The sequence below is a fragment of the Episyrphus balteatus genome, chromosome 4 (genome assembly GCF_945859705.1).
Source record: "Episyrphus balteatus chromosome 4, idEpiBalt1.1, whole genome shotgun sequence".
NCBI classification, from domain to species: domain Eukaryota; kingdom Metazoa; phylum Arthropoda; class Insecta; order Diptera; family Syrphidae; genus Episyrphus; species Episyrphus balteatus.
In genome coordinates this window covers 62863694-63007872 of record NC_079137.1, presented here as the reverse complement: position 1 = coordinate 63007872, position 144179 = coordinate 62863694, and the positions used below count along the sequence as shown (strand labels likewise).

General features: G+C 31.4%; 1 protein-coding gene across 2 annotated transcripts; it reads left to right on the top strand.

Moving 5' to 3' along the window:
- The first annotated feature begins 80147 nt into the window (after positions 1–80147).
- On the top strand, positions 80148–141121 carry LOC129917690 (paired box protein Pax-6-like). 2 transcript variants are annotated; one of them, XM_055997752.1, is made up of 6 exons: positions 80148–80801; positions 109922–110134; positions 123993–124133; positions 134225–134551; positions 139491–139681; positions 140182–140950. In XM_055997752.1, the coding sequence occupies exons 1-6, from the start codon at positions 80585–80587 to the stop codon at positions 140821–140823; spliced, it is 1731 nt and encodes a 576-aa protein (XP_055853727.1). In that variant the 5' UTR covers positions 80148–80584; the 3' UTR covers positions 140824–140950. The 2 variants fall into 2 exon arrangements, with proteins under 2 accessions (XP_055853727.1, XP_055853726.1); XM_055997751.1 differs by having other exon boundaries at positions 80150–80801; positions 140165–141121.
- The last annotated feature ends 3058 nt before the right edge of the window (positions 141122–144179 follow it).

The following is a 144179-nucleotide window of genomic DNA, read 5'->3' as shown; positions in this document are numbered from 1 at the left end:
GGAAAATGTGTGTTGGAAGCTTATGTTAATATTTATAAATTAATTTGACATCATTAATTCTTTTGTTTTGCAGAAAAAAAAAATATATCTACGTTAAAAATTTATTCAAATTCACACAGGTAAATTAAGCCAAAGATAATTTTTTTACTAACCAGACATTCAAATTTCTTAACTTAACCCAATGCCCAAAATTTAATTTCCTACATTTCGGCTTAGGTTTTCAAGTAAAAAATAAAAAGCAAATAAAATAAAATTGACAGCTTGGTAAGGTCAGTTTTTAAAGCCAATCGCTGTCATATATTTTGAATGAATTCAACATGTGTGTCCATCAAAATAAAAGTGCTGTAACTCCATCCAATTGCATTTCGAGATAACAAGCTTTTAAAAAAAGGAATTCCATATACCTAACACCACACAATATAAAAACAAAAAACAGTAACTATCAAAGATATATTGCGTAATTGGAGTTGATTCCTCTTTATATTGAATGATATTAACAAAATACGATACCATTAATCAAAAAACACCTTTTTTAAAAAAATTGAGTTACACAACCATTATTTTTGACAAAATTTAAGTTATTTACAACAACAGAACTTGGCGAATAATTTGCCATTGTAGGGAGCAAAGTAAAAAAAAAATGCATGGCTTCAGGTGGACGATATCATCTGGCCCACCCTAGACAAAATCTCTAGCTACGCCCATGGGAGATAGTCAGAAATTTAAAATACGGTTTTGTGCGAAGTACTGTTAATAACGATTTTTGAAAAAAAAAAAAAAATGACTTCAATTTTTTAATCATAATCAGTATATAAGTATATCCAAGTATATCCAAAATTGGTATATGACAGGTATCGTTATTTTTGATAAAAAAAAAATTCCAAAAACCTTTCTGTACAGTGTTTAATTATTTCTTCAGTATTCAAATACTGCTATATAGGTACCAAGTTTGAAGAGGATCAGTCCATCCGTTAAGGATGTAGCTTCTTAAATAAACATTTAGACTGACAGACAGACAGACCACAAATGAGGAATGAAAAGAATTAAGAAAAATAAAGTTCGCTACTCAGCTCTTTTGTTTAAACGAGTTCATTTTTTAAGGTTTAAATCATAAATAAATACATGTTTTCAATATGTAAATACAAAAAGTATGATTAATTTTTATAGAAAATATTAGAAACACCGTTGCTCTCAAGCATAATATAAGCCTGATAAGGACACCAAAAATGTAAGACCTAATCGTAATATGTGGTTCAACTTTTAAGTTTTGGTAAGTTAGTTCTTAGATAAACCAGACATATCAATTTTTCTTTCTTTTTGTTATTACCATGTCAAATTTTTATTTTTTCCAGTGTAATATTTAGTCTATGGTAGCGAAATAAAATTTAATCTTCTGGAAATAATTTCTAAAATCATATTTTGCTTACTAGGCGCGCAACATCTTCATATTTCGGCATTCATCAGACAAAATCTAATATAACCTTGGCTTGAATAAACCAATTAAAATACCACGCTGGTGATACAAGTGCACTCAGTCGGTTAAGTGGATACACATCAAACACCAAATAAAAATTTGTATATTTCTTTGAAAAAACCTATCATCATATAATCACGGTCTGGGGTACAATACCATATTCTTTTCCTTCGCCTTCAAATATGCCCAAAATTGCTACAAAAGAACGTCTATTCAACCAGTGTCCGGTATCCGATACCCCCAAATATAAACAACACGACGCACGATAACACAAATGACATCTTCCATTTAATCTCTCTCCATAGAAAGAGGACCAAATTTTGCAACATTGTAGTTACAATGTTGCAAATTTTGTGAGCTTCAAATAATTTTTAGACAAAATTGTCTTTTGTGGTGGAAATTTTTTGCTTTGACAAAAAAACATCGACCGAAACTATATTTTTGTGTTATCTGTTTTGACAGTTTTTAAGTTAAACAAACAAATTTGTTGTGTGTCTGTTGTTTATAAAGTTTCCGCTAAATTTCACTCGACATTATTATGAGAGGAGTAAGACTCTCTGACATGTGCCTACGCCCATCATATCCGCACCAATTTGCACCTGCATTTGGGTAGGTTTCGAGTGTAATTTATGGGTTCAAAGACGCGTTTTTGTGTCTGGCTGTGGTGTTTGGTAAGGGGCTAAATAAATGGCCAAATAAACACTTTACACTGTCATAACCGCACCGAAACCATGAAAATAAATGACTTGGAGTTTATAACGCGCAACAAGAAGCCGAAGATATGTCTGCAGTGTTTATTTTTTGTTGTGGTATTTTATTCTTCGTTGAAGTGAAGTTGGAATAAGTTCCGGCAAATGAGCACGTTTCATACCAAAAAATATCGCAATAAATAATTCTTGTGAATTTATATATGCACCGAGACTAACTTGGGCTTGACTTGAGACTGTCCGTCTGTTTGTTCTGTGGTCCGAAACAGATGGCATTTAGTTTCCTCTTTTGTCTGAAGGTGAATGAAAGCACTTTTTATTTTTTGGGGTTATGCCATCACGGTGGTTGATTGTCTTTAAAATTAACCACAGAAAGTTGTACTTTGGAGTGTGCCAGGAAGTCTTCAATTTGTGGATCTGGATCTCTAGATCTCTTTGGAGTCTTAAGTTAATGTGTATGTTTGACTGAACGAAATAGTTATTTTTTGTAAATTTATTAAACAATTACTCTTATTACATCAGCGATCGATATCGACCACAAATTGGTGTAATTGGTCCAAGAGGGATGGTGTCGCTTATTTATTTGGCAAGACCACAAAATGCTCCAATTTAATGCAGACTTTTATATGAAAGGATATAATAATTGAGATGTACAATTTTTTTGAAGGACTATTGGTTTTTTATATTGCGTCATTAATTTTTTTTTTGTTGCAACTGTGTTTGTGCATTTTTACTTGCGATGCAGGTATTAAAGGATTGATAATTTAACTTAAAAAACTTAGCTTTAATTCAAGATTTTAAGTCGAAAGAAGAATGTAGCATTTTATTCTTTTTACCTTGCCTACAGCAAAGCAAGACAAAATTTTTTTTTTTAATTTTCGGGAGGTTGCTAAGAAAACTTGGGTTACGTTATGAGTTCAATGTTTTTATTTTTAAATCCAATACAATATTTAAATTTAATTAATTTTTTTTGTATAAATAAACTATGTGAAGTTAAAATTTTGTCGATCAAATTTTGTCAGTAATGCATATATTTAACTTCGAAAAAACACCAATTTTCTTCAAATAGTATGTAAGTTTAAATTCAGATTTTTTTTTTTAATTTTTATCAGAAAAAAAGTTAACAAATGCAATTTGTTTTGAACAAAATACTTTTATATCTGCTTTTTCAGTTAATGGTTACCCTGAAAACATACGCAAAATTTGTTTAGTATTTTTACTATTTATATTTATAAATGTTTAAAACTATTGATTTGGTTGTCGTTTAATTCTTTAAAACAATTTAATTTAAATTTATTATTTTACATAAAAAAAAATAAGAATTAGTTTTATATAAAATTTCTTACATTCTTATACAACATTTTAATATTATTTTGTATTCCTAAATAAGGTTTTTAATACAAAAAATATTTGAAGTTAATTAAAAACAAATTCGTGTTGAAAAAGGCCTATATAATTCAAAATTTTTTAAAAATACGACATTTTTTAACAAAGTGGGTCCGTTTTTTAGTATTGTTTTTAATACATTTTAATTAATTTGTTTAGTAAAAACTTAAGAAGCTTTTTGCTACCAGTTTTTTTTAATAAAAAAAATTCTTAAAAAATGCTTTTTTCGAGCAATTAAAGATCTTTTTTCCAACGTGCGTCGTGTAGTCAGTTAAAAATACTTTAAGGTCTTATAACCTATATAACCGAATTTAGCAAAACTCGATTTTAACAAAAAAAGGTAATAGGAATCAAACATACATCTAACTTCTAAACTTAGAATTTGTACTTTTTTTTATTAAGTGAGATGTATGTTTTATTTTTTCTTTAAAACGAGCCTTCGATAAATTTTGTGTCTATTACTAAGGGTTAAAAAAAGTCTTATAATTAAAATTTAGATTTTATCAATGATAAATTAAACCATGAACATTTTTCCATCACCGCCATAAGCTGCATAAGCAATTTTTTGATATCATTTAATATAATGAAGTTTTAACAAAATCTTCCCAAAAATTCTTAATTTTAATTTAAAAAAAAAATATAGGTAATTTTGTTTAAAAAAAACAACATCAAAATTGGAGCTCTTCTGCCTGGTTGCGAAGTAATTTGTTTTACTTTAGTTACTCCACTACTTAAACAAATATTTTTTTATTAATTGTTGTATGCCAATTTAAAGTAATAATCAATTAAATAACTTTAAAAAAATTATTAAATTACCTAAATTAAAAAAAAAAAAAATCTGGAAAATATTAAATCTTTTATAAAATAAATACAAATCCTTGCTGATCTGACAAATTTTAAGATTCGCAAAATCAAGACTTATTATAACATCAAATTATCCGTTTATCGATCTTTCTTACCTCATTCATAATTTTATAATTTAGTTTATTAAATGCAAATTTTAATAGTTGAAAAAAATAAGAAATTCTAACAGAAGAAAGTTTAATTTCATACTTCAAACAATACACGCTTTCTAACTTACATCTAATTACACCCAGAGCACACCTAACAATCGTTTAAATCTCCTTTAATTACTCCAAATAACATCAATTTGCATTTAACCTAAATATTTCTAGACTTTCACAATGGTGTTGTTAAAATTGCATACACGATTACTCTTGGGAGTAGTTTGTATCTTACTTTATCTTCACCCTTTTTTAATGTAAGTACCTACACGTGGATACTATTATCATAATTCAAGACATACAGTTGCATTTTTTTTTGCCTTTTCCTCGTATCAATAGGTACCTTACCTGCATCCAAACAGTATTTCCTGAGAAAAATTAGACTATTTTTAATAATATACAAATGAATTTTAACCTGTCTTCAAATAGTCATCAGAAATATTTTAAATCAAAAATCACCAGCGCTACCTTCCGTACTATAAATTTGTACTCGAATATACTTGACATAACAAAAAAAAAAAAAAAAAAAAACACATCAACCACCTTATTATATTTGGCGTGACAAACTTCAATGGCGCCTGGCTGTAAAATGTCAAATCAGTGGCGAACGTCTGACGTTTAGGCGTTGTTGTCGTACTCGTAACTGCTGCTCTCTGCTGGCTGTTGTGGTTGCTGATGGCGGCAACTGCATCAGTGACGTTTAACCATACTTAAAGTGCATCTTAGTATTTTATATGGGATTTTGCATGCCTTGGCGAATAATGTGCGGACAGAATTGTTACATTTTTGTTGTTGTTGGCGACCACAAAATACCGACTCACCTGGCTGAAAAGCAGGGTAATCATAGCTTGTATAGCGTTGAAAATTGACTTGGCACCAGCTTTTCGATATGAGAAAACGTCAAGCAAAAAATTTTTGTGTGTGGTTGATGTGAATTTGATTTAATGTGGAATTTGATGGTTTCACCTATCAGTTTGATAGGGTTCTTGGATTCTTAGCCAGACGTCACCATTTTAGACCTTTTAGCTTCATTTTATCACAAACAGACTCTTGTTTCTTGTCCCCAATACTCTCAAATCGAATTAAATCCGCGTGATGTCTCCATATTAACCGTTGGTTTGTTCCATTGAACTCCACCCATAAGGTCGTAAATTATGTCAAAGTATAAAAATATCAATGCCTTCGAACAATGCAAGCCCGTGATATGCGTCTACAGTACACACAAGGAAGTAGGTATGACTGAGCCGCTGTAAGTTCGCTCTTTCATATGACCGCCTGAACGCGCGGTACTATAACATGTCAATTTGCTGAAACAGAGAGAGCGAGTTGAATGAACATTAAAGGGCATTCTCCTGTCCGTTGTGGATGCATTCTTCGATGTGTAGACACCTTTTTCCAATTGACAGTCTCCACCAAGCCCACAAGTATAGTGTAGTAATACTCCCAGTAGTTGTGCCGGCGTTGTATTACGTCCGTCGTCGTCGTGTAACTATGTCTTTGATGCATCATTGAACGAAATTGAAAGGCTATGTGATTCGAGGTCCAACCAATACCTATCAAAAAATCGTGTTCCTGGGTAAAAATGTTAATTTATGACCCCATTTGGTTGTCCCGATATATCCCAACAGTGGACGACGACGGACGCACAGAATGACACAGTTGTCCCACAGCAATGATGACAAGATTTTGAAATGTGGGACGAGTAGAGTTTTCTGTGAATTTGTAGGCTTTTGATTTAAACCGAAAAACAGTGGCGATTTTATTTCAATTCGCAACATTTGACAGCTTGTAGATGTCAAAGTTTGACGTTTAAAAAACTGTCAGTTGTCAAATAGAGTCAAAAAAGTGTTTGATATTCAAAGAATGTAGACAAACTTTGACACAATTTCTTTTCAATTCTGATTGGCAACACTGTCAATAAATTCTACTGTCACTCAAATTTGACAGTTGGCCATTTGACAGATAGACCAAATTTAATTTTGTAATCCATTCAAACAGGGTGATTTCGTGTGAACTTTTGGTTTTCTTTTAAGAATTACAAAAAACTATTTCCACCCATTATACGACAATTTGTCATTATAACAGCTTTTTACAATTTAAAACTCGTAGTCATCAGAAACTAGAAACGGACACACCTTGAAATAAAAAAATTGACATTAAACCAACAGTTCAATTAGAATTGAATGCGAAATAACTATTTAATGCGATTGTTAATTGGATTTGTCCAAAGAACATAAATGGCTTAGTGTGCGATTCCTGGTCAATCAGGGGATTGCCATTAATTTTATTATTGTGTAACTTGACTTGTTGCGAAGCCCTACATATAAATTTACATTTGAATTGACATTGGATATATGCCATAGGAAATTAATTGATATAAACGTAGATATGTATAGATTCATGTGGCTAATTCGTTTCTAAATTATCTAGTTTATATTAGTGAGAAATTGCGTGGCTTATTTAATTTAAACAGGTAAGAACTATGTGGTTTATGTGTACCTGTACACAATAAACTATGTGGGCCTTTTTTTTTTTTTGAAAGTGGTATAAGTCCACTTTTGGAATAAAATGAGTTAATGGTCAATTAAGAAAGATATTTCCATTCTCTTATTATCTAAGTTATTGATGAAAATCCTAGAACAGCCTTATTATTATATTTTTTTATTTAACAAAGTCTAATTTTTATTTTATTTTATTAACAAAATAAATAAATCAGTTCCTATAAAACCAGGGGCCCTGTTCTGTAACTTTATCACTGGCGATAAACGTTTTTTAATGTCTCTAAAATCCATGTGTTTAATCAAAATTTTTTTCAAATTCAGAATTTATGAGTTGAAATTATGATTTTGAACGATTTTTTTTAAATTTAGATGACTTTAAAAGGATTTTAAAGCCATTCAAATATTTTATCGCCAGTGATAAAAGTTACAGAACATGGGCACAAATTTTTTATGAAAATAAGTTGTTTTTAATTTATTTTTACTTTTAACACTTAAAATATGCTATTAGAAACTTAAGCAGTTTTTATTTTTATAATGAAAGTGGTATAGGTCCATTTGGAGTGGAAAATTGCCAACCGTCTTTTAGAATTTTAATAAATTTTATTGCACTTTAAAGTTTAAAATGTTAATAAAATGAAATGTATCACCTGAATTCTTTAACCTATATTTTTAAACACTTAAAAACGCAAACCCTTAAATGTATCAAAACATGAAAAAATTAAATTATACCACTTTCAAACAGGGTTGTTAAAATATCAATTTAAAAAAAAATGCATTTGAAATAAAAACAAATTTATTTCAAATACAACATTTTTTTAACATTTAAAAAAAATTCAATGCAAAATGTGTGCATTTTTCTCAATATTCGTCGAATTTCTTACAATGTTGACTATTTGGCCAAATATCATCTATATCAACTATAACATTAAACCTATTGTATGTTCAAATAGTCAAAATTGTAAGAAACTTGACGAGTATTAAAAAACGGACGGACCCAAAAAAGTGGGTCCGGCAATTCTGTCTGTCCGTCTGTATGCACCTCGAGCTAGAGCCTAAACTACTAATACGAAAGCGATTATCTTCAAACTTGGTTGTTAAGCGTCTTGGGCGATTTACTAGAGGTTAAGTTGAAACTTTTTTTTAGGACCAAAACTAACGGTACCTGTTATATATAACGCAAATAGATAAGCTAATTTTTTTGGAAAACGGCTCTAACGATTTTGATTACAGATTTGTGTGTAGTATTTCACATAAGAGTCAACTTTTGAAATAAAAAAAATATTTTTTGTACAGTTATTAACGGTACCTGCCATAGAACGCTTTTTTGGTTTCTAAATATCTCGTACAAGACTAATAACCCGATTTCAATGAAAATTTTTATACAAAATCGTTTAAGTAAAGGTAGTATTAAAATTTAAGAAAATTTTCCAAAAGAAAGTTATACCTGTGTTATTTTTTCTCTGTGTACACTTCCACTCGAAGAAATAGAAATGGTTTTAAAAACGGTTTTAAAAGTTAAGAATGGAAAGGGCCTAAAAATTATTTAGGGATTATACTATACCAGAGCGTGAAATCTTGACATGAAAAATGTTCAATATTCTAGAAGAATATTGTTTGTAAATGGGGATACAATCGCAATTACCTGACTTAATCATGTAATAACTTTTATATTTTGTTTTCCTTTTGATAGCCAATTTTTTTTTTTAATTTCAAATAATTTGCAAAACATTTTTGTTTAAAATTACACAACGCAGTCAATTATACCACTTCAAACTTTGCATGTCAAAGTGTCCCTTTCTGCATAAAATACCATTTCCATGTCCTCACGCGTGTGTCCATGGCCATCAAAACAACGAACGGACGAATATATTTTAAGAAATAAACTAAATCGAAAGATTGTCCCAGATATACGATTAAGATCTCTGTTGACATGACATTTCATTTTGTGCTCATCATCATCAATTTAAAGTGTCCCTGTCGTGCTGACCATAAAAAAAAATAAAAACAAAACAAAAAAAAACTGATCTTTTATCCTGGGGAGGTCCTGCTGTGTGCGAGACAAACCCGAAAAAAATGTATGCAAAACGAATTCAATTAACACCTTGTTAAACGTTCCTTCCAGGGGTCCTCTTGTCTGGCAACATCATTCAAACTGCTGGTTCACTTTCTGTCAAACCCGAGCAACCCTATCTCCAATTTAAGGGTTGTTGTTTATGGCAATGAAATGATACACAATTGGATATAAATACGCGTGCAAGAACTTCATTTGCTACTGTTTGCCTCCGAGGGGTTATAACTGCGTGCGAACATTTGTTTCTTGAAATGTTGCTAAACCGAGAAGGGAACATCACATCGTTATCGCCGCGCCACCAAGCGATGACAGGTGAAAACACTGTTTCATGATGATCATTGTTTTTATTTTGTTTTTTGTCTGTTTTTGTTGCTACTGTTGTGCTTGCCCTTTTCTTATTTATGTGACAAAATTTTGCAAATAATTGGACTCGATGATCAATGATAAAAAATGTGCGCAGTCGTCCCCGTCGCATCAGTTTTCCTACAACGTAATATTGAGGTGCTCGCGTACTTTCATGGGAAAATGTCTTCATAGACCGATCTTGGTCATAAAAACCAACGTCATAGTTTAAGCTTGTTGATGTGTTTCTTTGGGGGCTCTCATTCTCATTTGAAATTCAAGTGACCCACGATGAACGCGCGGGTTTGGATTAACAAACATAATAATAACCGATCAAAGGGACACAACACACACAAAAAAAAAAACGTTTTCTTTTCAATTCTTTATCTCATCAAATGGACCGTGAAATAGGATCAATTGCACACTGTGTGCTTATATCTTAATTGGATTATAGAGCCTAAATTTTGATAAAAGCTGAATTAGCGGCATCATCATCATTGTCATTCATTGTCGTTATAAGACAAATCACCATTAAGTTATTTTGAAAGTTCTTTTTTTTGTAACGTGCGATCGTCGACCTTTTTAAAGAGTCAAAAGATATCTTTAAATAGAAGCTAGGTTTGATCTTTTTAAGGCTCTTTTTTTTTTGAGCTTATGACAGATGCTTGGATATGTGTCAAATCAGCCGATGACACGATTAGGATGTGCGATCAAAAGCGATCGTGTCGATTGATCTTAATTTCTTTTTCTTGGTTTAAAATTTTGGGACTCAATTCATAGGAATCTAATTGTCGGCATCAGATGAGGTTTTAAGAGAAAAACTTAAGAAGGTTGATAGAAGCGACATCAACATATCAAAAGCAAATATGGGAATTTTGTTGATGGATGTGAAAAAAAACACGAACAGAAGCTTCCTATTTGAAACAATATAAACCTAACCTTACCATTTTATTCCCAGGAATTGTGAAGTTGTAAGAAGATCTTGAGGTCAAGGATTTTTGGGAATTACTGCCTTATTTGTAAACTTATTTATTTTTGTCAAAGACTCTAGTGCTAAAATTTAAGCTTTCAGACTTTCTCATAACTTTTTTTTTTTAAAGCGAATTAATTCCAAGCAAAAAAAAATTAAACTCACTTCTTTTCTATGAATCTTGAAAGCATAATTTTGTAAAAAGCATTTTGACCCCAACCCAAGAGTTCTTAATTCAAAGAGACTAAAAAGTGTTTCCCAGTCGAAAGAAATACCAAAGACTAAAAAAAAATCCATTAAATGAATTAGAAACGAGTTGATATCATAATTCTGGATTTGTCAGAATCGGTTTAGAAAATTCTGTAAAGCATAATTCTGTATTTTAATACTTTGAAGATCCAAAATTCTAAAATTCTGCAGACCCAAAAATTAGATTCTGTAAATCCAAAAATTGTGTATTTTGATTATCAAACGATAATGGAATAAAAATAGACAAACAAAATTGTTGATTCAAGTATTGAACTTTGGAAAACAGAATAACGAAGCAAGAAAAGAAGAAACCCCATCACAAGATATTAATAAATCTTTAGAAGCTTAAGAGCAACAAAACCACACCGGTGCCGACTCATCAGCCCCCAGAATTCTTTCGGTAGCTACTCAAATGATGGTTTAAGCTCTATTGATGAGTGCAAATCAAAAGTTTCTTGAAAAATATAAAGCCGATATCTTTTGATCAAAGACTCGAATTTAGTTTTGAATTAAGGATATGAGTTCATATTGAACAGGCTTATGCATTCAGGTATAAAATTTTTAATTTTTTTTTTTTTTTGAAAAAATTGCAAGTTAAAAGTTTCCACCAAATCCATCAAATGAAAGTTCTCTTTAAGATCTAATAATAACTGATAACTAAAAGTTTTTCTGAGGTCTAGTTAATAAGATATTTCCAACCAAACATGTAAATAAACATTTCTCAGAAATTTCACAGTACTCATTACTTTTAAATACCTAATAAAAATATTAGGTAATCAAATTTATAAGTTAAATGTCAATCAAGACAAAAATATATTACATACGCAATAAGAGACTTTCTTCCTATTGAAAAGATTGATTACTTTGTTCCTGGTTATCACCACATATTCGGGCTCAAAAAAAGAAAAATCCTAGATGGGGCTGCAAAAAAGAAAAATGAAAAACTCAAAAAATATATTTATATTCATTAAATATAAAAATAATAAAAAACTAATATACATACATACGAATACATGCATTTGACCCTCCAGAGCACCTGGCCGATATTCATTATTTCTGATTGGAATAAAAGAAGAAACATAAAATTATAAAATAAAAAATAAATATAATGATTTAAAATCTCAAATAAAATTGACTCACCATCACCATGTCATTTCATTGAAATTCAAACCTATTCTTGGACTTATCCATTGAGTTTTTTCCGAACAAAAAATATTAACAATTATGAAATTAAAAGTTAATATAAAAAAAATTCCATACATATATTGTTTTTATTCAAAAACTCAAAATAGCATAATTATATTATTTTTTTAACGAAGTGTAATTTTAATTTTATTTTATTGACTATATAAATAAATCAGTTCCTAATAAAGTAATAAAAAAAAGCATTAACTTTCTTTGAGAATTTTGATAAACTTAAAATTAAAATTCGACTATTACACCTGAATTCCCTAACATTTAGGTGTATTTTTAAAAACTTAAAATCAAAAACTTAAATATCCCCAAACATGAAAAAAAGGATTTATACCACTTTCAAATAAACTGGCTCATAGATATACTAATAAATAATTTACTAACATTCTTAATAACCAACAAATTCCGCATTTTCTTATTCTTTTATTTTATTTTATTTTATTTTATTTTATTTTATTTTATTTTATTTTATTTTATTTTATTTTATTTTATTTTATTTTATTTTATTTTATTTTATTTGTTTCATTATTTTTTTTTCGATGTGTACATATTTTGATGAAAATATTTGTTGGGAAATTCATTTATTTTTCTGACTTATGTAGGTAATTTTTTGGAACCAAGTGGATGTGAATTTTAAGCTTGAACAAAAACTCCTTATAACTGACATATTATTTGTCAAATTCAAATCGAGTTACATGTGACATATGTATGTCAACTGAGAAATGTCACTTAAGTTATTCATAATGTCAATAAATTCGTGTCGATTTTTGGATTCAAGGATTAATGGTTATACCAACGAGTTAACACTGCCGGAAATGAAAAGGAATTATGCATCAACAATTAAATCTTTAGTTAAATTTTTAGACAAGAGTGCAATGGTGTTGCATCAAAAGTGATAAAAAAATGTAAAGCATCTAACCTACTTATTTGAGATTAATTGTTTGTTGCTAACCTCGCATAGTTCATAGTCTACCTTCTACGTTTGGCTACCGTTACAGTCTCTATAAGTTGTCAACAAGTAGGTACTGACCAAGAATGTCAAATACCTGTCATAAATTACAACAAGGTAAGACAGAAATAACTGTTGAACCAGAAAATGTAAGAAAAAAATTAAGTCCAAGCTCGAATTCCACGTTAAACGAGAATCTGCAGACCTCCCAACCAACAACGAAACAGTCACATATTTGAAATAAAAAAACCATGCAATTTGGTCCCCCCAACTTAGACGTATCCACCATTCAATCATCAGTCACTGTCACATCAACTCAACTTTTTGTGCACAGTTTTTTTTATCAGTTGCGGTTTTGCGTGTGTCAATGAAGTCATTACACCGAAATTACCAGAAATGCATATTGCGATTAAACTCGTATAAATAATCTGATCAAGGAAACTGTGTTTGTGTCTGCTGTATGCCCGCCATGACTTTATATATATTTTTCATCTTAATTAGAGGGGCCTGGATGGCTGATGAGGAAAAATTGATCTTACCCACTGAAGTGGAAGCTCACCAATTCACTTTTGCAACATTGTATACGCAAGTTTAGCCCGAAAAAAATAAGAAGAAAATGTAAATTGACGCCTAACACGATTTTATGTGCATGCTGCACAGTATGTTAACCGCATCTTGCGCGTCGTGTTGCTTCATGTCGTATAGGCATAATTTTTTAACATTCAATTCCAAAGAGTCTGAAGCCTCATAAATATTGTTTAATCGATGTTTGCTCTTCGGTTTATTGCATTAATGGCGTTTTTAATGAGCGCATCTTGTTACTTACTTGCAACAATTTTTTAAGAGTTCCAACTTTTTGATGGTTCAACAGGAACCATCAGCTTATTATAGAAGCACCGCAACATCGATATACTCTGGGAGCGCGGCCAACGAAGGCAATTAATTTGTGCACACCCGCAACAATGTTGCAAATCTCATTTAGGAACATCCATAAAATCCGCACAGGGGGTGCCTCTGCTGACTTTTTTTTTTTATTTCGTCTAAGGTGGGCTCCGTTCCAAGTCATCATCTTCAACGTCGGTGCTATCGACATTGCCACTGACACTGCTACCAAACACCCTCTCCAATCCCACCGACCGGCAACACGGTCTCCATCATCATGTTGATGACGAACGGTCGGTCGGGCCTGCATCATCTCCTCGACACATTGTTGTTTGTGTGTGTCTCTGTCGATTTTTATTGATCGTAAAATTGAGATTCGATTTGGATTCCAGATGATGGGGCTTACCTCAAATGTGAGCTTGAATTACCGAATGTTATAAAAGTTTTGGTACAAAATTTCAGCAAAAAAAAAAAAAAACTGATAAAAGTTCTTTACTTACTTTTTCGCTTAATTCCATTTTAAGCTGCTATGAGATATATTTTATCTTTCCGTTTTTGTTGTACCTTTTTTTATGGATACATTATAATTCTATTGATTTATTATTGTTGTTGTTTTGTTGCTAATTTTAAGTTTAAAAAATTTAACGATTTCTAGTCGATTTTTAATTGATCGTAAAATTGTTGCAAATTTTAAACATAAAAAAGATTATTTTTTTTTTTTATTGTTTGCTGTTAATTAGTTTTTGGGCTCGTAATAATTCGAGTTTGAATGGATTTTTAAGTTTAATAGCTTATAAGTCTGTGGATGATTATGAAGATGGTGAGCGGTCTGTCGGCGTCTGAGCTTATGATGATAAAGCGTGTATATTATTGAAAGTTGCGCAGATGATTACGTGATCGAGTCGGCTATTAATTTAAGTAAAATTTTAGATTTGAGTTTATTTTTGATTTGAATAATTTTTTTTAAATCTTTTTTATCTGGTTTTATTAACTCGATGGAGAAATTAATAACAGTTTATTAAAAAAAAAAATACAGAGCGGATATCGGTTAGTGAATTTTTTTAATCTCAATAATTTTATTGATTATTTTGTGTTATTTTTTTAAAATAAGAGGTATTAAATATAAATACTAGAATTTCAGGATTAAAATTAAAACTTTATTCTCAAGTTCAATTATGTAGATTAGTTTAATTTAAAAAGAAAAACAAACGCATATAGAGATTTGAATATTTCGATGAAGAAGTTAAAATACCAAAAACAAATGACATTTAAATTTATTTATTAAAAGTGTATGTATAAGAAAAGTAAATATACATTTTTATAGGCTTAAACAAAAATTACCCATGTAAATGTACATATTCATTGAATTTAATAAATTAAATTACTTCGATTTATAATTTTAATAATTTTTTATTATTTTTGTTATTTTTTTCTTCGTTATAAAATTAAATTACTTTCAACAAAAATATTAAAATTTTAATAAAATAAAATTGAATCTTTTAAACTTTTTGATCCAAATTTTTGAACAAGCGTTCCCGGAAGGACGGTTAATTAATGTACGCCGCTGAAAAATGGAACTGAAGCTTACTTATATCGTGGATACAAACTCAAAGCCAAAACAACAAATCTGGAAAATTGAAGTTTTGAGAAAAACGGCTCCAAAGTTTTCGAAACTTATGGAAAATCGTGCAGCTGACATTGATAGTATAGGCTGCTAGATAACAGAAGTAGGATTAGGGTCGACGCAGTGAATCGAGGGATCAATTACCACCTTGATTTTATTTTTAGGAAAAATGATTAAGTTTTAAGGTATCAAACAAAGAAAAATGGTCGAAAAATGGTATGAGCGAAAGAGAGGGGCTTTGGAGGCTAATACTCATGATAAGACTTAAAATTAAAAAATAAAATAATTAGTTTAAAAAACTAAAAATAATTTAATTGACATATTGGAAATGGTTAGATCAAAAAGCGTAGAGGGTCATAATTCTGCTTGTCAAAATTCTGTACGACAAAATTCTGTAGGGTCAAAATACTGTAAGACCATAATTCTGTACGTCATTATACTGTAAATACAAAATTCTGTACGTCAAAATACTGTATAAACAAAATACTGACTTGCAAAATTCTGTTTTGTAAAATTCTGTACGGCAAAATACTGTATTTTCAATACAGTATTTTTAAAGAAATTTCCTTTGATAGAAAAACACTAAATAGACGCTTTAAATATAATTATTGACAGTTAAGTTGTAATTTTATACAAACATAATTATTAAACTAAAAAAGTAAATCAATTCTAGGAACACAAATCAAATCAATATAAATTTAATTTTTTTTTCAATCCGTTTTAGGTATGCAACGTGGTTTAATTCAGATTGTTTTTTTTTTTTAATAGGTAAGTGTAGTTTTGTTTTCTCTCTCTTTTTTCCGTAGCTCCTAATAAAGTATTTAGATTAATCAGCATTACAAGCTTGCCTTTTTATTAAGTTGACCTCTTAGAAATTCATAGTAAACCCTCTTTTAAATATTATCTGTAATTCAAAATTCTGTAAAAATGCTCTAAAAAATATCGTTTTTTTTACAGAATTTTTACAGAATTTTGATATACAGAATTTTGATGTACAGAATTTTGAAATACAGTATTTTGACCAACCAGAATTTTGCTATACAGAATTTTGACTTTCAGAATTTTGTTCATACAGCATTTTGCACATACAGAATTTTGACATACAGTATTTTGGCATACAGCATTTTGAATACAGAATTTTGCAACATACAGAATTTCGACCCCAACCCAAGCGTAGAGCTCATTTTTGTTTCGTGTACATTTATAAAGTTTGATCAAAGCGCTAGACGATTTTTGATCTAACCATTTCCAATATGTCAATTAAATTATTTTATAGTTTTTAGTGCGTGATAAAAGCGTATTTTTAGTTTTTTAAACTATTTATTTTATTTTCCCTTAAGTTCTCAAAAACTAAATTTTTTTTGAAATAATCAAGGTTCACCAATTTTCTTGTGGACCATTAAGTTTGGACATAAATCCATAATCGAAATATGGTGTTATGTCCAACTGAAGTGGGATAAAATTCCATTTTAAATCTGTATTTAAATTTGTTAAGAATGCATTTTTATTTTGAAAAAATAAATCAGATGAATGGTATAATTTATGGTTAAAAATGCATCCTTTTGTTAAACTTGTAATAAAATCTTCCGAAATTGACTCACTTCTCACGCTCTTCATATAGCAACTTACTTACTGGCTCTTAACCAGTGAACGATAAACTAGAGAGTGGACTGTAATATTAAAATGTATCTATATGAAATAAATAAATAAATAAAACACGAATTGTCTTGTTTGTGACTGCGCGCAGCACGTCCTTTTAATTTAAAGGTCTTTTTATGACTGACATTTTTGACTGAGGAAAATGAGAGGAGGAAAAAGAAGGATGCAACACACACACAATCGTTGGCTGGTGTTGTTGGTTGCTAAGTAAAAAGAAGGTACACACAGCTTGTTCGCTGATCGCCTGTTCCTTTGAGATGTTGTATGTGTTGAGAGGCTTCTCCTGCGAGTAGGCGCGGATTATTTAACATCCTGCCCACTTTAAACCTACGGTTTAATATTTGATGATTGTTGATCTTCGATGCGTTGGGTGGGGGCTTCTTCCGAATAGCATTTGCTCAAGGACATTGGGAAAACCATTGGCGCCCCTGTTGTAAATGCCAATGGAAAAAACCAAGTCGATTCGGGTAATATGTAGTGAATTGACTGAGGGGATCTTTGCTCGTATAGACCTTATAGTTGACTGTTTTGCAGACTAATGATCTGTTGAATCTCTTGGGGATTTTGAAGTGGCCCACCATTTGTATTAGACGTTGTAAAAGCTGTTTATGCATTCGCATTCTACTGCTGTTGTTGTGAAACAGATGGCTTGTTAAGAATGTCTGCTCTGCTTAACTTGATGAAGAATTAAAATATTTGAATTTGAGGGTGGAAAACTTGTTCCGTTTATTTGCAAAATTTTTTAATTGATGGCTGTATTAGGACTTTTAGATACTGATGTATTTTTAAAATTGAAGAGGTATTGAAGCCTAGGCGCATTACAACATTCCCAGATGAATGCCGTTGAATGATGACAAATAATTGTTGAAGAGCTGCCGATAAAGGAATTTCTGTTGATAGTTTTGATGAAGAACAGGCCGATATCGAGCCATCACTCTGATATCAATGTTTCTTCTGTTGCCGCTACTGTTGTAACACAAACCTGCCTGCTTGTGAATGGATCACTTGCTGCCATTGATGGACTATATCATTTTTTTGAGCTTGAACGCATAAGAGATGTCCCTGCCCACTTTGATTCGGCAGAATCAAGAGAATTATTAACGATCTTTCATGTGTCGCTCGGAAAGAAAAGAAAATAAAGAAGAAAATATTTAATTATGCTTCCTATTTGGAGGAATATTACAAATGTATGTATGTTTTTGAAATGAGTGTGTTTTGAAATTTAATATTTATATGTATGTATGTTAGAAGTGTTTTTCATTATTAAATATTTACTGTAAAATGATAATTTTTGGAATGCATTTTGTCTCTTGAACAAAAGATTCATCCTTGTTTCTTGTAAGAATGTACGCAAGGATGAATTTTGTCTGTTGAACAAATGATTCATCCTGCGAACGCATACTCAAAATGGGAAAAGGATACCCTATGTGGGTAGTCTGCTTTTCTGGAAGAATGTACGCTGGAATGAAATTTGTCTTTTGAACAAATGATTCATCCTACGAACGCACAATCAAATTCGTATTGTGAAAAGGATGCCCTTCGAAGGCGATCTGCTTTTCTTCTTTTTTTTTTTTTTTTGGAAGAATGCACGCTGGGATGAATTTTGTCTCATGAACCAATGATTCATCCTGCGAACGTACACTCAGAATTGAATTGTGAAAAGGATGCCCTTCGAAGGCAGTCTGATGCTTTTCTTTTTTGGAAGAATATACGCCGGGATGAATTTTGTCTCATGAACAAATGATTCACCCTGCGAACGTACACTCAGAATTGAATTGTGAAAAGGATGTCCTTCGAAGGCAATCTGCTTTTCTTTTTGGAAGAATGTACGCTGGGATGAATTTTGTCTCATGAACAAATGATTCACCCTGCGAACGTACACTCAGAATTGAATTCTGAAAAGGATGCCCTTCGAAGGCAATCTGCTTTTCTTTTTTGGAAGAATGTACGCCGGGATGAATTTTGTCTCATGAACAAATGATCCATCCTGCGAACGTACACTCAAATTTGAATTGTGAAAAGGATGCCCTTCGAAGGCAGTCTGCTTTTCTTTTTTGGAAGAATGTACGCCGGGATGAATTTTTTCTCATGAACAAATGATCCATCTTGCAAACGTACACTTAAATTTGAATTGAGAAAAGGACACCCTATGTAGGCGATCTGCTTTCCTGAAAGAATGTACGCTCGGATGAATTTTGTCTCATGAACAAATGATTCATCTTGCAAACGCATACTCAAAATGGATTTGAGAAAAGGACACCCTATGTAGGCGATCTGCTTTTCTGCAAGAATGTACGCTCGGATGAACTTTGTCTCATGAACAAATGATTCATCTTGCAAACGTACACTCAAATTTGAATTGAGAAAAGGACACCCTATGTAGGCGATCTGCTTTCCTGCAAGAATGTACGTTTTGTAAGAACGTGCACTCAAAAATGGAATTGAGAAAAGGACACCCTATGTAGGCGATCTGCTTTCCTGCAAGAATGTACGCTCGGATGAATTTTGTCTCATGAACAAATGATTCATCTTGCAAACGCACACTCAAAATGGATTTGAGAAAAGGACACCCTATGTAGGCGATCTGCTTTTCTGCAAGAATGTACGCTCGGATGAACTTTGTCTCATGAACAAATGATTCATCTTGCAAACGTTCACTCAAATTTGAATTGAGAAAAGGACACCCTATGTAGGCGATCTGCTTTCCTGCAAGAATGTACGTTTTGTAAGAACGTGCACTCAAAAATGGAATTGAGAAAAGGACACCCTATGTAGGCGATCTGCTTTCCTGCAAGAATGTACGCTCGGATGAATTTTGTCTCATGAACAAATGATTCATCTTGCAAACGCACACTCAAAATGGATTTGAGAAAAGGACACCCTATGTAGGCGATCTGCTTTTCTGCAAGAATGTACGCTCGGATGAACTTTGTCTCATGAACAAATGATTCATCTTGCAAACGTTCACTCAAATTTGAATTGAGAAAAGGACACCCTATGTAGGCGATCTGCTTTCCTGCAAGAATGTACGCTCGGATGAATTTTGTCTCATGAACAAATGATTCATCTTGCAAACGCACACTCAAAATGGATTTGAGAAAAGGACACCCTATGTAGGCGATCTGCTTTCCTGCAAGAATGTACGTTTTGTAAGAACGTGCACTCAAAATGGAATTGAGAAAAGGACACCCTATGTAGGCGATCTGCTTTCCTGCAAGAATGTACGCTCGGATGAATTTTGTCTCATGAACAAATGATTCATCTTGCAAACGCACACTCAAAATGGATTTGAGAAAAGGACACCCTATGTAGGCGATCTGCTTTCCTGCAAGAATGTACGCTCGGATGAACTTTGTCTCATGAACAAATGATTCATCTTGCAAACGCACACTCAAATTTGAATTGAGAAAAGGACACCTTATGTAGGCGATCTGCTTTCCTGCAAGAATGTACGTTTTGTAAGAACGTGCACTCAAAATGGAATTGAGAAAAGGACACCCTATGTAGGCGATCTGCTTTCCTGCAAGAATGTACGCTCGGATGAATTTTGTCTCATGAACAAATGATTCATCTTGCAAACGCACACTCAAAATGGATTTGAGAAAAGGACACCCTATGTAGGCGATCTGCTTTCCTGCAAGAATGTACGCTCGGATGAACTTTGTCTCATGAACAAATGATTCATCTTGCAAACGCACACTCAAATTTGAATTGAGAAAAGGACACCTTATGTAGGCGATCTGCTTTCCTGCAAGAATGTACGTTTTGTAAGAACGTGCACTCAAAATGGAATTGAGAAAAGGACACCCTATGTAGGCGATCTGCTTTCCTGCAAGAATGTACGCTCGGATGAACTTTGTCTCATGAACAAATGATTCATCTTGCAAACGCACACTCAAAATGGATTTGAGAAAAGGACACCCTATGTAGGCGATCTGCTTTTCTGCAAGAATGTACGCTCGGATGAACTTTGTCTCATGAACAAATGATTCATCTTGCAAACGTACACTCAAATTTGAATTGAGAAAAGGACACCCTATGTAGGCGATCTGCTTTCCTGCAAGAATGTACGCTCGGATGAATTTTGTCTCATGAACAAATGATTCATCTTGCAAACGCACACTCAAAATGGATTTGAGAAAAGGACACCCTATGTAGGCGATCTGCTTTCCTGCAAGAATGTACGCTCGGATGAACTTTGTCTCATGAACAAATGATTCATCTTGCAAACGCACACTCAAATTTGAATTGAGAAAAGGACACCTTATGTAGGCGATCTGCTTTCCTGCAAGAATGTACGTTTTGTAAGAACGTGCACTCAAAATGGAATTGAGAAAAGGACACCCTATGTAGGCGATCCGCTTTCCTGCAAGAATGTACGCTCGGATGAATTTTGTCTCATGAACAAATGATTCATCTTGCAAACGCACACTCAAAATGGATTTGAGAAAAGGACACCCTATGTAGGCGATCTGCTTTCCTGCAAGAATGTACGCTCGGATGAACTTTGTCTCATGAACAAATGATTCATCTTGCAAACGCACACTCAAAATGGATTTGAGAAAAGGACACCCTATGTAGGCGATCTGCTTTTCTGCAAGAATGTACGCTCGGATGAACTTTGTCTCATGAACAAATGATTCATCTTGCAAACGTACACTCAAATTTGAATTGAGAAAAGGACACCCTATGTAGGCGATCTGCTTTCCTGCAAGAATGTACGCTCGGATGAATTTTGTCTCATGAACAAATGATTCATCTTGCAAACGCACACTCAAAATGGATTTGAGAAAAGGACACCCTATGTAGGCGATCTGCTTTCCTGCAAGAATGTACGTTTTGTAAGAACGTGCACTCAAAATGGAATTGAGAAAAGGACACCCTATGTAGGCGATCTGCTTTCCTGCAAGAATGTACGCTCGGATGAACTTTGTCTCATGAACAAATGATTCATCTTGCAAACGCACACTCAAAATGGATTTGAGAAAAGGACACCCTATGTAGGCGATCTGCTTTTCTGCAAGAATGTACGCTCGGATGAACTTTGTCTCATGAACAAATGATTCATCTTGCAAACGTACACTCAAATTTGAATTGAGAAAAGGACACCCTATGTAGGCGAACCTTTCTGCAAGAATGTGCTTTTTCTGCGAAAGCACATTCAGATTATACAATTTTAAATGGTCACCCCGCATTTGCAACACTTTTCTACAAGAATGTGCGTTTTGTAAGAACGCACATTCAAAATAAAAAGTTTTGTTTTTACATACATTTGCAGCACGACTAATCGTACTATCGCACAAGATGGGAATACAAATCCTACTTGCCAAATTAAGATAAGAAATATATTCCAATAGGAAACAAGTGAAACAATAGAACAAAGAAACTTCTGAAGTAAAATTTAAATATGCGCCTGTATTAGTATAAATAAAAACAAACAATTAAACAATTATTGTGACAATCCATTTGCGACAATGCACTTGTATGTTTTGTTACTCTCCTTAGAGGAAAGATCGTATAATTTTTGAGCAGTTGCTACTTCAATCTACTTGCACTAGTTTTTTATAGCATTCTTTAAAGCATTATGTCTTCTGCTATAACATAAGAATTTTAATTCAGTTTTCGTGAATAACTTTGAACTTTGCATTGTCCTTTTTTTTTGTTGTTTATTATTATTATTTTGTAATTATTTTATAATCGTTTGGTTTTACCCTTTTTTTTTTATTATTCTACTCCTCTTGATTCGTTGCGATTAGCTTAATTGGCTAAAAATTGAATTGTTTTATATAAAACACCCGCCTAAGTATACCCGCTCTTTTAGTCAGTACAATGAAAACTATTTCACTGGAGGTGTAGCTCTATACAATGACGATTGTATTTCTTTTGTACACATAATTTATTGCAGATGTAATTTTATTCCACTTTTTCTAAAAACTGTGAAAAGTTGCTAAATGGTTAAAGTTCTTTCTATACTTTAGTATTTTTGGTTTCTCTTTTTTAACATATGAATAAAAATATCCTCCACACCACAGATTTGTCTGAGTTTTTAAATCTTGATGTGGCATATGCAATTGCAAAGGTAAAATACCTTCATGTTACACAATGCACGCTTTATTTGTTTTTTGTTTTTGTTTTGATTAGGTGCTAATTATTCGTAATAGATAATTTTTTTTTTAATTGTATGTAAGTAATTGCGTTGAGCGTATCTTATTCAATTCTAATAGGTAGACTTGAATTTAATGAAGACAATATGCATTTGATACTGTGTGGTCAAATCTTTATATACCTATAACCTGTAAAATTCTAACGATACAATTTATCACACAGCCAACGAGCGACTTTCTCGATGAACCTCACCACAAAAGTAATCATATGTTTCCATAATTACTACAATCAATTGTCATACAATAACAATTAGTCTTATCCCACCCACCTACCAATCTATTTATGGGCCAAGATACATATCTACACGCTAACGCTACACCATACTATCAAGGTATGTACATACCTACCTCCCAATTCGACCCAACAGGAGAATGAGATGTCATATCATTTATACTTCCGATCGAGATACATACCTACGTGCCTACATAGGTACATACATGCATCCCCAACCTAAACCAAAAAAACAAAACAGCAATATCCTTACTAAGAGAGAAGCAACCTACATGATCGGCATAACACAAAAGCAACCTAACGGGGTTTTTATTCAAAACAACAACACTTAAACAGAGCACAACAGCTACAATAAAAAATCAAACAAAACAAACACATTTGCTGCGCAAAAATTATAAAGGATTTTGAAGAAGTTAGACTCTCAAAATAGATACATCACATGTATACATCATCCAAGATACATCCAAGATACATACACATGTACATATATTGTGTAATAAATACCGCCATTAAGAAACCACGCAAACGGACAGCCAATATGATATCAAACAATTTTCTTTAGTTTTCTTTTTGTTTTTACTTCGTCCCTTATTTGTATTCACAATCATCTTATTGCATTATTTGTGTGCACGTCCACGTACAAATGTACATAGATACCTGAATGTATCCCCGCAAGAGTTGGTATACCCAGGTAGTGATCTCATTTGAAACAAAATAATTAGGTAGGTATGTAAATAATGATTTGCATGATTGTAGGTACATATATATATTAAGGAGGTATGACGTATGAGCCATATTTTTGAAAAGTCTTGATGGGAACACAATCAAGGATAACTATTAAATTTTCATGATTCATTTTATATATATACTGCAATATAATTTGCAAATACCTATTTCGTTTGATTTTTTAAAAACTTAGAAACCTATTACATACTTACGTACATTATAGGTACATAAATATGAAAACCTATTTTGTTAGTTTTTATAACGCTGAACTAAGTATTTCAATTAACAAGCAAATGGATGTGAAACACAGTCAAAGAAATCTTCAAAGAGGAATTCATTGATTGCCTCTTGATTACGGTTATATTTTTTATTTATCACTGCACATCATCACATATCGATACAAAATATGTATATCGTAATACTTTTATTTCGTGCGACATCTTCGCTCAACTTCTATTTTTTGTTTTCTTTTTTTTTTTCTATTCTTTTAACTCTTTTTGGTTTGTAATGTATTTTGTATACCTATTATTATTATTTTTTTAATAACGGAATGTATTTGCTTTTGTATTTGTAGGTATTTCTTTTTCTTTTTCACACGCTGCACAAGCACAAGGGTGTTTTTTCTGTATGCACACGCGGATTTTTTTGTCTTTAAATGTCACACACTCACAGAAGGATCTACTGTTTCTAGCTTGTATCTGTTACATAATTTACGTTTATACGAGTAAATAGTTTTTTTTTTTTTTTTTGTTTTATTAATTTTATTAAAGGACAGGTCGCTTAGAACAAATTTGGTGTCGAAGGACCGTGAACGATAAACTAGAGAGTGGACTGTAATATTAAAATGTATCTATATGAAATAAATAAATAAATAAAACACGAATTGTCTTGTTTGTGACTGCGCGCAGCACGTCCTTTTAATTTAAAGGTCTTTTTATGACTGACATTTTTGACTGAGGAAAATGAGAGGAGGAAAAAGAAGGATGCAACACACACACAATCGTTGGCTGGTGTTGTTGGTTGCTAAGTAAAAAGAAGGTACACACAGCTTGTTCGCTGATCGCCTGTTCCTTTGAGATGTTGTATGTGTTGAGAGGCTTCTCCTGCGAGTAGGCGCGGATTATTTAACAACCAGCTAATTGTTATTGAATCCACTTTATGGTCTCATTCATTTTTTTTTTTTTTTACAAAAAAAAAACTCCAAACAACTTCCAAAAGACAATAATACCAATTAACACCTCACATTTTTGGTTCATTCACCGGATGATGATATGTTTTGTGTACGATGAATGTGAATCGTGCTATTGCCAATGGTAGTATGGATATAGTGACCTGGACCATCATATAAAAGTTTATTTATTCAAAGGCCTAAATCGAGAGCTGTGAGTTTTCTTACTGTCTTCGCACTCTGGTTCAACTGATTAGCGTCCTCGCCCCGTCATCCCCTATCAAAAAGCTATAAATCTCTGCATGATCCTCGCGCATACATAAATCTTGAATGCGACTTGCGACGAAAATGAAATCCACATTCGCCAGAATCCGCAATAAATCAAAATTATCTTTCATTTCAATTGAAGATGCAGAAATGACCGTTTGCTGCTAGCTAGAGTGTGATTTTCATCGTTCGCGTTTCGTCGTCGCCGAATGTCTGTCTGAGAGCCTAGACAGAAAGACAGAGAGAGAAAGACTGAGAGGGTGTTATTTCTCTGTCTGGGTTGTGATTTCAAGGCTTTGATTTATTTCGGAACTTGAAGACACTTTTGTCCACAAAGACGCTGAAGCGACATCTTTTACAATGCGTCATTGAGCTTTGGATTATTTAACGATTCCGAAAAAGTCGATTAAAATCCACCAAGTGATTCACAAGTCATACCTTCAGAGAAGACTATTTGAATTCTTAACCCTTTTTTGGTTGGAGAGGTCTCTCATTATGCAAGCTTACCCTCGTCATAACTCATCGCCATTTGAGGTTCTGTTTGGTTTGTTATATTGCCAGGACCTGCTCTCACAAAAAACCACGCTACTCTTAGCACAAAAAACATCCACATGCAGCGCAGCACTCGCTCGATTGTGTATGAGCACGCATATGTTGCATATCCGTTTGCCATGCACATGCAATGTTTACCGTTTGGGCGGGTCTCACCTGACCGCCCCACAACCGATATCGTGCAAAGGAATCAGGCCTAATTGCACACTGCAGCAGCAAAAGGACGAACCGTCTACGTCAGGCGAACAACGTCCAACGGTTGAACCTTATGGCAAACTTCGCATGGACATTTGTCAAAATGTATAAACAGCAAGGTTTTTTGCACAAATAAACAACGCGGACTTTAGACAATAGCAAAGTCATGAATTATTGCCGCTATCGTCGGTGGGTAATCTGGGAAGTTTGACCTCGTACAGTGTTGAGGGGTTAATTTTGGAGTTTGGGGTTGATGGTAGGATGAATGATGACCATTCTTAGGGTAGAAAGTGATTCAGCAAAAACCCAAAACAAACCACAAGGACATCATGGCGGCTCGACCAGGATCTACGCGAAGCGGTATAAATGGGGTTGGTTTTTTTGTTGTGTCCATATAGGAACATTTTAAATGGATACCTATAAGCTGGCACCACAAGAAACCATAAAACACACCGTTAGCCAATAAAAACAGTTGAAGGGTGACTCGGCTTCGCTGCGCTCAGAGGGTAATTCAATTAGGGAAAAGAGGCAAAATGTCTGTTTGGTTTTTTTTTTTTATTTTTTTGCTTTGTCTTTGGGTATCCTTTCTCTCACCGGTGGACAACCATATTTGAATTTTCAACTTTTTCTTCATTTATTAGTAGATACGTTGCTAGTCTGTGGGTTTTGATATCCTGGCCGGATGGGAGCACACAAGGAATGTCATAGCAAAGTTGAATTTTAATTTAAAATTATTTATCCAAAAGGACACAAAAAAGTCAAAAAGAGTTTTTCATATTTTTTGTATCCACCTAGAAGGCTAGACAAAACTAAATAGCACGAAGGTAAAGAAATACCTTTATGAAAGAGCAAGTTTTTTTTTCAAACATAGAAAATATGATTTGGTATTTGTATAAGGCGCTGGCTGTGCAACGATAAAATGATATTAAAAAACGGAATGATATACGTAAGGAAGGACAATATGGGGCCTGTCGTAAGCCACTAGGCAAGCATGATTTTCTGGCATTTTTCGTCATTAATTTGCAACTCTTTTGTTTTGTTAAAGGTGTGTTCGTCAAGGGAGAACGAGAAGGCACTTTTATGAGGTGGAGAGGTTATGACAAAGTTTTTTTAGACAGTATCATGTCTTGTCATGGGGACAGTTTGAAGACAAAGAAGTACAAATTGCTTTGTCAGGTTATTTGTTCTTGTTTTTTTTTTTTTTATTTTTCAAAAATATTTTGATGGCTTTAAATGAAAAATGAGAATCAAAGACAATGAAATATAATTTGTTTATAAGAAACTTTAACTAGGTTTTAAATTTTCATAGATAGTTTTATTTGTTTTTTGTATGATTTTTTATGTCGCTGTCTTCCGCTCTTTCGTGCTTGTCAAATTCCATATACGAGTAAGAAAAGAATTGCAATTGCAGCAAACATTCAAAAGTTGGTTTGACCGATTTTATATAAAAAAAAACCCTTGTCATAGGTTAGTGCAATGTAATCCAACCAAATATTATTGAAATTGCACTCATTTTTGCTTTATATCGTTTCTATTGCCTCCTCTACCCTTTGAAGTACAGAAAACAAAAGAGCTGAGCAGAAAACTTGGATAAAAATTGTTAATGCAACTACAATATTTAACATTAAGCTACAATAAGGAACATTATAAGTCTTCGTATACAATTTGCTAAGAATATTATTATTTTTGGAAGTACCCTGGGCAGTGCGGCATAGAATTCAATAAATAAAAAGAATTTTTGTTGTCATGAAGGTGGGAAAAAATTGCAAAATCGAAGTAGTCAGTGATTTCTGTCTAAGTTTTGTTGGTTAGAACTACAAGTGAGGGGTTTTAAATGCAATTATCTTTATTAAACTTTAAGAACTACATACGCGCAAGTCCATTACCAAATCGTGACCACATCATAAGTTATTCAGGGTCAATGATCAAAAATATCAATTTCTTGCTATGTCGTTATTTTAAAGTATTATGTTGTTTTCGATTGGACTCCAGAAACGTTAGGAAGCATCTAGAAAATTTCGAAAATGGTATATACTCACATGAAGTAAGTGATTTCGATTTTAGCAACTGCAATTTAAAATGAATGAAACCAATCAAAAACGACATTAAATGCAAATTGATCATACCGTTCTTCCTCCGACTGATCGTTTCAAAGGTATGATATAATTATGGTTATTTTAATAAAATATTAATAATTATTTTTTATATTTATATTTATGTATTATAGGTATTTATATTAAAAATATTTTTTTTTTTTTATTTTTGAATTGAAACCACAGGTCTTCGCATCCTGACACGATTTTCGTTTTAAAGTGCATTTTGTGTAACTAAAGCTAGAAATTTAGTGATAAATTATAGTTAAAAACATCTAACTCCAAATTGAAAGGTCTTTCGGGTAAAAACATGTCAACGCCATTTTTATAACCATTCCACTATTATTTTCAATTATTTGTTCGGTTTTATGTATTATTTAAGCTTGGATATAGATAAATAACAGCTTTTGAGCAACAATAAAAATAACACTGGTCTGCAAGGAAATTCTCCTTTAAATAAAACTATACTTTTCTAAAGGATTTTTGTATGCTGATTCCGAATCTGAATTGACCTAGCACTTCACGTTTTTTAGATATTCCTGTTAGAAAATCTCAAAAACCCATTTTTTTTGCTGTTTTCGAAGAAATATTTTGGCACTATGTAATCTTTTTCATTTAAAAATGATACGGTTTATGAAAGAACTTATTTTTTTCTTTCAAATTCAATTTCAATCTTTTCAATATATCTTTTCATCTCTTTTCTTCTTAATATTATATCTTAATTTAAGTAAGTTTAGTAGGTTTGGCATATCTTACCATAAAGAAAATGATCTCTAAAAATTAATATATCTTTCTCCCTAGAACAAAAGTTTACTTTTGTAATGGACTTTAGTGTGCTGATTTTGAATCCGAACTCAAAAAAATTTGGTCAGCTCTGGTTTTTGAGATATAGTAGTTTTTTTGAGATTTTCTAAAAAAAAAACTTGTTTTTGTGATACTTTAATGCGAATATCTTAAAATCCTGACATGATAGAATTTTTTTGACTTCGGATTCTAACTCAGCACATCAAAAACTAAAGTGTACTTTACAAGGCAGTTTATCGAATGGTTTATTACAAATAATATATTTCTAAAAAGAAAAATAGTATATAAAATTACAAAACACGTAAGAATTTTGTTTAATGTGTTTTATTTTGGTTTTCTTTACATATTTGACTTTTTAAATATAATGGGCATTGATATTTTACATTTTCCTTAATTAAGCTTTTGTTCATGTAGGATTTACTAAAAAGTGAAGGATTTCGAAATGTCTGTTTTTTTTTGTCAATCAGTATTTTAAAAAAATGAGTAAACATGAATGTAAAAGAACATATATTTGGTGTCAATCGATAGGTCGATTCCTCCAAATTTGAGCTCAATGCGGCAAATAATTTTAATTTTATACAAGTTCAAATAAATCTAAAAGGAATGATTTTTTAGAAACAACTCACATTTTTCAAAAATCATTTTTACAAAAATGGTACCTGATAGAATTTTTCTGAAACCAGATTTAGATTCAAGAAAGTCTAATCTTTCATAATATCAGAAAATTATTTGAAGGAGAAAAAAAAGTTAAATTTTGCAGACCAGTGTAATTGACCTTGTTTAAACAAAAGAGCTGAGCAGCAAACCTGATTTTTGTTTTATTTTTCTAAAATGTTGTTATTCTTCATAATAAAATATTTTTTTTTTGAGTATGTTGCAAAATAATAAATGACAGTTGAAATTCAGAAAAAACGAAACGAATGTAAAGAAATTGATCCTTAAAACAACAGCAGTTAATCGCCCTGCAAACATTTTTGCTTCTATAGAGCCTTACAAAAGCAACGGTAACATCTGTAAAGCTTTATAGAAGCAAAATTGTTATTCGGTCGATGAATAATAAAATTAACAAATGTCAAGCTCAATGTGTAATAGAAGCTCCATAGTTATTTTTCTGCTTTAATTATTTATCTTGACCGTAAGTTTTAGTTAAATATCAAATCATATTGAAAATACCTGAATGAATGCTTTTTTCATAAAAAAAAGAATTGTAACTAATTACTTGAACAAATTTTCCAGAATTCATGAACTCAAAAAACAAATAAGAAAACAAAACAAAAAATAATGTTTTAAAATTTGTAACCAACTTGATTAAAATTTTCTATATACACCGACACCATGACTATATGAGTTTACCTTTTATGTTTAATCAGACGCATATATTCAACGCCTAGTGACACTTTAACCGATAATGCTCGCTTCGTTATCTCGTCTGCCTTAAAGTAAGAAATCACATAGAAACTACCCATAGCCGAAGGGAAATCTCTACTATTCTACCTTTGCACCTACTACCAAACAACATCGTTACATTAATTTCTTACACGCACTCTCAAGTTCCCTAAAAAAAAAAAGAATCATCCAAAGGCAACTTAAACCTTATCTATGTTAAAGGTTTTTCGGTTTTTGTTGCCCTGAGAAACAAACTCAACAACCAAACTAAAACTATGACCATCCAATACTTATCTCTAGCTTACACTTTAGACGACGAGCATTCAGAAATACACTCTATAGCTGCTTTACCGATGAATGCAATGTCCACTGAAGAGGCTGAATGTGCGCTGAAATATAAAACCCTTTGCACTCTAGCGCATAGATATACTCAGATAGTGGACCCGACAAATAATGGTCACAGATTAGGGAAAATATGTTGTACCATGCTCTTAACATCTTCATTAGGACACAGTCTCCTCAGAGACTCTGGATATAGCTGGACAATAAGCTTCCTCAGTGACTTATGGCCCTGAAGCAGATCGAAAGAGTCATCAACCAACCAACAACAACAACAACAACAATGATCACTTTCTCATTCAAAATCATTCGGTAATTAATGATTCCACCAAGACTGGACCGTAAATTTATTCAGCAGGTGCTGACTTTAGCTGCATCTATTAAAAGAGGTCTTAAGAATGTTGGTTGTTATTTTTGTTCTGGGATTCCAATCAATTTTTGAGGAGCCATCAGCGAGATAATGTGATGGATAAAACATACAACGAATGTAAGCACGCGGTACAAAAAGGGTTCAAAGTCGGTGATTAAGGGTGATCAGATCATCATTTTAAAAAAACTGGAGCGGTCACTATGGGCTGAAAAACACTTCAAGCTGATGGAATCTTAATTTAATAACAATGTTTGGGTTATGCCTTTGAGGGTTGTTGTGGGTTTAGAAAAAAGTGCATTAGGCGATATACGCATCAGGAGGAGTAGGTTAAGGTGCGCACGCGCTCTAAATACTCAGCGCAGGTGGATACGAAGGCTGAGTTTTTTTTTTGTTTTAGTTTTAGACGAAGGGGGAATTGATTGTGGTTTTAGTTAATCGCGTGCTGATGAAGGAATTTTCCACAAATTATAACAAAAAAACAATCTCAAAATGTGATAGAAAGATCCACCTGTCGACTCTGAAGAGGTGCAACACTAAGTGCTTCCAAAGTAGGAGTTAATAGAGGTGATGTCTGAGTCTGATGGTAGCTTCAAATTAGGCAGATGCTTAGGTTTAACCTAATTAGTTCTTAGGTCCGGTTAAAAAAGAAGAAGGTTTTGTGTTGGTTTTAGGACTTTTTATCTTTTTGAAACCAAAAAATCCTTAATTGTAACTCCTTTGCCATCAGTTTTCGTGCAACCCACTTACTCAGCCGTCAAGTTGAAAAACCATTCACGCGATTAGGATAATCAAAGTTGACAACAAGCTGTTGGAGTTCACGTTTCGGATGCAAAATATTTCCAAAATCCAATTCGATTCTTCTTGAGCAGCGCGCAATATAATTCCCTGCTGTTCTGTTCCAAAAATATCATCCCATTGTTCTCACACGCACCTTAGATTGGCTTGAATAATCATATAAAAAAAATGGCCATACAAAAATAAAAGCTTCATATCAAAAAGTCGTATCATATTGCATGACAGAGAGTAAATAAGCCAAATCACACAAAAAGTTCCCAGGAAGATCCAAATGCGTTGATTCACATCTTTTTTCTTGTTTTTGAATCATTGAAGGGCAAACCAATTCGATGTGATGGTTGAACTTCTTTTTTTTTTTTTTTTTGGTTAAACACATATACAAGACTCGATGATGTGGTCCTGTGGAGCGTTTAACAAGTTTCTTTGAGTCCTTCTTTTTTTCTGTTGTTGGTTTTTTTTTTTAAAGTTGAAATCAATTCAATGAATGGATTCAGCAAAATGACTTCGTCTTTACGTTCTGGGGGAGTTTAATTAAATTTGACAGTTTCTTTGGAGTTTTCATCGCCTTTGGTTGACTGGCAGGATCAGATTCGTTTTTGGATAACTTCTTCAGATGGAATACGTACGTTTTGTATTCTAAGAAAACTAGAACAATATTTTGTGTGGAGCAAAAATCTTCCCTTCCTACATGCGGGTGATATTTTTGAGATTCGTTCAACGACATTTTAATCCTATTAAAAGGTATACTTTTGAGCTTCCTTATGTTAGTTTTTTCTATATTGTGGGAGAACTTTGTTGTTTTTTAGGGTTTGTAAAAGTTTTAATGAGATGAAGTTGTTGGATATAAAATATATAGAAATAATAGTCTTGGGCATTATTTAACAAAGAAAAGTATCAAATTTATAACATTTTCCCACACTTTACTCACAATAAAGGAGTTCATGAACTATTAAAATTTCATGAATTGAACATAAGTTGAAGGGGATTTTTATTTTACGACTATGATGCTAAAATAAAATTATACATAAGTGAGCAGAGCTGATTGATTGATTTAGCAGTTTGCTGAAACCTACTCGTCTTAGATCCCGCCATACCAAGAACTACATGATCCTAAAAATTGTAAAAAAAAAAACACTTGGCAATAACGCATTTAGAATTTAATCTCATTAAAACTTTTTAATTGCGTTAACTATTAACAGTCCAGTAAAAATAAAAAAAAAACAAACAAAAAAAACAAAAGAAAACTATGCGTTGCTTACGTCTTTCGGCTGCACCGAAAAAAAAAACCAATATCAATTTAACATTTTTTAAATATCAAATTAACATTTTTTAAATATCAGCCAAAAATGCTCTATAAAATGTGTTTTATGATATTTAAAATGTTAAAACAACATTTTTATTATCAGGATGATATTTAAATGTCACATTTTGGAAATTTTTTTTTGATATTTTATTATCATTTTTTCATATCAATTTTTCATTCCAAATTATTGAAAAATATTAAATAAAAAATTCTTAATGTGTACTAATTTAAAATAATATCACCATTATTTTGTAAAGAATATTCCCTTTCAGTAATGTTTTGAAAAAAGAAAGAAAATTCTTAAAATGATAAAAATAATAAAAATAAAAAGGAAAGAAATAGGTTTCATTATAATAAACTGAAACGTAAAATCTAGTCAACATTGATATTTTAATTGTCAAAGTGAAATTTTCACTATCCCACTTGAAATTAAAAAATGTCAAAATGATATGATAAAATATCAAAATTGATATTTTAATTGTTGGACGACTTTTGTCACTGAAAAATGTTAATTTGATAGCTGTTATTATCAAATTTTTTTTTCGGTGTGCATTGCGTTACTTTACTACAAATTTTATTTTTATTTATAAAATTGTATAACTACATAATTAAGCTCCTTTACAACGCAATTTTTAAATATAGTAATAACTTAAGTCTCTCTTAAAATTAAATACTCTTATTAGTTTGTATCATTGCGTTACCAATAATTAACTTACAAACTTCAAATTTCTAAAAATGCAGGAAAAACAGCAAAAAATTAGTTCATATATTAAAAGTTTCAACTTATGACGATAAATCGGAACGTATATAAAGTTTAGACAATTTTAAATCATCAGAAGTCAAATATTATTAGAAATGCTATGCAAAGAACTGACAGCAAAAAGTAACGCTGGGGTAATTTTAGTACCATTTTGCAATTAAAGCAATTTTTCGAATTATATTAAATGAAATGATAATTGACAGTTGATTTATAAAACTTTTTTGAATTTAATAACTTGAAACAGATCTAAAGCAACCGTTTCACCAATTTATTCTTTATGGTAACGCCTTGGAGCAGTAACGTTCTAAATATCGTAAATATGAATTTAATTGAAAAGCAAATAACAAAAATGCTACCACTGTTTCCTTAAAAACCCTGCGCATACGAATAATAATAATACATACATAACTCACTAATGCGTATGCGGTCACGCAATAAATACTCACAGCTTTGAATCTACTAATTTGCTTAGCTTGTTGCCTCTGACAAATGGCTATAATCATTTATTTAAAGAGTTACAGCAACTCAAACCAAATGAGTAACATTAAATTAAACAACAGTAACTTTAAATATTTTTGTACATTGTAACGCAGGATATCAAAGATTTTATTTCTTACTGGGAGACACAATGTAAAATATTTTTCATTTAGGTATTTAAATAAATTGTAAACAATGTGTTAGTACAACGCTGTATTATGATTCTCTTGAAAGGCCATATTTGGTGTGAGAAACAGCTGCGTTACCAAGATATACCGCATTGTTACCGTTATTTGCCAACCATGCAGTCGAAATTTGAATAAAATACTATTTCGTCTTATTTGCGTAAATATTGTTCTATATTTTTTCCACTTATTTGCACTTTTTGGAGTTTGGGATCAACACAGCTTAACTCGTTGTACAGGGTGAAGCATAAACACACAATTACATAGCCGGAGGGACGGCATTCTAGGTTCTATTTTGAACTTTTACAGCATACGGTAATGTTGGTTTTGATCAATTAAATTTCGAAGTTTTTTTGGTCACGAAATATTTGGTTGCCTGAATAAGTATAGTTATCTATCATATAAGTTGCCTGAACATTAGTGTGGTCCAGGTTATAAGGCAAAAAAATAAACCATATAATTCATTAGTTCCCCACTCATTATTTTGCTTCAGACATCAATACCAACACATGCTGAAAGTTTTAGCCCTCTAAAGTAAAAGGAAGAGGGCGCTCATCAGCTTTGGAATATTTGACTTTGTTACCCTTACCTTACCCTTAATATCTGATTATATTGTATTAGGACTTGGCTTGAGGTTGGAATTTGGCTTAGACATGATAAGCACGCATGTTAACGACAACCATGTAAATGATTTTCATGTTTCTTTGGTTTTGAGTCACTAGCTCGTATTTCACTAATTAATTCTGTTTTGTTAACTTTAAGCAAAAAATACTTACAGACAAATTTAAATGAACAAAAATTATTATCTGTGAAAATATCACTTAACTATTGGTTTTTTATGAAAAACTTTACCACATCATAACTTAATCCACTTGATAAATCAAAACAAGAGTTAATTACTAGGCATGAGGACCCAGCTATAACAGCATGTGAGCAAAAACTTTGAGCTTGTTGAGCGCCCACTTACACTTCACCTAAAAAGCTGAAATTTCACGTGTGTAATACAAAACACATATGCAACCAATTTTTGAGTGGGGAACAACGGAAATGTAAAAACCAAAAAATTGGACCACCCTACTGAACATGTTACTCATAACCCTTAATAGAGCTATGAAATTGCAACAGCAGGACTGGCTCCTATAAGGGAGTTAAAATTTTGTGAACTCACGAGACCTTATTTATTTTTCTCTACCGATGACTGTTTTTGGGGTTTCAGGTTAACATACTAAATCTCATCTATATCCTTACTGGTTACCTTTCTTCTTTGGGGATCTATTTTTATAGTACATTTGAATAAATAATTTTCATGATTTTTGCCTCCCCATAAAAAACACCCTTTTTATCCAAAATATTCTTTTAAAGTCATTTTTTTAAACTTGATTGAAAGGATTTAACACAAATTGTAGATTATTTGACATTCTGCCAACATTTTTCAACTTACCTTAATAAGAAGTTACACTGATAAAGAGCTGAGTTTCGAACTTTTCATTGATAAATGTGGTTTATTTCAAGTTTACAGGCTACACCCAGTACATTCGTTATTAAATCAGATAAATAAAATATGTGTCACTTAAAAGCATTGTTTTAATACATGTGCAAATTTGTGATTTAGGAAAAATTTCTTTAGCTCGGCCAATTCTTAAAATTATTAGAAATCAAAGAAACTTCCAGTACAAAGTTTAATTCTCGTCATCTACCTAAATGCATTCAATCACTGCATCCTCGAGTTAAGTCAAATTCCAAAACACGCCATCTCCCAACAAAACCACTGCTGAAACTCCTCTTAAATTCTGTTTTATTCCAACTTGCCAACAAGAAGAATAAATCTTAAAATCAGTGTCTGTGTGTCTTAACACGAAAGGCTAATTATTTACCATCCTTTCTGGAGCATTCCAAGCAATTGTGCAGTTTTTCTTTTATTTTTCTTCTTAAAAACCCATCTAATTGGTTACTTTTTTTATTCCATTTCAACTCACCCTTTTCGTGCCCTCATCTTATTATAGAGGGCATCTATATAGCACATCACAAATCTGATCGTGTTCAATTCCTTTCATCTAAAAAGCCATCGACCGACGACCGACCGACACATTCCATAGCTTTTATACATTCGAGTTGAAGAAGTAGTTCCTCAAAATACTCGTGTAATAATCCTCGTGCTCAATTTAATTTAAGTTGAAAGAAAAAATCAAGCAGTTAAATAGTTTCCCTCAGCTACTCGAATTGCGTGATGTGAATTGAATGATGGTGAAGATGGAAGGGTAGTTCGCTTACAACAACAAATCCCCGATACATATATACAAAACAGTAGCTCGAAATGATGGGAAAATTCCTTAAAGCATTTTTAGTGTTGTTATTGAACAACAAATTTAGCAAAAACGCAAAGCAAACGTCAAAAAGTTGCGTGCCCAACGGGCCTTGTGTGTAATTGCTTACTTCTTTGAAAGTTTTATAAATTTATAAAAAAAAAAAAATGTTTCTACAAAAAAAATTAACAAAAATCCCAAATCATATCTGACATGCGAATAAGTTTGATGAAAGTTGTAGGTTTTGTTAAATTGGTGGAATTTTTTGCTAAATTATTGAACTTAAAACTCTGACCAAAAAGGAGAAATGCCTAAGATAAGCTAATCAAGCATTCGTTTATTGAAAAGTAGGCCAGGAAGTATTAAATTTGAGCTGGTAAATAATAGATCTTGAAAACACTGCTTTATTTAATTTGTGACTCTCACGAAACTTATGTTTGTTAAGCACTTTTTTTACACTCATAAAACTTGGCAAAAAGATTGCTTTTGGGATAAGAAACAAAAAAGTCTATATAAAAAAAATTGGGCGAAAAGGCGAGAGGAGACAGTAAAATCTATAATTGGTCTAAAAGTACTTAAGTATAAACGTTTAATTTGTCATCGAAACCATTGGCTTTTTGGGACCAATGAAAGATTTTCCTGTCTCTTCGAAAAAAAACACCCTTTCATCCAATTTTTTTTGTTATGAAAACTCTTTATTCTTGCCGTCAATCATAATGCAAAGTTTTAAATAAATTAGGGTAATTCATCATTTTTTTTTTTCACTAAAAAAAACACCCTTTTGACCGCATGATATTATTATAGACGCTTCAGATTCTTGTTTCTAACCTCAAAAGTAACATAACTGCTGAATTTTAATAGGGTACCACTACTTTTACTTAATTTTTCCAATAAACCCACATTTTTTCTACACCTAAAAAAAACACCTTTGTATAAACTTTTTTATTCATAATTCCCATGGCAAAGAGAACATTTTTAATAAATAACATAAGTGTACCTTTTATACCATTGATTTATTGTATTTATCGCAGATTTTCCTTATTTCCCAAAATAAAAAAAACACCCTTTCACCAAAATTATTTTTATAAACTGCATAGTTTCTTGGTTTCTGTTATAAATGAAACATTTTTACCAAAATTTATTGGGGAACCATTTTTATCCCAGTTTTTGTGGTAGGACTAATTCTGAATTTCATCATATATCTTAAAAAAAGACCCTTTCATGCAAAATAATTTTGTGTTATAAAAAACGAAACTTTTTCACCAAGTTTAAAAAGTTAAAAAAATTTATGTCAGCTGTTATTATACCTTTCTCAAACCTAACTCAACCCATACAACAAAAAAAACACCCTTTCACCAAAAATATTTTAAAATACTTTATGAATCCTTTATAATTGGTTTATATAAAACATTTATCTCGAATTTCATCAGTGTATCATGTTTTTCACATGGGTTTCAGTTACATTTTACCTGTTGAAGTAAAAAACCAAGCACCCTTGCGTTTAATCAGCAATAACTTTTCTTAGAGCAATCGTATTGACTTTATTTTTATAGCATTGGAGTCAGAATCATAAAATACCTTAAAAACATGTGTCATGTGATGATATTCCACAAATAATTCCGCGAAAAAAACACCCTTCCACCCAATTTTTTTTTATAGACCTTTTTGGATCTTGGTTTTTATCATTATGAGTGTAACAATTTTTATTTTCAAACGCCTATTTTACCTGTACTAAAGAGAAAACTAACAGTTTTTTTAAAAATAGAGTCTTGAGCGACACACAAATTTTAAATGATATGAAAATTAGACGCAAAGCTATGAAATCAAAACTTAGCAAGGATCACGGAATTTATTTCAAGCCTGGTATCTTAAATGTACCTTCTTTCTTAGAACTTCTTTTCTTCTTTTCATTACTCCCAATTAATCTTCTCAAAATCATCTTAAGGACAACGTAATGCAACCTGTCTATGAACTCCATACGTGATTAAGGCTAGAAGACTCATCTTCATTAGCACAATCGAACACCACCGAACTGTCATTGTATTATCGAAGCGCGTAAATTACACGAAACATCACAAGCACCCAAGTGTGTGTCACATTACACAAAGAATATACACCTTCAAGATAGAATGCAAGGAAGATGTTGTGCATAAAAATCTCTTTTTTTGATTTATAAAACCTGTCAAGGACATTTTTATATGATTTGTTTACATTTTTCCTTTCTCTCCTTAAAATTTATAAAATTTTTTTCCTAAAAAAAACATTAATAGCCCTCAATTAGTCACTATCAATTCGTGTAATCTCAATGATACACATCGTCCTTGTTGATGAAAATGATGATGTGATAATAATAATGACATCCTTATTATATGTGCGAGATACCAAAAAAAAAGAGGAATGACAAATATTTAAAAATCAACTCTCCATGCACGTCCTAAAGAAAAAACAAACATATCATCTGCATCATCATCATCCTCATCAGCATCATCATATAAATAATATCGTCGTCGTAATCTTTGAAACTCATATGGAAGTTAAGCCAATGCACCTGAGGTGATATTTTTTTTTTAAGATATAACCACGGTAGCACCAGCTCAGCACATTACTTACCTTTTTATCACCCGAAGCTAAAGGATACTAACAACACACAAAAAATTAAGAAAAAAAATATCAAAAAATCTGAAGAACATGTCAACCCACACGATGCGGTATGATGAATCCCAAATTAATGGGAAATAATCTGTCATCATATTTGAGCGTACCAATATCGGTTGATAAAGGTGAATTTCATCAATAAGATAGTCAGTAAAACTAATCACTTACGTCCATACTTTTACATACTTGCTCTTAAAACCTTTTTAAGCTTTAAAGGTATATCTCTATTTTAGAAAAATGATGTAAAAAGCGTTACAAAAACATGTAAAATATTACCGAATCTTTAAAATAATTATACAGTAATAAAATGTTATATAACTTTTTTAATGAAGATTTTTTGTTTATGAAGATAATGGACAATGTATAAGAAGAATATTGGGTTCTCGGAAAACTTTTAGTCGAATAATGTTTGAAACTCTGATTCAAGGCTTTATTTTTCAAATTGGTCAAAATTTGAATTGTTAAAACTTTTTTTAATTTTGCAGAGCTTTTATTTCATACCTAATAGGAATTTAATTTTAAATCAAATTATGCTCAGTAGTAGTCTTTGTTACCCAACAACTTTTTTTCAAATTGAAGTTTGATTTTTACGACCGAAACCAAAGTTAGCTGATATTATGAAAAAACAAAAATTGACTTTTCTCAAAAACTGTTTTAATTAAAATTAGTATGTGTAATTTGAAAATAAGGTCGTACTTTCAAAATAAAAATAAAATAATATTTTAGATCGTTTATATTAATGGTACTTGCGTCATAGATCGTTTCCTTCATCTGAATTAGGTACTCGTTTACGATTCAATCAATTCCAACATAAAAATATTTATACAAAAGCGTTTTAGCAATCAGAAATTGAAAAAATAAGTACAAATTATAAAAAAAAGAAACAATTTTTTGAAAACGATTTGATGAATTCTCTTGGAACTCTGTTTTTAAGTGTTGATTAATATTTTCTTTAAAATAGCATAGATTAGATACCAACCTAAAAATGTAATAAATTTTATATACCTATAGAAAAAATTAAAAACGGCTGTAAGGATTTTCAATTTTTTCTTTTTCCAAAACTTCGTTACTTTACAAAATTAAATTTTAACTTCTCTAAAAATCTTTAACATAAGAATTTCTTTAATATAAGAGTAAGTATTTCAATTAATTGTTTCGTGAATATATTACGGAGATTCATTTTTTTTAACAAGTCTTTTAATATTTTCAAAAGCGTTCGCAATTTGCACATTATAGGTATTTCATTTAAAAAGCTACAATTTTTCAAAAGAATAATTTTTTAAAATTTTCTCCGTTGGCTTAGCTTATTTGTTCCGTGCACAAGAATAAATCTAAAATGCACCAATAAAAATAATACTTTTCAAATTTTCGTCTGCTAACTTCTGTCGTATTTCAGCGGAAAATTGAATAGAAAAAAAACATATGAGCTACAACAGCTTTTCGATTTACGCAATTTACAATTTTTGATATCAAATTTGTTTCATTCTGCACTAAAGTGTTCGCTGAAGTAAGGGACGTTTTTATTATGAAGATAAAAATTCTTCAAAATACATCAACAACTGACAAAATAAGTTGGATGCGTAACGTCTACGTCCCATACAAAATTTGCCCCAAGAGAATGCAATTTTTTACTGAAGTTGTAGAAACTGTTTTCGCTAAAATTAAATTCGTAAATTTTTCGAAGTAGGTACATGATATTTAGAAATAATAAAAATCCAAAATTTGACCTGAAGAGTGACCCAAATAATGTATTATTACGAATACCTACATATCGTAGCGGTTCAATGAAAACTCCTTAAATCATTTTTTCACTTTTTGAGAAATCGCGTTAGAAATTGGTTATCCAACATTAAAAATCCAAAAATGGTTTAATCTACGTGTTCGTTAACATTTCGGTAAAACATTGACTTAATATATATGGACTGCTAGAAGCATATTCAGGTGGTTCCACTTGTTTCTTCGCGATACTAGCTCCCTAAAAAAAAGCGGAGAATAAGTGCAACATTTTTGACGAAGTGCGAAAGGAACAAATATAGAAAAACAGAGAAAGCACTACCTTTTAACGACAAATGTCATTCACTAAAAGTTTCCTCTTTTCGCCGTCTAAGGTTATACCGCTAGTAGAGCTAGAAAGATGTGGAATCATTTTTTTTTTAAATTTTTGTATGGAAAAGTCAAACGACTAGCAGTCCATATATAGTAGGTCAATGCGGTAAAATAATTGTTTTGTTACAATTGGAAAATGTAATTGAAGTCGAAATGGACTTAAAGAGTTTTCATTGAATTACGATGAATGTATTACTTGAAGGAATACATCAGGTAAATTATAAAAAAAAAAATATTATTCATCATCTTATAAACTGGTGAAATTTCTCTTTTCAAACTGTCCCTGCATACGTTATCATGAAACTGGGACATGTTAAACGATTTTCCGTGATGATGATGAAAAAACAAACACAAAAACCTTCCACATATTCATCGTCCTTTTGGTTAGTCACTCTCTGCCTGAATAAGACAAAGGCGGTGTATATTGATCTATTCTGTGGTTTTGATTAAGTGTCATCAATTTGTCAAAATATCGCCCTTTGACATTTTTTTTTGTTTTTTTTTTTTTGATACTATTTATCTAGCGATGGATTATGTTGGTGGTGTTCGGATATATGTGTGATATGAAGTTGATGAGGAGATTTTCATACCTGGTAGCAGTTTTTCTTCAAAAAAAAAATATAAGTAAAACGATTCAATAGTTAAGAAAGCAAAAGTCGAAGGAGGAATCATGGTATTGTTGGAAGATGGGGTAATTAATTGCCTCCATGCATGCGGGGACTAGAATATGTCTTTCTTTTTTTTTTTCCAAGGAAAAACCGTCGGAGGTCTTCTTTGATGGAATAAAAATAATTGAGACATTGATGAATTGTTAAACGATGTGACACCACTTAAGACCAAAAAAGGCACCACTGAACGATAAAGTATCAAAAATGATTTAGATGTCAAACATAATTTAAGAATTTTGTGATAAAATATTTAGTAAATTTTCTTAAATATTTCATCATACAAAGATGCAAACCATTAAGGGATGCCCATTTTTTTTTTTTCTGAAGCATGTCTTGAGACCTGGCCTGATTTAATATCCATTTTTTCTCTCATTAAAATTCATTCGTTTTACGTTAATTACGTTCGCGCTCTGGTTGCCTACCATCGCACCATCATCAACACAACAAACGTACCTCAACTACCAAAAGAAAAGAAACACAGCTTTTTTTTGTGGGATTGCGGGATGAATGGAAAAAAAAGCACAAACCCATTCCCATCCATCCAGTCACCCTGTATGCAGTCATCCATCGCTTTAGGCAGGCAAAACGCTAAAACGCAAAACTCGAAAGCAAAAAAATTGAAAAAAAGTTTGTTTTTTTGTTGTTGTTTGGAGAAAAAAACATGGCTTGAACAGAATTACCCGCTCGTGATAAGGATCTGGCGCTCTCATTGTTCCCTTCAACGACTTGCTGGTGCCGCTAGAGGCTTCTTCTGCTTCTGGTAGGTAATAGGTATTGCTTGCTGCTGTTTTGTTGCAGCCAATGCCATCGCATCGCATCGGTGCAAGTTGCATGTGTGCACATTTGCATGCAGGTTGTGGCGGTAGTTAGCAATTATAACGGCTCTCTGCGGCCATTTATATTTATGAGGATTTCGAATAGAAAACTGCTTGTACTAACTTAGGCGGCGGCGGCAATGGCGATGGTGGTGCTCATTATAAGGTAGGTCTAGAGAGACTTTTGTTTGAAGGTGACCTCTGTGCAATTAAATAACTTTAACTTGCAACTGCATTTTTCCACCATAATAGCTAGAGACTGGTACCAGAGATTCGGGTGACTTGAGATAGTCGTGCATCTAACGGTGCTATGGGAGATCTCTCATCTTCACATAAAGATTGTAAAAAGATACTCATCTTGGTTTCAAGTTATCATAAGGTATAAAATGGTTCCACACAGTTTGGTTGTTAGAAGAGGGACTATGGAAGATTGAGAGACTATGTTATTGTATGCTCTAAATGCATCCGCTCTGTATAGTTTTCATGGAGCAATTTTGGTATGCTTTATGAAACTGAATTCGATTAACCTTAAACGGTTGGATAAGTTGGCAATTGGAATGTGACACGTTCTTTATATCTAATTGTATGCTTTTTCTTGGTTTTTTTTTTGTTTCATTTTGCTGCCATATTTATTGCAAGTATACGCGGCATATACCTACTTTAAGTTGGCTATGGGTGGTTTCACTTGGGTTTTTGCATGCATATTTTGATTTGATTTAGCTGAATTTTAAGTGGAATTGTTGCTAAGGTAAATAGGAGTGAAAAGCAACAAAATACACTTTTGTAACGGTATTAAAATAAGCAAAAGTTAGGTTTAATAAAGCACTTAAAACTAGAATGGCTCCTCTGCAAAATATCAAAAAGTGGAGAGAAATAAGCAGAGAAAGAAAAAAATACTTGAAACAAAAGAGCTGAGCAGAAAACTTGATAAAAAATTAAAAACGCTTTATGCCGATGAAAGTCGAACAAATTTCAATGTATTTTATGTTGAAAATAACTTGAAAATAAATACAAAATATTCACTTTTCAGAAGATAAGGGTAGTACTTAGAGAAGAGTGTATTATGTTCACCTTTTTTTTCAAAAACACGACGATTTCTTCTACTACTTACAATGTGTTGCACTAACCAAAAACATGCAACACGCAATAGTTAAAGATATTCCATGTATTTAAATTCAACTATTATCAAAATGTATCTGAATCTAACCACAACTGTTAATTGTTCACCTTTATGCCTCGATAAAGTGCGGGAACCCTTAAAACCATTTTCATTTTTATTTTATTAAATGTGTTATTTGTGACAACAATTATTTTTATAACCAAAAAACCCAAACTCTATACTCATCGAGATGACAAAGAAAACTCCGACAAAATAAAAAAAAAAAAAAAACAGATGTATAGGTTCGTTGATATCTGTTTTGGTGCTCACCTCAACCAAAACTATGATCACAGACAGATAGAACAAAAAAAAAAAAAAAAAAAAAGAACAATTATCTTCGACAATAGATGTCGCGTGACTTTAGCAAATTAAAGTCAATTTCATGTATATTCGTTTCTAAAATTTTTTGGAGATCGCGAGACGAAATAGATACAAATTAAATGAAATTAGGTAGCCTGCGCCATGTTTTCGTTTGATTGATTCCGCAGATGGTAATTTTTGGGACTTTTTTTTTTTTCTTGTAGGTAACTTTTGATTAAAGATGACGAGTTTAAGATTTTCTTCTCCATACAATTATGAAAGATGGCGCGGGAAAATTCGGTCAGTGATCATATATGTATGTGCGTTTTTGTCATTGAGAAGTCTTTAAAGGAAGTGGATTGATAGCCCGGACATATGCGTTCAAGCAGGTAAATTGGGATAGAGAGAATTTTTTTTTCTAATTTTTTCAAAAATTTTTGATGAAAACTTTTACGGTTAAATTGATATAATTGATAGTCGTTGAGTGAAAGCGATCTTTTGTTTTTGATGAAGATGATTGCGTAGTGCGTGATGGTTGAGAAGCAACCACTGATGGTTGACAAAACGGTTAAAGTTGAAAAAAAAAACTTCCAACGACAGAAATAATGTGACAATTTGTGAATGTTATACTGTTGCGTGATAATGTTGCCTCAAGAAAATTTAAAACAAACAATTTGGAAAAACTTAGCTTTGGATAAAAAAAAATATAGATCAACCATTTCAGCATCCACGAAAAAGTGACGCCATTTTCTTCCGTTCTGCCTGAAATTTTTAGCAGTGTGGTAAAAATTGCAATTCAAAATTCAAAATAAACTATTAGAGATACATTATACGGATTTTTTTCCAAGACCCTTTAAATTTTGAAATATGATTTTTTGAAAAACACCTAATTTCATGTGTAACAAAATAAAAATCATGTCAATTACTTTGGAAATGACCTAGCAGAGGTTGTAGGTATTACTGAGTACATTATATTTCGGCACTTAAAATTTTTCGTAGACCCTCAAAATTTCAAGTTATCGTCAAAAAACCGTTTTTCAATGTTTTCAGATTTCAACGATTTTTTACTCAGCCATTTTTCGGTCAATTTCAGATCTTTTTACAGTTCTAAACAGAGGAGTACTTGTTCTTTTTGAAAATATTTTTTTTATTATGCTCAAACCGTTTTAAGCTTCATTTTGTGTTTTTTTTTATAAACAGTTTTATTGTTCTATTTATGCTGAATAAAAAAAGTTTTAATTCATCAAAATTAGTTAGACATTGTGGAAGTTGTGATTTTTTTACTCGAGAAAGAAATTTCAATTTTTTGGGACAATGAAAGAAATGAAAAATTAATTTCTCTGTTCATAATAATGGTAGAAAATTTTGTATGGTCTTAATTTAAAAAAAAAATGTTATTTTTTATAATTACGTTTCAAAAATTTTTAAATCGATTTTGGTTGCTCATATATATATTTTAAATACTGTTCAATTTTTCTTGCCCATGATAACACAAGCCAAAAAAAAAAAAAAATGTCAATACTTTTGACCGGACCTGCCTATCTTTATGTTTTTTGACGTGATGAATCTGAATATGAAGTCAATTTTGCCCAAACACCCTCAAAATTTTGATAAAATTTCAAAAAATCATGAATATTGGTGTTTTTTGCAATAAATTGAAATTTCTTTCTCGAGTAAAAAAACCATAACTTCCACAAATTCTAACTGTTTTTAATGAGTAAAAGCTTTATTGATTCTGCATAAATAGAACATAATATATATATATATAATATATGTATAATATATAATAAATAATTTCCAAAACACAAAATGTAGCTTAAAACGGTCTCCGAACTCTAAAAAACTGTGAAAAAATGTTGTACTTTTAGATTCAGCCCAATTAGGTGCTTGAGCATAATAAAAAATATTTTCAGAAAGAACAAGTTCTCCTCTGTTTAGAACTGTAAAAAGATCTGAAATTGACCGAAAAATGGCTGAGTAAAAAATCGTTGAAATCTGAAAACATTGAAAAACGGTTTTTTGACGATACGAAAAATTTCAAGTGGCGAAATATGATGTACTGAGTAATACCTACAACTTCTGCTAGATCATTTCCAAAGTAATTGACATGATTTTTATTTTGTAACCCAGTGTTATTTTTGGGTGGTTATTTTTGGGTGGTTTTACATTTTTATGAATTTTTCCAAGCATTTAACCCTTTCTGACCCAGCGTTACTCTCATGCAACATTTTTTTAGAATTCGTAAAAAATATTAAATTAAACAATTTTTTAGGTTACGATGGCTTAATTGAAAGATAATAATGCCTTGTTACTGGATTATTACAAAAAGTTAGTCAAATATCATACCTTTAATTTTTTTTATCGAGAAAGGGACTGAAATTCACATTTTTTTTTTGCAAAAAAAAATTTTTTTATATATGGTCATAATTTTGAAAAAAAGATATACAAAATGTTAATTCAGAAAGTGTTTTGTTTTTTTGCTTAGAAGAAGTAGCATACATTATAGTTTCATAAAAAGTTATTTTCTCAGTTCTTCGAATTTTTTTGGTGGTCATAGGCAGTGCATGTTACTTACATGTAACATGAGAAAAACACATTAGTTTTGCTATTTATTATTTTGGAAAATAACTTTTTGCTATTCATATTTCTTAGTTGTGATGTTTTTGACCCGATAATACCGAAAAAACATTTTTTAATATTGATTTTCATAGCTTGGGTTCGAAAGGGTTAAAAAATTTTAAACTCACAGGACTTATAGGATGCGAGTACATTTGCATTTTTATAATGACATTTGACCGAATAATGGGAAAACAATTTTTTTCACTGTATTTTTTGACAGTTTTCAACTGTTTTTTACTAATAACTTTTTTTTAGTTTGCGAAAGTGATAATCTTTATTTTGACACGTAAAAACTTTTTATCTTCCACTTTTTACCAAGCTACCACATAAAAATTTGATTCAAATTCATTTCGAATGTTGATAATATTCCTTTTCATTTGATATATACCACATAAAAGTACATGCACTATGCAAACTACCCACAATCTTCAATTGAAAAACTTCAAACTTACCACAAAACACCTGTGTGAGATCGTTTGCCGACACCAGAGACCAGTAAGGGAAGTTTTCCAGCTTTCCAATTATATAAAATGTATTATAAGTTGTCAAATAAAATAATGGACCAAATCCAGATAGAAGAAAGAAAAAAAGTTTTTTAATTTTTTTTATAAAAAATTGATTGTTTTGAAAAAAATTCCAGCTTTTTTTATAGATGTCGTACAAACATGATTGAAAAGAATATTGAAAGATAAAATAATAAGCTTTCAGATGATATATAATTTACTATAGGGCGTCATGTAAAAATACTGACAACATGATGTGTAAAGAAAAAAAAGTTAATTTTGTTCGCTTCTTTTTCATGAAAAATGTGTGTTTTCAAGAAATTATTTTTATACTTTTTACAAATTATATAAATAGACTTAACTCTTATGACTTAAGATACTAACGCCAACGGCCAAATAGTGAAAACTTTCCAGTGTGTCTTCTTCTATTTGAAATTATTCAATGGTTTATCAAGGAATTTGTTTAAGGAACTAATATAATATATTAAAAAATTCCACCAAGAAAAAAATTAAGTGTAAACAATCCAAAAATATATTTTCTTAACTTTAAATCGAAATCCAATCATCCATACCATCTTTTGTAGATTAAATCCCAATCGAAGTGATTCTATATCACCTTGAGACGAAATCTTGTCAAAGACATTAAAAGATCTTATCGATCCAAAATGGTAATCCATTACTAAGCAATGTTTCATCCCCTTAAGCGTTCAAGCCTTATTCGGTGGAAGACTGAAGGAAGGACGAAGATGCAACAACGATCGATACCAACACTTATCTTGGTTTTACGACTTTGCCAAATAAAAATATTGCGCACACAGACTGAATGTTGAATGCGTCGTCGTCGCTTTGCGCGGACGTTCATCGTCGTAGTGCGTAGTTTATTGGGAGGTAATGTCCATGCCAAGTCCACAAGTCCTCTATGGCTGCCACCACAATTTTTCCCAATGATATAATGAAAGTGGTCATTTACGTTTATTGGCACATCTTGCTGCAAACCCGCGAGGCAACATTCAGTCAGAGAGCTCGCTCCATTTCCCAACTCAACTCAAGATGCAACTCGCTGAACGATGATGATGAGGTTGTGGGGTGGTGGTGGTTGGAAGCGGTGGCTGGTGGCTTATCCCGGGTAATTTTTCTTGCAAGTCGTCCACGGTCCACCCTGACGACACAACGACAACACGAATACACTCACAGTCGACAAACTACACCCAAGGAGATAAATACTGAATTTATGGCTTAATTTGACTTGAAAGACCAGACCACAACATCCAAGTCCATTCACAAGTTTTGCTCTTTTGGTCCTCGCGAGTCTGTCTCGCCGTCTTCACTCCATCCATGGCGCAGATGATTTCCTTCTTGGCTGCGATGTTGGTTTTTTGTGTTGAATCCACTTTCCCAGTCCGAATTAATTTATCGGTTAATTTCGTTCACAAATTGCGCGCACATGGGCGGTTGGTTTGCGGACTCTAAAGTTAAAGCTTCTGGGATGCCATCGCGAGGTTTATCTATAAGAGAGAGGGTTAAAAGGGGGCTCTGAGTATATGGAACTATGAGATTTATGTGTGACAACGATGAAGCGAATAAATTTGCTAGAAATTAGAGTCCTTATAGAAAAGTCTCTCTAGTCTCTTACGTCTTTACGAGATAATACCAAAGCCACTAGAATAATAATTATTAACTAATGTTGGGTGTTGGTAGAAGAAGAAGAATGCGATTTAGAAAATTACTCGAACTTGTTAGATGTCATCGTGGAAAAACGGAACACGATTTTGAAGAAAATGAATTGGATTTGGCGTATACGAATGATGCATCAGGTGAAAACTTAGATAAAGGAGATTTTTTTTTTCTTTTCCACAACATCACGAGACAGTTTTATTGATTTTCATTTAAAGAAGGTATGGTTTCACAGCTTTTTCTTATATTATTTCAACCCTCTCTTGAAGAACATAGGTAAAAACCTAATGAGTCAGCTTTTATAGTGGAAGCCATAAGTTTTCAAGCTTTTGCCTTAGGATTAAGGGTTGGTTTGGTTATAATATTATTTTGAAGGGCGTCTAGACGTAAGAAAAGGTGCGTGCGTCAGATTATTTTTTTCATGTGTAGTACAAGTGCAACCAACTTGCAATATATTGCATTGATTCCATTAGTTTGTTTAAATGCCATGTTTGTTTCTTGGGATGTTTATGTCATTGGTGGGTAGCTTAGACATATTTTACCTTTACTTGCAGTCGAAATCGATTGTTTGTTTTATGAGCAGATTGCAATTTTTGTGTAGATACTTCCACTCTCTATTTTGGGATCGGGAGAGGATGGCACATTATATTGGAAATAGCTTATAGCAACTATAAGTAACTGAGAAGAAATTTCGGAGGCAATACAACCATATTGCAAGCAGTAACAGCTTACCAAAAAATGTTGGACGAAATGTTTGGTGGAAGTACATATATCTTCGCCAAGAGAACCATCAATTCCAAATTTGATAGCACGGATAAATATGACCACCTAAAAACAAGCAGATTCTGTATTAAACTAAACGGATTTCAGCAATATTGTTTTTTGCCAAGATGGCTTTTATCTTAAATTAAGCAGACAAATCTTCTTGATTTTCTTAAGGCTATCTCACTGTTGAAAATTTGTTTAAGGCCCAATTTATTCATTCTCCATTTAATTTTATGGTCCCATTAAAAATTAGAAATCTGTCAAGTCGCATAAACTTCCCTGTCGTAATGGCGACATTTAATTTAATGAAGTATGAATATTTTGGGCCTACGTTGTTTTGAATAACAAATATTAAGTAGATTTGGACATTCATTTTAAATGATTTTATTTTTTTTAAGAAAATCTTTTAATATTATTAAAAACAATTAACACGAAGAGCGTAATTCTGAGTTGACACTCAAGTAAAAATTTTACTTAAATGAACATTTGGTCTTGCGTTCGGCCCACTTCAGCTACTCGTTACTTAAAGAAAACCAAAGGGTTTCATTACTTTTAGCTTATGAATTCCAACTGAAGAAATTGAAGCAAATGATTGAGGAAACACTTAGAAAATTTTTCTCAGACTTTTTACTTAAGTGACGACTCTGAATTCCTCTCGAAATCTTTTCATTTTGTGTTGTTTTTTTTTTTAAGATGTAAATTTCTTTTAAAATTAAATGAAGTTCCCTTTAAATTTTTTCCTTCAAACTTTATAGTTAAGATTTTTTGGTAATTAGTCTAGAGGAAAACTCGATTTTTTTTGGAACTACATGAGAGAAATTAAATTTCACACATTTTCTGTGCAACAAGTCGTTCTCGAGATAAAAGATTTTTACTCAGAAGAGACCCCTCTTCTTCAATGCTGCAAACAAACTAAGCTGATGTCATACCTTTTTTCAGATTTTTTTCAATTGACTGAACTACTTTACAAAGAATTTTTTGAAAGCATATTTGCTGTTATGAAAATTGCTAATAAGATGGAATTGCAATTGGTAGTACATTCACAAATTATCGCACAACAGTATTTTTGTCGGTTGGTCTATGTTCCGTTTTAGGACCATTTATACAGTTAAAAAATTGACAAAGCTTTGTTTTTTCGTTCAGTCATTCTGGTGGTTGAGTCCCATGACAACCCCCCACTACCTTAAGGCCCCGCTCGCACTTTTCAAGCGACGATATATGTTCCCCGAAAAACATATTCAGCCCTATTGCGAGTTTCACGTGAACAAGATTCCACGCGGAAAATTTAAGTTTAACTTTGCGAAAACTCCTGGTATTTTTAACATTTTTTCCAATTAATATGAGAGGTAAGCAGCTTACTTAAATTTTGGTGGACAAAAAAAAACCAGCTTAGCGGAAAATGCTAATTTCCTTCCGATGAAACTTGCAATAGCTTTTTAAATTCCGGGCGAACAAAAATATTTCGGGAGAAAAATTTTCCACGTGAAACTCACAACAGGGCTGATTAATAATACAAATAGGTAAATGTTTTGTAATTTTTTGAAAACCCTACTTAAAATGTTTTTTAATTTAATATTAAAGCACTTTGTCGATAAAAGCTGTAAAACGGTATTAATCTTGTTTTAAGGGGCGTTTGAGGTCGTACCACAAACAAAATTCATCAATAAAAATCATTTAGAAATCACACAAATAAATATAATACCAGGTTTAATCAATGTACAAATAAATTTATTGGTACTTATCCAATATAAGGTTGAGCTGCTAGCCAAAGGTGTGATTCCTGGTGTGGTCTCGATCCAAATGAACGAGTGATAAGTAAAATCTTGTTCATGACTGCATAATCTCTTATCATCGCTGTTGTTGCAGAGATTATGCAGAAATTTGCAGAGAGAAAGTAATTTAAAGAAACTCACCACACCTTTTACCATTACAAATAAATATTATAAATCATGCAGAAAATATATTTCAGTATTGTAAACAAGAATAAAACAAAAGAGTATAAGAGTAACAAAAGCAACAAAAAACAAAATAAGGATAATTTAAATTATGAACAAAAGCAACATTATTACAACAAATATTAAATAATTTTAAGTTTTAAACAAGGGGTTTAAGGTGTATTTGGCTATCATATCTAAAGTAAAAAATAATTGAATACATTTTTGAATTCCTTTAAGGAAGTCGTCCAAAATGAAGAATTTTAAAATCTTAGCGAAGAAATAATCACATTATAAATTTCAAGCCTACCTACCTATAAAAACTAATTTTAATATATCAATAAAGTTACTTCTTGAATACAATAAATTTTTGTTCAAATCCCACTATAAAAATAATTTAATATGCTTGCTTATCTGCCATTGAACTAATCCAAATCCCATTCCCGTAAGTGGGTTTATCTGGAACTATTTTTTTCCTAAAGTTTATGAGTCAAACACTTTAAAAAAATATTTATAACAATATCAACTGTTCAATAACAATAATAAGCTCTACTTTATGGCACATTTCTCAATCAGTCACTCCAAGAAAGACCGAAAAACGAGAGAAAGAAAAGGCATTTGCATTTGTATAACACTCACTGTATTGTCAAAATTTGTTAAAAGAAGTTCAAAAACTATCTAATCCTGTGATTAACAGCATCGCTCACCAACAAAAAAAAAAGAAAATGTCTTGTTTTTTTGTTTGTTCTTATTCAAATCTTGCCCACGTGACAACACACAAACACACTCAGATAACCAAATACACTAATCTTTATAAGAAAATACATGAATTACCTTATTTATGTGCAAGTTAATTAATTTCAATTCGATATAGAAATTGAATAACAAATTAGATATCTCAGTTTTGTGAGAGGCTTTAGATGGCTATAAAAAAGCAACTCCAAAGAATTGAAAAAATCTCTAAAAAGCATCTCGATACACTGCATTAGACCAATAGAAGCTCAAGTCTTTTAGCCATAATAGGGTTTCGATCGCTACGAGTGTGGGAGCTCTCTTGAAAACTATTAAGCAAGATTGTAAATAAAATTAGCGATAGGGAAATGTCAAAAAATCACTGGCCCCATTAGCATTTTGATAGATTGATATTGTTATATAGTCGTACCGCATCATCATCATCGTTTCGTCGTAGCTTGATGAGAATTTACAATGAGTCAATAAAAATGAAATTCAAACTCTCATCAAATTGACAGATTGGCATCTTATAGTTGGCTGTGTATTATATTGATTTGGCTATGGGAAAAGGTCATAATGGTAGGTGTTGATGGGCGATTGATGTCAGAGTTGTTGTCTCTTTTGAGCCGATATTCAAATAGCGACGATGTGAAAATAATATTCACAGGCTTTTAATTTTTATGAAACGCAGATATGCGCTATAGAGTCTATTTGGAAATGACATAAGGCAATGACGCAATTTTGAAATATTATACTTGAACATTTAGAAATTTTTTTTGTAATAAATTTAGGGTCAAAGCTTTTTGATTGTTGGAGTTTCTTGAAAGGCTATCTTTTCTTGCGAAAATTAAAACGAAAACTATATAAAGCCTTAAATGGAAGTTGAAGTGTTTCCGAAGTTTAAAAGCAATTAACCCAAAGTGCCTACATATATTGAAGTGAAAACTTCTTTAGTATCGTAGTGATTTGAAACACGATGAAACGAAATGAAAATTTTCTAGATGTGTCGTACAAATATGATTGAAACATTATATTACAGCTTAAATAATAAGCTTTCATATGATATAAAATTTGATATAGGTTGTCATGTAAAAAAATGGATTTAAAGGTGATGGAAGAAAAAAAGTTAGATTTTTTTCAAGAAAAATTATTATTAAAGGTTTCACTTCTAGCACGTGTGAATTACATATATGATACTTTTTTTAATTTGGCTTAATTCAGTGACAACTGATATTGGAGGTATTTTGTAGATTTTTATTTTCAAAACTTGATTAACATTTTAAACGATATTTAAAAATTATTGTAAAAATTATTTGGTTTCCCACAAAATTCGGTAATTTCCAAAAATAAAAGAAAACCACAACATTTACCCAAAAGAATATTAATTTCTTCACACCTATTAGACGAAAAACAGTTTTCCTCAAAAATATGTGGTAACAAACCACAAAACAGAAAATATTGTGTTCTTTTGAAAACATATCAAATTGGAAAGTAATTTTTATTTAATTTTTTGACTTCTTTTTCAAGAAATTGAATGAAATATCATCTCATCTTCAATCGTTTATCCCACGATCATCAGAAATGATGAGATGTCCTTGCAAAAAGGCTCAAAACATTTCTGCCAAAGGTTCACAAACCTTTTCTTCTATATAACATTGCAGAATTACAAAGAAATACAAAAAAAAATCAAATTGAAAGAAAGAAGAGGGAACAGAGGCAATTTTATAATAAATGCTACCTACCTTTACCAAGAGTTCGAGTGCACATTGCGTGACTTTTGTTCTTTTTGAACAATCAAATAAAAATTCAAAAAGTGACTAACAATTCTAGAAATTCAACAACAACAAAAACAATCTCGAAAAAGGGGCGAGCGAACTAAACTCAAGTTGTTGCAGTGTTTTTGTGCAGCATATAAAAGAAAAAAAAATATAAATAAAAATTAAATCGTGTAAGAATGAGGCACAACAATGCGGTCAATTCGTTTTGAAAAAAAAAAGAAGTTGTTGTTATTTTTTTATTTCATATATTAAGTTCAATAGGGGCAATTTACTTAAATTAATTTTTTTTTGTATTCGTTATTGTTTGTACTTATTTTTAAATAAATTTCTGCTTTGTTGAAGACATTTAAATGATTGTTTGTAACGTAATTACCTATGATTTGTATATCAATTTAACGCAAAACAAAAAGAAAATTGTTATTGATTTGAAATGGAAATTGAAGGTTTATATAGTTGTAAAATTGAACTTATCGACCATTAAAAAAGTTGGTCAATTTTTCATTGGTTACTCGCATATTGCTTCACTTATATTTTTTTTTTTTTTTTTTTTCATTTTTTAAATTTATAAAAGGCATTAGACAGTTTTAAAGACTTATACATTTATTACGGAATAGTCGTGTGGAAATACTGAGTAACTGTTTGTTTAAAAAGGTTATGCAATGTTGCATATGCATATTTGATAGTAATAATTTATAAATCTTTCATGTCTTATCTTCATATTTATTGAGAGTTAAATCTTAGAAGAAATCAGTAAAAATATTTACCTTATCAAACTTGGTAGACAAAAATCATATATGAAATAGAAATGCAGGATTAAAAGAGGCCATACAAAAATATATTAGATAAAATGTGCTTATTTTAGAGAAAGGAAAAATTATAGACCTTTTATGGCCAAAATTTTACTTAAATAAAATGCACGACTGGGTCGCACGACTGGGTCGCACGAACTTGCTCTTAGAGTTCAAGTTGCGTAAATTTTTAAGACTTTTTATATAGAAACTTAAGAAATGTAGGTATATAAAAACAAAAAAAAAATAAAATTAATTTTCATAAAAAATAAAACAATATCTGAAATCAAATCGCCCCACAAAACAAGTAGGTATGCAGTTTTATTCGATATATTAAGGTGCATTTTTAGAAAAAAAAATTTTCAAAATCGTTAGAGCCGTTTTTTAAAAAACTAATTTTTTATAAATAATTTTTTGAAAAAAAAGTTTAAAAATAAAATTGGTTTGCCATTTTTTAGAAATAACTAATCAACATCTAAAAACAAAATTTCAAAAAAATTCAATGTCCCGTTTTCGAAAATTTGATTTTTCAAAAAAAAATTTTCAAAATTTTTTTAAAAATCCAAAAATTATTTTTTCAAAATTTTATTTTTTGATATAATTGCTTTTGTATAAAAAATTTCGTTGAAATACAATAAGTAGTTTTGCAGAAAATCCGATTTGAAAAAAGCGGTCCTATGGCAGGTACCGTTAATAATGATTTTCAAAACTAACATTTGAATTTTTTAAACAAAATCGTTGGAGCCGTTTTCGTGAAATCAAACTTTTCCGAAATTTTTGTATGACAAGTACCGTTATTTTTGGTCCAAAAAAATTAATTCCAAAAACCCCTCTGGAGAGTCTCCAAAAACTGCTACATAGCAAGTTTGGAGTCAATCGGTCCATCCATTTAGGCTTTAGTTCCTTATACAGACAGACAGACATACTGACAGACTGACAGACAGACGGACAGACGGACTTCCGGGACCCACTTTTTTGGCATTGTCTATCATCGTAATGTCATGGAAAAATGTTATCTCAACTTTTTTTTTTGTACGAATGCATAACTTGATATATAGTTAGTACCTACCTATATCGCAAGTAAAAATGTTACATTTGAGTAAAAGGTCACAAAAATTGGCTACAAAATGGGTCCTTTACTAAAAATCAAAGAAACGAACATTCGAAATATACAAAATATACGAAACATATGAAAATAACGAATAACGATTTTACCTGTGTATAGCTGTGATGTGGGTAACAATTCTGTCCTTATTTTTGTGATATAGAATGCAAAAAAAGCAGGTATCGTAATTCTCTCTGTTTTGTGTGGTGTTAAATCTTAGTTTAATCCACATTTTTATAAGGTATAGCACATCAACATTTTCTTTAAATATTTTGCCTATATAAAAATTATAATTTAACAAAATTTTTAATTTTTTCAAACCGAGTTGATAAATATTTTTGAAACTATGCTTTTAGGTTCTGAGTAAAAATTTAATAAGAATGGCATAACACTGTGTTACACAATAAAAATCATGTCAATTACTTTCGAAATGACCTAGCAGAGGTTGTAGGTATTAATGAGTACATCATATTTCGGCAATTGAAATTTTTCGTAGACCCTAAAAATTTCAAGTTATCATCAAAAAACCGTTTTTCAATGTTTTCAGATTTCAACGATTTTTTACTCAGCCAATTTCAGATTTTTTTACAGTTCTAAACAGAGGAACACTAGTTCTTTTTGAAAATATTTTTTTAATATGCTCAAGCACCTAATTGGGTGTAAATTTAATGGGCTGAATCTAAAAGTACAACATTTTTTTCACAGTTTTTTAGAGTTCGGAGACCGTTTTTTTTATATACAGTTTTATTGTTCTATTTATGCTAAATCAAGAAAGCTTTTATTCATTAAAAAAAGTTAGAATTTGGGGAAGCTATGGTTTTTTTTTACTCGAGAAGGAAATTTAACATATTTTACAAACATATTTTACAATTTTAGGAATAATTTTTTGAAAAGAAATAAATTTTGAATGTATGCTATTTTGGCGTAATTTTAATCAATTTTAATGTAAAAAAAATACAGATAAATACGTAGTTTTTTTTTTTAATGAAGAAATTAATTTTTTTGAAATTTAGTTTTTGCTTTTTATTAAAGTTTTACCTTTACAAAATTTCAATAAAATTGAACAAATCTAACGGAAAAGGTTAGAAATTAACAATATAAAAACCAATATAAGTTCAAGTGACCTCAACTCCAAAAATTTATATTGGATTATATTCAATCACTCCGCTTAAAATAAAAATAATTTTAATAATTTTTTATTATTTTTGTTATTTTTTTCTTCGTTACAATATAAAAACCTTCTGTGGAAGGAATCATTTATGGTTATGTATTTAAAAAAATTCATGAAAAGATTTGAATTTTTTATAAAAATCTTTAAAATCGTTTTTAAGAAATTAAAAAAAAATTGATTTTAGGAAATATCCTCAGTGGTTAACTTCAAAAATCCGTCTGGAGAGTCTACGAAAACCCTACATACGAAGTTTGAAGGTGAATCGACTTATAATTCCCAGAAATCCGATACCAAAAGCTTTTTATTTAATTCTTAAAAAATTTTTAAGAATGAAAGGAAAGAATTTATTCAAAAACTTGACATTCCTCGAAATTATCTGTATTCGAAAAAATTTTGGTTTTGCTGAAAAAAAAAATTGTTACCATAAATCTATATCAGCTCTGGAGCAAAATTAAAAACCGATTTTTTGAGAAAACACAAGAGTTCTCAAGCAACAATTTTGAAGCAGCAGCAAAAAAGAATAGAAGCAAAATTGTCTGTCGGAATATTAAAAGAAAACGTTTTAAATCACAATGCTTATGCCGAACATAATTTTTATACAAGCTGACAGAATACGGTACTATGACATTTTCAAGCCACTTCCAAAAATCATTACAGCCAGTATTCACGCATACAGACCAGCATGGAGCAATAACTTCCTTAATAGAAACTTAAAATTAATGTATTGATTATTTTCAAACATTTTTTGAAAATGTAGATATGTTTTATGTGATGATAAAAGACTATCAGACAGATAAGTATGAGGATTTTCAACAAGCGGATAAGTGTTCATTTTTTCTACATTTTTCGGAGAAATCTTAAATGACTATTTAAAGGTTGTTTATGGATTTTCTGAAGGCAATGTATAAAAGCATTTACTGAAGTATAACAATAAAAATTTTTTTTTTTTTCAATTTGAAAGCTATTTTCTTAGAAAAATATCTTTTCAATAAGTAATACAAAACAAATTCTGAAAACACTTTTTTAATCAATGTCCCCGCACAAGGTTTAAATTTTGAATTAACTTCCATCACGCAATCCCCATTAATATGACTCCCTTAACAAATCTTTAACAAGTGAATCATCGTTTTATTAAAAGATAAATAATTTCATCTTATTTATCAACTTTAAACAAGTAAAAATGACAAAAAAAAAAAAAAAACATAATGTCAAGCACTTTTTGATCCTTCCAGCAATTTTAGATATTTTCAAATAAAATAATAGACGAGCATTGAATAACCTGCTATTTCTCATGCCATTAATAAAAAAAAAAAGATAAGAGACAAACTCTTAAAAATCGTGTCAAATTGACGTGACATCTCAATTCACCATCAACCACCCTCTTCGTCTCAAAGGAAACCCAAAAAACAAGGATACTGATTAATTACAAGCAATCAATCGACAAATCGGTCACAGATACAAAATTATTTTTTGGGATAAGCTATATCTTCATCCCCCAAACCTGCTACCAATGGACCCGAGATATCCTTCGTCTTTTGTCGTGTTTTATTTTTGTTTTCAATTTGACCGAAGAGAATTTGAAGAACAAACAAAAAGTTAGAAATCTCACGTTATAAAGGACAACGGTGTGGATAGGGTTTTTTTCTGAAAAAAAAAATCAACAGATTTTGAATAGTGTGATAAATCTTTCGATAAGGATCACCTCTATATCGTGTCAAAGGGACTTACCAAACCCGTCGTGAGCATGAACTCTTAAAGCCAACTAGAGATGGGTAGTTCCAGAGCCAAATAGTTCCTGGAACTAGTTCCTCACTCGGAACTAGTTCCACTCGTTCCACAAAATTAATTTAAACAGTTCCATCGTTCCGACACAGCCACACACAAAAGAAAGAAAGAAAGAAAGAAAGAAAGAAAGAAAGAAGAAGAGGAACAAGAAACAAAACGAAAGCGAACATGTCTCTGTTTGGAATACACAATACACACACGCATGTCATAGAATTCTCATCCAAAGCCAATACACATGGATGCGTACGAGCTAAGCGCCAAAAATTCACAAACCAAAACCACAACTACACTCTTATGAATCATGCTCACGGACATGGAACTACATTAATAGTTCCAGTTCCATGTCTTCCATCAGGAAAAAATATTCAATATTATACTATTTCTTTTTTTGATGCATTTTCCTTTAAAAAAAACTCAAATTCTTGATAGTTCCGCGGAACTAGTTCCAGGAACTAGTAGGTAGATTAAGTTTGTGTCAACTGACATATTAAGTTTTTCTGGTCGCTTTAAACGGCCATCAGGAAAAAATATTCAATATCATAATATTTCTTTTTTCGATGCATTTTCCTGAAAAAACTCAAATCCTTGATAGTTCCTAGTTCATGGAACTAGTTCCGACCGAAAAAACAACCGTTCCATGTTCGTTCCGGCTTTGGAACTGTTTTGCGCATCTCTAAAGCCAACTATTTTCCTTCTGAGAATGAATTTAGCGTTGGTGTTAATGAGTGGCGATGTCTGAATCAGTGTATCTATGGACTTTTTTCGAGATTTATTGAGATCATTGTGCCAACAAGATTGGATACCGACACCGACATTCCGAGTCTGTGCTTTGACTTGGTTATAGTTTTTTCTTATCTTGGCGCTGATGGAAACATTTCCTGTGCTCTATTGGGTGCTTAAGGTGCAGTCATTATGAACCAATGACTCTGAATGGACACAAGTTGATAACTTTATAAGAACAAAACCATAGTTCAGTTGTGACTCATGTCATTCTTCGAAATGTTGGTCCAGTATAGTTACAGTTATAAATGTAGCTTTTTTTGTTCTATGACATGGTCAATTTTTTTTAAGTTTTAAAATAAATAAAAATGCATCGCTTTCCTAGAACCACAAAAAATAAAAATACAATTTGTAGAAACTGAAGCTTAAGGACTTTAAAATAAAAAAAAAAAAACTATAAATAGCTAGTCCAATTGTATTACTTTCTGTTGATCGTGACTTGTGAATTTTATTTATCTTGAAAAAAAAAAATTACACCATTAAAAACCTTACAAATTTTCCTAAAGATTAAAGCCATACTTAAATTTTTACAATGCAAAAAGTATAAAAATAATTTCTTCAAAGCACTAATTTTTCATGAAAAAGCAAAATAAAATCTTTTTTTTTTTCTTCTAACACCTTTAAATCCATTGTTTTTATAACAATTTATAATAAATTGTATATCATCTGAAAGCTTATTGTTTCAGCTCAAAATATTTATATCGATCATGTCTATACAACATCTACAAAAAGAACTAGAATTTTTTTAACCCAATCAGCATTCATCAAAAAAAGCAAAAAAATCATTCTTTTTTCTCACAAACACCATTAAATCCATTTTTTTTAATGGCAACCTATAAATAAAGATATAAGGTGTTTAGAAAAAGAACATCTTATCATTGTTATATCAGGATTTTGAAGAAGTTTTGTACAATTATATTTTATTCTATTACCTATCTACAGTATAAATTTCATTAATTTATCTTTCAAAACGAAAAATTTATAATTAATTGATCTTTCCTGTCGCTTTTTCGTTTCATTGTGTTTTAAATCACTACGATACTAAAGAAGTTTTCACTTAAAAAAAAATAAAGTTCGCTGCTCAGCTCTTTTGTTTCGGTTTCGTATTTCATAATAGACAATTTTTTGCATTGCAAGATTTCTCAATTTTGTTGTAATGTTACTTCAAAAATAGTAACTATAAATATGGTTGCTTAAAAAAAATACATGTGGTCCTTACGATATGAAACGCAACTCTCCGACGCCAGTATAAATTACGTGATTAGTTCTGATAACCATGTGTTTGTTATGTTTGTTCCAACTTAGTTCCAGTCGAGACTGAGTTTAACTGTGAGTGACATGAATTTACCTCACTTATTAATATAATAGAATACTAAATTAAGCATTTAAAATCGTTAAAATATTTTTATTGCAGCAGGTAAAATCATGTGTTTTACTTCATTAATTGATTCTGTGTGGTCATGGTCACTAAATTATTCTCATCAAAATGATTTTAAGCGCCAATTATAATAAAGTACAAGACATCAAACATAACAAAACAGAAAAAAAAAATACATCAACATGCACCTGCTATCTAAACACACAATTTCAATAATTTGATTCAAATCCCCATTTCGCCGCATATCAATCAAAAAAAGGATAGCGCAAAAAAAAACTCCTCACTGTTGGATGTTTTGAAATTCAAATTAAGTGTTGGTTTTCTTTTGGTTTAAATATAAGCTGTCAGGCATCGCGTCGCGTTGAATGAATGAGAAATGCCGCCGCGCTCTAAATTGGCCCCAAAGCGCATTGCATGGCTTTATTATAAAATTCGATGTCAGAAACTATGGACATGGTTGCTTCGCTGTTTAGCAGATGATTTTTTATTTTTCCTAAAAAAAAAAAAAATTGTGAATATTTTAAGAAGCTTGGAAAGGATACCTCGTTTCTATGGGTTTTTGAGAAAATTGATTGATCGCGTGGCAGCGTTTTAGACGCATGCCCAAAAGCAACATTTGATTATGCGAACAAATGGTTACACTTTGATGGACGTTGATCTGAAAAGGTAGGTAAATGATATAGGCAAGTGTTAACAACGCACCTGCCTGTGTGGTTTTTTAGCAACTTTTATATTAACCTTTTAGATACAGAGGCTGAATATATTTTAGGATTCATTATACATTCAAATTGTTAGAAAAAAAAAACGAAAGACAAATTTTGGCTTTTTGGCTCTTATACACGAAAAGAAAAGACCACATAAAAACAAGCGGATTCCGCATTAAATTAAGCAGTTTTCTGCATGGTTTTATGCTAAGATGACTTTCGTCTAAAATTAAGCGGACAAATTTACTTAATTTCATGAATGCGCAAATTTGAAAGAAATCCACTTAATTTAAGCGGAAAATCATCTTATTTTTATGTGGAAACAAATTAACAAAAAAAAAACTGTCGATTTTTTAAGATGAAAAATCACAATAAAATAAAATATAGTTCAACTTAAAATCAACAGAATTTAAGCGGATTCCACTTATTTTAAGCGGAAATCATTTAAAGTGGACATCATATTATTTTAAGGTGCCCTTTTTTCTCCGTGTACTATTCTATCTGTAAGCGATGTAGGAATATAGTGTTAAATACTTCAATAAGCTTTCTTTAGGGGCCTTTTGGAGCAAAAAGTCATCAGTTATCAAAAAATGTGATGATTATAGAAAAATTGACTAATAAGTTTTCCAAAAAATATCTTAACGATGAATTATTATATGAGCTTTTACTCCTATAACGACTTTAAGTTGTGGCGGAAGGATTTAAGGAGCGTTATAGGTACTAAAAATACTTTTAATTAGAATTGTAAGCAATTTTAATTATTTTCAACAATTTTTCTTCTCAATAATCGTTCTGTTGTTTTAACAGTTACTAGAAAAATTCAAAAATTAATTTTAATTACCTTCCTGGCTTCAAATTTCTGTATAAGTTACCTGCATTCTATTAAAACTCCAATATCTACCAAACAAGGCCAAAACAGCAGTTAAAGTGTCACTTCTGAAATATTAATTCGAATATAATTTTCAAATTGAACTTAAACCAATCGAATCCACACATCCAGAACCGTGCAGAAGTTTTGCTGTCATGTGTCATGAATCTAAAAATACAGAAGTACTTAAACGCAAACTTGTATAAGTAGATAACAAAAAAATAAAAAAAACTTTAAACGAAAAAAAAAAAAAAATAATGTAAAACATTGACTAACAAAGATTAAAAAAAAAATAAAAGTTTTCTATTCTATTACAAAACATTTATAGAAACATGTCCTTGTCACCTGAAAATTACGACAACAATTACGATTTTAATGAGTTTTCATTAAAAATACATGGCGGACATATAACCACACTATTCGAGTAGTAGAGTATGATGGTCATTATGCGGTCCCCGGTAGTTCGAACTTCTCTACCAACTTATCTGTCTCTATATATATAAACTAAAGTGATGGAAAAAAATATTTGAATCCAATGAAAATGTGTGAAAATCTATTAGGGACAACACTTGTTCGGCAATTAAATGTTTTATCGAAGCAAAACGGTCGCTCACAAAACTGAGTTTGCAATTAATTATTGAAAATCGGAATAATATATTTGAAGATATTGTATCTCTGGTTTTTTGTTTTTTTCATTACATATTATTTTCATGTCGTGGGTTGGATATAGTATATGAGAATTGGATATGGAAATAGTGATTTAGTTTTAAGTTATTAATGAGGAATTTGGTATATGATGGTTTGGGGGAAAATTCAACAAATGGGTGCAGTTTACCAACTTGTTGACATGGGAATGGAATTCGTTTTTAATAGATAATAATGGTACAACAAGACTTCAATGCGAGGCTTCACCTATAATTAAGTACTTTCAAAAAACTATTGGATGCTACTGGATAACATCCGAGTAAAAATGAAAATTTAAAAATTAAAAAAAAAATACTGGAGTTCCTGTTCATGGTTTTGAATTGAGCGCCAGATATATAATGAAATTATCTAACTTGGTGGTCACTAATTTTAATGACGATCCCGTGGATTTAACGATTTTTGTGGAAGAAAAAACAAGCTAATACCTTAAACCTTATATATTTATGAAGAAAACTGGGTCATGCATTGGGCGCCATTTATTTTAAAAATAATAAAATCTTAGTCTTATTTTTCAATTGTATACAGCAGCATTAAAATTGTTTTTAAACTACGAATTAATTAACCATAAAAAAAATTTAAAGAAAAGTGTTTTAAAATTTGGGTGCCACAGAATGACAAAATTGTTGCATTCAATTGTTCTTAAAGCGTACTTTATGGTCAAATCCTGCATTGATATGAATTCCCTGTTACCTCTTTCACAAATATTCAGAAAAACTAGATTTTTGTTCGGCTTCTTATTGGGTGCCGTTCAAGTTTGTTTTATATTAACAACGAAAATTCTGTGTTTGCTTAGCCACAAATTATTATTTATCGATAACTGAAATGAATCCCACGTCTAATTAAAAAAAAAAAATACTTAACTTGTAAATTAAATGAGCGCCAGATTACCTAAGTAAATTATAATGAATAAATTAAACTTTAGCTTCATGTTTCTTGAACTCACTTTGAAACCGTAGGTGTTTTTGTTAAAATACAGAAAAAATACTATAGAGATAACTTCCATATACAGAAAATTTAAAGTTAGATTGATTTCGCACTGGGCGCCAGTTAACTTAAAAATGAAAAGTACACTCGTTTTGAGCTATAAATCGTTTATAGTATGAAAATAGATTTTCTAAACATGTAATTAAATAAGAAAACGTCAGTTGGGTACAAATTGGTACACAGAGAGAAAATAACGCAGGGATAAATTTGCGTCTCATAAATTTAACTTTATTTCTGGTATATTTAACTATATTATGATTAAATATACCAGAAGTAAAGTTATCCCTGATGGCGTTATTTTTGTTTCATATCTTACTTCCATCAGACTGCTCAATCTCTTTCGTATTTTAAGTCGCTGGAAATCATTTTCAACTACATAGGTTGTTTCATAGAAGCTTGTACCCTCTGCTTTGGCGTTGAAGACTTACGGTCTGGAGCGTCGCTGTCGATATTCATTATTCAATCCGAGTTTCCCAGCCATTTAATACTTTTAAATCGTTATTTTTCATCTGCGTCACGGTTTAAACAGTATTTTCTTTGCCAGATCTTTTTCGTTTCATCTGCACATCTTGAAAGTAGCATCCAGCTTGATCAAAAAGTTTCTAAAGTTCTTACCGAAATATGTAACGCACATTCCTACGATATCAACCATTTCACTGTTCAGTTTGTTCCACAAACTTCAAAGTTTTTCAGAGCGTAAATAATGTTCCTAAGATCATAAATGTGTGAAAAGCTCTCTCCTGAGTACCTACCTTTCTGCGGCATTTTTGCTAAGCTTGTGTTAAAATCCGAAAGCTGTTACTAGCTTGCTTGCGATCACTTAGCAAAAAAAAAATGCATATTTTCCTTGCAATGCATGCCTACTTAAACAATTTACATGACATCATCCCAAAGATGGTTGACTCCCTGTCTCTTTGACAACCAAACAAGCAAGCAAGCTCAATACTGTGGTGGCCAATTATATTCCGATTCCTATCATGAATCACCAATGTATCAGACTTCCAATATCTCTGCAACCACAGAATCAGAAAACATACCTTAAAGAAGGGTGCCTGTTGTTTTTCTATCTTACACCTATTGGTAGTATATATTCGTTGCCATCATTATTCTTTGGTGCGATATTGACTGACAGCTCAAAACTCACACACACACACAAGCAAAACAGATCTTTTTAGGGAGAGGTGTCGTCGTTGGAGTGGAGCACATTGCCTTTTGGTACTTTTTGCATCCGACAATAATGCTGTCCCGCTGAGTTTCGATTACTTGCGACTTGATGCTTTCGAACTATATCACGCGTCGACATCCATTTACGCTTGATGCGAAGTGACAGGCCGCCATTTGGGGTGACAGCATTGCGCGCGATCTTGTTAGGGGCATTCCATGCTGTTGCGCGCACGACAACGACAAAAACAACGACGACAACGCAACGCATCGCAACTCGCAGTGTTTCAAAGTGCATCAGCCAGAAGCACAGCACACTGATTGCAATCGACAGAGTGCTTTGGCAGCGATATATTCCATCAGCGATGTGAGCGGAGGGGATTAGAGTTGAGGTGCGGTATAAAAACCGCCGCCGACCAACTTCCCAACATGGATGCACAGCGGAAAGGCATCCGCACACAACAGCACCCAATCCACACCCGTTTTGGGGATTTTGCACTTATTCGCTTGAGAGGCATATATACAACATAGCAATTCCGCCGAATTCCGATTGCCATTTAGCAGATACTTAAACCTTCCAAATGGAGGAAGGACTTTGCTGCTCTATTGGATGCGACAGTGCACTTACACGGTACGTTACCATTCCAAGAGTATAGTTTTTTTATTCGTTTTTACATTTTTATTTGGTCGAAGTTAATGTTGATGGTGTGTTGTTGAGACCTTTGAGAGCTTGAGACCCTCTCTCTCTTTGTCAGTTAAACATCACGAAAACCACATAAAACAGTGCCGAACATTTTGTCCATTTCTTTAGATGTCCGCTCTGTCCACGTGTTGTGTCCCACAATGACTCTCTCTTGTTCTATTTCTATCCAGGGACGAATGGAGGTCTAATCGGGCCTAGTTTAAGGGCCTCAAGCTGAAATTGAATTGGTCCTAAGGTTTCTCTATAACGTGACTACCCGAGTAGAAATGTAATTCCACCGCACCACCACTGCACCACGTCCGCACCACTTTTTGACCGCCGCACCATTATCAGAAATTTCTATTGCGCTGCACCACGTCCGCACCATTTTAAAAATTTCTAAACCGCCGCACCACGACCGCACCACGTCCGCACCATTTCATTTTGAATGAAAAATTCGGTGCACCACCGCAAAAATTTATACAAAAATGTTAAAGTCGTCTTCAAAGTTATTTTGACTTAACCAACAAATTGCCAATTCGTACAAACATGACTTGTTGGTCGAGTTGCTAAGGCGTTGGACTTCTAATTGAAAGTGCTCTGGATACTCTGGTTCGAATCTCTTTCTCCTCGATGGTTTTTGTTTTATTTTTCAATAATACAAAATTATGTATCATGATGCAGCAAATTTTTGATACAAAATGAAATGGTGCGGACGTGGTGCATTCATAATGCGGCAGTGGTGCACCGAATTTTTCATTCAAAATGAAATGGTGCGGACGTGATGCAGTCATGGTTCGACGGTTGTGTGCCTAAATTTTCCGAAAAACGGCGGCGGTGGTGCAGCTGTGGTGCGGCGGTCAAGATTTTTTTTTTTAATTCAATTTCTATTTTAAATCTCCTTAACAAGTATGGGCCTGGAACTTTGAATGGTGTTGGCTGCTCGTTGGTTTGGTTTTGGTTTTGGGCCTAATCTATAGATAGGTTAAGTCACCTTAAGTAGGCATTTGTTGTTGACAACTACCAAAGGCGACACTACGACGATACTGACTACGATTGCCGCCATTTGCACTTAGCTTTTGTATCTCTTTGGAGTTTTATTTTAATTTTTTTTTTCTGTTTCTGTTTCTGTAATTTTGTATTCAAAGTCGAAGAAGACCGACAATGTGGATGAATTGCTTCTGAAGTAGACATATAGCGATTGGTTCTCTATGTTGGATTGTATTGGGTCTATATGGAGGCTCTATAAGAAGGTTTGTATGATATAGTTTGTGTTGTGGTGTTTTTTGGAGGCAAACACAACATTTTTCGGTGGAAGTGCTGACAAGACAAATTAATTCAATTCCGATTCCGATCCGAGAGTTGTGATAACAAGTCACGTAACGTTATAGTTGAAAAGAATTAAGAAGAAGAAGAAAATTGTTTTATTTATTTTGTATCTTTGTGATGGTTTTACCGTATTCTATATCTATTTCGACTGTGTATATTATTTTTGTTGGTTTAGAAAAGCTGTTAGGTGTCGGTATAGAAGTTAGAAGACTATATTAGATGGAGTGAGGGCAAATTGTGTTATTTGGCGGAATTGGAATTTAAGGACTTTGAAGTTTTCTAGTTCAAAAAAACAAACTATTTTTGTCGGTAGTGTTTTGTCTATATTCGACAATGATGGTTAAATTATCTTTAGCCAAGGCCATGTTATAAGGGAGAACGTAGGTGTACATAACCATTAACTAAGGAGATAGAAGTGGGATTTGTTGGTCGATTTTAAGTTAAAATAGTTACTTGATTTGTTTATAATCCGAAAAAAAAAAAATCAAAAATGGTAGCTTTTGAAAACAGGCATTACATTTTTCGATACCACCGATTTTGAACTAAATTCTGGGTTTTAAAAGCATTTTCAAACATGATTTCAAATTTTTTAACTTCTTAGTTGAATTTTGCGAAAGTTATGAATAAAAGATGAAACATTTCTAATCTGATTAAGAAATTAAATAGGTCCAAGTACGAACCCCTTAGGCACATTAAGTTTATCAATATTAAAAGCGGAGTGTGGGTGGTTGCGGTATTAAGTTCAAACAAATTCGGGCTTCCTTATGAGTTCAGACCTTAGATACCTATCTCTTCTATTCGGTGGCACATTTAACTAAAAATATTTAATTTTTTAAAGATTTATTAGATGTTAGTTTCATAGTTAAACATTTGGTAAGCACTGATCACAGCCATTTTTGAAATATGTACAATACCTACTTACTTTAGCATAGTAGTAGATACAATCAAAATGGCAAACAAAAGTGCTAGAAAAAGTCAATCAGCGAGTGCAACATGTATAGATATAAATGTGCCTATACACGTTGCTGGTTGTTGCAATTGAATGCCAATGATTGTTTAGTGTTGTATATTCAAGTAGCTATAGATATGTATTGGAATGTAGTTCGAGTGAGATTATCTATTTATTGAAAAAAAAACATTAAATAAGGGAGTGTCGATTACATTCCTCCATATTGAGTACCTATTAAGTTGTCAATTAAGTTTTTATATTCAAAGTGCGAATTAGATAAATTACTGCGGTTTTAAATCTAAAGATTGTTAACTACAAACTTTGTTTAATATAGATTTCACCTTCGGAAATTTAGGTAAGTATATAGGCAAGTAGTTAAACAAATGAAGCAAGTAAGAAGTATTTTTATCTATAATGATTTCAAACAGACCATTTAAAAGCATTTGAAAACATGTACTTGTACAGTCGACTCCCTCTAACTCGAACCTTTTCACCATTTGTAATGAAAAAGATTAAACCTAAAAGATAAAATTAATTCCTCGAAGTCGAATTTCCATCTAACTCGAACCAATTTTTGTGTCCCGTGAAAGTTCGACTTAGAGGGAGTCAACTGTATTAATTATTTAAAGGTTTGGTTACTTATAGTCAATATTGAATGATATAGTGAATAACGAAGCGAATTAAGTATACAAAAAAATATACCTACCTAATATTTATCTAAGTAGGTTTCTAAAAGTCCTAATTAATTTTAAGTTTTATTTTAAGGTTTCCCATAGCAGTCATTTGGATGGAGCGTTTGATAAAAAGATTGATAAGTAGTAAGCCGAAGTTATTTACCCAAGGGACAATTTTCTATAAAATTGGTATGTTTTTTTGTTTTTCAACTACTGCAATATAACATGGAGAAAAAAAATTAAACCTGCGTTATTTTTTCTCCGTGTATGGTAAAATTTATCCAAACAGCCTCATTGAACGCTTCTAAAAATGCTCTCTACTCATTGAGCTCCCATTTTTAAGATTTGATATAATGTTTTTTTGCTATATTCTGATGTTTCTATTAAAACTTTACTTTTCTGCCATGTTCTGTTCTAATCTTTTCTCATTAAATAAAGCTGGTGACACTACTTTCCATTAAATAGCGTAGGGGGTACAATCGTTGGCACCCCCGATGCCCCGATTTTTTTACCAATTATTGGCACCCTTCATGCAATAAAGCATTTCACAAAAACTACTATGCCCAGGAACAAAAATCATTTTTTTTTTTTCATTATTTGTATTAATTCTCTAAAATTCTGCATTTTTATTTGGGCTTATTTTATTCTCAGTTCCTTTAAATTAGTAAAAAAGTAAAGCCGTTTTAAGTTCATGAAAAAAGTGCAAAAAATACAGTGTTCCCGCTAAGGACACTGAATTTGGTAATGGTCCGTTTTTGATTATTTTTTGAGTTTTTGGATGAAGATTTATTTTTTTAGCTTAACGCTTTTGAACGCTCCTTTTTTAGACTTTCACGTTAATCGAATAGCAGAATAGGGCTGATAACCTCGTTTTTAACGGATATCTCCTTTATAAAGTTTTCGATATACAGTAAAACCCGGATAAGTACCTCACCATAAATGCCCCATTTAGATAGGCACTAAAGCGGGTAAGGTACTTACAAGAACCCGCTTAAGTGCTCATAGGCACTTATCTCTATATTTATTTAATAATAAAAAAAACATATTAGATTATTAAAAACATAATCTTCACAAAACAATATTACTTTGAAAGTTTAAAATTGCTAACAAGTTAATTTCTACCTTTAGTAGAGTTTTTGAATTTTAAAGCGGTTTAGGAAACGAAGTTTTTCTTACAGTTCAAACTTGTTTCAAATGTGTACTTAAAAGAATTTTTTGCAAGTAAATTCAATTCTAAGTATTTGAAAAGCCAGGCAATTAAGCGGGGAAGGCAGTTAAGCGAAAGGTACTTAAAAGATGAATTTTATATGAAAAGATCCTTAAAATTTTGGTTCTAAAAAAGCTAAGGTACTTATGCGGGTTAGGCACTTAAGCGAGAGGCACTTATCCGGGTTTTACTGTATTGCAATTTTCTCGAAAACGGTTTCAACTATTTCGATTAAATTTGGCATACGCAATGCTGTAAAAAAAAACTAACAAAAAAGCGTGTCTAGTTTTTCTCAAAAAATTGTAGAGCAGAAATATGACGTTTCTCTTTTTTGGGAAAATGACATATTTTTTAGTTAATTTTAACTTAAAAAATGATTTATCTTCCAAAAATTATTTAAGATAAGGGTATGTAATTTGAAATGCAAGAGCCAGTATACGTACGACCCAGTCGTACATTTTATTTACTTTTTTTTTTAATTACGTTAAATGGAAATTTTTTGTTATATTAAACTGTTTTTAACTAAACTTTGATAAAAACTATCATGAAAAACAGTTGTATTTCTTTCAATTTTGAGGGTGCCAACAATTGTACCTACCTGGGTGCCAATGATTGCACCTTTTGGGTAGCTTTTCCTATTTTAATATTTTAAAAATAGTCTTTGTTTTTTTAAACATTTTTTTCTAAAAACATTCAAGTCAGAAATTCTTTAAACTTTAATTTGACATATAAAATATATTCCTAACTCTTTAAATGCCAGAGTAATTCGCAATTCAAAGTGAATTGTTACGCTATATATTAATCAATTGTCTAAAGGGGTATTCATGAAACGTTGTTAACTCTGGGTAAACGTGGTAAAGTGGTTAATATGTCAAAATTTTTTATGGATTTGATAGTTCGTTTACCATATTCAGCATTTAACTAGGTTTACTCAGAGTTTATACACAGTTACATATAAACTTTCAAAATACATTTTTGAGTTTACCAAATTATTTTTAATTAATTATTTAATTAATTAAACAATAAACGTTTTGATCATTTCAGATTTCTAGTGTTACATTTTTCTAATCACATTATTTTGGAAAGCTTCTGTTGGGACATATCACAAGAAAGGCTGAGAAACACTGCTTTAAATACTTGTAAATTCAATAGATTTTCAAAGCCTTGGCATAATTTTAGTTCGTAAGGGTTTGGCAAAACTTAAGGATTTAATCTCTTTCGGTAGAAATGTCAAGCATTCTTTGTTTAAAAGCCATTTATTTAAAATGTCGCTTTGTTAATGAAATTTGCATTTTTTTTTTTTATTTTTCTATAATATAATAATTGTCTAAAAATATTGTGGTCTTCAAAAATTAAAATCAATTATTTATACACAATTATGCACAATAATTTAATACACAATTATTTTTTTTATATCCGCCAAAAAATTGTTTAGAAATAGTTTTTTTTTAAATTTAGCATACTTACGCTTATAACAGCGTTTTACTCGTCAGAAATCTTATACTTTCATCAGAATCAAAACCAAAAATAAATTGATGTAGGTATATGAAATATAAAGGGATGGACAAGAATGTAAGGAATCGGTACAGCTCGCATTTCAATAAAACCGTGATTCGAATCATTAATCAAACAAAGCTTTTTTCAATTCAAGCTACCTCAAACACTGCATGAAAACGTAGAAAAAAAAAATCGGAAAAAAACAAAAACGGGAAACTCCCTATTTGACGAAAAAGTGCTGCCAAATTGCATTAAATGTTAAAAAGAAAACGAATTTTAAAGTCGAAGTTACACCTTGCAGCAATCGTAAGATTTTTGTTGGTCTCTATGAAAATTGTGTAAAGTCAACTTCTGATGGCTAAGTTAACTTAATTTCGTTAAGCTCTCTGTAAACTCTATGAAAACTCAAAATTAATGTTTTCGAACTCATAGAAACATAAATAGGTATTTTCAACTTTATTTAACCAAATTTTTCCCACATTAAAATGGTTCTTATACCTTAGTCAGTTCAAATGAGTATAATGTAGGTTATTAAAAAAGAAATAGCAAAGGTTAATATTGTAGGTATAATTAAAATATTAAAACCCGTCGGCTTGTCAAACAATGGTACCTTTCTCATTTAAAACAAAAGCTTCATAAAATAAATATTCATTAGGTGAGTGCTAAAACTTCATTTATATTATTGAAAAGGTGCCTAAGTAGGAATAATTATTATAACTACCAGTTTGGTACAAACAAAAAGCCCAAACTTTAATTTCGAACTTCCACTTCTACATGAACCTTGCCTTTCACTCTGGCTGCAAATGGTGGAAATCCGAACCATTGGACAGTTAAGCCATTAACATTTATGAAGATTTACTGCGTGTGTAACTCTCTTTCATGTGAGTGGCTTGCCAAATGTTGTACTCCATCACGACCATTGTTCAAGAAAACTAAGAAAAAAAAAAGCCAAACATAGGTCAAATACAAAGTTCATGAGTTCGAGGCCTTTAATAAATGAATAGCCACTAGGGAACATGATTTTTGGGGTCCCTTTCATATTTTTTTTTATATTCACTCTCCGTTATCCTCAACCAAAACCCCAACAAATATAATAATAACAATAATTCTTTTAAGATTCTTATCTTCGCCGAATGAATAATTCATTTCGTAAATTTTCTTAGTTTGGGTCATAATTAAAACTGCGAACTTCCGTAAGAATTTCCAAAAACAACCCAACAACAAAAACATAATTCCCATCTACCATTTTATCTGACAACGTCAGAAAAGGCAACCAGCGGCGGCGGTAGTGGTGGTTGAACAACGCAACTTTGACCACCCTTTTAGTCCCTAAAAAAGAATGAAAACATGCAGAGGCTTCACGAATAATTAAGCAGACCATCGAGCTCGCACCCGCGTTCATGTTTTTTTCTTTAAGTTTTTTAGGGTGGGAGAATATTTCAGTGTTGTTTATAACAAACGAACGAAACGTGACGAAGTATTCTTACTTCTCGTTAGAAATGTCAAAAATATTCCCCTAAAAATGCACCGTAGCCGAAACGCAACCATGAGTTTTCCACAAGGTTGATAGTTTGACAGTTGTAGTAGTTGTTCATGGAGGCTTGTCAGTTTAGTCTATCTCTTTCTATTTTCATCATCTTTCTCACTCTAATTAACCATTTTCTTAACATCTCCCATTAGAGTGTGACTTTGCTCAGGTAATCGAAACGCTTTTCGGTTTTTGCGGGGTATAATTGGTGTAAAAAACAGGTTGTTGATGATAGAAAGAGACAAAATACAATTCAGCAATCTATTTGTATAGTGTTAGAGAGAGAGAGACATTTGTTAGAACGCCCACTTTTTGTATGTAGATTAACACAAACAGAGTATAATGAAAAGGAAATATAAATAAAACTGGAATTGTCATACAATAATATTCTATCTCATTCATTTATATTGCTATTTCATTTGTTGGTGAGCAGTGGAGCACTAATAATTGAGTGAGTTTTTATTTAATTGAGTGAAATGTATTTTTTTTTTGTCTTTTCCGGATCATTAACACCTTTTTTTCTTTTATGATTTGGATTTTTTTTTTTTTTTTTTTGGTTTCCAGATGAGCTGATTCAGATTGACACGCCTCTTTTGGCTAAGTGAGTTTTTTTGTTCCTAAGTGTAAAATGTAGTTTGAACATCGAACATAGAAGACACTTGGCAAAAGGAAATAATTGTAATTGAATTAGATCTAGAAAAATCATTAAAGAAGGAAAAGGTGAATAGTAATTAGTAAAATGGGTAGTTTGAAAACCGTTAATTAGCGTGGGCCTAAAAATAAAACCCCATATGCCCTCGAACAAGAAACCACAGTTTTGTATTGTAAGCTTGTAAGATTTAAACTGTATAGTGTATACCCTCGATAACATAGGTACTCATTTAGCACCTACATAATAAGCTTACAAAAATGTTTGCTGACTTGACAGTTCAAATGCGATATACCTAACTTATTATAATTCTAGTTACCGTGAGAAAATTGATTGGAAAACGTAAGATTCATGTTCACCACTTGAACTTACTTACCTACTTAAAAAATAGAATAAAATATGCATCCAAAAACATTTCCTCTTTAAATTAGGTTCGGTTCCAATTTAAAAAAATCAGAATCTCTTACATTTTTTTTTTATTAAAAAGTGCGACTTACATATTTGTAGCTTTTAGACAGTCTCTTTCCCATATTTTGGTGCGGATTATGCAAAGTAAAGGCTGTCTCAAAGAAACTACGACTGACATTAATTAAAAAGGTGCTTAATTTTACTGGAAGAAAATGGATAAAGTAGGTACCTACCTAAATTGCAATGAGTTTCTCCCTACTAAAAATGTTGCTTCTATAATGCTTTACAGAAGCAACAATTGCATCTGTAAAGCTTTATAGAACCAAAATTGTTTGTCAGGCTGTTCTTAAATTTAAGCTGGGATTCTTTCTTAGTGACTTGTATCATTGCCATTGACACACAGTGTAACGTTTGCTTTAAAATTCTATTTTATATCAAATGTAATTTAAATTTGGCAGCACTCAACTTTGTCCTCAAATGGGACTCTTCCAATTCCTTCTCATTGGTCAATCTAAACTGTTTAAGAGGTTAGCAAACATTTGTTTCCAATGCTAATCATTGTACATTCTATATATATCCATAGTACTATCATGAAGTGAAACGATCTCAGGAACTCTGGTGGTAACTTGAAAAAGCAGAATTTTTATGAAATAAATACACTGAGCGCCACCTCAAAATAGTGCGGTGACTTGAACTAATACTAAGGCCGTGTGTGAATTGCGTTAAATAGTTAACACCGTGTATAATTTTTGACACTATTGAGGTGAATAAAAAATTTTCGTCTGTTAAAAATTTATTGGTCTCTGGGATCTGGTTAAATTTGAGTTAAATTTTTGTTGCAGATGGCTTTGTTTTGTTTTTTTTTTTTTTTTTTTTATTAAAAAGGAGTATCATGGCAGGAAAAATTTTAAACAAATCCATACAGCTGAAATTTTTTTTATTAACTCAATAGTGGCAAAAATTTTACACGGTGTTAACTATTTAACGCAATTCACACACGGCCTAAATTCGACTTCATGATAGTACTATAGAAATATATATATAGCACCCTCAGTGCAAAAGAGCTAGAACTCAAAAAAGTTAATTTCGAGAAAACGCTTCTGCAAAATACAAACTGACTCTAAACTTTCCCCTATAACTTTCCATGGGACAGCAATTTCCATAATGTCAAAGCTCTATTACAAGAACCATTATGTTTATTTTGTAGTTTTAATAAATTTATTTTTTTAAATTGTTTAAATTAGGAAAGAGTTTGACTTTTAATATAGTAGGAATTGGATAAAAACAGTCATAATCTTTCGAATTTTCGTTTACGTTAACAACAAGCCCTTCAAAAGAAAGGTAATTTAAAAAGCAACATTTCCTCATCATTATTTCAAAAATGTCAGTTTTTGACTTATCGCTCTTTTGCACTGAGGGTGCGATATGACAATGATGCTAATTACAAAAAAAAAAGATTTTTTTTTTTCAGTACAAATAACGTTTGTTTTACATCCTCACCAGCCCAGAACTGACATAAGCTGGAAGTTCCCCACAGAAAATTAGGCTTTTAAGCTAAATGTCAAATTTTGAACAACAACAAAAAGAGGATTTCGTTGTGTTTTCTTGTGATGAATGCGTAAAAAGACAATTCCCCACAGTGATCCTCTACGATTTTAAGGTTGATCTAAAATGACGTCAAAAACTAAAAATGGGGCTTTGTTCCTGAAGGTCTCAGCAAAAATAATCCATTTTTACCAAAATTGGATTAGATTTTTTTTCGAGACTTTTTAATATGTAATTTCTTTTTGATTTTAGGTATTTTTTTTTTTTTAGAAAATTGCCCTCCCGCCTAAAGGGGGGAAGATAGACCGCCCTCGTTCCATAGTAGTAAATAATTGTATTGAACCTCTCTCCATACTTGTGCTCCAGTTCTCCATTAGCCCAGTTTTTAAGCAGTTTTATTTTTTTGATTAAATTAAAAATATCTCTATATAATATTTTAAGTGTTAAAAAATTAAGGAATATGACGAAAAAAGAAATAATATAGAAAATATCAAAAATTTGAGCAGCAAAAACAAAAGTTAAAGTTTACTCAACTTGTTTCCGAACTTCTCAGCTTTCTTCGCCTTCAGCTGCAACATTGTGTGCAGTCAATATTCAATTTGATTCTAAAGAAAATACTTGGAAATATGTACTCCACAAAAGGATTTGCAGTTTTGGTAGATTGTAGGAATTGTTGGCACTCCCAATTCTTGATTTGCGACAGATTGATACCAAAATCCTGTCAAAATCGATTATGTTAGTGCGATACATTTTCGATTCAGGTTCAGTCGATAACACCTTAACTTTTTTTTAAAGGTAGATAAGTCTTGTGTCGAATTGACAATAACAAGACAATTCAATAGTTGTTTTCCAAATTTGTTAGTAGTACCTACCTATGACTTGGGTTTTTACATATATTTATTTTGAAAAATGCATTCTGTATAGTTAAGACGTTAAGAAGAGAAAATGCGCAATAAGTAGGTACTTATTCCAGATGTGTTCGAATCGAAAGTACTGTGATCTACATACAAACTAAAATGCGAAAAATCTAGATAACTTAAAAAGTTGTTAAGATTGTTAATAAGATATCCTAAATAATATTTTTTGGTTCTCATTTTGGACTTAGTGATTCATATGATCTTTTAAAATTTCAAAATAGCTAATTTGATTCCTTGTATGTCTGTAACATGTTGTAAAGCACACCACACCAATTTGTTTAAGTTTTTGTACTTTGTACTTTCTTTATTGTTTTATTAATGAATAAATTAAGGACACTATTAAAATTTATTAAAAAGAGGACAAGTGACTGTCTTTTTAAAAATATTATAAAGGTCACAGCATTGAATAATTACAAATAGAAGTGACACCGCAGATTACTCATGCGACTATAAGAGTACCGGAAGATAGATGAACTACAGGTTTGCGCCTCAACTATCATGTATTTTCGAGTTGAATCTTAACTAATAATTTTTTTAAACCTTCATAAAAAAATTAATAATTATTATTATACATTTCAAAGAGCTTATATTGATATAAGTTTTCGTATTTTGAAAAGTCGTATTAGTCTAGAGAACAAGGCCGATGCCTTTTACTCCTACTGGCCTAGGTTCGAATACCGGTAAAATTTGAAACTTTTTTTTTTGCGGAGATTTTTTTTGAGAAATTTAATTAATTTGTATTCTAGTAATGTAGAAAAAAAAAAAAACAATCTCAATCTCCCGTCAGATTCGAACCTGGGCAGGTAAACTTAACAAGCATGCACCTTATCCTCTAGGCTATCTCCACTTTTTGAAATAAGAAAACTTTTATCCATATGTAAAAGCTTTTTAGGATTTGATTTTGGGTTGCTGGATTTGCTTTAGGATTGTTGGCTTTGCTTTTGGATTGTTGGATTTGCTTTTTTAATTCAACGCACGATACTAGCGACTACAATTTTACAGCGGAAGTTTCCCTGGGTGTCCACTTCTATTTGTAATTATTCAATGGTCACAGCATATAATAGTGATCGTAACAAAGCAAGATAGTAAAAAATTTAAAAATCTAGTTCGATACAAATAACAAAACAATGCAACCAAAGGCTGAAACAGCAGGCCTCAACTACTCTTTAACCTTTGATTCCACCATTACTTTTTGGGTCTTTAATCAGTTAAAACTACTTTGTACCACTAAATTAGTATCTACCCTTACATTACATTTATAATCTAGTTCGAAGATAAATCCACGGAATAGAAACACTGAAGCTTGGGAAACTAAGTCCATCGACTGAGATAACACAAAAACATTTAAACGATGCTAAAGACATTTTTCGGACTTTCTACACAAAAATTTTAAACTTCTGTAAACATCATCCGTCGGAATTTGGCAAGTTATAAACCCATTTAATCCTAATGTAAGCTTCTAATAGATAGACATTAAGAAGTTTCCTTATCGGAAATAAATAATAACAAAAACAATTCTTATCATAATGTATGTATACGTGTAAAACTTTGTTAACTTTTCATAAACATTTGCAAAACATCCGAATCTAATAAATTGTTAAGCGAACAGAATGAATATTTTTCTCCACAACACACTTTCCCGAACAGCCACCATTTAACGTTACATCTTCCAGTCTACTTCCAATATAAAAAACCAACTCAATTCCACCATTATTAAAATTATTCTTCTGTAAAACCCTATTTCCAGTGTCTCAAATTACACTCATCCAACCAACCACCATCTCACTTGCGCTAACACACTATTTCCATCTCTTTTTTACTTATTACCTTGTATTCCACTTGACATTCTTCTCTTTCTCACTGGCAACTTCTTCCCTTTCCTCATGCCGCTTTACTATCGTTATCCCTCTTCTTTTCGGTTAAAGAAAAAAAAAAAAAACACCAAACGTTGCACACCGCACACACACTTCCAAACCAAATCAATTAGCCTTAATTTCTCTCTACTCATCTCGTTCGCTCATTTGCCTTCCGTCATCTGTTTTTCTTTCTCTTAACGTCATTCTTTTGTGCCAATGACTGTGTAAGCTTTTGCCGATTTGTTTTGTGTGAACATTCTGTCCCGTTCCCTTTACACCTCTTTCGGTATTTTGGTTTTTATTTTTGTTCGAACGCGGGCAATGGGGTGGTGACTTTATATATTTTTCTCCCTCTAACTTAGGAATTTCAAATATTTGTTCTTTCTTGTTTCTGACAAGTCTGCAATTTTTTTTTTTTGTATCATTCTTGTTGAACTGGTATTTTTTATTTTTTTGTTTCTTATAATTCTCACTCTGTGGGCGCTCACTGCTCGCAGTAGCACACTAAAACAGAAGTCGAACCACATGACTGCCGGTGTGTTTGGTTTGGTTGTTGTTGTTGTTGTTGGTGTTATGTTGTGTGCTATTATGGGCGCCCAACGAGTTGGCCGGCCCCAGTCAAGCCAACAACTTGAAAGGGCCCCCGCACAACCACTGGCTGTGTGTGCTCTTCAGTTCAGCGATTGAGCTTTACGTGTGTGCATCGCGCGTCGTGTCGCCGTGTTCGAGGTTCGAAGGTTGTGTGCGCACGCTATAACCGTACCTAAACACGGGCCAAAGCAAAATACAAAAAAGAAAAAAAAAAAATACCTCTCGTTTGCTTTGCACTCTTTTGTTTTACCTACGGTAAATTGTCGTTTGAGTTTTTTTTTTCACCCATCTCGTTTGGATTCAGTTTGACAGCTGTCAAATTGATTTTGACAGAAACAGTATTTTGTGTTCGGAAAAATAGAGTCTTGTCCACTGCTTTGTTTGAATAACTTGCTCATTTTGTTTGATATTAACAAGTATTCTCTTCAACAATCAACTTTACACATGTGCATCATCCGGAGCGCAACAACTTTAGCGTGCTGTCATGTTGATTGGTTCGAATATCGGTAGTGAGTTTGGACAATTGCCAAGTGCTCCGTGGAGTATGGAGCCACAAAGGCCACCGCTAACAATAGCAGGCGGTGCTGCTGCGGGTGCAGCTAGTGCAGTGACAGCTGCAGCAGCTGTGGGCGGTAGTGGTGGCGGTGCAACAATACCGCCACCACCACCAGCGCCAACTTCATTGCAATTATCACCGACTGGTGAGTAAGATGTTAGCTAATAGATAGATACCTACAAATTTAATTAGTTTCGATTGGGTGTCATTTGTCAAATGAGGCGAATTTTATTGACAGATGATTGACATATTGAGTTCATCAAATGCTTTAAAGTGGTGCGCAATTTGTGGTAGTTAGTAGGTAGATAATAATCGGCGGGTTCTAAACAACAGTATCAAAGTTTAAACATTTAATACCTTTGAATGGTTTTACATAATTTACGATTAATAAACTACTGCAATAAGTGCCTTTAAATTCTCACCTACCTGTCAATGTAAGCACTATAACACTGTTTGAAAAAAATTGTTTGTGGAAAACCTCGATCGACATCTAATTTGTTATTTCAAATTTTTTCTGAATCTTTGTCATTCATTTTTAGCATTTTACTTTTTTTTAACTAGGTATAGTTCGTTTGTTTAACGCATAAAGTTTTAAAGCAACAAAACAAGAAAACTTGTTATAAAAATAAGTATTTGGCACCACTGGTTTTCTTGATACACATATAGAGGGAAAAAACTCTAATACGTTCACTTTTTACATTGTTTCGAGAAAAACTAAGCAGATAATTCCAAACCATCAAACGAATCTAAGGCGAAGCATTATTTAACACAACCTTACGTTACCGCCTTTAAGGACATTCATCCGCTTTCAAATGGATTGGCAGGAGTAGTTTGGAAATACCGCGAACAGGCTTTTCCTGGATTTATTTTTTTGTTGCTTTTCATTCTTATTTTACTACAAGAAGAATATGTACCTACGTATCAATCTCCACTCCGCCAAAATCAAGAAAACCTTTATCTGTGAATTTCGAAACTAACAGGGACAAAATTTTAAGTAATGGAACATCCATAGAGGATGAGCTTTAGAATCAGACGGCTTTGGAACGTTTTCATGAAAAAAAAATGTGTTGTGAAGAAGTCAAAATTTTATCCACAGTTAATTTTAACTACCTACTATTCTTAAAAAGGTTCCACACTATCTCCGTAGTATAAACACCATGTGGAATGTATTCCCATCCTACTGCCAAACTTGTGTGATAGAAAACTATTTGTTCATAACCTTAAAAATTGTATGAATGTGTGATAGTTTAAGAAAAGTTTCATACACCAGAAATTAGTCAAATTTACCAGAAATCGAGTTAAATATACTAGAAGTAAAGTTATTTAGGTGGGTCGTTTTTGGGATTTTTTTCGAATTTCAAATCGTAACAGCGCGGAAAAGTTGTGAATGGTGAAGACTAAGAAGGGGTTCAAAAATAATTAAAATCGGTTAATATCTTCAATCCGCGCATCGGCTCTAAAGCTTGAAAAAATATTAAAAAAATGGTATTTTTACAAAAAAAATTTAAACAACCTAACATCTTTTTTTTTTTTTTAAATAGCTTTGGACAACCTTTATATTAGCTAAATATTAATTAAAAAAAAATTCTTCAAATTGGGTAAGGACTTCGGGTAGCACATGTGTTTTGAAATTTGTCGAAATATGGCAAAGTTTCTTTTTTTTTACGATTTTTTTTAATGGTTTTGAGTATTTGGTAAATTATTATAACAAAAACCAAAACGTACCAAAGTAGTAAAAAACACTTGTGTAGGTACCCTTTTTATGCTATTTCTTGGATTTTTTGATTAAATTAGCACATTTTTTACATCTTTCATATTTATTTTCACATAAAGTTGATTATTTTGGCGTTATATATTTGGCAACTATGTTTTTATTTCTAATCGATCAAGGCTTATGAAAAAAAATATTGAATTAAATAAATTCAAAATGAAGGAAGGTGAAGTATTAGATTTAAAAACCAGCGACACCTAAGAATAGGGGGAAGTGGTCACCCTTCGTACAGTTTTTACTTATTTATTTTTAGTTATTTATTTACTTGCTCCAGCTTCGAGAAAATAGACTTTATTTGTAATATGTATATTATTACACTTTACAAAAAAATTTGACACTTCTAAGTCAAAGGCTTAAATAGTTATAGCCATTTTACTGGGATTAGATTTTTGTACGAATCCTCCCCACCCGTGGGGTACCTTCGTACAGCACATGGGGTACATTCGTACAGGATATTTAAAACGTTAATTTGACTAACTTTTGATTTATCAAATGCCAAATTTGAGTTTTAAAACATTTAATTACTTATTAATTTATTAATTAATTGAACTTGACTCAGAAAAAAACATAAACAAATAAAAAACTCAATTTTTCGCGATTCGACGATTCTGAAACAAATTATTATTTACATATTTAAAAATACCAACCTTAATTTACTATAGAATGCGAAAAACTTATTATAGAGGTTTAAATTTCATTTCAATAAAACTGTAACTCCGTGTTTTGATTGTTATCTGCTCAAGAAAATTTACTGGCGGGCATACGTATGCGTACGAATGTGCCCCATGTTTGACTGTACGAATGCTCCCCAAGCTGTACATAATGCAAAAAAATCGATTTTTGAAAAAATGTACTGAGATTTTGCAATATTTATAATTAAAACACAAATTTAACACTTTAAACAACAATTCTTCATTACTGTTTAGCCAAAAACATACTTAACTTAAACACAACATGACATCAAATGTACATAAAAAAATTACTCAGAGCACTAAAAAACACTAAAAGTCTTGTGGCGACCGAATCCGTTGCACTTAGGATTCAAAATTTATCTAGCAGCTCGGCGCCTACTATGTCTATGCACACTAGTAAGCACGTGTTTGAATACCGTTTAGTTTTTGTTTTAAGCTCACTGTACGAAGGGTGACCGTGTACGAAGGGTGACCACTTCCCCCTATCAAAATAGTTTTGTTTATATAAAAAAAACCATAAGTTCCTGAAATAATTCTAATTCCAAAAAGTGCAAATAGGTATTTTCTATTATAAATATAAAATAATGCAAACAACAAACTATTTACTACACTTGAATACTGTCATAACTCAAAAATATCAAATTTTGAGATTGCCAGAGGTTATTGGAATAAAGTAATCTTTAATCCTGCAGGAACTCATTTTGTAGCTCTAGAAACTCACGGAAACAGAGCACTAGTTTTGTTTTAAAAACTTACTTTTTACATACAAAAATAGATTTATACTTAATTTAAAACTCTTCGTTTTTTGAGTTATGACAGTGTTCAAGAAAATGAGCGATATTTATTTACAAACACTTTCCGAAATTAAAAAAAAATAAATTGCACGACTGGGGTCGCACGTACTTGCTCTTATGCTTAAATTAACTCTAATGTTAGAGCTTTTTGTTTTTATTCAAGAAATTTAAAAATTGATATTTTGAAGAAATTTCAAAAGTTGTATAAAAAAATTAAATCTGTTTTTATAATTAACTAAACACCGTTTTAAATGATCTTTTAAAAAAACCAAGTAGGTATGTCATTTTTTAAAAAAATAATTTTTTATAAATAAAAATTTTCTAACATTTTTTCAAAAAAAAATTTGGTATGCCATTTTGAAGAAATAACTAATTTACACATAAAAACGAAATTTAAAGATTTTTCGTCAAACCGTTTTCAAATAATTGATTTTTCGAATAAAATTTTTGAAATATTTTTTAAAAATCCAAAAGTGTGTTTTTTGAAAATGTTCTTAAATTTTAATATTACCTTTACTTAAACGCTCTTGTATAAAAATTTTCGTTGAAAGCGGATTAGTCTTGTACGAGATATTCATAAATCAAAAAAACCGTTCTATGACAGGTACCGTTAATAACGGTACAAAAACTATTTCTTTTATTTCAAAAGTTGGCTCTTATGTGTAATACTTCACGCAAAAATTTTAATCAATATCGTTAGAGCCGTTTTTGAAAAAAATTAACTTTTCTATTTCCGTTATATGGCAGGTACCTACCGTTAGTTTTGGTCATAAAAAAAAATTTTCAATTTCTCCTCTAGGGAATCACCCAAAACTGCTTAATACCAAGTTTGAAGAAAAACACTTCACTCGTTTAGGATGCAGCTCCAGATAGAGACAGACACAGACACACAGACAGACAGACAGAATTGCCAGACCCACGTTTTTGGCATTCTCCGTCATCGTAATGTCACGTAAAATTGTTATCTCGAGTTCAATTTTTTTTACGAATCCTTAACTTGCCCTATACCTAGTACCTATATCGGAAGTAAAAATCGTCAAGGCGTTCAAAAAGAAAATTTGTTGCCACTATAAAAAAAAGAAATTTGTTTTAAATCCAAAAATTATTTTTCAGTTTTGTTTTTAAATTATAGGTATATTAAAACGTTTTCGTATAATTTTTTTCATTAAAATAAAAATCGGTTACTCACGAGAAAGTCAGAAATCAGGCACCGTTCAAAAAAATATTCTTTTTATTTTAAAAGTAAGATCCTAATTGTCACAGTACACGTATTTTTGTATAAAAATCGGTAGAGGCGTTTTTGAAAAACACAACATTTTCTATTTTCATATATGTATTTTCCATTTAAGGTTCTTCGGAACATTCACACATAGATGATACTTTACTAGCGATGGCTATTATGGTCAGTCTAGTTGACGCTTTGTTTGACAGATTGAAAATTTCCATGTCCCTTTGTGAACGTGGTGTCCTGCAAAATATTCTTTTCAATCATACTTGCAAAGATATCTTCTCTTCCTAGCTTGGGAATAAAATCACCTTAGGCTTTAGCTTATCACAATCGATTGAAGTCTTTCGTCAATATAATTTACTCAAGGTTCTGATTAGTCCGCAATATCGTTGACAAAAAATAAAATATGGTTATACCTACTCAGCCAAACTACATGCCTAAAAGAAATTTCCCTGGTTTTTATAGAAGTCATCACAGAAGCTTAACACTTTAAATTTTACTTGCATTTCCAAATTCAATAAATTGCCTAATCGTATTTTCATTTTTAAATGACAGCAATTGGCAACTAATCGTTAATTGAGCCGTTTTAATAGAAGTTCCATATATTTTCTAAATTTATTAAGTTTACAGCTTTTGAAAAAAATTTACTTACTACCATTAGCTGGCGTTAAGAACAAGTTTGTATAATATTCACAATTCACCGCAATCCAATCATACATTTTATGTTTATAATTACTATAGAGCCTTTAACATAGCAAAGTCTTAAATTTGTTTTATAAAGATGGCAAAATAATTGCATTGAGAGTTGCTCTGTGCCTGCGCTGTGGTCAGTCTTGATAATTTTTCTGATCAATATAATGATGAGGTATGATGCGACTGCATAGCCATTCCGAAACACACATATGTTTGCCACGTTAAAACACACACTCAATAAAATGCAATTTTTAATGAGATTTTCTAATCGAGTTTTAATAAGCTTGTCAAGTCGGTTAGGATTGGTCATGTCTCATGTGTTTGAGTTCAGAAAAAAAAGAAGAAAAAAACTAAAAACTATGAAATGAATTCCAGTAGCTGCTGAAATCTGTTTTTATCAATTTTGTTTCCTTCAAATAACTTATCTTTTGGTATTTTGCTACTGGAAGTTTAAGTTACGCTCGAGTTAATGCATTGCGACATTAATACGACAACATAGTGTTGTTGAGTTATAAGACCACTCTTCAAGAGCTCTCGAAGAAGTGAAAAAAATTCATAGTTTTGTGGTAAATTACAACAGAAGCCGTGGGGAATGGGGTGTTAAAGGGGGAGCAATTGGAGTTTTGAAGGGGAATAAAAATGTTCACGCATTAACATGTTATTTTTTGATTTCTTTATTGGTGTTCATTCTCCCTTTTATGCGTAAGCTGGTAACCTTTCTTACGTAGATTTATAAAAAGTATAGCTTTTCACGCACTCTTTTATAAAGGTGGGAGGAACATTTTCTAAGATGGAAAATGTGGTTTTTGTGGTCGGTATTTTCAAAAGCAATTTTTCTTTGCGCATTGTGCGCTTTGTGCGCATAGGCTTTTGATTATGAAATTGCAAACTGTTGCAATTTATACTTTAAGGTGTGATGTTTTTAGGAATTTGTTTTTTTATTTTAAGGTACAAGCGTGACTATTTTATGTTAGGTATATCTTCAACGGATAAAGAATAGAAACAAGAGTAAATATTAAATTACATATTTTTTTTACATATTTTTCTAAGTCACCAAGGAATCTAAACTTTCAATATAATGTATATTGAACACGTTACGGCCTTTTGTCTATACAAAATTTTAACACTTCTTCCTCTCGGAGATATCTTTATCAATATGCGATTTTTATTCCACAATGCTACCAGTGTAGTGATAAAGCGAAGAATGAATCCTTCCAGTCGCTATTTCTTTGCAAAACTCCGTAAGACTTTCCAAAGCTGCTTCTTTGGTCTAAAAAAACAATTGAGTGTGAAAACCCCCTCTCGTGCAACTAATTTGCCTCTGTACGCAGTTTCTATGATCACCACCCTGCTGGCAAAGAAATATGCTTCGTGTGATTTTTGGTCATTTCTGCCTTATGAATGGAGAAGAAGATTCAAATAAAGGTGAAATCATCAGAGATGCCTTGGTTGGTCTCTTCCAAAGTAATTTAAAGCAGTTGGTTAGAGATAAAGCTGTCTAATATGCTTTTCGGTTGAGGCCCAGATCCACAAAGGATTCTTTCGGAGCTTATACAACTAACCTAAGCTAAGTCCGTTAAAATTGCCAAACTAGACAGTTGATTTTTCTCGTTCGGAAAAGTTAAGCCACAAGAAGTCGATTTTCTTTTGTTTTTATATTTCGTCCCTGGCCCTTGACGAATTTAATTGGACTGTTGCTCGAAACGCCAGAAAACTGCTCTTTTTGTTTAGCCAGCTACTTTTAGATCAAGTCACAAGCCCTCTCTTGACTTGACGTCTCACCAGTGCTTTTATTTGATGAGACACTGTGACAAATTTCATCACAACCAGTGTCAGGAACTCAGTTTAAAAAACACTGCTGAAAACAGTGGCATGCTACTACTACACGGATTTCTAAAAGTATTATCGGTATCTATTTTTGTGTTAGATACCTATTAAAGACTAGATTTTCAGAATAATGTCACCTTGTCTTGCCAGTAAAATGGCGGTCATAAAGTGCTACTGGGGTATTTTATAAAACCATTGCTTTCCTCTTTCGTCTTTCATTTATGTTAAAGACCCTCAATGCCAAATTTCAAAAAACAAACACTTAAGCTCTTAAGCGCTTTTATCAAAAATCTTTTAAAATTTTATCAGACCCATAAATCTTTTTGGTTTCATTAATCTGTAAAAGGGAAATTTTAGGGAAATTTTTGTCAAAATTGAGGTCTCCTCACATCCCTGGTAAAATAAATTATTTTTTTTTTTAAGCAAAATATGTGAGAACAAGTGAGAAAGCATTATTTGTTGGAAAAATGCGAAGAAATGCAAAAAAAAAAGAAAACAAATTTAGAAAACTCGGTTTTTAATTTTTTACTTCCAAAACAGGTACTATAGGGCAAGTTTAGGATTCGTAAAAAAATCGAACTCGAGATAACAATTTTACATGACATTACGATGATGGAGAATGCCAAAAAAGTGGGTCCGGCAATTCTGTCTGTCTGTATGAACCTCGAGCTAAAACTACTGAAGTGATTTTCTTCAAACTTGGTAGTTAACAGTTTTGGGTGATTCCCTAGAGGACAAATTGAAGTTTTTTTTTTAGGACAAAAACTAACAGTACCTGTCATATAACGGAAACAGAAAAGTTGATTTTTTTCAAAAACGGCTCTAACGATTTTGATTAAAATTTTTCTGCTTACTGTTACAGATAAGAGCCTCCTTTTATAATAAAAAAAATATTTATTGTACCGTTATTAACGGTACCTGCCATACAATGGTTTTTTGGATTTATGAATTTCTCATAAAACAGATTTCAACCAAATTTTTAATACAGAAACGTTTAAACAATCATTACTTAAAAAAATTTTAAATTTTTCAAAAACACATTTTTGGATTTTTAAAAAATATTTCAATTTTTTTTTTGAAAAATCAATTTTTTGAAAACGAGTTGGTGAAAAAATTTGAAATGTTGTTTTTATGTGTAAATTAATAATTTATTCAAAATTGCATATCAACTATTTTTTTGAAAAATGTTAGAAAATTTGTATACATAAAAAATTATATTTTTAAAAAACGGCTCCTTTTTATACTAGAAATAAAATGGCATACTTAGTTTTTTTTTGTAAAAGATCATTTAAAACGGTATTTAATTATTTATAAAAACAGATTTTATTTTTTTTGCACCACTAACGAAATTCCGTGAAAATATCAAATTTTAAATTTTATTTTTATTTAGGAATGAATGCTGATAGCAAAAATAAGGGAAATGATGGCCAAATCAACCCAATAATTAATCTTCAGATGCTTTTGGAAAATCGGAACATTTTTTTTCAGCAACATCGTCATAATCGGAGGATGGATTCTTCGAACCCGGAATAAACTTTCACAGCAAATAGCTTTGTGTTGCTCTTCATTTTGAGCAAATCATTAAAATATTATTAAAAACATGGCCGAAATTGATTTTTTTTTTTCTTTTAATTTGTATTTCAAAAAATTAGAATTAAAATTAAAGAGATACAAAATAAAAATATCAGCTATTATATTCACTTTTTTATTGCATTTGATTATCTAATGACATTTCAATGACACTTTTAAAATTTAATGAGCCAAAAATGAGCATATAGGTATCTAGTTTATTATGGTGTCTAAAAGCTTTTAAAATAAGTGCTTAAAACCAAAAATTTAATTTTAAAAGTCCTTCGTGAAATCAGACATAAGTATGTTCAATTTTCAATATTCTTGATGGTACCAAGCTCACAGGGTTGTATTGTATGTTCAAATATTTAACCATTGCTGTCAGAAGTTCGTTCAGTTAAACCGTTCAAGTAATGAAACATAAAGTTGGTTGAACATTGAGTTGAAATTCCCCAAAAAGACTTTCCGATGAATCACTTTTTTCTCACAAAAATTCTTTTTAAATATTTCCACAAACTTTCTGTAAACTTCTATTAATCCGTTTTGCGAGCATATTTCCCATATTTATCTTTTTTTAAAATTATTTTTTCTTTTCTCTTTATTATTTTTTTTGTGAAAATGTTCAAACTAATTAGTTCAATAGGCGGAAAGCATTTGTTCACCATCGAGTTTGGCTGCGGCAGTTTTTTCAGCGTGGCACAAACAGTGTTACCCAGTAGATATTGTGGTTGGGGGTGAAGGCAGTCAGTGATGGCAGCAGCGGGAACGAAACGGAACCCCTGCTGGAATATACGTTGGCTGTCATCACATCACATCGTCGTCGTCGATTGTCTTTTACCATCATGGTTCTCACCGCGAACGACGTGGCAAAATGTAACAATTCCCTCAAGACCCCTCCCTTCCCCCCCTCCGACAACCCTTAAAAATTGAATTTCTATAGATAGTGATTTGCAAAACGAAAAAAATACCTGTTCATGAATGTGTTCACAGGTATTTTCGCACCTCATTTGGGTGTTTATCTTTTGGACTTGTTCTTCGTGTGTGCTTGAGGTTGAGGTTTCTTTTCTGTTTTGGCGAGAGAATGCATAATTCGGATTTATAACGATGTTTTGTCGGTCGGTCGTTTCGTCGTTCGTTGTTGTCGATTATACGAAAAATTTCAGCAGAAAACGAGAATGGAGACATCATCACTTTTAGCTGCGAGGTAGGTAGGTAGTAGGTATACCTACAACATAAACAGGAATATTATTTCGACTTGAAACATATGACACACTCCGTGGAACGAACTATAACAGCTTCTGGGTTGAGAGAGGGGGACTCTGATGATGGGAAACAGAGGAACATTCCCACTCTTATAGACCATGCCACCACCAAGAAGTCGGTTCGGTACCTATACAGCTTGTTTCCACGACGACCAGTTGACATTATGATCGAATTAACCAGCTTGGAGGGTGTGAATGTGCATATTGAACGAGTGCAAGAAACCAGGAGTAGAAATAAGCTGTTTGCTATACAAGCTCAAGTAGCACACTTGTGTATAAATTGGTGTAAAGTCATTAATTTTGGTGTAAAATTGAGAAAATTGAAAAAATATGGCGTATTTCTCAAAATTAGTGGTATAAAAATTATACCACTGTCTTTTCTGTACAAAATATCAACATTTTTTTAAGATTCCGTGCAAAAAATACACCGATATTCAGTTGTTTTTATAATATACCATTAATGGTGCATAAAATTATTTGATTCTGAAATCAACCAAAACGGTTTATTTTGTACACTCTGTTTGGTGTAGGAAGCACACCCTGTGGACATAAAATTCACCAAAATGCATATGTGGGAGACGCCATATTTTTCATTGGACGCCATTTAAAAATAGAAGACAGCGATTAATTATTTTATTAAAATAGTATATTTATCGACCTAATAGTCCCGCATTCTTAGTTTTTTTGATTCATTATAAAATAACTTTTCTTAAAAAAATGTAAAACAACACAAAAATTATAATTTTTGAAAAATGGATTCTTGAAATCGAAAAAAAAAATCATTAATTCACTGACATTTTTGAGGCGCTCGATTTTTAGAGGGGGTAGCATCTAAAATTAGTAGATAGAATGTGTTTCGTTTTAAAATTTGGCAAACAAAATCATATTTAACCATTGGTTTCTTATGGCAATATTATGAAAGTGAATAAAAATTCATTTTCATTTAATTCATAAGAAATGGTGTGAATTAGAATTCATCAAACTGTTCGAGATAAAAAATAAACTTTGGTCCAAATTTTAAATCAGAATAATTTAAATGGTGTATTTTATCCATAGATTTATTGTGTACTTTTCAATTTCAAAGGGATAATTTTCACCAAAAACAGATCATTTAATATACCACTAGTGACATTTATACACCAAAATCGGTATATTTTTTTAACCACCGGAGTTTATTTTATACGAGAAAATGGTGTATTTTTTATATTCAAAATGCATATCACGAAAGTGCAAAAAATACACCAAATATTTTGGTGTATCTTAGACTTTTGTGCTACTTGAGAGATACAACTATAACGATGACTAGACGACGATGACCAAGACCACGACGACGCGACGACGACGGTATGGCCGTTGATGGTGATGATGACGATACAGGAGGACGAGGAAGGACGTGAGAGACAACAGACTCATGAACCGTATTGGGTTACATTTATGCGCGATTATTATTTATTAATATTTTTTTTCAATTTTTTTGTCGTTTTGCTTTTTTGGGAGTTTTACTTTAAAATCAACCAAAAACAGTAATTAGAGAACTCTAGGAGATAGCCAAGGGCCTTAGTGTACACCACTCAAAAAAAAAAAAATTGATTTTATGTGTCTTTAAGCTTTAAGGTTTTTAGTATCTACTAGAAGGTTGTAATTCATTTTATAACTTGCCAAGGTTCCAAGTTCGACAAAAATTGCTCTGCTTAGAAGGTCACAGCCTAGGATGAATATTGGTGCCAACCAACAAGCCTCTCCAGCAATTTCTAGTTTCTAGTTTATTCTCTCAAGATATGCACACCTCGGAAAGTTACCACAGTGCCATGTTCCCGTCACCTCCAGACACAACGGCATCCTTTTATCCTGTGCTTTAAATCTGTCAGAAAAGCCCAAATAAGATGTTTACTAAATATAGTTGGACCCAGTTGAAATAAGTCGAGCTACCGAAAAATTTATTGTATAAACTCTTCCGCCACTCGTCTTATTTGTAAGGAAAGCCTTTGAGGGAATGGATCTCCCATGGCCTGCGTTCAAAGATTCAAGAGCTCATAGTTTCATGCTTAATTGTTGGCTTACCCTCATGGAAGAGACTACAAATACTGACAACTATTTACGGATGTTCAAAAAGTGTTTTCTTGATAAGTTAACTTTGTTATTTGAAAAAAGTTGTTGTCTGTAAAGTCAGTTGTCGGACGATAATTTTACAAGATTACATATGAAATAAAATGCACGACTGGGTCGTATACGAACTTGCTCTTAGAGTTAAAGTTGCTTAAATTTTTAAACTTTTTATATAGAAATTTGGAAAAAAATAAATATCGTTTAAAAAAAAAAATAAAATAAAATCTGAAATCAAATTGCCTTCCAAAGTAAGTATGAAGTTTTGATTGATATATTAAGATGCATTATTAGAAAAAAAATTTTCAAAATCGTTAGAGCCGTTTTTTAAAAAACTATTTTTTTATAAATAATTTTTTGGAAAAAAAGCTTTAAAATAAAATTGGTATGCCATTTTGTAGAAATTACTAATCAACATCTTACAACAAAATTTCAAAAAAATTCAATTTCCCGTTTTCGAAAATTTGATTTTTCAAAAAAAAATTTTCAAAACTTTTTTAAAAATCCAAAAATAATTTTTTTGGAAATTTAATTCTTGGTTCATATTTAAATTATATGCTTCTTCACAAAAAGTTTCGTTGAAATCGAATAAGCAGTTTCGGAGATAATCGGATTTGAAAAAAAAAAAACGGTTCTATGGCAGGTACCGTTAATAATGATTTTCAAACAAAAACTTTTTCATTAGAAGATAGACCTTAGCTTAAAACTACTACTTGAATTTTTTAAACAAAATCGTTGGAGTCGTTTTTGAGATATTTCAATTTTACATAAATCGGTATATGACAAGTACCGTTATTTTTGGTCCAAAAAAAGTAATTCCAAAAGCCCCAAATAAAGCTACATACTAAGTTTGACATCAATTGGTCCATCCGTTTAGGCTGTAGCTAATTATACAGACAGACAGACAGACAGACTTCCGGGACCCACTTTTTTGGCATTGTCTACCATCGTAATGTCATGGAAAAATGTTATCTCAACTTTTTTTTTTTTACAAATGCATAACTTGATATATAGTACCTATATCGCAAGTAAAAAGGTTGTGTGCTGTTAAAAAAAAGTGATTTAAATATTATTTTTTTGTCAATTTTGTTAAAAAATTTGAAAACAATTACTTTTTATATAAAAAAAAAAAACTGAAAAATCAAATTTTTTTTCTTCCATCAGCCTTATGTCCATTTTTTATATAACATCCTATAATAAATTTTTGTATCATCTGGAAGCTTATTATTTCAGCTTTAATAATATGCTTCAATCATATCTGTACGACACATCTACAAAAAAGTTACAGTTTTTTAAAGCCAACCATGTCGAAATTTCAAACTGAGATTACATTACTTCGTACACAGGTGGTTGGTCAGGCTTTTTTGTGGTAATTTTGAAGTTTTTCAATTTAATATTGTGTAGTTTGTAGTACATGTACTGTTATGTGTGATATATCAAATTAAATGTTACATTATCTTCATACGACATAAAGTTAAATCAAATTTTGATGTGCTCTAGGTTAAAAGATATAGTATGTTAAAAAAAAACATTTTCCGTTATCTCAAAATTGTGAATACTAAATTGATTGAAATACACATATAGCCCTGTCTATTTTATCTATCTACAGTATAAATTGTATTAATCTGTTTAAGAATAAAAAAGTTAGAAATAAAAAACGGTTAAAAAACAGTAAAAAAAAATTGGGGCAAACAAAAATTGCTTTTCCCGTTATTCAGTCAAAAATTATTTTGGAAACTTAATTTTTTGGCACATGCATGTCCATATAAGTTTTTTGAACGTTTAGAAAAATTCTTAAAAATAAAAAACAGCTTCAAAATATCCCTAAAAAGTGTAGGTGCTTTTCAAAAATTTATATTTCAAATCCACAGCAATTTTGAAAAAAAAGCATCAGACCTCTAATTTTTTTGTTTTAAAAAACCCTTAATAACTTAATTTAGATTTTTTTTAGAATTTTTTTAATGCCTTAGGCTGACAAAAACATTAAAAAAAATTCTAAAAAAATAAATTTATCTAGGTATAGAATGAAAAAAATTCAAGTTTCTACTACGACGTCACGTTTAGAAAAATAACCGTTTAGAAAATAGCAATGAAATCTCACACTGCTAAAAACCTCAGGCGTAACGGGAGAAAATAGCGTCACTTTTTCGTGGATGCAGCCATGGTTTATCGATTTATAAGATGTTATCACGTCAAAAAACACTATAATCATCCCAGTCACTTAACCCTCTGTAGGCACACCTCTTTTTTGTGACGTGATAGGCACATGGGTGCGATTTGGTTTATACTTTTTCATGTCGCTAGAACTTTTTTCGGTCACAATATTTTATAGAAAATCAAGTATGAAATTGATGTAGAATATTCCGAGGAATTCGAATATTATATTCACAATTCCGAAAAAAAATATTTTCACCCTTATAAAGAGACTTTTTTGTGACTACTTTTTTAAAAAATCGTAATTTTTTTATTTTTGTCCTGCCAAATTCGCACCCGTGTGCCGACAGAGGGTTAATGCTTAAAGTGACTAAACTGACTACATTTGTTAGGTATTTTTATGAACCTTTTTATTCTTCCATCCAACTACTTCTAATCAGTCTCGAAAAGTCCAAGTTCGATACCCAGTAATCTTGAAAAACTACATATGAACTATGCAAGAAAAAATACCAAAATCGTTAATATTTTAAGAACCAGATACTCCAATAAGCTTTCTAAAAATATATTTTATGGAATAACTATTGAACCAAACATTTATCGGTCATTTGTATGCACGTGTTCAACAAAAACTCTTAAGATTTAAAAATAGGTCAGAAAGAGACTGAAAAAAACCAAAACAAACATTATAATGCAAAATGGCTAAATCAATAAGTATTTTTATTGAACCACTTCCTCATGTCATTTTGTATATGCAAAGTTCTCATATAACAGCTGGCTCTTATTCCATCGTATATTGTGGGTCTCTTGACCATAATTTTGTTAATTTCAGAGCTCTCTACATGCCTTATTGCACTTAGTGCACTTTGCTTAATGGTTGCTTGCCCTTAATTCGAATTTAATTGCAATAAATCGATTCAATTTTGCTGATGACAATATACAATAGCTTTAACAAAATATAAACAAAATTGTATATCAACATACTCAACTCATGTTCGTGCTGAGGCCTCGTCGTATTTATGTCATTTGATGAGAATGCGAAGCTGTTTACTCAAAAGGCGTTATAATAAAAAGCAGCAACACCACCACCGCACCAAATGTGGTTGTTGCCACATAAATAATTCGCAAATATCTTCCCTTGACTTTTACTTCTTTTGGTATGATGGTGATGGCTTCTTGTTTCCATCAACCATCATCGCACACCTCAAATTGTAATTCCTTTGTTTTAATTATACACCTTTCACAAGTCACCAACCAAAAAAAAATCTTTATACTCAAATATGCACGCAATAAAGCATAAGGAAAAGCTGAGAGTTTTCAAAATATGGTTGCCAGGTAGGTGCAATTGAAAATCTTTGAAAATCAAGATTTGGAGCAAACTGACTATTAACAATTTAAACTACAAAAAATATCGATTGTTTTTAACAACAAGTCATATGCGAACTAGTAAAGCCATGATTCACAAGAACATACACAAGTGAGTGTCATTTGATTACAAGATTTGTACTTGTTTGCAATCATTTGGCAACAGTATTACACAACTAAGTTAATAGTGGCGCCACAATCAGGAAAAAGTTTTTTTCTTTTTCTTAGTTTAGTGGACGAGAAGTTGAATTAAGAGCAACGACAGTAATGAATCAGTCTAATACAAATTTAACCTGAGTAAAAATTTTATCTTTAAATAAAATCCTTTCAGAAAGTTTGATGGGATGAATTTCGCGAGAGGAAGGTTAAAGACTGCGATATTTATTAGGAAACCTTAACCCGATGGGAATAATCAGATGTTTCGAGCTCTCCACGTCGAAATTGATAAACAATGCCCACGTGAAATTTCAATACCAAAATTGGAAGATTGTTGACTTCGTAGCTGGGAATAACAGCGGCAATCGTTTCCCTACCTTGAGAAACGGATACAAACAAAAACAAAAACACTGGTCGACAATCTTTTTCTAAAGGATTTATGAGTGCTGAGTCGAAATCCGAAGTCAAAATTAATTTTCTGGAACATCACGATTTTGAAATACTTGAATATTAACAGGTCAAAACCGTTTTTTTTTTTAAGTTATTTTTTTTTTCAAAACTACTCTTAAAACTCCATATTAAAACGTCCTTAATGTATTTTTTTTTTTCTAAAAGCTGTTGAAAAAAGAATTTTATGATCTTAAAATCTTGCTTGTTTTTTTTTCAAAGTTATGAATAGTTTCTTTGAACCAAATTCCAATTTGCATGTTCTGACTTCGACTTAAAAAAAACTTCATATTACGAAAAAATATACCTTTATTTTTTACTAAACATCAAAAAGAATTTAATTAAAATATAGTTTTTGGGAGTTTATAGGGAAAATAGTGATGAGTGTAGCTAAAAAACTATAGACGTGATAGAATAAATCTGTAAAATGTTTTGAATTCAGCACACTAAAGTCAATTATTTAAAATCACTTAACAAAGTTCTTGCTCTCGACTTTTTTTTTTGTTTCTTACCGACCAGTGTAATCATTTGTCCACCCTACGTTTAGAAGATATTCAAAAAAAATATTTGCACTGAAAAATTCCAAAGTTCTCAACTCCCAAAAAAAAAATTTGCAAATAAACTTAAGCCGTATGTTATAATAGAAAAGTATAAAAACTCTAGATTGCATAGATACAAAATAGAGATGACATCATCCAAGCCAATTTGTTATATTTTTAATTTTATAAAAATATGCAGCTCTGTGAAAACCCTACAGTCAAAATTTTGACATTTCATAAATAAGTAAATGGTCAAAAAAGTCAGATGGTTTACTATTCAGTCAGTGATTAAATGAGAGAAAATTAAAGTCACACTAATATTTTTTATGTTTTTAATATATGATTACATACACAAAAGTTACGCATACACCACAGTGACTTTGTTGCGTTTTAGGCGATTTCTCATTTTTCAGACTTCTTATAAAAAAAAAATGGATGAACAAACGGTGGACAAAAGAATTAGACTTGTTTGGTTCAAATATTTTGAAGTCGCAGTTCAACAAACCATCAACTGGTGACAGAAAAAAAGCACAGCTTAAGAGGACAAAGGTGACAGAAAAAAAGCACAGCTTTTAGTGAATCTGGAGAATAGCTTTCATCAACTGATCTATTAAATTTGATCAAATGTAAGCATGTAACCTCAGTACCATTAGCCCAATTTACGTACACTTGGTGCTCACTGATCACCCCTTGTACGTAACGTAACAACGTAACAGTGGAAGAGCTGTTAATGAAGGGCATACAGAACTTTTAAGGACTAGCAGCCTTTACATTAAAAAAAATTACTAACTTTTAAAACAATAGCAATATGAATTCGGAATGCAAAAGGGTACTTAAGCCACCTTGTTTAATCGGAATATAGTTTCCAATAAACTATCTTGGCCGATTCTGCTTAAGTAAGTCTAGGACTGCACTGCACGGCCAGAAATTGCATTGCGTGGCTATAATGTAGGTTCTTGGTTGTTTAAATAAGGGACTTATAAAAAGCGGAATATGTTCTAAATCTAAACAAACCTAAAAAATAATCATGGTCAGTAATGAAGTGCTCAAAAGTTTGTCTGGGTTACAACAGTACCTACATCGTAAAAGGCTTGCACCAATTCAGAGGTCAAACAAAGAATCAGTGATATCAACCAAATCTTATTTAGTCACTAGAGACTACTTTGATAGATTAAAGAAGGGTTCATATAGGATTATTAGTTAAGGTCATGGTCAATGTTAAAGTAATTCGAACTGTCAAAATTATTTTAAGTGATGAAGATGAGAATTTAATCTCTACGAATTGCCTTTTATTAAACAAAAATTATATTAAAGAACAGAAGCAAACTTTGAAGTTCCATCCTAAAGATATTCCTACCTTTCAGAATTTGAATGTTCCCATGCCTATTCTTTTCTAATGAACAAACACAAAGAAGAAAAATTAATAAAAAAAATTCTTTCTCACCTTATGGGCATCTAATTTCCAGCTTAATTTCATATGTCACCATCATATCGAACTCAACCACCCGCAAAGATTTCTTAGAAATCATCATAATTTTTATGGACAATGTCTAAAAAAAAAAAACTATATACACACCAGAAGCTTAACCCAGTTTTTTTATTTCCTTCAAAACTAAAACCACTACTAGAATCTACCAACCATGAAGAGTACCAGGGTTATACTCGTTCAACTTTTATACTCCATTCCAGAAGTTCAAAAAACAACATAAACTAAAACCAAAAAAAAAAAAAAAAAAAATTGATACCTATACCTAGGGTTGCCAACTTTTTTAAGAAGGAATAGAGTATATTTGATTTTAGGGACGAAAAAAAAGAGTGCATTTGAAAAAAGAAGAGTACCAATTATTTCAAGTCTCTAAAATTTTTTTTGTTTTTCTTGTCGTACATAACATTTTTTTGTTGTTTTTAACATTATGTGTAGTGTATGACTCCAAACGTTCAAATTCAAAATTCATATTTCTTTATTTAATATCTATAACCTTAAGTTTTTTTTTAGTAAAAAATCAAGGTATTAATATTTGAGATTCTTATTTCTTTTTATTTCGATGAATTAGCATTGCAAGGTCAAGAAAAATACCATCAGTTGCGATTGATTTTTTCTATAAAAACAAAGTTTAAGTTTTAAATCTGACTGAAAAACAAACACAAAACAAATAGGTCGTACTAAAACAACGACCAAAATTATTGTGATTTGTACTCTCTAAATTACAATTGTTAAAATTTAGATATTATAAGGTCGAATATTTTAAGCCTCGTTTTTAAACTAAATAATAAAAATTTATGTGGTGGTCTTAAGCAAAAAAAGAGTATTTTGACGTACTCTATCAGAGTTATAGATTATAGAGTACACATACGTAAAATAGAGCACAATACTCTTTTTTAGAGTACGGTTGGCAACCCTACCTATACCATACACATACAAAAACCTTCAAAGATTCTTGTTTCTTTTTCGTAAAAATTTTAAAAACAGTCTTGAAGGCGTAGAATATGTCATCGCATGACCAAAATGTAATTCGAAACGGGATGTTGAGTTTTTTTAGGGTTCAGTTAGTTTGCGTGGGTCTTAAATCAAAATTTCCCGGAATTTTACTTTTAATTCCACACAATCAACACTCAAAGAGTTCGAAAACTCTACCCATCATCATCAAGAAGTTATGCAAAAAAAAAAGACGAAGAGCAAATAATAAAGGACGAAAGGTATTAGTTTTTATTTTTTGTTCCCTTCAAAGTTCCATTGATATTCAATAGTTCGACCACCACTCTGGTTGATTGGACAAAACCAAACGCAAAACCATACATCTAGTCTTTTTCTATAAGCCTTCATCTCTGGATGGTAGTATCCTTAAATACACAAAGATATGTGCTAGCTATCTGTTTGGCTTAGGTTAGGGCCCCATAAATTAGGGATTCGTTGATAGATTTTCGCACTTCTGGAGGTAAACCGCCGAGAATCTTAACATAGGCGGTGGGTATTAATCTAGTTTGTGTGGTATAAAAAAGGTGCATTTAATGCCACTCTGGAAGCACCCATACTCAGGAATTCTGAACATTAATCAACGTGTCATCGGAACAAGTAGATACAGCTTTAGAACTCGCAACTGGATTGCGCAGAACTAGCATGGTTACACACTATACACAATAATTCGTTTGATTTAGGAGTTCGATTCGCTTCTCTACGCTTATGCACACAAAACAGCAGGTGACACTTTTTTTTTTTGCTGCTGTTACGAAATCATTGCGAATATTTTCATATAGAAAGAGATGGGACTTAGGGAGATAAGTAGCAGTACATTATTGGAAAAAAAGAACTGAACTGAATATAATGATATAATAAAAGTTATACTTCTTCGTGGTCTACAGTTCTAAAATAGGTTATAATAAGTTAAAAAAAAATTCAATCCGTTAAAAATTTTTAACTTATGAAGACTACTTAAAAGAATAGAATTTTAGTATTCCTTCGAATAACAGCATTTTGACACTCTGAACCGAAATAAAACCAATGAAAAAAAAAAAAGATTTCATTTCTGTGAAAAAAATATCTTAAAAACATAATATACACTAGCCCAAAAAATTAAGGGAATAAAAAAAAAATCGTCATTTTTTTTAGTGATTTTCGATAGGCTGTATCTCAGTAAAAAATTATCGCATCATGACAAAATAAAAAGCATGTGAAAGCTCTATTCTTCTTGTTTTAGGATTAAATGTTAAAATATTTTCTTTCTAGCGGTAAAATAGCTAAACTGTTGGAAATGTTCAAAAACCAACATTTTAAAATTTTTTTTCGTTTTTACTGTTCTCCTAAGAAAGTGGGAAAATTTTTTCTGATAAAATGATTATTATTTTTAGAAAGGCTATTTATTAGGCTTTAAGATTCATTTTGTTTCAAACTTCTACGATTTTTTTTAGACTGCAATATCAGTCATCAAACCAAAAAGCATACTTTTGACTTTGACTATCAATATCTCAATAACGGATCACTGTACAGAACATTCAAGGACACATTTAAAAACTTCATTCAATTCTCTACAAAGAAATTAAATTTGCTTTTTTAAACAAAATGTTTTCTTATTTTTGAGATTAATTTAGAAAAGCTATCAAAATAGGCATTTTTACGGTTTTTTAGAAAATTTACCGCTATTTTATTTCTATGGGCGATAAGATTAAACTGAGCCTAATATACCTGTAATTAGTATGCAAAGTTTCAGACAAAAAAAAACTTTTTATACCATTTTCGGATACTTTTCCTAATTTTGAAAATTTTTTGTTTTTCCTTGGCTCAAAAAATGTCAAAGCCTCAAAATAGACTTCGAAAACATATATTTAACATATATTTAACATAGTCGCACTCCCAGATTAAAAAAAAATTTTTTCGAGGCTGACATTTTTTGAGGTTATCTTGAAAACCTGAAGTTATGGGGCACAATGGACTTCGAATTAGGTTTCAGTAATCCTAAAAACCTTTGGATTCCACTAAAAAATAGCGCAAAATACAAAATAGAGAGTTACTATCCCTTATAAAAGGTTTGAGATAGTCATCGGTAAAAACTCGTTATATTAAAAACTGTCCATTTTTCGACTTTCTGCCCATATCGGCTTTTGAGCTTCAAGAGAAACACATGCTTAAATTTCAGACAATTTCACCGAGGGCCACTTCCCATACAAAATGTGCGGGGTCCTTTCAGCAATAAAAACAAGCACATTTCACTAAGTAATGTAGTAACAGTAACGTAATCGTTTCTTCTTGACAATCACATGTGCAGGAATAACTAATTACCTTCTCACAAAGCAAAAAAAATTGACTGCATTTTGCAAGAAAAAAATCCAAATATAGCTCTTGGAATAATTTTAAACTTCGATATAAAATCTTTTCAAGTTGAAGAACAGTAACATTGAAAAAGAGCTCAACAGCTTCGGATTTGATGATATAATTTTTTTTTTTAAACTTCACGTCGAAAATTAAAAGTCTCCATGAGTTAAGAATTGCGACTGTTGTCGTACTGTTTTTTTTTTAAAACTAAAATATAGAAATCAATTATTTTTACAAAAATTTGTTTACATTTAAAAATTAATGATATCAAAAGATTGCCTAAAAGTCCAGTAATTTTAGGTTTTATCTGCGGAAAAATTCCTACTGGGCTGAATTTTGGTATACAGCTTAATAACGGCTTTGTTATGAAGATGTGAAAAATCGACATTGATATCGTGTCCGCGTTAAGAGTTATAGGGGTCAAAAGGTCACGAAAAGTTTTTCGCAAATATCTCGCGACTTATTGATCGGAGGTCATCAGAGGTTATATAAAAATTGATGGTGGTGAAATTATCTACAACATATGCCTAGCACATTTTTTTGTAAGATGAACCGTTTCGCGAGCAGAGCGAAGAGAAGGTGACTAGATTGCACTCACATACGAAAAAATACATATTTTTGGTTTATTTTGCTCGATTTTTTAGGTTTTTATCGAAGTAGCTTAATTTTTTTAGTTTTATTAACTTATCTTATTACGTAAATACGAATTAACTAAAAAAAATAAAAATGTACACATTGGGATAAAAATTATTATGCAAAAGGGGGAACCACGTTTTTTGGAAATGTTGTATGTTTCCCTTTTTTGTACAATAAGTGCCTTCATTATTAAGAACACACTTTTTAAACATGGTTCAATTTTAGTTTAAACCCATTTTTTTTCAAAATTGTCGGTTAGAACCTTGTTGTTCTAAGGTCGCGGTTTATCTGTTCACATTTCTATAGTGACTAAATGGATGTCAAATTTTCCTCTAATTTAATACATATGATTTCTTATGTAATTTTAGAAGTTGATTTTCGTTCTTGTTTTTAATATCTCACTAAGAGTTTGTACCTAACAAACGGCTCTTACGATTTTGATTCTTGCCCAAGTTGCAATCAAAATAATTGCAATAAAACTGCATATTTAGTTTTTCGCAAAATCTCAAATAACAACAAAATGGCTTTTTCTGAAAAACAAAATCTGTTAGTCGGCTCTTCCCGTTGAACAATAATAATGTCTATGACTTAAATTTGGAAACAGATAACTCAAATATGACTTTTTAAAATGAATAAACCAATAGTCTCATTTAAACAAAAGAGCTGAGCAGCGAACTTTATTATTATTATTATTTTTTTTAATTCTTTGTTTTTTTTACTTACATAGAGACTAAGGTTGTAACTCATGATATAGACAAAAGTAATGAACGAGATAAAAATATCAGCATCAAGTAACAGCCCTTGATTTGTTAAACTACAAAAACGAAAAAAAAAAATACTTGTTAAAAGAGGAAAATAATCTTTTGGTTGTAATGGTGGTTTATTTTGCAAGCTACAAAATGTTATTTTTTCATAATTTTTATTATTTAAAAACTTATTGGTTCAGTTTTTTTTTTTTTTTTTGTGAAGACATTATAATTTTAATGCATGTATTATTTTCATTCTTGTCCATTACACATACCTAGTTTTTTTTAGCTGTTTTTTCTTTTTTAATTATGTAGGCACTAACTTTTATTCTCTGAAAAACTTGTACCGTAAAGTGTCTATAACAAGAAAAAATAAGAACAATTATTATTGCTTTGATACTTATTCAATATTTTCACTCTCCACACAGTATAAAGTACCCTCTTACAATCGGCATGGAGTCGTTTTATTGATTAATTCTCTTGACAAATAAAACATTCATGTCAAATTTTCGGCATTGTATTCAGCATTGAAAAATACTTTTGAGTCATAAGCAATGACCTTAAGGTTGTTAGAAAAGTGTTTATATTTTAGTTTCAACTGCATTTCTTTCATTTAAATTTTAACACATGGAGGTCCTAAAAGAAAAAAAGGACATATTTTTTAACAAAATATATTCAGAAGTGCGAATTGATCGAATTGCACAGCATATTGCCGATAAATTTCCTAAGTTAATGTAGATAACAAATGTCCTCTTGGTATATTTATTAAAATTAGTAAAATGCTCAACCATAAAATAGATAACGTTATATTCACTGCCTCAATAAGGATTCAAATTATAATCACTCTCTACAACATACAACAATAGCACTTAATTTGTTCATAAAAATCTAAAAAAAAAAACTTCTAAGAAAACACACCGTCTAGTCTAATGAGAACATTATCTCAATGAAAGCTCACATTGCCACATATCCACAAATAATAAAAAAAAAAAAAGATTTAAAAACCTACAACCTGTCTAACTGATTAATGTTTTTCCATTTCCGTTGCTACTGTCACCTTTATTTTTTAATTTGATGCTAATCAGTTCTATTGTTATTTATATGTATACCTTGAGAGAGCTCCGCGTCTCTCTAGAGAAAAAATACTTGCCGTTATTAGAACTTGAAATTAATGCTCATAAAGACATCTATGATGAGCATTGTATTCAAAAATCTTGATGACATTCCAAATTCCACCTGTCTTCATGCTGCAGCAGCAGCACATTTTCCAATCTCATATTTCTTTCAAAGAAAATTCTTCAAACCGAATCGCATATATAAATCATCACGTTAATACACACTGAATCCCACAGGAAGAAAGATTTATTAGTAAAACCCACTGAAGTGGTAGAGATTTAATTTATTTGAGTTTTTTCGTTGTTGTTGTTGTTGTTGTAGGTATATTCTTATGCTATGGTGAAACTATGTGTCCCAAGTCCCTTTTGGCCATTAACTTAATCGGCCTAATCGGTTACGACGCGTCTCTGCATTTTAAGTTGAATCTTCATGTACCTCATGGATGCTCGTAATTTTTTTTTTAGTATATAAAATTATAGTTGCAAAGTTGTTGAAATCGACGAAAAAAAAACAGACAAAAAGCAAACGAACAAAACAGTCAACAGACAACAACGCACAAACGGACGCGGACGAACGGACGAACAAGCATTGTATAATTCCAAGCAATCCACTTTGCAGCTTATGGAATTTAAATTAAGTATCGCCATGGAATTCCTTTCGGGAATTTATCCACAAATTTGTACCTACTCCATCATGAGGTGGTACAAAATACAGACCCTTAAAAACTATCTCACAAGAGAGAGAGAAGAGATCAAATCTATATAAAAACGAACGACAGAGGAATTTCCACCACACACACGGGACGAAAAAAATTCCAAATGGAACCTCATAACAACTGGAGGCACGTAAAAGGAGGCGATGAAGCAGTCCCATCATGTTTTGGTGCTAATTTCAGCACTCTTGTGGAATCTCTAGAATTCAGGACAACGAAGACCACCAACCGTACTCGTTTTTCGTCTTCGTTTTTTTTTTTGTTCTTCAGGCAAGTTTGCCCGAACGAACTTCTACTTTGCAACTTTGATGTACCATTTGACACTTTTGTGTTTTGCTAACAAATGACGATTTTGTGATGTTGATTCCTTTGGATTGTCCGCGAAAGAAGCCAATCTTTTTCCTGCCTGCTGGCTGCTTCTGCTGTTGACTTGTTGAGATGGTTTTTGTCGAAATGGTATTTGTTGGAATTTTCTTCTTTGTGGGGATTCTTAAAGGTTGATCTCGACATTGGACCTGGATGGAAGATTCGATGACGATGATGATCAACCTTTTGAGTACTATTATGTCGCATGACCATCAATCGGCAACGACGAGAAGCTCTATCAACATCATGTCAGCGAGAGACTTTCCCGCCAACATTTAGGATGAACATATTGTGAAGCTCTAAAGTAGTCTCCATGAAAGACCGACAACAACGAAGATGACTGACGACGGACGGACGTTTCGGTGTGTTGTTGTTGTCCAGTTTGGTGTCGCAATGATTGGGAAACACATTCAATTTGTACCTATCACGTGTATGCTCAATTGATGTTGTGTTTTCTTCTTCGGCGGGATTGTGCGCATCTTTCTCGCTGACTCCGATATGGCTTTGACTGGACAAAAAAAGTGGACCGTGTGCTCAAAAGCCAAGGAGTAGTATAGTTTAGTCAGACAACAAACAAAAAAAAAAACTGGACACACAGTGTTGTATGTCCAAGATTGGAGATCATGCTGAATGCTGGCTGATGATGATGGTGATGGTTTGATTTATTACCTTTAAGTGGTAAATTATTCCTTTAAAAGCGATAAGTTCGATGATTTTCGGTGATGAAATCAATAAAGACTAATAAATATGTATTTTTATGCGAAGTACAAGACTTTTTTTTAGTTTTCTGGCAACTTAGCATTGAAGAAAATAAATTATTCATTTGGGCAAGCTTTAAATGCAAAAGAGTTTTTGTTTAAAATAATTTTAATTTTAATTTTTTGTGCACTTGCAAGGTGACATAGCTGCATGTTGATTTGCCAAAGAACACAACTTGTCAAAGTTATCAGCAGCACCATCTGTAAAAATGAAACGTAACGAAACGCAACGAAACGCAACAAAATCACATAATTTTTTGATGTTTTGATTTTTACAATAGAATAAAAAAAAATCACACTTACCATTTTAATTTTTATAACGATCGAAAAAAACTTCTATCATCACTTATAGCACTTTGTATAGTACTTCCTTTAGACCTTATTTAAGACAATACAAAGGGCCTCTAAAACATTCATACTAATTCGTACCAAATCCGAGCCACTTGCCACAAATAAAAACAAGAAACCAACCAAGCGATCCGTAATAAAGAAAATTAATTTTGAAGGTCTTTAGACACAAACCCGGTTCTTCTTTCGAAAAAAAAGGCATATAGGTCGAATACATACAGGGAATCTCAAGTCCAGACTTAATTTTAACAGACCTTACCTTACCAACCCTTCAGTGGTTAAAGTGTGATGTGCTTTGTTACCAAAGGCTGACCTAAAATTTTATTTTTGCTTAAATTCTTTGAGTCGCTTCTTGGACCTTTTCTTTTAAAAGCGTTTGATCAAATCACGAATTGATCTGGTAAAATCAACTAATTGATCCGGTTAATTTACATGTCAACTCGGTAGGATCATATAATTCCCCCAGTTTCAAAATCAAGTGTAGCCCTGGTGCATCATCTAGTTTCCACGGCAACATCACGGATTTGTTCCGAAAATTTACTAGCATCTTCGATATAATCGTGAAATTTTCTTCCTTAAACCAATTGGTTTTCCGCTTATTGCAAATTACCGGATTCAGCAAATATGTATATAAGAAACTCACAAATTCTGCAGAATTTCAGCTAAGATTTACTAGATTCGTTTGAGATTGAAGTTTGTCAGTTAAACTGAGTCTAGTTTTACTTTTTTCATTTACCAGTTTCTGCTGAATATATTTTCACCTAATACTAACCAAATTCAGCTAATATCTACGATATTTGAATATGTTCCACCAGTTTTAGTTAAAAAGGATAATTAGCATTAAATTAATTAAATTTGTTAGCTTAGGTTGGCTTGCATATTCAGCAGCTCCAATTATTCGGGTTTTGTAGATTCAGCTGACACTTAAGAAACTCTGCTGAAAATAAGTAACGTGCAAACCAAATTCAGTTAACTTCTGCTAAGATTTGGTAAATTCAGCTGACACTGGGATTTCTCAGTTTCAGCTGAAATATATTATTTCATTTAAAACTGTCAACTCTAGAGCAACGATTGGCCAGTTTCTGCTGAAAGATATCAGATTCGGCAGCCACTAATGAGTATCAATTTGAGTATTCAGATTTTAATGAGGTTTATACAGTTGACCTTAAAATATTTTCCTATTTTTTGGAGGTGTTCACCGAGTTGAGATAGGTTCAGTTCCAACTTGACAAAGAAATATAAAATTCTTAATTATCAATTAACGTTCAGTGATATTTACTTATTCGGACTGAGTCTTACCAGTTTAGGCGGAAGCACGGATGACAGATGACTGAGAACTTTCAAGTTCTACTGAAATGTATTCAGATAAAATTTGGAAAATTCAGCTAAAAATAATATCTAAACGTCAGCAGAACTTTTATTTTGGTAGATTTGATAGATTCCGCATGATTTTTGGTTGAGGCCAACTAAATTCAGCCAAGATTGCACAATTTCGCTAAGCTATTTGCTCTCGGATTCTGTTTTAAGTAGGTAGGTAAGTTTTCCAGTTTCAGGCTTATCAATTAATTTCTAGCAACCTTAGTCGGATGTGATTCAGCAATTTTAACTGCAACAACATGAGTTTCAATTAATATTTATTATTTTAAAATTATTTTTGCAACTTCCCCTGAAGTTTCCTGAATTATTCTAAGATGAATTATAAAATCCTGCTAAAACTTAAGAGATTTAGATCCAACAAGAAGTTTCAGTTGAAGCTGAGTTTAACTAAGTAGGTGAAAGATTCATCATCATCAGATTGATCAGTTTTGCCTGTAGGTAAATTAACAATCAATTTCAGCTACAATTGACTTGGTTTAAAAGTTACTTAGCAATTTCAGGTGGGGCTGAATTAACTCATTTTGGTCTGAGATTAATCAATTTCTGCGAAAATGCATCAATTTCAACTGAGGTTTAACAAGTTTTCATGATATTTAACAAATTCAGCTTAAAGTTGTGAAATTCGGCTGAATGTAACCAATAAACTTCATAATTTTTGATCGAGGTTTATTATGTTTAACTGACGCAGATATTGACCACTTTTGCCTGAGGATGAATAATTTCCCAGTTTCTGTTGAAATTTATTAATTAAGTTCAGCAGTTTTAGCAAACGTGAAAATCATCCCATTTTATTGTTAAATTTATAAGTGGTTTCAACTAAAGCTATGAATTTCTTATGTAATTTGCTGGGAATGATCAAGTTAAGACAGAAATTTATTAAATTTGGCTGATATTAGCCCAATTTTTTGCAAACATTTACTATATTCATTAAACACTGAAAGTGTTAAATGTTAGTCATGAAGATTTCCCAATATCTTATGTTTACAATAACAATTATGCATGTTTCAAAACTTTAATATTCATTTTCGATTCAGGTTTTTTTTTTTGAAAAGTTATTGGCCTTAAGAACGGTTTTAATGATATTTTATTGCCTAACAAGTTTTGTGTCGCATAAGTTCTGGCTTTTATCTATGTTCATACTGTTTATTCAAAAATATATAGATGGTACAAAGTTCTCAAAAACCCACACGCATCAAGCTGATTTTTCAAAAAAAAAAAAAAATCCCTGTCACTTGTAATTTCAATCAACTAATCCTGGTGTCTCTTCTCTTTTATTGTGTGTATGATTAATCCCTAAGTACACCTCCTCTCTCCTTCGTTATACATATAAAAATGTTTGCATCTAAACAGGCGACGACACGGACATATACGGACAACGACAACAACGATGACGATACGCACTCACAGTAGCCGCATGCTTACATGCCTAATCCAACACACAAACAACCGATCCGATTTATTGCCAACATCGACATCAAGGTGACACCCCAGCATTAAATCAAAGACAAGCCATAGCCTAGCCAAGTCTCACATAAATAAAAATGTATGGCTCCTATATGCGAGCAAATGTTACGCATCCAGCAGAACCACATGTCAATCGTTGGCTAGTAATATGCAATTAACATCCCGAACCTAGCAACCCAGGCTTATAGTTGGTATAGAATGCAGGGCCGGTCGCCTCGCCAATGGATTATTATTATGTATTATATCCTTGCGTTTGCGTTCTGTGATTTTTCATTTACCTTGTTCCAGCTCCTTTTGTACTTATTTTAACTTGTTTTTTTTTGACTTTTTTTTTCTAGTTGGTTTATCTCCATCAGTAGCATCGCCTGGTGCTGCTGTAGCAGCGGCAGCAGCCGCTGCAGGACTTTTCCCCGGAGGCTCACCATCTCCGACAACTCTAAGCGCTCTAGTCTCACAACATCGCCTGCTGGAGTTATCGCGGTTCGGGTTGCGTGGCTATGATTTGGCCCAACATATGCTCAGCCAACAAGGTGCTGTCTCAAAATTACTGGGTAAGTGTAATAGAAAGATTCATAAATTCAATTATGTTTGAGGGTAATAGGGGAGATGCGACTCCATTCATGTGTGTGTTCAAGTCATTTTTCGAATAGAAGCCTGGGGGCTTGTTATCGAAGTAGAGGTTCTTTATTTCTGCATCGCCAATGAGTAAAACTATGCTGGTATGAACGGAAGTTCATATGTTTTATGTTGCTTAGTGCAGAAGTGAAGCGGAATCGTGAGAACTTTCTAAAAAGACACAGTGTGTTTTGACAGATTTGTTGTAATTTTCTTATCAAAGCTGTTAATGTGATAATTTGAAAGCATATAGCAAAAAAAAAAAAAATGCACGACTGGGGTCGCACGTACTTGCTCTTATGGTAAAAGTAGATCTTATCTTAAAGCTTTTTATAAAAAAAAATGAGGCAAAATTATAATTAGATTTAATTAAACCATTTCCCATTATGTAAAAAAGTACATAAAATCTGTTTTTATAATATTAATAAAACACCATTTTTAAAGGTTCTGATCACAAAACGAAGTATGTCATCTGATTTCTTGTATGAAAAGGAATGTTGAGAAAAAACATTTTGAAAATCGTTAGAGTCGTTTTTTTTTAAATTAATTTTTTATATATACAAATTTTCTAACATTAAAAAATAAAAGTTGGTATGCCATTTTTAAGAAATAATTAATTTAAACTTAAAAACAAAATTTTGAAAGATTTCAAAAACCCGTTTTCAAAAAATTGATTTTTCAAGAAAAAAAAATTGAAATATTTTTTAAAAATCCAAAAATGTGTTTTTTTTGAAAATTTTAATATTACGGTTAACTAAACGCTTTTGTATAAAAATTTTTGTTGAAATCGGGTTAGTCTTGTAAGAGATATTTTCAAACCAAAAAACCGGTTCTATGGCAGGTACCGTTAGTAACATTCCAAAAAATATTTTTTTTAAATCAAAATTTGGGTCTTGTTTGAAAAATTATACACAAAATTTGTCATCAAAATCGTTAGAGCCGTTTTCAAGTTATTTGGTATAACTTGAAAAATTTGTATGGGACGTACACTTTCCAAGAAGTGTAAAAAAAAACAAAAAAAAACCAACTTTCAAAATTCTATAAAAATCATGTGTACCAAATTTGAAGAAAATCCGTCCATGCGTTTAGGCTGTGGAAATGTGTACAGATGGACGCACAACCGCACAGACGAACGGACGGAATTGCGAGACCCACTTTTTCGGAGTTCTCCATTATCGTAATGTTGGTTATGATTAAAACCTCAATTTTTTTTTTCGACACGAAACCAATACTTGCCCTATAGAGCAAGTAAAAATAGATTTGATAGGAAATACATTTTTTGAAATTCCGCTGTCTTGACCACTAACGCAAAATTTCATTTCAACGTTTATATAAAAGAGAGGAAAATTAAGAGTTTCTTCTGAAAAAGAAATGGAACTTAACAAAAATTAATTCAAAGTTGGATGTATAAAATATAGGAAAAGAATGAAAAAAAACTCTTCGCTAAGTTAGTGATTCTGACGAAAATTTGGTCATGATTTATTGAACTCATCAATGAATTTCTGAACATTTTCGTAACTTTAGAAATTCGCCCATGTTTAGCGATGACTGAAAACCGCTCTGATTCTGGAACTTGGTGGTGGTCCCGTATTATTGCCATTTCATTGTATTCTATTCCTAATGTTAAGTATGGGCAAGTACTGGGCAACTCTACCGATCGATTATAATTTTATTTTTTTAAATTAGTCTTTTTCAACGTAAACAGTTTTAAAACGCATAGAAATCATATTTGTAAGCACTTTCCTGTCTGTATGCATATGCAGTAAATGTCATCGCTATCTTGCAATAGTGAAAATTTCATTAAAATCTATTGGTTTAGAAATTGTATAACTAAAGTCAAGTTCAAGTTTTATAGAATTTAAATAAATCCTTAAACATCGTATAAACAAAAGAGCTGAGCAGCGAACTTGATTTTTTCTTAATTCTCTTTTTTTGTGTGCTTAAATTTATAAATTCAGGGTAAACAAATGTTTCTATACACATAAAATAATAAGGCACTTAGAATCAAAATGATTCTTTTCTTGAGTTAATCTTTTTAAAATAATAAGAATTATTATAAAATTAAATCGAAATTTGTTTTTTTTTTTTTTATTAAATTTATGTGTATCTGCTAAGAATGAAATGTTTTCCTATTAATTTTATGTGCATTCTTCTGAATATCTATACGCGCCTTGTAAGATAAAATTCCGACTAGGTCGTAAGTACTTGCTGACACGGTGAAAATTCCTATGAATGTTAAATCTTTTTATAACATTCATCGAAGAATAATTTTGACTTATTTTGTAAAAAATGTAAAAAAAAAATTGGCATACTGCTACCACTTTTCATTCAATAAAAAAAAAAAAAACAAAAACCACACTTTTTTCAAGTGTGTTTTGACCAAAATTCAAGTGGTCAAAACCTTAACAAAATATACTTAATGTGTTTTTCTTAATTTTTCTACATCTAAAATATACAAATCTAATGTCGCAGTGTTTGTTACTAAACTCCTCCTAAACGGCTGAACTGATTTTAATGAAATTTTGTACACATATCGGTTAGGTCTGAGAATCAGCCAACATCTATTTTTCATACCTCTAGTCTAAATTGTTAGGGTGGTTCAGCTAAATTTTTTTATATCTTCTTGGAACGATCTTTTCGATATTTTTTGTGTATGTCGTTAAGTCTGAGAATCGGCCATTCGACCAACATGAATTTTCATATGATTAAATGGTTAGGGTGATCCAACCAAAAAAATTTCTATAGGTATTTTTTTTTTTTTTTTTAATGATTTTTATAAAATCTTGTAGGTAAGTCTAAAAATCGGAAAACATTTATTTTTATACCACTAAATACCTAGTTAGGGTGGTCCAACCAAACAAATTTTTTATGTATTTTTGGAACGATTTTTATGAAATTTTGTGGGTACATCGGGTAAGTCTAAGAATCGGCCAACATCTATTTTCATACCATAAATGGTTAGCGTGGTCCACTACAATTTTTTTTGTTTTACGATTTTTTCAAGTCCTGTCTTCATATTGTTTTCAAGGGGTTCAAAAAAGTTAGTTTTCCAACTCATATGAATAGCCTAAATTTGTCCGTTAACAACAGTGCAAAAAATATTTTTTTTATTTAAAAAGTACAACATTAATAGCTAAACTGATATCACAAATATTTCAAACAAAATCGTGAGCTTTTTTTTGGAGAAAAGCAATTTTTTTAATTTTTGGTTTAAAAGCAAAGCAAGAACTAATTAATTTTGATCCTAAGTATAAATTTTCAATTTTGAAAAAAAAAATATAATTTTTAGATTTTTGAGAAAACTTTGAAAATTATTATTATTATTATTATTTAATTATTATTATTATTATAAACATTAGTTTTCTTAGAAACGGTTTCGACATTTTTTTCTGAAAGTGCACCTTTATAAAAAAAAATTGAACTGTATCCTCTTTTTGAGTTCAATTTCATTTAAAGAGTTGTTTTTTTTTTTATTTGAAGAATGAATTTTATGTTTTTTTTTTCTAATACATTTACTTTTTTGTTTTAAAAAAGTTTTTAAGCGACATTCAGCTGTTTATAAAAACTTTAATTTTCTTCATCAGAAGAAGGCTTAACAATTATGTAATTTTTCGCTCGGGATTTGATGATCTAGATTCTAGACTCTAAAAGACATTTTTGGTCCAATTACAAGCCAATGCTAATTTTTTCTGTTTTCCTTTTTTACTTGCTCTATAGGGCAAGTATTGGTTTCGTTTCGAAAAAAAAAATTGAGGTTTTAATCAAAACCAACATTACGATGATGGAGAATTCCAAAAAAGTGGGTCTCGCAAATCAGTCCGTGCGTCTGTGCGTCTGTGCGTCCATCTGTACACATTTCCACAGCCTTAACGCGTGGATGGATTTTCTTCAAATTTGGTACAGATGATTTTTATGGAATTCTGAAAGTTGGTTTTTTTTTTGTTTTTTTTTTTATCTCGTTTAGAACGTATACCTCCCATACAAAAAAATACGATATTGCGAATTTCTCGAAAACGGCTCCAACGATTTTGATTAAACTTTGTATACGTAATATTGAAAGCAATGGTAATAAAATTGCATTTTTTTTTTTCTCAAAATAGTCAAATACAAAAAAAAAAAAATTTTATATGAAAAAAATTTAGTCTAAATGTCGGCTCTTCCCCAACCTCAACAAAATTTCTTTAAAATTTATTTTAGAGGCAGCTCGTAAGATCTACAAGTAAACTAACATAAAAGTGCTTTGAACTGCAAGAGCAAGTACGTGCGACCCCAGTCGTGCATTTTATTTCACTTATCCTACAAATGCGTTTTTTTTTTGTCAACTTCAAAAATCATTGCGGATTTAAATAGAATCTCTTGTACAAAATCAATAGCTTATTTCCGCTAAGGGCCAACCTAGCAGATATTGACTTCCCAAAGCAGAAATAGCTTACCGCACAGTCTTATATGAATACAAATCATCTGTGTTTAACTTCCCATGATAACATCCCCAAGTTAGCAAATAATCGAGGTGCAAATTAATGATTATAACTTTACAAAACGATCTGCTAATCGTTTAATTAGTTATACTTATTCTCATGCATCGCTAACCGCCCCATGAGTTTTCTTATCTTCCCTCAAGTTGGTAATTAAATTTGTCTAAAAATAATGACGAAACCCCTAATTAAGAATAAAAACATCAACAAATTACCAGATTATACCAACTAAAAGATGACTAAAAAAACGCCCCTGAGTTTTTTTTTTGTTCAAGTCTTTACACACATACCTAAAGATCAGGTTCCATGCAAATTGCAACAAAATTAATACCTACAAGCGATATAATAGTTTACAACATTTAAATATCATTTCCCAGAGTGTGTTAAAAGTTGCCTCGCGATATAAATTACAATCGCACCATCTCTCCGCGCACAGTGAAGTGACACACTTCAACTGGTGCGGCGCAATTATATAGAAAAAAAATATACAACTGTTATAAGTCCACTATACGAAATTGCCAGATGGACAGACGGTGGTGTAAGAACGGGACAGTATTCGGACTGACAATTCAACATCAATCCGACGACTATGCGCTTAACTGCGGCGCGGCAGCGGTCGGCAATACTGACAGGCAGTTGCAGTGTAAACATTCGAAACAATTGCTCATTTGAATAAAAAGTTATGAAGCCACAGCGTGAGCTCAGAGATAGTGTATCTTTTTGTTCGGTGCTCAAACAATTGTCCGGAAGCATTTAATTCTGTCGAGATCTGTAGATGCGGCCGACAGGTGGTGTTTTGTTGTTTTTTGTTAGCACTCTTTGCCACCCGACGCGACCGAACTATTATCTCATCTCATTAGAGATGCAGTAGCGCAACCAACCAACTCTATTTAGAGATGCATTTATCCATTGGAAACAAGATAAAGTATTGTGCAAATTTTACTTTGGGGGGAAATTAAGAAAGGTTATAATACAATGTGCATTGCTTCAGGGGTAAGGGGTTAAGTTTTCTATAGACTCTGAGAGTTAATCGCGTGAATTACATAAATTTACTACTTTTTTGCAAAAACAATTATGTGAAATTTATTCAAACTCCATAAAGCAGGTTGTTTTGCTGAGGAGGTTTTGGCCGAGAGAGTCAAAGTCGAGTGATAAATGGACAGATGCGGAATCAATCGCAGAAAATTACACACTACAAAATGCTTATCAACATCATCTTCATCATCATCAACATCATCATCGAAGTAGGTAGAGTGTCTGTTTTTTTTTTTTTTTCTAGGAGAGTATAACTTCATTGGATCAACATGATCTCTTCCAACTTCAAGTTGATTGCGATGATGATGATGATGACTTCAAGTAAGATGTGTACAGAGGGGAAAAGAAGTTTATATAGGTGCGAATAAATTACCACTTGATCTATGCTGTGCGGAAGCTCTCTGCTGTCAATTCGATCCGTGATTAGTTGCAACTAAATAAGAAAAAGGAAATGTCCAATTGATTAATTGCTTGAAGCGGGATCATGCCACATGTGATTGGTTTTTGATCTGCAGTTCAACTGGATCTAGTTTTTTTGTTTGTTTTTTTTTTCTATCAGTATTAGGATCACTCAGTTGATTGACTTGTTTAATGAAATGACAAATTGTAAGTTATTGGCCACCAAGGAGGTCAAACTTATGCAAAAAAAAAAAAAATAACTATAAGAAGACTTTTCTTTAATTTATTCAGTTTTTTGTCGGATACTGTAACTGTTAGAAGAGTATGAATTTGCAGTTTTATCTTAGTCTATTTTTAAATGGAAGTAGAGATTTCAATTGGAAAGTCTAACAGTTTATTTGTATGTTAAGCTGTCGTTGGACTTGTACGTCCCCTAACAGAAACTGCCTTTGCTTTTTTTAAGAGTACGTACTTAATGGTTGTAAATTTTGTCAGGTTAAAAAATATAAAAGAAATATTTAGGTATCGTAGTTGCTACTCCACAAAAATTGAGTTCCAATCCAAAATAGTTTAAATTTTTATTCAACGTTTTGGGCATCTATAAAATTGTGATTTTATACTTAATAAAAAAATTTGGTCAATCAAAGAGCAAAATTTTGGCATAATGCTGACCATTACTTTGTTATCTTGCCCAAACAACTCGTAAATTTTCTACATAGCCTTAAAGCGAATTTTGTTTTCAATGAGTTTTTTGGTAATTTTATTTAGGGTAATTTTATTATTTCATGTTTCTTTGTTTAGAAACCCTCAATTTTTCCATGTTTCTTATGCTTTTTAAAGCAGTTAACAGCTACCATGCCCCCTAAATGGAAATCATCAATTGTTCTTTTGAACAAATAACAAGTTTCTTCGATAACGGAAAGTTTTCTATAATTTTAATGATCTGTCAGTGTATCAGTTATTCAGTTACGTTTTTTGTGATTTTTGAAGTACTGTATCTCAGAATCTACTAATCCTAACTAAATGAAATTCTGAGGTACAGAATAAGGGTGTACTGTCAAAGTTGCTAGAGTACTTGACTGAGCAATATAGTGTTCCTTGATAATAAAATTGAATAATTTATTTTTAAGTGAATTACATGGCGAACCCCACATGCGGATTTTGAAAAGTACACTGAGGGAAAAAATAAATTGATGTTGAAACGTCGTTATTTCAAATAAGAACTACTTTGATTAATGTGACTTCGAGATACGAAACCATCAAAAATTAACCTTTTTTTTAACTATGATTTTAAAATGTCCATCGTCAACGCAAAATCATTCCGAATAATAGTTAAATCAATGTGGTTTTCCTTGATTTCACCTTGTTTTATGGTGGCTTTTCCCTTAGTGTAGTCCAATTTCACAAACAAACATTTTCTTATTTTTATTTAATAAACCAATTGTGCCAAAATTCTTATCAATATTCAATATTTGTATGTTATAAAGTTGGCAACTAAGCTTCAATTCGAGAAGAAAAAAAAAAAAATGAAATAATAATACAAAAAAAAAAAATACAATAGACCGAGAGTTCACAGCAAATTTTGGGAGTGGAGGTATAACCAAAATGTGAGTATGCTGTTTTATAACCTAATGCATTCTAAAAACGAATTCAAAAGTCTGGCACCTTTAAATCGCGACCTTATATGGGTTTAAATATCGCGAGTTCTTCAATTATTGTGAGTAGGCTAAATTAACACAAAAACACATTATAAAAATAACTATTCATACTATGTTACTTCCTCTAAGCCTGAATATCTCAAACTTGGCGATGCGACTATATCGGCTTGGAGAGTTCTGAGTAAAAAAAATAAAAAAAAAACAAACAAAAAATAAAACAGAAAACTCTCCAAAACAAAGCCGCTTAAACAGCGTATATCTTGCATAGGCGGATTTAGGGGGGGCACGGGGGCACGTGCCCCCCCCCAGAACTTAAAGTTCATACTTAAAGGAAATCAAACTATAAGAGTTTTAAAAATATATGAATAATAACAGAAAGAACTTGAGTAAAATTCTTGTCTATTTCTGGCTGAAAATGCGAATTTTGTTGATTGTTGCATCCCTTTCCCATGAATAGCTCCACCTCACAAATAAATAAACGATTTTTCGATTTAAAAAAAAGTGAATTTTCAAAGTGATTTTGGTGAAAAATTTTGATATGGACATCGAATGACATTGAATGATATAAAAAAAATAATTGTACCTATATGCAACTCTATTTTTTCATACAGAGGGGTTAAAAAATTTGCACTTTTTTCGTTGTTTTTTTTCAACATTAGTGTTTTTAAAATAGCGGAACACGTCACAAAATTGCATAAACTATACATTATAGAACTGCAATATATGTAGAATAAACTTGCATTTCAGAAGTTTGCCCAAGTTTGCACCCCGAAAATAAAGACCCCTTGAAAAAAAACTCCTCAAAAGCGACCCTTACTTATAGATTTTTATAAATATTATTTTATTGAGAAAATTTCTCCAGGGATACCTCTAAAAATATGTAAAAATAATAGTGTTCCAAATTTCAAAAGAATCGGTGCAGTAGTTTTGAAGTTATGAGGAGCACCGGCGTTGAAAACATTAGTTGTGGGGATAACGATTTAAAGTTTTGAACTCTGGACTAAAAGACTAAAACGTTCCTAAGGGTATAGTCTTGTAGCCCCATGTGACATTTCTGTAACAAACCGAAAAAGATTGCATAAAAGCTCTACAAACTATTTTTTTTTTCTTTTGAAGCTTCTAATATTATACTCTTTAAGTATTGCTTTATCGAAATAGTACTTCAAATTTCTAATAAATAGCACCAATAGTTTTTAATTGACAGTTAATGTTGAAAGTTGGGCTTTTTTTGAAAATAAGCAAATTTGTGTAAAAACTACGAAATTCAGAAAAAAAATAGTTTTTGTTAGTAAACCCCACGGGGTTTTATTTTTGGATTTTAGGAAAGTGCCTAAAAATTAATATTAGATAGTTTTTTGCTTGAATTTTTGCATTTTTATATAAAAATAAATTATTTAAACTTTTTTTTACTCCCAAAATATCGAAATAACTAAGTAAATAATGACTTTATTGAATTTTTAAAAAAATACGTGTTTTATTAAAGATAAAGGCCAATCGATTGACTTATTAATTTTTAAATTTACGACCTTGGGTTACAAAAGGTTAATGCAAATAAAAAAAAAAAACTGGGTTTCCCGGCAAAAAAGTAGGATTCAGTTTTTTTGTTATTCTTAGGAACTTTAATATTTATTAGAATGAAGTCTTTAGTATTTGACTAAAAACTACTAGGTCATTAACTAATGGTATAATTATGTCCATAATATTGCAAAAATTTATACAAAATCAATTAAAAAACGTAAACATTTTTTTTTCAAAATTTCATCTTTAAAACTTAATTTCTAAAAACTATTTGGTGAAACAACTTGAGTCAAAAAATTAAATAAAGAATTGTACGTGCATTTTCTGATTTTTTATATTTTTTTTCTTCCGGCTAATCAAGGAGTAAGAGGGTTAGCACTTAAGTGGCTTTTACTGTAACAAGAAAATGAAAATTTTTCCTTCCGAATAACTTTTTGGTCATTTGGTACCTATTTGATGTGGGAAATGTGCCTAAATATTTTTGGCCAGGTTTTAGACCACTGTGGGTCTTTAAAATTTTCTGCTTGTTAGTCAGTCGTATGGTACTTCACTTTATTTCTAACTGTTATTGCTGTTTTTTTTGCCAATCCGTCCCTTGTGCCCCCCCAGAAAAAAATCCTGGATCCGCCCCTGATATCTTGAGTTCTATTGATCGCATCGGCATGATTGATGTCTTCAGTTCTAGGAAAAATGACATAGTATGAGTTCTTATTTTTAGAATGTGTTTTTGTGAAAAACTCGTGATATTTAAACCCCTAAAACCCATATAAGGCCGCGATTTAAACTGCCAGACTTTTGAATTCGTTTTTAGAATGCATAAGGCTATAAAACTGCATACTCACATTTTGGTTATATCTCCACTCCCAAAATTTGCTGTGGGCTCTTAGACTATAATGTTCAAAAAAAATTAGATACACAATTTTGTATTGAACTAAATAATAATAGGTACCTTGTTAAATTTGAATTTGTTTTTATTATATTCTTATGTAGCCTTTTTTCAAATGCAATTGATATTTTTGTAACACACTGAATTAATATTTTCCAGAACTAAAGAGAATAAACAAAAATAAAGTTCGTGTCTCAGCTCTTTTGTTTAAACAAACTCATCATTTGTCTGTATGTAAAAATGGTTTTCTTTTCACTTGAGATATTACAAATACCGTTTCTTTCATACGTTCTTTCTACTGGGTCTTAGCCTATTCGTTTGTTGTCGTGCGTCCGTCTGTACTGTTACTTACCTAACTGAAGTATTTGCTAAAAATTTTACGTTGAAACAACAACTGATGAAAAATAAAAAAGTACGTTATTTGTAAATATTACGATTTTTGACTGACAGGTAGGTAAACCTTAGTAGGCAAATTCTGTATAATCAGTATTTCGATTGAACCCTGAATTCTTTTCACATAATGTACACAAAAGTAGCTTTGGGTCACCTCTTTGGCCCTAGAAAAAACGGGAAGTTATGACGTCAACAATAAGGATTTCGGATATGTTCGATTGACTGGAAAGAGATATTAAGTAGATAGTATCTGTGATTTATTTTCTTTGGTGTATTCAAAAGACCCTATCAAAAGCCTAGTTCATCAGATTGCAACTAATTAGCCTTACAAATTTGACCCGCTTAGGTACCTAAAGACAAGTATTTAACCTACTCTTAAAATAATTAACTGTTAATTGAAAAAAAAAGCTTTCTCTCACTAATTTGTGTGTGTGTTTGCACTCCAGCAACTTCACATCAACATTCCAATTCTGAACTCAATCGACCAACTACCATAACTTGCCTGTATTACCTTTACAATATTATAGTTGCCCAATTAACCTACAGTCCCCACAAACCAACTAAGAAATTTCATAAATCCTCACACTCTTTAGCACAAATAACTTTGCAACACGGTCTGCGAATTCCACAAACAGTCCATCCAACCACACTCAGATCAAATACTTTACCTTCCCATGTTCCAATCAATTACAAAAAAAAGCGACAAAAAAAGCAGAAAAACAATCAACAATCAAGGAGAAAAAAAATCAAGCAATGATATTGCAAAAATGCCATCAATGTTCGAGTCTAATTAATTTTCACCTCTTAAATGCTCATAAAAATCCATATTTGCTCAAACATATTTTAAAATATTTTTCCAAGATAGCAAAAAAAAAAAGTAGTTAAGCCGCTGTACAGTTTACCGTATAGTCACCGTATAGTCGCCGTTGTGCTTCCGACTTAAGTGACTTCATCATCGAATTGACTGCGTTTGGTTGACGATCAACTGACACAAGGTACGAGTAGTTGTTGTTTCCTAGTTACATTTTTGCTTTGGTATAAGAGCCGCTTGGTGGCGTTTGCAACGGTGGCTGGCAGTGGTGATAGAAAGGAAGATGATGATGACAACGATCTGCCTGGTTGAACTGTCTCCGCCACCAACAACAACAACAAACAACAGCAACTGTTGCATCTATAAGTATAAAACAACAACTGTGCTGTAGGCAATTTGCTGTGTGATGTATGACTGACGTTTTTTGTCTGCCTCCGCGCTCTGCTCCGACTTTGTGTATCTTTATCTAAGCTCTGCAAACGGACGGACATACATAGTATATATGAGTGTAGCCCGTTTGCAATTGATTCTTCAACAAGATAAAATGTCAAATGCGAACAAAATTGGTGACTGCTGCTTTTCGACTGCTGCAAGTTAGTAGATGCAACATGCAAGTATTTCGCGACGCGACGTTGAAATCCAAAACAGTGGGATGAGAGTCTCTCTCTAATGCGCACACGCACCTGTATTGTTAAGTGAACGCCGCCGGTGATCGGTCGGGGCCAAGAGTTGGCCGGCCGGACGTATTCAGAGGTCGACAGAAGGTAGTAAAAACAAAAAGCAAACAAAAAAAAAAAAAAAAACACTAAACCTTCAATGAGTGTGAGTTTGGCTGGTGACTGCCTGCCTCTGTTGCGCTGGTGGAAGATTTACGATCGCCGCTTGGATAAATTGCAGTGATTTTCGCGATCCGCGATTGTGATCGCAGGAAATTTGTTCTGGAGGTTTTTTGTCTGTGTTTCGAGGTTTATTTTTTTTTTTTTTTTGTTTAAGTTAAATAGTGCTGGCGGATGCATAGTCATTTTTTAAGCTGGCATATGGTTCACACGAGCATCACAATATACTTTAATAGGTTGGGTGGATGTCGACTTTTCTATGTTTTTGAAATTACTTTGTTACAAGCTTAATTTGCAAATGAAATGAAGTATTTTAGTACATTCTCTTGCCCAGAGAAAATATTTTAAGCAAATCAATTAAAATAGAATCAAATTAGTGGTTCAAAAAAATAAGATCTCCGGAAATTCTAGGCGATCCGCCGCACCACTGCCGCACTTCAGCCACACCATGTTTAAAAATTACTATTTCACCGCACCTCCGCCGAATCACAGCCGCACCATGTTCAAAAATTACTATTTCGCCGCACCACCGTGCTCTGCACATGGGTTCCAATCTTATTCTCGTCGGATAGGGTTTTGTTTTATTTTTCAATCCAAAAGTATTTATCATGTTGCGGTAAATTTTTGAATATTAAACGAAAGCGTGTGGCTGTGCTTTGGCGGTAACGTGGATAAATTTTCCGGCAGTGCGGCTGTGGTGCGGCTGCCAAGAATTTTTTTTTTTTCTTTAAAAATTCAATTTCTATTTTTACTCCAAGACGCCAACACCAGCACATGCCACAGGGATATAGATTCAAAAGAGACAATTGGACTTATAATAGTCCACCACAATGGGACATAATTAAAAAAAAAAGAAGAAAGTTGCACTCGGGGACTGCCGTGGTTAAGATATTGCATTGCATTTTTTATCAACTTATGCAATTATTATTACGTTTTTATTTATATTATTATTTTATTTATTTATTTATTTTTCCCTTGATATTAATTAAAGTTTTTTCTTTGATATTAATTCAAGTTACGATAAATGTCAAAGAAAAAAAAAAACTTGTCTATAAAATCGGTTAACGGACGATAATTTAACGTGATAAAGCTCAATACATATATTACATAAAATTATTCAATAAGCCTTATATTATGTTTATTTCTTCTTAAGAATTAAGCTAAAACTAAAGCCGATATGTTTTGTAAAAACTATAAAAATGATTTCTTGAAATCACACATTTTTCATGAAAAAAACGCGAAAAAAAATAATTTTTTTTTCCTTACACATCATACTGTCAATATTTTTACATGAACGCCTGTAATAAATTTTACATAATTTGAAAGCTTATTATTTTAGCTTTCAATATTCACTTCAATCATGTTTGTACGACACCTAGAAAAAAAGCTGTAATATTTTTAATGCAATCAATTTCCTTCAAAATAATAAAAAAAAACAATTTTTTTTCTTGCATCTCGATTTGATTCATTTTTTTATTTGACAACGTATAATAAATTTTATATACGTGGCTGGCATCTGGTTTTTTCGTTACAAAATTTCTTGATTCGGTCCCGCGCGATAAAATAAAATCTATGCAATAGCTTAGAATTGTGGAGTATTATCCCATTTTTCAAAACAAAAATGTGGGCAGAAATGATGTTGACTTTACTTCTAGATTTAAGTTGACTCTTAAAATAAAACTTTCTAAATTTATTACTGCATTTATCAATGTTTGAACACCCCTAAAAATATTCACAATTTAGAAATTTTGCATCTAACATTCAATCCTTAATCTAATTTCAGGTACACTCCGACCACCTGGCTTAATCGGTGGATCAAAGCCAAAAGTAGCAACGCCAGCGGTAGTATCAAAAATCGAACAGTACAAACGAGAGAATCCGACAATTTTCGCGTGGGAAATACGTGAGCGGCTAATTTCCGAAGGTAAAAAAAAGACAAAAAACAATAATTTCTCCCTTTACTCCTTTATGGTCTGTCTATACCCCACAAAATAGTATACGTATGGGATCTACGGTCAAAATCTTTGATTCTCATCTCCGGTAAAGACTCGCTTTAGTAAAAAAAAAAGGGGTCTTCGCTAAGAGAAATGAGCCATGTCCCCGCCAATCAGCTATCCGTCTTTCTGAGTACCATCGTCGAACCCGTGTCTTCCCTTTGATGTTTTATGCACTTAACCAGCACTTTTAGTTGACTTCAGGGAAGAGGCTTCCACATTACCAAACCATGATGATGATGATGATTGCGATGCAGAGAAGTTACTCTGTCTCGAACAATCAAATTGTTGTTCCATTTTAGATCGATTGGTTAATTTATGGGCATCCGGGCATTACCAGGAGATCAGCAAATGCAAAACATCGTTCGTATATGTCTGAGTCCCCATTTCGCATGGTTTTCAGTTCGAAGTGAACTTGGACTTGGACGAGAGATCGATTGATCTCCCGGACCTCATTATGTGGTCCCCGCTCTCGCGGTGTAATCTCATTTGCGTCATCATCGTCACATTAAGAGAAATCCGTCTTTCAGGATCCGCGATCTGTGATGTGATGGCGATTCATCCTTCTCCTCCTGCTCTTTTCACTGCTCCTTATAACAATTGCGTACCCAGTGGGTTTTGCTATGTGCACACTGCTGCATCTGGTCCACATTTATAAATATTCTCATGAATTTCCGCGACCTCGTCGCGATGGTGGCTTCATTCATTGTTGGGATCGATCTCTTTTTCCTCTCAATGAGTGTTATCTGTGGCGAGTATCTGCGGCAAGAGTTGAATGATAGTGATTGGCATTATATTTGTTGACGATAAGGATCTTTCCCCGTGTGTCGCCGTCGGTGTATATTTTTGTTACCCATCACAGAAAAGTGTGTTTTAACTTTTTTTGTTGTTGTTGTTTTAAATAAAATCCTAGGGATATTTATACAGAAACAAGTAGTAGTTTCTGTAGACTTGTAACAAACCAACGAATCAGCCACCGACCAACCGCTGGTGATGTGTGTATAGCGATTGCGTTAGCTGATTTATTGAGTTTGGCCGTGGGTCTCGTCTTCTTTGGACAATTTTTGATCGGTTATTTGATTTCTTGTGGATATGGTGCATCAAGATAAAGCGATTTCCAACATTCAACTCAACTTATATTTAGGCGCAACGAGAATATATACACAGAGGACACATGTTTTATTGTAGCTCAGAGGGTGGGCTTCAAGCTTGATGAGATCACGTTAATTTGATTTGAGATAATAACAAAAAAATACACATCAGACTTAAGTATTTGCCTTTACTGGCTTAAAGATTTAAGAAGTTTGGCATTGAAAATAAGATTAAACATATACAAAACTTGGTTCTTTTTTTGGGTTATGGAAGCTTTTATCAGAAATGTTAAATAAAGAAAGAGTCAGAATATCTATAAATTTGACAATCGATTTCGGTTTGGTAAAATAGATCAATACATGTCGTGGAACGCAATAGTTTTTTTTATTCCAAGAGAGCTGAGTTCTAGCCTTGGAACATTAATTATTGTGGAACGTATTCATTATATGTTTCATAAAATAAAGATAGTAGACGCAGATCCTGACATAGTTCTTAACTTTACGATCAACAGTTTCTATTTTTGAACAGGTCGCCGTTCCATTTTTACTTACATTACGTTCCACTTTTTCTTTTGCCATCAGTTCTTTTTTTTGTTTCTATCATTTCTTGTGGAAAGAAAAACAAACACGTTCCACAACGTTTTTTAATCAATAAACAGAGTTTCTAAGAATAACCAATCATAAGAAAAATCTTATGATTTATCAATCCAAGAAGTAGAAGATGTGGAATGTAAAGATCAAATTTTGTATGTTCTTTTACTGTTCCCTGCTTGAAATGGTACAAGACTTTCTACGTATAGCTGGTAAAATGCTGAAATGATATAGTACATTTTCAAGATTATGCTTTTAAAATATTGTTAGCCCCAATCTCGGTGACAATAATAAATTTTTACTTGCCATATAGTAGGCTATTGATTATGTCGAATACGGCTCGTCTGACGAAAATTTTCATTCAGATCTTTTTTGTAGGAAATTTAATTTTTTATAAGAAAAAATGAACAGAAATTTTTTTTACATTGATCGTCTAGCAGTTCTTTTGTAAAACATCATATCATGTATAAAAATAAAAAAAAACCGATGATAGACCTCTTAAAATTTTTTTTAACGGCTCAAATTTTCACCAAATTTTTTTTCATCATCCTGAACAAGATTTTCGAAGTAACTTTCAAAAAAAAAAATATTTTTTTTTGGCCCAGTCTATTAAACATATAAGTCAAGTTTAGGATTCGTGAAATTTGAATTTTGAATTTTGTGAGATACTCTTTAGGCGAAATTTCAATTTTAATTTTTGGACCAAAATTAACGATATTAACTAAAATGAAAAATCTAACTATTCTCAAAAACGACTAAAACGATTTTGATGATGTAATTTCAAAGTACGTACTTAATTGACGGTACCTGTCATGAAACAGCTTTTTCCATTTTTGACTTACAAATAAACAATACAATCGATTTCAACGAACTTTTTTTTAGTGTTTAAATATGACCCTAAAATTAAAAATATCTAAAATGTTCGATAAACAGATTTTTGGATTTTAAAAATATCGTGTTTTTTTAAATCAACTTTTTGAAAACGGGAAACGAAATGCAAGAATTTGTTCTTAAATACCGATTTATCATTTGTTTTGAATGTTATGGAAAAAATATTTAAAATTTTTTGGCCTATATTTTTTTAAAAGTCTCTAACTATTTAGATTTTTTATTAATTCTTTGTTACACTGGAAACCAAATGTAATTTTTATATGACGCTCAAAACCATTTACATATATATTTTTACATTCCTTATGAAATTTGGAAAAACTGAATAGTCTTATGTCTTATTTTTTTAACTTTATTTGGACTTGAAAATTGAGTGAATTTCTACTTTTTTGAAGAAGTCTACAAGAATCAGATTTTCATATATGTAAAATTTACATGGACCATTAAATAATATTAACATTCAAAACTGTCAACAAATACCATCTGCTTTCTTTAATAATTGTTAAGCAAAAGAGACATTTTAATTACCTAACAAAATTTGAAAAAAAAAAAAATGTTACGTATACACCACAGTGACCTTTTTTAAACTTTATTGCAAAATGAGCTACAGCTGTTACCTATCATAATTTATTGAATTTTTAACAACTTTAATTCATAAGTTAATGGTTTGCTTAATCAATACACGTCGACGTCACCTCGGAGGGTATTATCTCGAAGCGGAAAACATTGCCGCTAGTTCACCCAAAAACATACTAAGTTTTCTAAACTCAGGATTTCTACGTGAACTCTAAAAAGAGGACATCACAATAGGCCCATCAGAGGCCGCAGTGATAAGGCGAATTATTCCCACCTCTCACCCTAATCTTAATCTTAAGTTAATGGTGGTTTTGCCATAGCAAAGTGTCAAATAGGAATTTAAAATCTTATTTTATTAAAATGTGTCGAACTGCAAGTTATTGCAAAAAAGTTAAAAAATTATACAAATTACTGTCGAATAACTTTAAAAATGGATTTTTTCTCAACTCTGGTAGACATGTGGCGTAATTTGTCTGTACGTGACAAACCAATATAATCTGAAAGCTAATGAACTAGAAAATTAAATAACGTTCTCCATTGATTATCCAATGCTATATCGCGTAGATTTAACATTTAAATTTGAACTTGTCAAAATTAAAGAAGGTCTCATATCTATGATTATTATTTTATGTTGTCAAAATTTTTTGCTAGTTCGTACTTAGTCAGCCTTTTACTTTTTCAGCTGAATATAATTTGTCTCTGGCATATTTTATTGTTCCAGACATTGATCATGATAATCGTACATTTCCCTCCAATTACACCACTCCTCCGGCTCAAGTAAATTGCCTCAATTGAGACAAACAAACAATTCCACATTTATTTTCATCTGCGCCACTCCCACATCAACAATTGTAGATTTAAATTTATAAAAAATCAAAAAAAAAAAATATTCCTCCTTCCACTCAGTCAGTCTCATAAAAATATCTATCTCTAAATATCTATGTGGCTATATCATTATGAACATTCATAGATTGAATGGAATGTATCTCAAACTGCACAATTACCCAAGCAAAGCCAACAAGTGCAAATAGTCATTAGGCGGTTATTCATTTTAACCCCCCTGTACACTTTTTTGCACTTTCTGCGCTCTCGCAGTAGGTAGTCAATAATAGTCGTTGTTGCTTTGCAGTGACTTTTTTTTATATATGTCCACTTGGTCTGCACCGGTTTTCTTTTGACAGGACGGGGGAAAAACCATAATGGCTGCTCGAATAGTTTCCATAATTGATTTTCACCATATACGAAGAGAGACGAACGAGTATACTCACAGTAGGTTGGCTGCATGTAAGAGTGTGTTGGTTTTGTGTGTATTTGTTGTACAGTTAATTCTCTGTGACAGCTTTCGTATGTGACATTTTCCATTTTGATTAATGTCGTTTGGTCATTAAACAGTTTCTTTTTTCTGTCTTGTTTTTTTTTCTATTTTTTTTTTTTGTGGGCGCGCTGTGGCCAGCCACATGCAAAAGGTGCTACTGAGAGCGACTGAGAGAGGGGCGCCCCCTGGGGGCAATGAAACGCAAGCTTACATTGGACTGTCATTTGAAGTTTGTATTTGTTTTTTTATTCCTTTCTAACTTCAAAACACTACTCCACCCACTTTTTTTTGCCTTTTTTGATTTGTAGCAATAAAACAGACTTTGACGATGACGACGACGACGACGGAAATGAAAAGACAAAGACGAAAAAGACGACGGACAGCTTTGATGATGATGACTTCTATGCGATAGCGTGCTGACCTGGAATTTTATAAAGAAAAAAGAGGTTTTCCTTTTTTTTTTTTTGTTTTTCTTGAAAAACTAGAAATTCTCGGGCTTCGAGTCTCGGGAAATTGGGAATACTTGAGAGGAGTTTGTATGGCGATTGTGGTGGATGGTGAATGGATATGGAATGCTTCCTTGGTGGGCGTATTAATTTAAATTGGAAGGAGAACTTATGTTCGGTTAATTGTGTGCGACATGCTTGTCAACCCTCTCTCTATGAGACTAAAGAGAGGGTTAGATCGGAAAAGAGGGTTGAAAATATATTTATACATTGATAGATAAGAAACATTAAAGAAACTGGTTAAAATATATAAATGTGGGTAGTAGACAGAATGGCTAAAGCTATTAGCTTTTATAATCACGTTTGAAAACTATAAACTTTATTATAGGTTTGGCAAACTAATGAGGGTTGTTCGAGTTGCGGAATTCAATGAGTTTTTGTTTTATAGGTGGGCGTAAGGTAAGGAAATAGATAAGAATTCAGTAGGTATATAGATAGACCTAAAGGCATTAATGAGGTTATAATATTTGAAGAGATACGAAAATTAGTTCTTTAATAAAGCCAAACCCAGGTTGTCTTAAATGTTCATAAGTCCGAAACCGAACTCACAAAGGGAGTTTGAATTATTTTTATATTGTGTGATTTTTTTTAAGTTTAAGGGTAGATATGATAAACTGGATTTATTATTCAATGATAACACTGGTCTGCAAGGAAATCCTCCTTTAAATAAAACTATACTTTTCTAAACTATTTTTGTATGATGATTCCGAAGTCAGAATTGACCTAGCACGTCACTTTTTATTCCCGTTAGCATAATGTAATCTTTTTCAATTAAAATTGATACGGTTTATGAAAGAACTTATTTTTTCTTTCAAATTCAATTTCAATCTTCTCAATATCTCTTTTCTTCTCCGAGATATCTTAATTTAAGTAAGTTTAGTAGGTTTGGCATATCTTACCATAAAGAAACTGATCTCTAAAAATTAATATATCTTTCTCCCTAGTACAAAAGTATACTTTTCTAATGGACTTTAGTGTGCTGCTTTTGAATCCGAACTCAAAAAATTTCGGTCAGCTCTGGTTTTTGAGATATAGTAATTTTTTTGAGATTTTCTAAAAAAAAACTTGATTTTGTGATACTTAATGCGAATATCTTAAAATCCTGAAGTGATAACCTCGGATTCTAACTCAACACATCAAAAACTGTAAGAAAAGTGTACTATTGTTTCTAGGAAAAACAAATCTGAAGCTTTACAAGGCAGTTTATCGAATGGTTTATTACAAATAAGATATTTCTAAAAAGAAAAATAGTATATAAAATTACAAAACACGTAAAAATTTTGTTTAATGTATTTTATTTTGGTTTTCTTTACATATTTGACTTTTTAAATATAATGGGCATTGATATTTTACATTTTCCTTAATTAAGGTGCTTTTGTTCTATTCATGTAGGATTTAGTGGAGTAACTAAAGCTCAAAAATTGGCAATATTAGGGAACCCGGCCGAACAGCTTAGATTTTGATGATCTTTTTTTCAAACGTCGGTAATTAAAAATACTTTAAAGTCTATAGATTAAAAATTGCCGGTGTTGCCGTTTTGATTTTTTAAATTTAATTGAAGATTTTTATGAACAAAAACAAATTTTTTTCAAATATTTTTCTTAAATTTCATAAATTAATTGATACCAAAAGATTGTCTAGGAAATTCAAGGGAAAAAAATATATGGAAGTGAGGGACAATCTTCCATAGCTCAAGCGATAGATGCAATTTTCTTATTAATTGACTTCAAACACAAAAAAAATATTTGAACACAACAGCAACACCTACAATATTCAAATATACATTTTTTTAAAGCTAGAAGCTTAGTCATATAATATGTAAAATTAAAATTAAGTTAATTGAATGAACGGCTTTTGAAAGAATGGTAATTGAACTCAGATTTTTGAAAAAAAAATTATTGAAAAAATTTTAACATGTCGTAATATAAAATGCATTTATTTTCAAATTTTTTTGGCCGCATTTGTTATGATTTCAAATTATAAAAGGAAATGTCAATATGTATTACGGTTTATGAAAAAAATTAAAAAGTATTTCATTTTCGAAGAACTTTTTTTAATAAAAGTTTTGAAAAAAAATGTAACTTATTTTTTTTTTTTAAGTTCAACATCTAAACATAAAATTATTTTTTATTCATTTAATAACCCTTACTGTTGAAAGTTAAATAGCAAAAATTTAAAGTTCCTATTTACCACAGTCTTTGAGAAAATTAATTAAATTAAAAAACATTGAAATTGAAGTAATTTTTCATTTTTTTTTTTTCAAAAGTGTGATATATTTTACCTTTTTTGCTTCGAAATTCAACTGATAACATTTATGGCCAAAAATTTTTTTTAAATAAATTCATATTTTATTAGGAAAAGTTTGGAAAAAAGTCATTTTAAATTTTTCTAATAACATTTTTTTTTTAATTCTGAGTTTGAGGACCATTTTTTCAAAAAGTCTTGATTAAATTTAGTGGATTTAAATTTAAGAGATAAGAATGAGCTTCTGGCTTTTTAAAAATGTATATTAAAATCTTGTAGGTGTTGCCGTTGTTTTCAAAATATTTTTTTTGTGTTTGAGTTCAGAATGCTTACTGCCTTTTATATATTTTCCTTAAATTACCTAGAGAATCTTTTGCTATCATTTGTTTTATGAAATTAATGCAAACAAAATGGTTTTGTTAAAAAAAAATTAATTTTAATTTTAAAAAACAATACGGCAACACCGGCAATTTTTAATCTATAGACTTAAAAGTATTTTTAATTACCTACGTTTGAAAAAAAAAATCGTCAAAATCAAAGCTGTTCGGCCGGGTTCCCTAATAATTTGCTTTAGTTACTCTACTAATTTACTAAAAACTGAAGGATTTCGAAATGTCTGCTTTTTTGTCAATCAGTATTTTAATAAATGAGTAAACATAAATGTAAAAGAACATATTTGGTGTCAATCTTCTTCTTATTATGAAGAATAAGTTCTCCAAATTTGAGCTCAATGCGACAAATAGTTTTAATTTTATACAAGTTCAAATGAATCTAAAAGCGTGATTTTTTAGAAACCAGATTTAGACTCAAGAAAGTCTAATCTTTCATAATATCAAAAAATTATTTGAAGGAGAAAACAAAAAATTAAATTTTGCAGACCAGTTTAATTAGCAAAAGAAAAATAGTTTTGATAATAATAAAATTCTATTCTATAATAATATTATAAGTTTGTAAAATTCAATATGCATTTTTTGTGTAAGTTGGCTCTATTAATACTTAATTGAATTTTTAAAACTAAATAATATTACAATTTCTATTTTATCAGAAAATTTAAAATAATGAAAACTAGTTTTTTGGCACAAAAAATATATTTTATGTTGAAACTATAATCTCTGCTGGGTTTCTTTAAAAGTTCAAAACAACTGTAGTATTATGTAATAAATAAAATAATTTTCTCAGTCTTATTTTTTTTTTTGAAATTTAAAATCAAAAGTCAACTTAACCAAATGCACTTTGTAGTTCGATTTCTTAATGTGTAGGTTTAGGTTTTCCATTAACTTAACAAGCTTAAATGTCAAAAAATTGACATGTGCAAATTAAATAAGAAAAGCGATACCTACACCAAAAAAAAAAAACCAACCGCTTCTAAAATTGTAACATATTTACACTTTACTTTACTTAAGCACTCAATAAGTTTGGTTTTTATGCCAACCCACTTTGTTTCTTTTTGGTTGTAAGGTACCTACTAATTCAAGAAATGTAGTTCTTAGCAAATAATTGCTATACAAATGGTCACATGATGCCTTTTATTGCTATCTAGTTACTTCGCATCGTCGTCGTCGTCGTCGTTGTTGGTTTGTTACGCAATAAACTTCAATTACCATTAGAGCGTAGGCTTTTTCTTTACCACCAATGCGCTTATGGGAATTTAAATGCATTAGGTCTTATAATGATTTATTTGCGGCACCTTAAGACTATCTAACTACTTTACCACATTCAGTCTTAACCATAGTCGCGAGTCCATACCAATAGTTCACACTCCATAAGAAAAATCTCAAAACCAAATTAAAACTGAACAAAAAAAAAAAACCTGTATAAATAAATATCTTACCACTGCCATACACACGCGTGTCATAATGAATATCGGGAGCGTTTGTGTATGGATCCACTCCGCATTTAACCATCAACATTTACAATCCCCCTGTCCATTTTCATTTTGATCAATAAATCGGCGCGCAATCTGGAGGCTTTTGACTGACCATCACACTTCTCAAGCCGGCTGTTTTGGTTTGATATTGCGCCCGACCATGCTTATGGTCGTCGTTTATTCTCTTTTCTGTTCTGATTCTGATTGATTGACAAGCACTGCACTGTCTTGCCTACAATACCTTCTTTCTAGTGGTATTGTGCGTCTTCTTACAATTTTCCACATATTGACGCAACTGTGAAGTTTTTTGAAGTGGAAATCGGATTTTTCCATCATCGGATTTATGTGTTCAGCTTTTTGTTGTTGTTGTTGTTTTTGTTGTTGAAAGAAATGGATGTGAAAACCGCTGATCAAAACTAAATGACACAATGGCCGAGCAATTATGATGATGGACAAGGTGACAATGGAGTACAACAGAAAAAAAAAAGAACCAAGATCAGAAAAAAAAACCTTAACACGTCTTGGGTCCGGTTAGGATGAGTTGGCCATCTTCATGCGGCCTTCTCGTTGACCATGATGGACTTTTTTTTTTTCTTTGTTGTTCCTCCTCCTCTGTCCATATCTGAGATTTTCTTCTTATCCGTTACAAATTGAATTGGAATACCAACTTGGTGGTAGCGGGACCGTTTTTTTCTGTTGTCAACTGTTTCGAGATTACTGTGAGATTTTTCTTTAAGCGTATCTATGACCGCAACTAATTAATTGCCAATCTTGTTAGTTTGCATTCCTAAGAGGTAAGCTAACAAGTGAAGAAATACCATTGAACGTTTAGATATGTGCTCCTTTCACTATAATTGGCTTTTTTTATGGGTTTTTTAAATATTCTCTAATATACTTTTTCACTATCATTATTGTGATTTTTTGTTTCTACTTTTCTTTAAAGGTGTCTGCACAAATGCCACTGCACCATCGGTCTCATCAATTAATCGCATACTTCGAAATCGTGCTGCCGAACGAGCTGCTGCTGAATTTGCTAGAGCTGCTGGATATGGTTTGTATCCACCACCTCCGCATGCTTATCCGGGATTTTCATGGCCACCATCAGCAGCAGCTGCTGCAGCTGCTGTTCATCTCTGGCAACCAGGGAATCCAATGCCGACGGGGATATCACCAAATAGTGCGGGAAGTACAACAACATCTGGGCCAGCTTTATCACCGGGTTCGGGAAGTCATGATACGTTGGAATCACCGGATGCAAATCGAATGATTGGTAAGTGAATTTCAGAAAGCTGCAAACAAATGCAAATAATATTTTTGTTTTAAACTACGGGCGAACAAAAAGAACATCCGTTTGTCGTGCCATTTGTCGTATATCGTTCTGCCAAAATTAATAATCGGATTTTCTTCAAATTTGGTACATACCTACCATGGTTTTTATAGAATTTTGAAAGTGTTTTTTTTTTTAAAGATTTCACTAGGAGCGGATTCTTCTCAACATAAAATTTTCATTGCCGTGTTTCTTATCAAAACGACTCCAACTCTTTTTTTTAAGTCAAGCTTTATCTTTTTAACTTTAAAATTTTCAAAGTTTGTTGTTGTTCGAAAGTATTTTTTTTTTTTTGTTTTATGAAAAACCAATTTATTGGAAAACGCACATTGATATTTTTGTTAAAATTTAGGTTTTTAGATGTTGATTTGTAATTAGGTACAGCAAAAGGTTAAACCAACTCTATTATCAATTTTTTGCTATGGTTAATGGGCCAAATTATAAAAAAATTCAGTATAATACTTTCGAAACATGTGGTACAAACATAATAAGAGCAAAGTGGATAGGGGGAATTAGGGGGAGATTACATTTTAACTTAATGTATACTTACATTTTTTGCTTGAATCTTTAACCATGAATCATTGTACCAAAATGGTACAATGAAGTTCAATCTAAAGACACTTTCGCTGCCAAAAGGAGTTATTTTCACAAAATCCAGCAATAACTCATTTTCATTTTTCTCTTTTTCTGTAAAAAAAAAAAAAAATAAGTAAATGTAGGTAAACTTGAGCTTTTAGATCTTCTATCCAAAATTCTCACTCAAAAATTAAATGAAAATTTAATTTGGCATTTTTAACACTTTCTGTTATTTTTTTCAACACACTTTTAAGAAACGAATACAAAAAATATCGGATCGTTTTCAAAAAACTGATTCAAGATAAATTGATAAAAAAGATTAAAATTTAAAAAAAAACTTGCATTGTTAAAAGAATTTCGAGAAAAGTTTGCTTATAAACCGTAAATTTTAAGTAACTTTACTCCAGTTTTCGTAGGTATTTTAGAAAAAAATAAAAACTCTTGGAAAAGTTGTCCCATTTTAAAAATATGTTCAATTTTAAAACTCGTTTTTTAACCAACATAGGTATTAGAAAATAAAAACAATATAAACAAAATGCTATATAATACATTATTACTATTTACGACAACCTTTTTTAAGTTGATAATTGAAGCAAACTAGTCCCCAGCAAGTAGTTTTTTACTCTTACTAAGCAAGTTCGATAGTGAAATTTATTTTTTTTTAATCGTTGAAAGACTTATTTTAATGCAGTGATATAGTAATACTCCAAAAAACAAAAATGATAAAATGTTTCATATTTAGAATTTGAATCAAACCGAAAACCTTTGCAAAAGTATAATTTGGCTGTCATACAGTATACATAGCATTTGATTCTTAATTATCAAAATACATTTACGGCAAAAAAAAAATCAAAAATAACACGGTGTTACAAAAATGAGGTTTTAAAATATACGCAGGCGGAGACCTATCAGGTTTTGTAAAGCTAGTCGCACTGATTACGAAACGGTATTTGAAAATCCCCTAACACCCCCAAAATCTGGAGTTACGGGCAAAAAAAGGTTTTTTGGATCTTCACCCATTGAAAAAATTCTAGCTTCGACAATTTTTTACCCATTTTCGATTTTTTTAAAGAACAGTGAAAGCTATATGTTTCTATGTCTTCTAGTTTTTGAGAAAACTGAAAAATTATTTTATCAGATTTTTCTTTTTTCAAAATATTTTTTGAGGAAATATTGGCTTATCAATAGTATACCAATATTTTATGAAAAAAAGTTTGAAAATGGTTATTTATAAGAAAAAATATTTTTTTTTTTAATCTAACGATTTTGTAAATTTTCTATCCAAAAACTCTTTATTATAATAGAAATTAAATCGTATCTCTGTTTGGAAAGCAGCATCATTATTTTAATATAATTCAGTAATTTTAAAACCAAACTTTATATTATTTGAAATTTCTTTGAGAATTAAGTTATATTTATATTTTTTCACAAATTTTACATTAGCTTTATCATTCTGATAAATTTTTAACACAAGAAGAATAATGTGCGACCCAGCCGTGCAACGACAAAATCTTTTTTTTAAGTATTTTAACTATAGTGGCAGTGGCATATCAACATTTTCAAACGAAACTGTTGAGTTTAAAATAAAATCAGTTAATTTTTTTTTTTTCGAAAGTTGGTTAATAATTTTTTTTAACTTTGGTTAGGGGTCTATGTTTGACTTAATTTTAGTTTTTAATAATTAGTATACCTACCTTACGCGACACAGAAAATGTATTTTTTGAACCGCTCCAATTACACGGTGTAACACTCAAAATATACGCAGGCGGAGATCTATCAGGTTTTGTAAAGCTAGTCGCACTGATTACGAAACGGTTTTTGAAAATCCCCTAACACCCCCAAAATTTGGAGTTACGGGCAAAAAACGGTTTTTTGGATCTTCACCCATTGAAAAAATTCTAGCTTCGACAATTTTTTACCCATTTTCGATTTGTTTACAGTTTCTGATAGAAGATAAATATACCTTTTCAACAATGTATAAAACATGTAACTCGGTTAAACCACTTAGAATTTATAAGCTTTCAAAGTTCAAAAATTCCATTTTTTTCGTCATTTGCCCAACTTCGGCATCAATTTAAAGTATATGTTTTCAAAACAACATGCTATTTAAAAAATATATTCTGAAACTATATCTATTTCTCAATCAATCAAGGTATTTTTTATGAAAATCACTTCAAAATTGGCTTAGAAAAAAAAATTTTTCGATTTCAACCCAAATACAGAAATTCGAACTTTTAGGTATAGAACAAAAATGTTGTTTCGGCACGTAGTAGGATAACTTGGGCGCCAGGATTTGATAACATGTTTTTATAGAGGAGCTCAACACAAACATTTTTTTCTTTGGGAGGGGGGTCTATCTCCCCCCGTTTAGGTGGGAGGGGCATTTTTCTAAAAAAAAATTATCAAAATAAAAAAAAAATATTAAAAAACAACGGCAACACTTACAGTAATAAATGATACCATTTCCGAAAGGAAAAATTGTACATTTGGTTCTAATTTTTAAATCAATATAATATAACCAATAGTTTTTGAAATAATCGATTTCAAAGTTAAAAATAGGTGAAAAAAAAAATTTTTCAAACTCATTTTATACTATTTTTGTCCAGACTGTGAATTTTAGTAAAAAAAAATTAATCACACAGAAAACTGCCTCAATTGATTCCTTAAAGAACAGTGAAAACTATATGTTTCTATGTCTTCTAGTTTTTGAGAAAATTGAAAAATAAAAACAAAAAATATTTTGAAAAAAGAAAAATCTGATAAAATAATTTTTCAGTTTTCTCAAAAACTAGAAGACATAGAAACATATAGCTTTCACTGTTCTTTTTAAAAAAATCGAAAATGGGTAAAAAATTGTCGAAGCTAGAATTTTTTCAATGGGTGAAGATCCAAAAAACCTTTTTTTGCCCGTAACTCCAGATTTTGGGGGTGTTAGGGGATTTTCAAATACCGTTTCGTAATCAGTGCGACTAGCTTTACAAAACCTGATAGGTCTCCGCCCGCGTATATTTTGAGTGTTACACCGTGTAATTGGAGCGGTTCAAAAAATACATTTTCTGTGTCGCGTAAGGTAGGTATACTAATTATTAAAAACTAAAATTAAGTCAAACATAGACCCCTAACCAAAGTTAAAAAAAATTATTAACCAACTTTCGAAAAAAAAAATTAACTGATTTTATTTTAAACTCAACAGTTTAGTTTGAAAATGTTGATATGCCACTGCCAATATAGTTAAAATACTTAAAAAAAGATTTTGTCGTTGCACGGCTGGGTCGCACATTATTCTTCTTGTGTTAAAAATTTATCAGAATGATAAAGCTAATGTAAAATTTGTGAAAAAATATAAATATAACTTAATTCTCAAAGAAATTTCAAATAATATAAAGTTTGGTTTTAAAATTACTGAATTATATTAAAATAATGATGCTGCTTTCCAAACAGAGATACGATTTAATTTCTATTATAATAAAGAGTTTTTGGATAGAAAATTTACAAAATCGTTAGATTAAAAAAAAAATATTTTTTCTTATAAATAACCATTTTCAAACTTTTTTTCATAAAATATTGGTATACTATTGATAAGCCAATATTTCCTCAAATTTATTTTTCAAAAAAAGTAATTTATTTGGTTTAAGTTCCAGAAATTTATTTCTTTTTTTTAATTCTTTTAAATTTTGATAAATTGTATAATTTCGGCCACTAGAAGAAAAATTTCACTAAAATTGGTTCAGTCACTTGCAAGATAGTTAGAAATTAAAAAAAAGAACAGTTCTATAGCAGGCACCGTTAGTAAAAGATTGAACTGTTTTTTTTTTTTTTTTTTTTTTTTAATATTTGCTACGTTCAAAAATTTCAACCAAAACAACCGTTTTGAGTAAAAAAAAAGGTTTTTCAATATAGTTATATGACAGGTAGGCACATATCAGGTTCGGTTTGGTCATACAAAAATATGTAAGAAATCGCTTAACTACTGAGTTTTTAGTATATCAATTCAGTGATTTAGGTGAGAGTAATAGTGGCTTAAGGCTTATTACATTTTTTCAAGAGACCAAAGCTTATACAATTTATTGTAAGACTATTCTGTCTTTTTTGAAGTCATTCAAATAATTGTTGCCGATAAATCTGATTTTCTTAACAATAAACATTACTTTAAGTCGTTCAAGAAAAAAAACTAAACAGTTTTTTTTTTTGTATTTTCTATAGATTTTATTAATGATTGAAAATTCAAATATTTTTTTATAATATCGTATAATGAATCTCTCATAAACGTATGATCTATTTTTTTTTTGTTTTTTTTTTTTTGTAGATATTGAAGGCGAAGAAGATTCCGAATCATTAGATGATGGTGAAACACCAAAATTTCGACGTAATCGAACCACATTCAGTCCAGAACAATTAGAAGAATTGGAAAAAGAATTTGATAAATCACATTATCCCTGCGTTAGTACAAGAGAAAGACTGGCATCTAGAACAACTCTCAGTGAAGCAAGGGTTCAGGTAAGTTGCACACAAATTTTTTTGCATTTGTAATACTAAATTGTCTCTGCGCACTGAAAAAAAAAACTTTCTTCTTTTAGATTTAAATTTAAATTAAACTCAAAAGTTGATTAAAAATTATTATTATTGAAAAAATGTTTCGAATTTTGAAAACAAACCAAAAACATTTTCAAGTTAAAACTGCTTTTAGTATGAAAATTTATTAGAAGACATTACTTTTTATCATCCATAAAAAAACGCTTGATTTATTCTACTGACTCTTTACTAATTACAAAGTAGGTTCCTCTCAGAACAACGTATTCTCTTCTAAAACTAAAAAAAAAACCTTCTTCTTTAATACACAGTCATAGATAGAAATTTAAATTTTCAATTTGTTTCTTTAAACTCACTTAACACACTTAGAAATCGTGAAACAAACAAAAACTGCCGCCCAGACACATTTTTTTAAAACTAACGCAATGTCTCTTCGCATTGATCAATTAGGTTTGGTTTTCCAACAGACGAGCAAAATGGCGTCGCCACCAGCGTATGAATCATCTCAAACAACGTGCAACTCCACCACTTCCATCCACCTCAAAGGTCCAGTCAACGCCTGTGCCAGTTCCGGTCAGCAGCAGCAATTCCCATCATCAATCATCAAGTCACCTCCAACGGTCAACTTCGTGTTCGCCCCCGCTATCAAACAACACAATTTCCATGCATCACAGCGAGGACCAACAGCGCTCAACTACCAATCCCCGTTTGTCAAACATTGTGGACCACCAGCAGGAGCTGAACGCTCGTTACTCGGGCGATTTCATCCCTACAATCAATTTGCCAAGTATCATCAACAACAACAACAACACCAACAATTTCAACAACGGTTCCAACTCATCCCATCTGCCGCATCTCACCACACTTCACCAACATCATCTTCCATCTCACCACCTTCATCCTGCCCAACAATCAATGTCGACGTTGGCAGCCATTGTTGCCGCAGTCCACAACAACAACAACAGCGGCGAATTGAACAATCACCAACAACAATCACCAACACAACCTCAATCGAAACTAAACCACAATCCCCCAATGGCAAATCAGCGAATAACGGAAACAACGCCATCATCACACACAGCATCAGTTCCATTATCAATGGGCGGTGAGCATAGTGCCTTCCGGTCGTTGGTGAATCCATCATCGGCTGCAATGTTTGCTTTGGCTCAACAATATGCAGCTTCAATGAAAAACGGCGAATCTGCAACAGAATCTGATGAAGAAGAAATCAATGTTCACGATGATGTCAGTGTTGACGCTGATGATGAATCAGAAAATGAAAAAAATTAAACAAAAGAAAAACATTTTTATTTTAATTTTAGTGCAATTTAATTTGTATGTGTATATGAAAAATAATAATTTATACAATTTTAATGAAAATTTTGATTTAAAAAAAATGATATATCCTTGAAAAGAGTGCTATGTATGAAAAAAAATTAAATCATTAAATTTATTATAATAAAAAATAAAGAAAACTATTAGTTTTAAGCAAAAAATTAAAGATAATATGTAAATAAATATATTAACAAAATAAGAAACACTAATTAATTTTACTTAAATGGTTTGCAATAAATACTATTAGTTTTAAGTTTATATATGTAAAAAAAAGATTAATAAATTGTTATATCAAAGAGTGAAATTGATTCTTTTTATTTAAATAAAAATAAAGTATTAAAACAAATAATTTAAAGTTTCAATATGAAAGAAAATAATAAAAAAATATTATGCGAATGTATTAAATTTAATTTTTATTATTAGTTTAAGGTAAATAAATGTATATCTGAGTTATTTAACAACAAGGTGCAAAATATTAAATAAATATGTTTAATTCAGAGCATTTTAGATTTGTTTAATCAATTTATTATTAATTTGTTGACATATCTGTTTTGAAAGACAAAATTTTAAGGTAAGTTCAGTTTCTTAAACATTTTGGAAGAAAGCCAAATAAAATGCTATTGACAAAAAATAATAGGATTTTTGGCACAAAACATTTTTAGGAATAGGTTTAGGTACTATAAAAACAATCTTACATTTTGTTTTTGTAAGATTGCAAAAACCACGCTTAAAAACATTGGACTGATGAATAATTTTATAATTTATAATTTTGTTTTATTTGGTAAGTATAAATCAATATGATAAAGTTAGTATGATATTAAAGAAAAATTATATTTTTTTTTTTCTAGTAACAGAGATTTTTTATATCTACTTCGATTGTATGTTAGGGCGAACTCTGCAATAAATTAATTGGTTTATGGCTTTTATTTATTGATAAATTGACGAAGTCAAAGAGGGGATAATGTCAAAGTGAGAAATAATAAATAAATTGCCTGTGTTATTTTTTAGTTAAAGTTAAAATAAACCCTTTTTAACCCCTTTTAGTCCCATGTGGCATAGGTACGGTGACCATCCGTCCCGGTTTACCCGGGACTGTCCCGTATTTCTACAGCTTGTCCCGGGTTTTTATTTAAGAAACCCGGGACGTATAAGTGTCCCGTATTATGCAATTTGTCCCGTGATTGTCCCATATTTGCACATTCTCTGATTTTTTTATTCAATATTTTAAATACTTTGTACGGAAAACAAGAAAACAGTGGTTGGAAATTAAAATTTTTCTAGTACACTGCTGAAGGAAAACGAAAAATTTTCTAAGTTTCCAAAGTAAAAAAACGATTAAAAACTCTCCATATATTCTAATACACGTAAGAATTTCGTTGCCTAAGCTGCGTACTGTGCAACGAAAAGCAAAATTTTCGTTTACGATTTCGTTGTGCTGGTTTTGTATGAAAATTTTCGTTTTACCTCTAGACTAGGCTTCAGTTTTTTTTAAATGTTCGTCAATTACACTGGTCAACAAAATTTAACTTTTTTTTTGCCACAAGAACCCAAATATACTTTTCTAGTAGTTTTTGGGGTGTTGAATCCGAATCTGAATTCAGAAAAATTTGATTGGCCTTCGTTTTTGAAATATTACCGTTAGAAAATGTCAAAAAACGTAATTTTGGCTGTTTTCGAGGTTCTGTTTTTATGTGGGGTAGTTCATTATAAACAAATTTGTAAAGGTTATTATAAGAACAGATATTCTTCTTTCAAAAACTGTTTAAATTTTCCCGATATCTCTTTTATTGCTCGAGATATCTTTAGTTTCATTTAATAAGTCAAAGAGAAACTAAATTTAATCTAAAGTTTAAGTCACTGGTCACAGAATTTTTGCCACAAGAACCAAAATATACTTTTCTGAAGGTTTTTGAGTTGCTGAACTCAAATCCGCAATCGGAAAAATTCTATTAGCCTCCGTTCTTGAAATATAACCGTTATAAAAAAACCCTTTTTTGCATTTTATAACGGTAATATTTTAAGAACGAAGGCTAATAAAATTTTTCTGATTGTGGATTCGAGTTCAGCAACCCAAAAACCTTCAGAAAAGTATATTTTGATTCTTGTGGCAAAAAAAAGTGTAATTTGGATGGCCAGTGTTGTTTCTGATTCAAAGACCGCTACTTAAATTTTAAATATCTAGGGCAATAAAAGAGATATCGGAAAGATTTAAACATTTTTTGAATGAATAAAACTAGCTCTTATTGGCACCGTTACAAATTTATTCACAATTAATTACTCCACATAAAAACATAACCTCGAAAACAGCTAAAATTACGTTTTTTGACATTTTCTTACTGTAATATTTCAAAAACGAAGGCCAATCAAATTTGTCTGACTTCAGATTCGGATTCAGCACCCCAAAAACTACTAGGAAAGTATATTTTGGTTCTTGTGGCAAAAACCTTGTTGACCAGTGTTATTTAGTTCCAGCTTCTGTTTGTCAGGTTGATACACCAGAAAAAATGTTTTCGAATAAAGAAAAACATATGGAAGAGTAAAGAACCCAGATAAATTTCAAAACTTTTAAGGAGATGTTAAAAGTTGTGTTAAGGTTCATACAATTTCAAAACCATTTAAATAAAAATTTTAAAAAACAGCTCTCCCGATTTTGATTAAAAAAATATTTTTTTAGAAGTTATTAACAGACATTGTTAAAAAACCATTTTCTTGATTTCTGATTTCGTAAACGACTTAAATGATTTCAACAAAAACAATAAAATCGTTTAGGAAATCTAAATATCAAAAAATGAAAAATTATGCAAAACTCATTTAAAAAAATTTTAAATTTTTTTCAAAACGATCCAACGAATTTTGTATCCGTCCCGGGTTTGGCTTCCAGAAATATGGTCACCGTAGGCATAGGTATCTGTTCCAAACCAACAAAGACCCCACAAAAGCTGTACATTGTACAAACTATATGTTTCTTCTTTTGAAGTTTAAAACATAATTTTTTAAATATTGCTCCATCGAAATAGTATACCATATTTCTAATAAATAGCACCAATAATTTCTAATTGGCAGATAATATTCAAAGTTCTATTTTTTTGAAAATAAGCATATTTGTTTAAAAGCTAAGAAATTAAAAAAA

What these genes read in the sequence shown, in the direction of transcription:
- LOC129917690 (XM_055997751.1), top strand. Translation starts at nt 80,585, where the DNA reads ATGTTGATTGGTTCGAATATCGGTAGTGAGTTTGGACAATTGCCAAGT. An exon ending in GGATGCAAATCGAATGATTG is followed by an intron (nt 134,552 to 139,490) that starts GTAAGTGAATTT and finishes TTTTTTTTGTAG; the next exon opens with ATATTGAAGGCGAAGAAGAT. An exon ending in TCAGTGAAGCAAGGGTTCAG is followed by an intron (nt 139,682 to 140,164) that starts GTAAGTTGCACA and finishes TTGATCAATTAG; the next exon opens with GTTTGGTTTTCCAACAGACG.